At 38.9% G+C, this 143766-nt stretch overlaps 3 protein-coding genes across 10 annotated transcripts; 1 reads left to right on the plus strand and 2 right to left on the minus strand.

The window, feature by feature from the left end:
* Nucleotides 1-12112: 12112 nt before the first annotated feature.
* Nucleotides 12113-21214, minus strand: MSANTD4 (Myb/SANT DNA binding domain containing 4 with coiled-coils). Of its 2 annotated transcripts, XM_040056447.2 has the most exons (3): nucleotides 21067-21214; nucleotides 15793-16411; nucleotides 12113-14067 (listed from the first exon to the last, which is right to left on the minus strand). In XM_040056447.2, exons 2-3 carry the CDS (start codon nucleotides 16249-16251, stop codon nucleotides 13492-13494), a joined length of 1035 nt encoding a protein of 344 aa, XP_039912381.1. In that variant the 5' UTR covers nucleotides 16252-16411; nucleotides 21067-21214; the 3' UTR covers nucleotides 12113-13491. The 2 variants fall into 2 exon arrangements, with proteins under 2 accessions (XP_039912381.1, XP_058275440.1); XM_058419457.1 differs by lacking the exon at nucleotides 21067-21214 and having other exon boundaries at nucleotides 15793-18061.
* A 2082-nt stretch (nucleotides 21215-23296) lies between these two features.
* On the minus strand, nucleotides 23297-40708 carry KBTBD3 (kelch repeat and BTB domain containing 3). 6 transcript variants are annotated; one of them, XM_040056648.2, is made up of 5 exons: nucleotides 40530-40708; nucleotides 33248-33380; nucleotides 32194-32249; nucleotides 31688-31929; nucleotides 23297-28901 (listed from the first exon to the last, which is right to left on the minus strand). In XM_040056648.2, the coding sequence occupies exons 4-5, from the start codon at nucleotides 31909-31911 to the stop codon at nucleotides 27281-27283; spliced, it is 1845 nt and encodes a 614-aa protein (XP_039912582.1). In that variant the 5' UTR covers nucleotides 31912-31929; nucleotides 32194-32249; nucleotides 33248-33380; nucleotides 40530-40708; the 3' UTR covers nucleotides 23297-27280. The 6 variants fall into 6 exon arrangements, with proteins under 6 accessions (XP_039912582.1, XP_058275443.1, XP_039912580.1 ...); XM_058419460.1 differs by having other exon boundaries at nucleotides 33040-33380; XM_040056646.2 differs by lacking the exon at nucleotides 32194-32249 and having other exon boundaries at nucleotides 33040-33380.
* Nucleotides 40709-40929: 221 nt separating this feature from the next.
* AASDHPPT (aminoadipate-semialdehyde dehydrogenase-phosphopantetheinyl transferase) lies at nucleotides 40930-68085 on the plus strand. 2 transcript variants are annotated; one of them, XM_040057027.2, is made up of 6 exons: nucleotides 40930-41073; nucleotides 41853-42078; nucleotides 54017-54138; nucleotides 54871-55032; nucleotides 61384-61461; nucleotides 65961-68085. In XM_040057027.2, exons 1-6 carry the CDS (start codon nucleotides 40930-40932, stop codon nucleotides 66117-66119), a joined length of 891 nt encoding a protein of 296 aa, XP_039912961.1. In that variant the 3' UTR covers nucleotides 66120-68085. The 2 variants fall into 2 exon arrangements, with proteins under 2 accessions (XP_039912961.1, XP_039912962.1); XM_040057028.2 differs by lacking the exon at nucleotides 40930-41073 and adding an exon at nucleotides 41086-41338.
* Nucleotides 68086-143766: the final 75681 nt, after the last annotated feature.

Consider the following 143766-nt stretch of genomic DNA (forward strand, 5'->3'; position numbering starts at 1 on the left):
TGCCTGGACTTCTACTGTTTATAGGCACACAGTTCCCTATATACAGGAAAGAGGGATATTTTCACTTCTAAAAGAGATTTAAGGAAAAGCATAGGGCAAAAAGAATGGGGAGAGCAGGTATAGAAAAGTCCGGGCAGAGAAAAGGAGACATGTGGTAGATGCAGCGCTGAGGTGGTTTTCATTGCTGAAGGAAGCAAACGTATCAAAGTAAATGCAAACTGTTGCAAACGAACCATAGAATCATTTAGGCTGGAAAAGATCTTCAAGATCGGTGAGTCCAGCTGTAAACCCAGCACTTCCAAGTCCACCACTAAACTACAAAGCCCAAGGGGTTGCTGTTTTCTGGTGTTTTGGAAAAAGACATCATAATGGTAGGATTGCAATGACATAAGGAGCATCTGACAGCACACAGTATAATTTACACCATACAAAGATAACAGGGAAGAAACACTGGGGTGTAGGCTGGTCACTTCGTTACACAAGCTGATTTTTTGCATGGTGCATGCTGACTCCATCTCATGATAACCACCTACCACCTGGGGTGTTTATCTTCTTGAGGCACTCAGATCTTGATCATTTATGAGTACAGACAATTTGGGCAATCCCAAATTGCTCTTTTCAGACTCACAGGTCTGCAGTGGAGAAGGGAAAATTACAAGCATCTCACTGGAGAGCACATTTGTCACAGCCCACATCACCTTCCGTGCTGCTGCTGGGCTTTCAAATGCCACTCAGAACTGACTTAAGCCCTAACTTTTTTCAAGGTTGAACACAGCTACTTTCTGTACCTAGGAATTTGATTGTGTTGTTTTGTCTTTATGTGCTAGAATAAGCTACCCTCTGAAATCTCCTATGTAGATACTCCTAGACCTTAATCAAGTTATGTTGTCATGACATGTTCTCTCAGATAAATTAAATTGATCTATTATTTAAATAGCTGATGGTACAGCAGATTTTTTCTACCTGGAGCAGCTCTTAATATGTGCACCCTTTGGCTATGTCAGCACAATGCTTTAGTCAGTCATAATTCATACTCTTAAAAGCGTTGTCGATCTGAGACCACTTTGGCAGGAGGAAGGGAAATCTCTCTGCAGCCCTGTGAGACCCACTCAGACATGCAGTTGAAGACAGAAAGCTCTGCCTTGCTTGGTTTTAGCTGTAGATCTGCCTGACCTCTCTTCAGGTTTTCTGTCCAGCAATGACCCAGATGAAGTGATGCTCCTACCTGCTGCCACCTCTCCCTCCAAAAGCAGACAATGAGGGCACAGCCCAGACCCCACCACAGCCACCAGCCATGGGTGGACACTCAGGGAAGAGAAGAATGAAGCCAAGCTCCCATCCAGGACTCCTAGGACAGGTTTACCCCCACCAGAGCTGATCCCGGAGTGACTGGCCAAATCCCAGGGCAGTCACAGACTGTTGGAGGGAGGACAAGGTGGGATGAGAGCCCAACCACACTCAGCAGTGAGTTATTATCACATGCTGCTGTGAACATGTGGTGTCTTTTTCCCTGCCTACTCCTCGCGGGCCAACAACTTTGTTCTGTTAATTTCAGTGGGAAATGTGATGAGTAGGTGAATATGTCCCCTGAATTGGTATTTCAGGCAGAAAAGATTAATTTATGTATATTTTATAATTGGTAATGCATTTCTTAATTTATTTTCTTTTGGATGATTTCCTATATACCCACACATAAGCAAAATAAAGGACAAAAAGTTTTTTGGATGCTGTATTTCATATGTATTATTAGCATGGTTGGTGGATTGGGGGATTTTTTGCCAAATACATAAGAACTGCTAAAACTTACCAAAGAGACCCTGTTTGAAACTGAAATTTCTTGCATAGCCCTGCAAAAAATATTCTACAGGCTTTAATAATGCTGGCTGCCCCCAGACCACACCAGTAAGTCTTGACATCAGCCTTTATTTACAGAGAAAACCACACCTCAGTTATCCTTCTCTGTGGTTTTCTTCTGGAGATGAACTGCCTGGTATTTTGGTGGCTGTCCATTTGTAACCCTCTCAGGTCAAACTTGGGTGCTGATGTGTGGGCAACCACTGTCTCACAGACTGAGAACTGGTTTGGGCCATTCTTTCAGTTGCTGACATAAATATGCTCAGCTCCTGCAAACCTGTTTGTCTCTGAGGATTCTCATCACCTATGAAACAGCACCTCTCAGGGCTACAGAGGTTGATAGTAGTTAAACTGGAGGTCAAATTTCAACAAGGAACAAGCCAAGAATGTTAAATCTAAAACCTCTGTAGGCATTTGGTTTTAATTCTCACAAATTCCATGGTTAGAATTTCCTTTAGTACTTGTTTAAAACAAGTTCCTACTCTTGCTCAGCCCCTATTCTTTCCCTTCCTTCTCCAGTTTAGAAAAATCTGTATATTGGGCAAAACTTTTCCAGGTAGCCATTGTAGGCTTGGGAAAGGTTTGGGAAGTCTAAACAGGATGCTTCAGTTTTACTACCCCCTTCAATACTGGTTTAAAAAATAATTTAAAATTTCAGTTTGAACTCCAGGTTAATTATGACAAAGGAGCAGAGACAAACCTAGGAAAAAACCTCCAATAAAAATGCAAGATGAATAAGATCAGTGTGGAATTTACATTGGAAAAACAAAGACACTGTGAGAAAAGCAGCTTGATGGGAAGACGTTGGTTCACCTGAAAATATAGTCTCAAACTCCCTGTTTGTTTACTTTCTGGTATTCATTTTTAGCTATGTAATTAAGTCTAAACAATGCCATTGTGCCACATAAACTGTATCTGTCACAACTCTGGGCTTGCTCACTCTTCTCAGACACTCATCCCAGGACAGTTTCATAGCCCAGGCTTTGACAAGAAATATTCCATCAGGAAAATGCGTAATGCAACTAACCTGAGCAGCTCCCTTCTGCCTTTTCAGTTTTTCCTTTTCCTTGGATGCACCACTAAATTTCTGAGTCTCACCACAGAAATTCACCATCGTTTTTGGAGGAATGATTTCAGACTAAAATCCATTTATCTCAGTATCATAGTATCAGTTTGAATAACCAGTATAGTCATTTGTAAACAACAGGACTTGCTTCTTCCTTTCTCTTTTCATTCTCAAAGAAACGCCTTTTTTTTTCCTTAGTAGACTTTGGATCTGAGCCGATTATGTTCTCCTGGTCACTTGATAGGGAAAGTGCTTTAAGTTTCCTCAGGATTTACTAGTGTTACTTTGGTCTCTTCCTGAGAGTATCTCTGAAGTCTCCAACTGTCCTGGCACCCTTTTGTTCTTTCTTGCTCCAATTATAGAAGCACAGCAATGGTGGGGAGACTGAGAAACAGATGGAAAACCTGCCACAGGGCCTGGAATGCTTGTGCCATGCTGGACAAGACTAATAAAGGAAAAAAACAACCTCCTTTCCTCCTTTCGTGGATGAGTGTTATAAATTGCATAAAGAATCACCAGCAAAGGTATCAGTAAAAACAAGTCAATTACAAAAGTGAGAGCACAACAAAGTTCTTTGGCAAGGTTCACTCTGCTACTTACTAGATGGTTAAGCACAGTGAGGAAAAGCAGCAAGAAGAAATCCAGGGTCAATCAATCCAAACCAGAATGAACCCAAAAAATCCCAAAACTATCTTTCTGGGGACAGGGAGAGGGGGGAAGCACAGGAAGAGAGTAAAGGATTTCTACAGGATTTACAATAACATAATGTTAACTTACTGTAATTTACTGTAACTTACTTACAGGCCGACCTTACAAATCTAAAGTGCTTAAGAATCCAGGAGAGCAGCATTTTTCCCACATTGGCTATACATATAGCATGTACATACCCGGATGCACACAGACACTGTGGTCCAGGAGAGTTCAAAGGGTCTCATTTTGGACTGCTGTTTATAAGGCCTCAAGAGAGTAGGCTCTAGTCATAATGAAGTTTCATCCTAGCTGCACTTCGGGTCGGCACCCTTTCTTTGAAAGTTTGAGAACAAAAATGACATTCCACTTGAGGTCTTACCCAGGCAAAAAAAAAACCTCTAAGGCTGTTCATTAAAAAGAAAAAGGGCAGGAGGTTGTCAGCCAGTAAAATTTCCTGGGAACAGATGGTGTTTCTGATAAGGTCAAGAGGAGCTCTTTTTGTTCATCATAGGATGGGGCCCCATGAGCATTTCCCAGATGACAGTATGGCCTGGAAAGGAGGGATGCACCACCACACCTCCCACTCATGAAAAACACCCAACCAAAAATGTCACGTGTCAGATTTGTAATTTGCACCTGGGGTAGGAGGACACCCACACTTGGGTCAAGTGTTCAACTGCATTGAGATCCACGGGCTGAGGGGCAGCTCTTATCCTGCGCCCCATGGGGTCCATCTCCATCAGAACCTATATTGTCCTAAACCTCCTTTGGTTTATATGCACACACAGATGCGCAGATTCCTGTTCATGTCTTCATCAGCTAAGAAGCAGTAGAGACACAGCTGAGCCTTCCGAGCTTCCCTTAGTGCAGGCAATGGAGAGGATGCCAGCACAGTGCTCATCAGGAGAAGGACCATGGCCCTGACACCCTCTGTGCCATGCAGAGGGTTCTGCTGACCCCAAAGGGAAGCTGGCAGATCAAGTCTGGAGGTTGCTCCTTCCCTTTGACAATGTCAGAGGAGGTTCAGGAGAAGCTTTTCAAAGTCTGCTCCGCTTATGCTGTTTTTGTTTTTCCCCTAACCTCTTTCTGAACTCTTGGATAAAAAAGCTGTGGACTGAAGTTCACAGAGCTTGATTTCTTTCCCAAAAGACTTTTCTTCTACAGGAAATAATTCTTTTCTACAAAAAGAATAAACATATGAACTTCTATGACTTAAAAATGCTCATGTATCAAAAGGGAGAGTATGAAGAGGGCACAAGGGATTTATTTTCTGAATGGATTTGCTCATCCTGAATAAAAGCTGGCATCTTTTAATAAGCTGAATTTTCTTTTCTGGCAAACAGTCCAACTAAACTGACAAGCTTCTGAGTACAGCTTCCTAAATAAACAGCCCTGTCTCCATCTTGCAGAAACATTGCAACTATTATAAACACTGCAGATGGAAAAACAATCTAAAGGAAGGGAAGTTGGCAGGCTCCAGGAAGAAGGAGGAGCCAGCACGGGCACTTCAATTCATCAGATGGGTCCTTTTGTGATAAAAATGAAGGAGTTCAAGTGTTTGTGTTCACTCCTGCCACTGAAGGAACTGCTTCCAGAGAATATTTTGTTATCAAGAATATCTAGGACGAAAAAAATTAGATTATCTATATCTTTTATATGAGGTCAACTATAAATCAGTACTTTATGTGACAATGCCTATTTGGCTTGACAGAAATGCTTTTTCTTCGTAGGGAGACAGTTCAGAGACTGGCAATAACTCTTAGCTTGTCCTTTAGAAGTAAGAGCTCTCCTGAAAACCATTCTGGATTAGTCCACCCTTTTTCCTCTATATTTCTGAGGCAAAAGATCTCTCCAGCTCCAACCTGTGAGAGAAACAGTGTTAGTTCTTTTAACTGTAGTCTGCTCTGAGTGATTTAGAAAGCCATTAGAGCACCAGCCACCATCCCTACAACAGACCACATGCCAGTGCTCCGGGAGGTCTCTGCAAGGAGACCTGCACACATCTAAAAGCAACTCTTGCCCAAGCCCTGTGCAGGTCTTGAAAAGTAGCATTCACACAGTCACACAACTTTTTTTTTTTTTTTTTTTTTAAATATATATTTTCATTAGATTGGTCTAATTTTGTCTCCTGCCCTCAGTCTGAGAATTTTTTTGTGTACCAAATATGAAAGAATAGTAGCACTTAACGGTGTTTTCTTTCTTTTCTGTAGTTTGTGCAATTCCCCAAGCTTTGGAGCAGTCGGAAGAGGACAGCCACAGCTCAGTAGAACGTTGAACCTCTCTTCCTCCCCCAGCTGCTCAGTCAGCAAAGGCTGACTCCTGGTATCCCAGGCTTAAGGACCACCACACTCCACAGGGGTCTGTGCTGATACCACCCACCATCTTAGTTTCACCTCCTGATTTCTCAGGTCCTCTCCAAAAATCTTGAGGCTTATTCCCCAAGGAGGGATCACCAAGCAGACCTCAGTTCCGCAAGTGCTCAAAGCACTAGTGTTGTTCTTGGTCAGCATATCTGAACCCAGGCATGGTAAAATCAGTAATTCATCTCTTCACCTTTGCATATTCCATTTCCCCCCTTTTTCTGCTGTGTTTTTACTTTCTTAATTGCTATTTTGATGCAAGAGTGAAAAAATGTGCATACCAAAAGTGGAGTGACTGAACAAATTATGTTTTCACAGTATTTCTCCAAAATTCCCTTGGGTGGAGCAGTTTGCTGTTCTCAGAAATAACCTGAAGTCTTTCAACTAAAAAAACTTTTGTGTATAAAATAGTAGTGATGTTTCCATTTCAAAGACAGTTAAATACCTGAATCAACAGAGAAGCACGTCAATCCTACAGAGCCAAGAAGAAAGGTGAGATGCTATGCATTCTGTAGCTGACATCATTCTTGGCCTTCACCCATGTCCCTGGAATTCACTTACTGACTCTACCTCTGTAATCCAATCCCAGATGTGATCTTTTTGTGTTGTTCTTTTATCAGTACAGTTGGCCATGCCATGTTGGTTTTGCTCATCTGCCATGTAGGGGATGCTGGAAGGAGATGCTCTAATGGAAAATCCAAAGCAATGCTGTATTCTTTCTTCTTGAGAAAGGGGAGGAGGCAGTGGAAGGCAGCCTCTGTCCACCCAGAATGCTCTGTATGATGCCTCATTTCCCTATCTCCTTGCCTCTCTACTTGTTAAGTATCACAGTTAATTCCTTTCAAATGTTTTAATATACACTCTCTGAGCAGAGTGTGCACTACCTGCTTCACCAGCCTAGTCCTGCTGCCCTCTCTCCTTTGAACTGCTCCTACCTGAATTCTGAACCGCAGGCCTTTCCCAAAGTTTTGGATACAAAATACCCTTGACAAAATTTGAGAGACAGCCACCTTGCCTTGCTTTGGTGAGATGACAAAATCCCCATTAGGGTACCTCAGCTTTCTGGAGGGTTTGTAAGTTTGTTACTTCTGACTAGTGGGATCTAACTGGTATTCCTTTGGGGAAGGATTATATACAAAAAAAAGGATGGCAGATGGAATGTAAGATGGAAAAGTCCGAGGTGCAGCCCCAAGCAAAAGTCAAAGAGCAATGAAGACCAGAGAATTTTATAACATAAATAGGAAAATATTCTATTTAGGTTCAAAACCTAGGAATACGTTGTGCCCACATATCTATAAAGATAGGCAAGAACATGAACTTTGCTTTATTGAACCAAAACAATTGTCTGGACAGAAAGTCTGTCTGTGAAATTGGCTCCTAGCATGTCCTCTTCAGAAAAGTGTAAATATGCCCCACTCAGATCAGGCTTTCCTCTGCTGTAACCTCAGGGCACTAGGATGCCATTTGTCCCTAAAAGCCACAGCTCTCTCCACCCTTACGTACTCCATTAGCATGGCTGTCCTGGCTTTCCCTGCAATCCATGCTACACTCTTGCACCCCATACTTGCAACTCTTCCCTTGTTAGGAAAAGGCTCCTATATCCACTCCCTATGTCCTATGACTGTTGGAATGTTGCCAGCACTTCAGAAAATTGTTTGACTCACAAACACCTCTACGACACAGAAAAAACCCTTTGAAAATCCTTTTTTCACAGGCCTACTAGCACTGAGCAATAGTAGTAAGATGATGAGCTCATTTCACATAACCCTTACAACAGTTACAAGAAGTAGGTAATGATTTTCTCCAGTACATTAAACAGGTGACCAGAAGATTGGCAATCCATTAACAAAAATAACACACAATAGCTTTCTGTGGAAGAACATTTTTTATCTTTCCTGGTTTGCAAACCAAAACTTTATAAAATGCTTTTCAAACTTCAATTCTTTCTTTTAAGTTCTCATTTCTGTAATCTCTACAGTGAGATAAATATTGGTCTGAAAAGCAGTATTTGACAAGCTAAATTGACAGAGGACCAAAATTAAAAATTTGCTTCTTCCTTTAACACTTACACGCTCTGTGATGGGGCTATCCATCACAAGTGAGCTATCTCAGGATTGATCACAAGTCTGGCACAATATAATTACTGAACCAAAAGCATTGTATTATACAGCATGAAATGAAATAGCAACTTTGCCTTCCACATTATGAACCCGTTGACTAATGATGGAGTGTTGCAATTAGAAAATATGGAAGTAACCAGACAAGGTATTTCACAGGTTACTAATGTATAGAATAAAACTACTGATAGAGTGAAGCAGGGAAATTAAAACCAATAAAACTGGAACAGAAAATAACAATGGCATTCTTAATAATCTGTAAAAGGAGAGGATGGAAGTGTCCTCTAAAGCAGGTTGACTTTAAAAGGATTATGTGCAGCACCTGAAAAGGGTTTCTTCTGGTCTTGTGTCAGTGGATGTATTTCTTTTTTCTAATATGTTTTGTGATGCCTGAGAACTCTTGCATTCATTGGCATCATGTGACCTAGCACCAGGAGATTTTGCTTTAAGAGACTAAAGAAGAAAACCCAATGAGCTGTGGACAAGAGCTCCCATTGCCCGGAGCTTCCTCCCCAACTCCCTGTTGATGCTGGCTGAGTGGCAAAAGGCTGATCACCCTGTCACTGCTACATCACATGGGGACACCGAGCCAAGAACATGAGTGCTTTGGAAATAAGGGTTTGGTACTAATTGACAATACAAACAAACAAACAAACAACACCCCCCACCACCACCCAACTAAAAAGAAGAAAAGATGAAGTACTAGAAGCTGCCCAGAGCCCATACTAAAGGCATTCTTCCCTCTTTGTATTTGCTTGAAGCATGCATCTTCAAATAACCTGATTATCTGTAAACAAAAAAAAAAAAAAAAAAGCAAGTAGGAATTTATTTTTAAAAATGCAATCTTTTTTTCTTATCCTTTCTTTTTTCTTTTTTTTTTTTAACCTGCATTAAAATCTTTCCATAGTCCTAATACCAACTACAAACATTCTGAGGCCCTGATGCAAAACAAACCCATTAACCTACAGAATAATCCAGCCTACTTATATTTCATCTTTATGTTAGCTGCAAACTTCAACAGTGCCTGAGTGGTGCAGGTTTTCATACTTACAGTGATACACAGAAGAGAAAATGAAAAAGAGAAAGAAAAAAGAAATAGAGAAAGAGAAAAAGGAAAAAGAGAAAAGAGAAAAAACTAGTGAATACTATTGCATGTGATGACATTTTCTGACACCGTCTGGCTTAAATTCACTAATTAATTTCAGCAACAACAGAGAAAAATTAGTCTTTCCTCCTCCCTCTTCTCCCACCTATCACTTCTGTCAAAGCTCCTGACTGACAGAGAGTAGGATTTTGGGGAGTATTTTTGTGTTTGTAAAATATCAGCCCTAGGTCTGACTCCATCTCCTTGGAGCACTCCGTGCCTTTCTGCAGGGAGATTTTGGGGGCAAATGAGCCAGAGAGGATACTCATCACTGATGTTCTTTTGTGGCAGCTGCATGAGCAGTTCTTTGAAAAGGTGAAGAAATATAAATTACAGGCTTCTGTTCCCACTTACAAGGGGGAATTTAGAAACTCTGCCTCTCCTGGCTGGTAATTCCCAGGCTAGTAGACACCTTGAGGTGCTGAGGTTACAAATCCTTATGAAATCCTAACCATCTCTTGTTTATCTTAATAAACTAATATTTTATACCTTGCGTACATTGCTTGCAGCATCTCTTTATGCTGAAAGTTGCTCAAAATGTCCTAGAAATAACATAAGACCACTGACTCAAGGAAATGAAGTTTTCTTTGAATCCTACTGTGCTTTGTCAGCTGTGTCCTGTTGGGACACTGTTCATCCTGGGCTGTTCTTGGGGACTGCATTTACAACCTTTACCCCATGACTGATGTTGGTAGAACAGTGAGTTCATATGTGTGCCCTAACTTGGGTGACCTTTACAGGGTTAAAATCTCACCCTTAGGCTTCACCATCAGGATCACAGGTTGGTAAATTAAGCAATTAAGGTTTAAGAGATTGCAGATTAGTATTTAAATATATGACACGCTAATTCAAATTACCACAAAATGACTACATTTTCATTATTAAAAAAGCAAGCCATAAAATGGATGTACTCAACTCTGTAATTTTCTCCAAATTTTATGTTGAAATTGTATTTTCAATGATTTATCACAATACTTAATTCCTAATTCAGTACTTTCCAAGACATTTTCTATAACCAAAAGATGCATCATTTCTCTAGAAGGCTAAATGGTTGCTGGGAAAAATAATTGTTTACATGCAGTTCTATTAACATTTGCAAAAGTGTTCAAATTTCCAAAACAATAAAGAATTCAGAAATAGTTCAGATTTATCTGCCTATATTTCCCTAAAACCTTTAATGCTCTTGGGCTACAATTGTGGAGACATTCAATGTAAAATACAAATCCATTATCCTAATGGATAAATTGAGTAAAACATGATGACAGAGGTGCTGGGATCAAGCAGCAGCTCAACAACCTGTCAAAAAAGGAGCCAGAGTCCACACCTGCTCCACTCTGACGAGACACATCTTCCATATAAGATTGTAGGAATGTTCTCTCTCCTGGCTTGGTCCTTCTGGTCAATACCTCTTGCAGAGCTGGCTATGTTGCCCCTTGTTCCTACTCTGACCCTGTCTGGCAGTCAGAATAGTTATCCAGAATGTTGGTCCCCTCAGTGCACAGCAATCATAAAATCCATGCTACCCCACTACCTTGGTCAATGTTCTATTCACTGTGAATTCTGCCTCTTTCATGCTTTAAAAGGAAAAGGTAAGTATTTTCTCCAAATCATAGAAAGTTACTTTTAATATCAACTTGCATGATACATATCAGGGAGCTGCCAAATTGTCCATGTATTTTGGTGTATTGAATCTGTGAGGTCATGTCTTGGTAGCAGGAGGGGCTACAGGGGTGGTTTCTGAGAGAAGCTGCCACAAGTTGTCCACATGTCCAACAGAGCCAACCCCTGGGGGCTCCAAGATGGACCTGCCCCTGGTCACAGCCAAGTCCATCAGCGATGGACTAGTGACACCGGGATAATGCATTTAACAAGAGGAAAATGCACAGAAGCATATGCAGCCAGAGAGGAATGACAATATCCAAGCAAAAAAGCCCCAGACACCAAAGTCACTGCACAAGGAGGGACAGGAGGTGCCCCAGGTGCTGAAGTGCCCCTGCAGCCCGTGGTGCAGCCCATGGGGGAGCAGAGATCCACCTGCAGCCCATGGAGGAACCCACGCTGAAGCACATGGAAACATCTGAGGGAGGCTGTGACCCCGGGGGAAGCCTGCACTGGAGCAGGCTCCCAGCAGGACCTTGGAGAGAGCGCACACGAGCAGGTTTGCTGGCAGGACTTGAGACCCCACAGGGGACTGACATTGGAGTGGCCTGTTCCTGAAGGACTGCACCCCGTAGGAGCCACACCAGAACACTTCATGAAGAACTGCTGCCGTGGGAAGGACTGTTAAAAAAATTCATGGAGGACAGTCTCCCATGGGAAGAACCCCATACTAGAGAAGGGGAAGAGTGTGAGGAGTCCTCCCCTTGAGGAAGGAGAGGAAGAGACAGTGTGTGATGAAGTGACTGCAGTCCCCATTCCCCATCCTGGTGCCCCACTTGCAGGGAAAGGTAGAGAAAATTAGGAGGGAAGTTAAGCCTGAGATGAAGAGAATGCTGTGGGACAGGTGGTTGAAGATTTGGTTTTATTTCTCATTACTCTACTCTTAACTGATTGATCATGAACTAATTTCCCCAAGCTGAGTCAGTTTGCCCATGACTGTAATTCCTGAGAGATGTCTCCCTGCTCTTACGAAATTTTTGTTGTATTTGTTGTATTTTCCCTCCCCTGTCCAGCTGAAGAGTGATGGAGCAATATTGGTGTACACCTGGCATCCCACTGAGGTCACCTTGTTGGTGTCTCCTTCCTTAAGTCCAGCCTCATCTTTCTGATTGACTACACAGGGAATACAGACATCAGGAACTCTGGGGTACTGCAGGGCTCAGTATCCAGGTTTCTCTTCAGATATAGCCTAGTTTCTCTGTGAAGAAAGCTTCAAGAGCCATTTTGGAGTGTAGTAGTTAAATTTATTTCCACTGTAGAAGCACACTTGTTTCAGTAATAAAAAAATAATCTTTGCAGAATAAAAGTAAACCTGTAGTGCTATAAATATTATTTACTTGCACAAGAATTCACCTAAGTCACTCAACATATGTTTAGACTTAGTATTCCCACAGTCCTACATTTCCAACAGAGTTAACACGACAGTTACTTGCAGAAAGATGAGAAAGGTGAAGTCTGGCTCAGCTGGGATTTAAACACACATGAAATAATAGAAAGCTTCCTTCCTTGGTTGTTTGGGGTTTTTTTCTTATATGACTAACGTGGCCTATGAAAAATACTAACAGCCTTCAGCACTGACCATCTCTATTTGTCTAATTAAAATATATTACATAGAGAGCCACAGAAGTCTCTTCTGGCTGCCTTGCAGACGTGACCTTGGCCCTGGCCAGGCAGAACCAGCAATGAGTGTAGAAGTGTTCAAGCTCAGAGGTTCTTAGCCTGTGCTCAGTCTCCATGTCTCCATGTATGAGACTCCCATCACCAGTTACTGCCTTCCAAGAACAAACAAGGTCTAGCAATTTCCTTCAGGGAGTCATCACAGACTCATTAGATAGTATGCCTGAGTAATCAATAAATCCCCATGCTATGCTAGCACAGGTGCTCTACTACATATAGCATTATTAATGACCTGGGAAAACCAACAGGCCAGCTTATAGTAGGTAGGGCTGATGTGTAATTTTAGATAATATGAATACTTCATCCAAAAAAAAACCCACAAAAAACCTCTAACCTATATTCTGCACTCCCATTCAGTTCAAGCCATGGAACAACAGTAAACACAACTGCAACAAATTTAACTTGCACTTTAATTTCTAGATAACTCTTCAACTGTTCTTCCCAACTGTGGAGGTGGAGAAAAAAAATAGGGGGGAATAAAATTTAATGAATCACTCTCACAATGACTCTGTATTCCTGTATTCTGCTGAAATTATACTTTTTACTATACATGGTCAGCACCATGTCCTCACAGCAAAAGCTGATTTATTATGATCCCTCCTTACTGTTAGTACAGTGACAAAAAGTACAAGGTTCAGCCTTGATTCTTCTCAAGGCCACTATGAGAGAACACTGAACTAATACAGCACAATACTGAAGACAAGAGAACATAACACTAAAGTTCTGATACATTGAAAAGCAATTCACACATAAGCTCATTTATGTAGGCACACTGACATATTGAGCACCATTTTTTTTTTCAGTTTAACATCAACATTCAACTCTGAAAAGAAGAATGTTAAGCCTCTAGGACAGTTTCAGTATCAAGGAAAGAACTACTTCTAATTTAGAAACATCAAAACATTGACACCTTAGCTGAGACGATCACTGCAAGTGACCCTCTCTCTGAATTCGAAGGCGCTCCTTCTCCACTTGCAAGCGCTCCTTCTCAATCTGCAGCTTCTCTGACTCAAACTTTAGAAACTGCAGCCTCTCTTTCTCTAACTGCAAGCGTTCCTTTTCAAGTTTTAACTTTTCTGTTTCTACATCCAGAGGCTGCATGACAGGTTTTTCAGTTTGGGTGAGGTCATTCTCCAGGGCAGGTTTTTCAGCATGCAGAGTCTCTAGCCTGAGTTTCTCCCACTCAATCTGAAGTCGCTCCTTCTCAATCTGAAGCCTCTCACGCTCCAAGTCAACGTGCCGCAATCGCTCCTTCTCAATCTGCAGGCGCTCCTTCTCCACTTGCAACCTTTCGGCTTCGATGTCCAGTCGCTGTTTCTCCAGCTCCACCTTTTGTTTCTCCAGATTTATAAGCATGTGAGAATCTTCATAGGCTAGCCTAGCTTGAGCAGAGCTCAGATTTCCAAACTCTTCAATGTGGGGAAAGTCTGGTAAGTCATTTTCCTTTTTCGAATCTGGTAGAACTGATGACAGAATTTCTTCTTCTTCCTCAATAGGAAACTGTAGAGAGGAATGTAACAGACGAGAATTACATTCCAGTCCTTATGCCAGAATATATTAGTTACATACAACTTGACTCAAAGAAAACATACTGCATTTTTTCATCTTTAAAGATCTTCAGAAGTGTTTAAGTTGTATGTTGTGAAATAACCATGATACACCACAAGATTTTTTTATCATTACACAGGAGGAGAAACGGGCTCTATCTGCAAGTTAATATCTGGTAATGAAAAATGGAAAATCTTGTCAGTGAACATACAGGAACATCCAGAAAATACAGCAGAGTAGTTAATACAGATCATTCAGAACAACTGATAGAAAATAGGATCTAGAAGACCATATGTTGTTCTTACCTTTCACAGAGCTGAGTGACATTTACGTAAGCCACCAGGCACTTGTTGTGACTAATTATTTATCAGAGCAGATGGATCCATAGGCTATGTGTTATGTAAGCTAGCCTAATCTTCACTAACTTGGTCTATTCCATTCCTAAAAAACATTTAACACTGACATTTTTCACATGCTCCTAACCCTTCCAACTCTATTAAGTGGGTCAATAAGCAAGACTTGTTTAACCATTTTGTATTATCACATTTGCTGTAAAGCTATTTATGACACAGATGATGAGGTGGTTAAGACCACTGCTCTCCACAAACTATAACATTTCGTGTAGTATCACAGCCTTTACGTCCTACATAGCACAAAAGGGATCAATTGTCCCCCAATATGTACACTGCAAGAGAAAGGCAAACTGAGGAAGGTTAGTGTTCAGAAATCTTTAGGACTAGGAGAGCCACTGCCAGTCCTCTAGCATTAGAGAAACACACTGTTCTTCAGTACCGTCTGACAGTAGTTCTCACTGCCATCTAACAGCTTACACTGATTTTCTCCCAGCAAACATATCAACGGAGATAAGACAGGAGTTGCCTCCCCACTCCTCCTGCTCAAAAAGAAAAACCCAACAAAAAATTTCCCCCCCTATTGCTCAAAAACCCAAAGCAATAAATTACCCCAAACAAAATTGTTTGAGTACTTCTCTTGGAAAAGAGAACTATGTATTTAAAGAGGAACAGCAAAATTATCCCAACATTTGACTGCACTCCAGCTGGTTCCCTATCCCAGGACAGCCACAGTACTACTTGTCTATAGAGTATCAACTTGTCTATAGAATCCACTACTGCTTCTCAAATTCACACTAAAACTCTGACAGAGAGGAAAGGCTGACTGACCGATTCAAGTAACGTTTTAATTTCCTGTAAGTTCATTTCAAGAAATGCAAACAGTATCATATTTCTTTCTGTATTCTATTTCTTTCTGTAGCTCCAGGTAACATATACTTTCATTTATTAAAGATGAGCACTGCTATGTTCATCCATCGAGGCAGTCTGAACACTAAAAGGACCGGTTTCTTCCAATAGCATATTTCCGTACATTGACTCAACTAATTCTTATCTGTGGTACATGCAAATGGAAAATACAAAGTATGCAAAGACATACTCAAGGTTTTGGGATATCAAATCAGTAATCAACATCCAAGACTTTACACACAATTGGAAGCTGCTGGATTTGAATATCATGCCTCCGAATTATATTTATTTCTACAGTTTAATTCACACATTCAGAAAAACACAGAAACAGATGCTATGAAGGAACACAGTAAAAGGCATTATGCTGAAATGAAGCAAAGGCCATATTGCATACAGCTCACATATGTCAGTCACTCACTTCAAAATTCTGCGGATCCTCCTCTTCCTCTTCTACTTTGATTTCCGTTAAAGATCCACCGGGTTCTCTCAAGTCAGAGATATTTTGCCATTCAAAACTAGATTCAATTGCAAATCCCACTTTCTCATCCATGTCTTCATTGAGAGAGTCATCTAAATTGGATGAAGGAAGGTGAAACCCAGCACCTACTTTGATGTTTGCATTCAGACGTTTTCTCTTCATGAGTGCTCTCCAGTCAAGGTATCGCCTTTTCACTTCTGTCCCTGTTCTCTGCTCTCCTTCACCTACAGCATTGACACACTCTGCTATCTCCTCCCAAGCTTTCCGTTTCATCTCATTAATTGTTGTATTAAGTTGCTTCGAAAAGAGTACTTCTCTCCTTTTTCTGATTTCCTTAAGAAGAGTTTGAGTTTCCTGAACACTAAAATTGCTTTTTCTTTTTCTTTTTAACTGTTTCATTTTTTCCAGGCTTAACCTAGTAATTTCACCACAACGGACTACAGAGATGATCTGACACTAATCAGCCACTAATATAAATAAATTTAAAAGCAAATGAAAGCAGTTGTCATGAAGTAAATTTTCTCTTCACTTTGTAGTATTTTTCTATTTGTCAGGCTTCCTAAGAGAAAAAGAGCAAACAAGATAAATCTCCAAGGTATACACCATATATTTTCATTTAACAACTTGACTCCTAAGTCATCATTTAAGGAATGCGTATTTTGAACTAACTGTTTATTTGATAAAGGAAAGCAATTCTTTAAACTTTCAATATAAACTAGTCATAGATACTTTCTCTAATCTCCTATGAATTATAAAACCATTAATATATCCATGTCATGAACTGTTATGTTTATTTGGTATTTCCATTACAAAAGTACAGCTCTTTTCCTTCAGCTCTTAAGAGTTTTGTCATTCAGGATATCCTTATGACGGAAATTTGACACATGCATTTCAGTCTGAAAGCTCAATACTTCCAAAAGAAGCTGAAATTGCTATATCATTACTTCAAAAACATGAAATGTTTAGGGGACTAAATTTTGAGACACATTTTAGATAAAATACCATTTTCATTTAAAAAAAAAGTAAATTAATATGAAAAGTTGACATTTTCGAAGCTCTTCTAACTTAACATAATCATAAATAAAAGAACTAGGGCAATCCTGTCAAATGTCATAAAATAACTACTAGTTCAAACAAATGTCATTCATTAGAGACATTTTAACAGCAAATAGATCTGTCACTATATGCCCATGGTAAAACCCTCCCGCGTCCTTCTCATGCTGTTAAACATCTCATGTCAGATACCATGGCAGCTTAAAGTTCATCCAGAGCTCTACCCCCAGCACCAGCTGGTCCTGTGCCTGATGCTGAAGAGAACATGAACCCCATAATTCACCTGACAGACTGTGTGCAACTCTGCAGAGAAGTGGAGAATGAGTGAGAGGAAAAGGGGACTATTCACACAGTAATGAATATTATAACTGCATTAATAACAAATTACCAAAATAAAAACACTAAAACAACCTACCAAAACCTGGAAGAAAAGACTAAGAATCAAAAATGGTCCCTGCTCACAGACTGCTTGGCAATAGGTTCAATTTAGGATTATTTTGATCAGTCTCTTGTACCATGTTACCCACCACTGCAGGTAGGCTTAAAAGGCTTTAAGTCAAGTGGGCCAGAGATTCACTACACACTTCAGGCAGTTTCAAGCTGCTGTTCGTTCACTGTTCATGCAGTAGACATTTGTCCACCCGAATGCAAATAGCTTCCAGGTTATAGATTCAATTATTACTAACTAATAATGGACTTAATTCTTAAATAACTCCCTCCCAGCTATACTGGATTCTTAAATTACTAAGTATTTTCACTCCTATTGTTCTCCCTAAACTTGGTTAAAGCATACAGATCAGCACAGTGCACTACAGCTCCCCACTTAGGGAATAATGTCTAATAGTTTAGACATTGTTCTTTATCTCCTATACACTACTGACTGCAAAGGAGTGGCTCACTTGCAGTTTTCCATGTCATGCAACATTCTTTCATAGCCAACAGAGCAAGCATGCTGCCATCAAGTCTTTTTTCAAATACTGCATTTAAAAAACCACTTTACTACTTTTCCTCACTAAAATACTAGTCGGTAAAGCTACTTACTTCCCATGATTACTAAGTAGCAAATCTGCAAAGCTAAGTCTCAAGAAGAAATTAACTGCATAAAGCACAGGGCTGTATCAGCATACACCACTCTACAGCACCCCCATGTAGCTACCCAGCACTGACTCAAGTAGGAAGCTGCATGCTGTTTAGGATGTGTGAAACTTTCTACCCTTCTGAAAATAAAAATCGCAAATGTTTTGGAGAAAAGAGAATTGTTTAAAAAAATATATATAAAATACTATTTTAATGCAGACCCTTAACTCGACATGACAAAGAACTAAAAAAAAAAAAAAAAAACAAAAAAAAAAAAAAACACCAAAAAAAACCCCACAAACCCTGTAGTGTAGAAAGTCAGATTTATACTAGAAGACAAACTCTATCTGCTAGAATTACACCAAATTTTTCTGAGACCTTTTATCTGATCTTTAAGCATAACTCCTTAGCAGACTTCTGCTGAATGACAGCCATTTTCATCTCAAGGTTTATACACTGGTTAAGTCCTTTACTTAGCCTCAGCTAGGTGAACAAGGTTCTTTTGGTCATTCCAAAATGGAACATTCCAACAAGGAACCACAGGAATTTACAGACTCATTTGGTATCTCCAGTTAACCTGGCTTCTTCTAAATTTCTCAGGGCCAGCGCAGCAGGATAATGCGGGTATAAACACAGAAAATCAAACAAAAATAAACTGGGTTTCCAAATCAAGTTTTCATCATCTTCCAAATAGTTCTACGTCAACATGGAAAATGCTGAAAGGAAAGCTTTCTCCTTAGCTCCAGAGAGGGCTGAGAGTTAAAATCTGTGGACCAGTCCACTGCTCCTTGCACGACTGCATCACCTGACTGATCTTGCCAGCCATGCTTTATTAAATGTCTAATTTTGGTTTTGGATCTTATGCCATAAGCCAAGGACATAACCCTTAAGAACTACAATACAAACTGGGAAATTATTGGCATCTAATTCCTTTATTAGGTAAAGTTTTCTCTTAGGCTTTTTTAAACTTTTGCTAGAAGACATCTGATACAAGCCCCTGAATCTCCCAGTGAAACATCAGCAAAACCTATATAGTTTAAAATTCATGATTAAGAACTTCCAATTCATAAGGACATCCTGCCTCTTTAACGCTTTCCTTTTTGAAAGCACATTGCCTTGTTAAGGACAATTCCTTTCTAATTAATATAGATGGAGTTAGTGAATTTTCTTAACAGTATATTTACTCCCCGAAATGGCTCTGTGTACCTAGCTGATACATTAACTAAAAAACATTATTATCTAAGAAAAGCTGAGATTTGGGATATTTGGTTCTTAGCCATTGCCAGATGGTCTCCAGCATATTATTCTTTAATGAGGAAAAATGAGCTCTTACATATTCAAAGTATCTAAGTGATGGGAAGGTAAATAAGCTAGGATTTGTACACCGCCTAGATAGCTACAGGAAAAAAAAAACAAAACTAATATTCCAAACCTCAGCAGCTGGGATAGCATTAATGCTCATCCTAGTAGCTAGGACAATGCTGTGTTTTGGATTAGTGTGACAATAATGCTGGCAACACATCAGTATTTTCATTGTGGTTAAGTAGGGCTTACTTTAAACCAAGGACTTTTCATATTCCCGTGTTCCACCACTGAGGAGGTGCACAAGAAGCTGGGGCGAACCGCAATGCAAAATGCGTACTTTCACAGTTTGGGTAGAAATGTGAAATGCTAGCTAAAAAAACCCAAACCAATTCTGATGACATCATAAAGACCTCAAGGGTCTGCAGAAAAGATGGCAACATGGAGCTTTGACTTTGGGCCTGTCAGGCCAAAAGCAACCTGCGATGAAGAAGGCTGAAAGACACACAAACTGTTGGGGTTGAAAAGAAACAAGTACTGTAAAACTCAGCTGGAAACTCCATGAACAGACAGAATATGCATACACTGAAGATCCTTGGCATAGTTAAAGACAGAAGAATCCTCATTCTGCCTCTATCTTTGCTGTCTCCTTTGTTGACACTTTATTGTCTGACCACGTGTTGGATCAACAATAAAAAATTGGCAAATGCCCCAAACAAGCAATGAAGCAAACAAAAAGATCCATGCATTCATCAGGAATGGAAGACTGCTGCTAGCATCAAACTTGAACTTTACGAAAATCGTGACCTCTTTTACAAAAGATGAAGTCGTGATTTTTTTAACTTTTGGGGCTTATGCTTGAATAAAAACAAGGACCTGCAATCTCTAAGTTGGGGGGGGGGGTTGTGTTTTTTTGGTGGTTTTTTTTTTTGGTTTTTTTTTTTTTTTTTTTTTTTTTTTTTTGTATGTGTGTGTGTGTGTTTTGTTTTTAAACAAAATTACAGTCTTGAGTATCTTCTGCCTAAGACTTTCTAGAAAACTTTTCTGTGATTCCTAACAGATGTCTACATTGGCTTCGAGCAACTCACGCTTTTGTACAAGTTTTAAGTACAGAAGGATCCGGGTGCTGCACAACCCATCATCCAACACAGCCCCGCAAGAAACCCACGGTTTACACAAACGAAAAAGCAGGCACAGAAGTGAACCAAAACCACCTAAAAGGATAATTCAAGGAAGCAGGGAGAGAGCGCGGAAGATGGGAAGCAGCTTGGCATTCAGGCTATTGAAGGCACAGCCTTATCAGGCCGAAGCTCCCAGGACGAGCCACGGCCAGGAAGGTAAGAGAAAGCCTCGTCCCTGCGCGAGAAGCGCGCTTGGAGGAGCGAGGGGTCTGGGGCCCGGTCCCACCCAGGGATGCAGGGAAAGCGAGGCGGCAACAAAGGGAGGCGGGGGCACGGCCGGCTGCCCCGGCCAGCACGGCCCGAGTCCCGGGGAGCAGATGGGCCCGTGGGCCTTGCCGCAAGCCAGAGCCCCTCGGGCAGGCGGGGCCCTGCGACTCTCCTGGGAGAAGAAGGAATAGGAACGGGACCTCCCCGTGAGGAGATAAGACGGAGGGCAATCACTTATCATCCCTAGGGGCCGAGGGCGGCGGAGCCCCACCGCTCTACCCCCTCGAGGGCGGCGGGGGCAGCCCACACGCCGCGGGCGGAGCGGCCGCCCCATGCCCGGACCGGTGCCGCTGCCCGCCCCGCCCGGTCCCCGGGGGCCGCGCGCGCGACTCACCTGCGCCCGCCGCTCCCCTCCGGGCCGCCGGCCCTTTAACGGCCACCGCCCTTCCATTGGGCGAGCCGCCTGCCTGTCACTCTTCTCCGCACGCCTATTGGTGGTCCATGTCCGCCGCTTCCCCCGCCCCGCCCAGCCGCGCCGGGCGGGACGGAGTCCCCATCGTTCCTTCGCCGGCGGGGCCGCGCCGCGCGCAGTCGCCGGGCAGCCATTGGCTGCAGCAGCCGCTTGTCTTCCCCACAGGTAGCGGTGATTGGCTGTGGGCTGTCTCGGCCCGCCCCCCAACGAGGGACCCGCCGCAGTGTGGGTTTGGTGCTGCCGCTTTGCCGGAGGGCGCGGCGCAGGAAGGGGGAGCGGCCTGAGGGGGATGGAGAATCAGGGTCAACCCGAGCGTGAGGAATAACTATGCGGGAAAAGCGTGCACGAGCCACCGCTGTGGCCGCCGGGTTTACGATGCTGCTATCCAGAGCGAGCGCGCGGCAACCGGCTCTTGTTCCTTAACTGCGCGGTTTGTGATTAAAATGGAGAAATTACGTCTATCACGCACTGTCATTAAAGAAACGAAAGTGTTTTTCGGGAAGTGCTGCTTGTGAGAGCCACCACGACGTTGGCGTGGGTGAATAAACACACCAAACGCTTTCCTGGAGCTCTCGGGCTTGGGTCTCCTCGTCCCCTCCGCCACACAAGATGTGCCTGGTCCTTGCCTTCCGTGTTAGCTCCTGTTGCCTTGCTCACGTGTAACCCTGCTTTTTCGGAGTTAGGTGCCTCTATTCTGCCTAGCCTGGTGTGTGCATTTAGTACTCTGCATATTCGTTAACAGTTACTTGCTCAGTCTTATCAAGTTCTCTCACTGGACAAGCAGTTACTTGATTAATACACCTTTAAGTGATCATAACTCCGATGATTCTACAAATCCCCCTAAAATGGTATTTTCCAGTTTCAGCCAACTGTTAACTTACCAGTTTGCTAACAGGTAGTGATAGCTTTGCTGCCATAGTTGCCCATTGTGAACCGAAAATCAAGTTTAAAAGGAAAGTGGTGAGGAAGAGTAGTGTAGCCAAGACCATGCCTCATTGCTGACATATATAATACAGGGATATTTCTTACTGAGACTCATACATGAACTTGGCTTCCCTTTACATTATTACCAGTATTTTAACAGTGCTCAGAAATGAGATTCAAGAGCACCCCAAATATCTTGCAGGCTAGTTCAAATTAGATTCAGGTGCAAGTAGGTGGACAAATGATGGCAAGGGGAGGTCATTAACAGTCTGAACCTCTGCTAGTCTGCAAAAATAATTAGTCCTAATTATACCTCATTGAGTATCCTTCTTTATTGTGAAGGACAAACCCACTAAATATGGTTAGTATCCATTAGAATAATTTTAACTAGGAATCACATGATTTCCTAGAGTAGCCATGTACATAAACCTAAATAGCTCTCCTTCTCCCAAATTTGTTACTCTACTTTTATGGAGGCTTTTGATCACTGGTGAAAAATCCTGAGTATACCAGCTTCCTCCAACAAAAATCCTTAGACCTCCTTAATTTATGTGAACTGTCTTGAATTTATGTGTATTTAATCAATCCTGATTCTTTCTTGCTTGCGTTTGATGACAGTAAGAAAATTCCTACCATATGGTCTACTTCAGGTGCAAATTGTTCAAGTCCGTGGTGAATTCCCTGGATCTGTAGAACATACATATAAAAATTCCTTCTGATTGTGCACAGGGTTAGGCAAATTTAGCCTTCCGATTTTGTCTGTGAATCCCTTCATTGTTCAATATAAGCTTTTAATATTGTGAATGATGCTGGAATGCTTTGTAGATGTCTCCAAAAGGCTTTTGCTAGCTGAAAGGCTTTTGGGGCAAAGTCCTTGGAGTGTTGGAAGGTTAATTTGTATTGCGTAACTCTAATTTATCTATAGAGGAGTCTCAGAGTTACAGAACTTTAAGTTTTGGAAGAATACAACACTGGGCTCCATCACTTTGTATTGATGACATTTCTACAAGCCTTCGCATGCAAATTTTAGACTATGTAGCATTTTTCTCCTTTTATTTAAAAGGATATACAAATACAAGGCCCAAGGATAATTATAACCGCCCACCCCCGCCTGCAGTTTTCATCCATGCTAACTGCATTCTTGGTTACAGCATTCAAAATGTTCTCCAGTAAAGAAAAAAAAAAAAAAAAAAAAAAAAAAAAAAGAGAGAGAGACCCGAAAAGGATTCAGTTGCTCAGTGATTTATTTCACAAAAGAATGAACATCTCAGCAAATGTGTAGTATCGTACTTTCCACATATCAGCAGAGCCCAGGCAGCAGTGAAATGTTACTGTTGTCTATACTTTACTGGGTGTTAGAAGGAAAAAAAGTAATTTGAGCATAATATTCAGCTATAAATATTGTCAAATACATCCCTGTTTTCAGTCTGTTTTAATTAAAATAGATCTTATGCTGCCTCCTGTTGGTCACCTACAAACAGAAACATCTAAAATTAATCTCCACTTTAGGAACTGCAGTCAGCACATTCTATAGCCTATATCTTACCTACTACCCCATACTAACCAGAGGAGGTAAACAGTTTTCTTCACACAGTAATACCATAAATAAATCTGACCCAGAAAATCTACTCCGTTTTGTGAATATAATAAATTTTTAACAGCAGTAAACTGACTATCAATGTATTTAGAATATAGAAAACAAATTAGGTAGTCCTTAAATAATAATCATGTCTGTGCAAACTTAATCAATAAAACACCTGAATAATTGATATTTATTATAACAACTAAACTAGTATGATAACATTACCAAAGTGCCATAATGTTTTGATAGCATTCTTTAAAAATGAAGATTATCCAATATAATCATCACTGGATATTAAAATCCCACATACAATATATATTATCTTCGTGTATATAATACTGGTCATGCTTATAATGCATTCTGTGATATAAAATAGAATACTATTAGAAATGTTTTGGTTACATCATTTAAGTGCAAATAGATTATAATTTCACATGCATTTTGTATGTTTAAACATCACTCTATTTCAGTGACAACATAAGTAATCTAGTTACTGAGTATTTTTAGAGAAAGGTACTTTTTCATAAAGCTTTGATTCAAAGAGCTTTGAAAAGTCATAAAAGATATTAAAAAAATCACTTCTCATTAATTTTGTGACTTTTGTTTTTAATTGCATAAATGCTGTGTGGACTGAAAAGTCTGTTTGATCCAGACTGCAACAGTTACTCATGCAAGTAATTCATATTATTTTGTGTTGTTCACTGAGATTTCTTACATCTTTATCAATTAATCACATGTTTTGGAACATAGGTCCTTACTTCTATCATAAAGCCTCATTTCAAACCATGACTTTCTAACACTTCTGCTTTTCTGCTTTCAGTTCTGCTACCAGATTTAATAATTTGTATGTGGGAATGTGGCAAATGATCCTTTTTCCTTCTGTGAGATGCAGGGTTACCTGCCTAACTGCAGAAAATCAGTACCATTTCACAGTAACTTTTCTGTAAGCAATGCTTGAAAGTAACTGACATTACTACATTATTTCCTGATCACTGAGTAAGAGCTCAACTCCCTGTGAAATCCATGAATGATTTGTCAAACTGGGAAATGACATTAGTTCCTGCACAAGTGTCGTTTAGCATTTAAAAGAAGCATGCCTATTCTCCCAGTTCAGCTTTGCTGAACAGTTTTCACTGTCTATACTGAGGAATTTCTCAAATACATCATTGCTCTGTCTGATGTCAGATACCAGAGTCTTATAGCAAGTAGCTAGTTGGAAGACTGCCAACAAGATCTGCTGTAGGGGAAAATTTAAGGGAAAGAGCATCACCTGAATGACTTGCTCACTTGCTGTTTATGTGATGCAGCAATTTGGTCATGATAATGGCAAGTAAAACACCCTTGCAATTCTTTACTCTCTTCCAATTTGCATAGTTATTTATACCCATGTACTATGGGCATAATATGTCACTTTTCTCAATGCATAAATTGCATACTCATACTACTCAGGTATAAACACAACACAAATACACAAGCAAAGGTGAATTGGACCTTGTATTCCAATGATGTGACAAGTTACAATAATTAATGGTTAATGAAGTCTCTACACTACCCTGAGTAGCTTCATTAAAACTAAAACTACCATTTTCCTATGTGTTTGGTTTTTTCCTATTGTTTCAGTAAGCAGGAATACTATTCTTCCTCTCTCTACTCAATACATTTGCTGTAAACTAACAAAAAGTAGTTGCATCCCAATATAAAAATACTTGCATTTCTGTAATGTGATTGTAAAGGTTACCTAGCTATGTTTCGTTAAAAGTATGATTTGGAGACTTAAATAAATAAATAAATAAATAAATAAATAAATAAATAGATGGGGAAGTTGCCTGAAATACTGTAGCAAGCTACTTACCTCTACAGAACCGATACACGTATTAATATACAGAAATTACCAAGTGGAAGGGTCCTATTTTATTAACATGTTCTCCAAATGTACATGATTTTATTTTACATACTTTTGAAGATTGTTATGATGAATGTTATCTAAATTTATAAAGGTATCTGATAAATTACAGAGTCAGTCACAGAACTGGAACCTTCCATTGTTTACTATTTAAAACAGAAGCATGTTCTAGGAAATATTAAGCTTTAAGCATTAATATACTTAGCATGGGTTTTGCAAAAAGTACATACAGTAAGTTATATGATAATGAACTTACCACAGTTGTCTCAAGACATATAAAAGATGTCTCTGATGCCTCACTAAATTTTATTATTGTTTTAAACTGCTTGGAAAGATGTGATTAAATGTTTAGAACCATTATTCTGTTAAACAATCTTACTGCTTTCACAATATTTATATGGAACATAAGGGCTCTCAGTGTCTTATCTGGATACCTGGTAAAAAAGGAAAGATTCTTACCTGGAAAGAAAATCTCAGGCTGCAGAAGATTACAAATTAATTTATGAAAGGTAGCTAATTTAGGTGTCCTGTCAGAAAGAGGACTGACACTGTAAGCATGAGATCAAATTTACTTCACAACATATGGCTAGACTAATATTAGCACTAAAAGTCCATTGCAATTTTAACATTATAATAGTTGACTACTTAAAGTTTATCAAGCAATACATTGTGTAGTGTTTACTGTGTAATATTTTAACATCTAAAATTACCATAAAGTTCTAGATAAAGTGTTTTAGTTAATTTCAACCACAAGAGATTATTTCTCACCTCAGAAATCCTATTTACTATTGACTTTTAATATGGGGTGCAGTTTTGTAACTTTGTATTCGATGTATGACAAGATACAAACTTTTCCCGTAGTTAACCAAAGCAACAGCTAGGACTGGTTTTACAGCTTGCTGCTATAAGCAGCCTAGTGACTGCTTAGTAGGTAGCACTGAAGACTTCAGAGATGGAAGACCTCTGTTAGAAAACATCCTGAAGTGTTTTTTCTTTAGTTAGCAACATGACTGAAGCAAAGATACCACATGACTAATCCATCCTGTAGAAATCTTACCTACATTGCAGTATGTTATTAAGTTTACTTTGCCACAGTTAATGGGTTGGAAACAGAAAATAAAGCTACTACTAAGGCACAAGGATGGAGAAAACCCGGTAAAACTGAAGAGCTGAAGTAAGACAACAAGAATTATCAGTCTCTTCAAGTTAGATACCTGGTTTTAATACTGTGAAGGTCACTTTGGCTCTTGTCCTTGCTAAGGTCATTGGGATAAGATAAAGCTGACAGTGAATTTCTCTTACAGGTTTATGAACATAGAAAATCTAAATAACACTAATGAAAATGTCTTTTAAACTTCAGTTACATAGGGAAAACAGTATCACAGTCAGTTTTCTCATTTAGCCATTTGTCTATTGGGACAACTGAATATTACAGAAATAATGGCACATATTACACAACTAATTCCTCATTAATATTTTTGGAAAATTAATATAATTTTGAAAATTATTCTGATAATTACAGAGAAGAGTTGTATATAAAACTAAGTAATACTGTCTGTATAATGACTAGCACGAATGACATTTTAATGGACTCTTCCAAAAGCAATCCTACAGCCTTTAAACTGAAAATTTAAACAAATGAGTACATATTTCTCCATCTGTAAACTAATGCTTAAAAACTGTTCTACAACTTGTGCATTTAAATAGACACTTTTGACTTGAGAGTTTCAAAATTCTCCAGAGCAAATTGTCAGTACGGGTGACCAGGGGTCCCTATATTTATTAAACTGAATGACCTGACAGTAAAACTCAGTTAAGGCTCTTGGCATTGGTGAAACTTCTTCCCATTCAGACCTACTACTGTGGTAGACTTGAACTTCATCTGTGATTTCTTCTGGAGCATAATCGCCACCTAGTATATAAATTTTATCTTCTGTCCCAACTGCCCCCGCATTAAAGCCAGCACATTCAAAAGATCCTTCCCCTTTCCAAACACAAGTTTCTGGGCAAAAACTGTAGACCTTGTAGGTGGAGAGATCGCATATGTACAATGTACAGTTCACTGGAACAGCTTTGATTAGAGTTGCATGAAAAAACTGCCCAAATTCTGCTACAAGCTCAGACCACTGATCAGTCATAGCATTATACTTAAAGAAACAGTCAAGAGATGGATTAAAGGCATCAGTAATCTCTACTTCTGAGCCAAGGACATAAATTATATTCTGGCATGCACTTGCTTCTGGATAGTAAATACCTCTTGGTAACTGGCTTACAGATTTCCAATCTTTGGAAAGAGGATTATAGGATTCTACATCCAAAAGACTCCGAGTTTCTTGAGCTCCTCTGGTCTTTCCACCTATCACAAAGAGCTGATTTAAGGTTACAACAGACGTGTGCATTGTCCTTGGTTTTTTCATAGCTGACACTATGGAGAATTCATTGCTGACTGGACAGTAGCACCAGGTTTGGTCAGTAGCATCATGAAACGGTTCAGCAATATGAAGCCTGACAGTCCTGTAACAATTCCCCTTGCATCCTCCAGTTATAAATATTTTTTCTCCATAGCTAGACAAACTTGACCCTGGCAGATCAATCATGTGCGTATGTGGAAGTTCTTTCCATTTATCTGTTTTGATGTTGTAGCAGAATGTATGTCTCTTTTCTCCATCTTCATCGGTTTTATGAACAAATATATATTTTTCTGTTGTTGAAGGACGTGCATCTGGAAACAATCCACTGAAGTTCTGCACACTTTTAACTGCATCATTGATTATTACTGAGCAATTAGCACTCTTAAGTAAGTGTTCTTCAGAATGCAGAAAGTCCTGCAAAGTCTTTTCGGGTAACTGGTGTAATCTCACTTTTTTAATCAAATTAGGCAGGTATTTCTGCCGTGTTTCTAAGCTGTGTTTGGTCCATTGGAGGACAGCTTTCAACACTGATTCTTCCTCAGGGACATCTAGTTCATCAGCCTCAAGACATTTTTGCAGTATCTCAAAATTCATCTCCAAGAAATCACTGGATCTGAGCAGCAATGAAAAGTGGTGTTGTACAAAATCTAGTGCATGGTCAAACAAGCGGACAGACCCATAACTTTCTGATAGAGAAAGCAACTGTAAGCAATTCACAAGATCAATACTTTTTATTAGGAAGTCACTGCAAGCTTTGGAAAGGAGTGAAACTTGAAGAAATGATGACAGTTGGAAGAGCATTTCCACATTATCATTGGTTATCTCTGTTTTTCCTGTGTAAGCATAATCAAGAAAAGCTTTCACTGCCTTGGGTGATAAGTTACTAATAGTAACATTGCCATCATCCCGTTCTTTCATATTAACTTCAAACATGGCTCTGTGAATAGAATACAGAAGATATACACACAAATTAAAGATTTAGCAAACAGACGAGAACACTGATGTGGAAGGAGACAATCAGGGGCACATAATAATGTGGACTGGTCTAAAATATGGAAGTTCTTATATGAACAATGAATTTACTTGGTGTGTTTGAAGAAAAAGAAATAGTGATAAGAACATACGCAAAGCGATGGCTTAGCAAAATCAAAGCAGCACCTGTGTTTTGTATGGATTTTCACAGTGATGAAGTCTGCAGTTCTCAATGTGAGAGAAAATGTGAAATTGTTCAGGACAGCATCAGTTTCAACTTTGGGAAAGAAAGGCTGATTAAAAAAAAATACATGGTAAAAAAAGCCCATGAGTTAGGTCATGCAATGTGAGTGCGTACATAAGTTATGTGGAAAAAAAAAAAAAAAAACGCGCCTTCCAAATTGCAGGCTGAGCAAATGGCCAGACAGATGATGGGTGTAGTCCTCAGAAAGAAAAGTAGGTGAGGGATAAATGAGGAGAGAAAAAAACACAAAGAAACTTAATCCTTGCTTTAGAGTTCACAGAGAGATTTATGAGTACAGGCCAATGTCAGAGTAAAAATGAGGTTTTGACATATGATTGCATGACACAAACTGTGCAAAAAGTAGATTGTGACTGAATACAAAGATGATGGTTGAAACTGTGGAATGAACTATTGATCAGGAGATCTGTGGAAATTTTATTACAACTGCTTTATTTTAAGTATGTAATAACATTTAACTCTTTCACACAATCTAGCATGGCAAGCCAAAATAATTAAAGTTTTACAAGTGGGTAAATACTGGCAGTAGAACACTGCTGCAATATCCCTTGCCATTCCCTCTCAGAGCCTAAGCCTCAAGCTAGGATAGCCGTGGCTTCTGAATATGACACAGGATAATAGTGGAGGAAGATAAATCATCAAATGCAAAGTAGAGAATCTGGATATTAATATATTATAGTTAATTCATATTAAAAAAAAAGCATTATATCACAGTTCAGTTATACACTCAGTATCTCTGTTGTATGGGAATTTTAAAATCCCATCTTTTCCTGAAGCCAAAGAGGAAAAAACCACCACTGTGTATAGCACATACTCTTTGGGATGTGAATATCTGGCAAAGCAGGAACTCGCCTGACTTCCCAAAAAATAACAAAATTACAATAAGACACCTGTGTCCCAAAGGCCTCTTTTGCACAATAAGTGATGACCCTTATAATCCTTTCCTCATTAACCCATGAGCTATGAAATCTGTAATTAAGGAGTAAAAATAGCAACTGAACAATACCACTAGTAGAACAGCAACGTAGACAAAGGCTTTGACTCTGAAAGCTGACAAGGACCAACATGTTGCTGATTCTTCAGTTTACACAATGAAGCCAAAAGTAAGAGAGGTCCACAGGCCAAGGAAGACAAAAGGTGTCTCATTTTAAAATGTATGCAGTGGACTTAGGTACTTTTTATTCCTTGAAAGTAAAAAATGGGCCTTGCATTCCAGGACAACTTATGAATCTGATGGCTGCTATTATATGCCATATCAACCATTACAAGCAGGAAGAGCTCTCTCCTGGTAGATTTTAATCTGAAGAGTCTGTAGGTAATGAAAAGGACATATGCATTTCCATGTACTTAATTTCAGTTCTAAAAAGTACCACTGGAAGCTATTTCATCCTAGTTTTTCTTTCTACCAGATCATCTCAGTGCCATCAAGCAGTTAAAGACAAATGAAAGTAGTCCTGTGTGTCACAGAAAAAAACGAATCTGCTCCTACAGTGGAGAAAGCGCTAATTTCATCTGCATTTCTTCTTTTTTTCAGTAATTCTTAGAACACATCTAGCTATCTTCTGTCACATATGGCAGACTCACTTAGACCACAGGATGTTCCAGGACATTTGAAAATAACACTAACCTATGTACAGGCAACTGAATTGAGGCTATTATTAGCTCGTTCCCAGGAGTCTGCTTTTGCATTGTTAGAGTCTTAGCTTTGTTTTTAGTAAACTATTCAGAAGCACTTTCAGTGTGGAACTGAAAGTTCGAACCTTTCTAAAAAAAAGGATAGCAAGGCTTCTTTATAAATTAATATTCTGTATGTGAATGAAGGCTGTCCCTTAAAAAAACATAGCTTTAAGCACAAGAAAAGATCCATTTCATGCTGAAAGGCTGATATCCGTAGTTTAGGAAAAGTATGTATATCTGTTTAAATACCTCTGAAGACAATCTACTATACTGACCACTTTTTGGACAAAAAAAAAACCCAAAACAAAAAACAGTTCTATTCCAAAGTTATGTACAATTTATCCACAATTTCTCAGTAGAAGATGTATTCATAACCAATCTGTTACGTTTCACAACATAAATGTGTCAAAGTACATAGACTATCATAGAAAAAGTCAGTCAATATCCTTGCAGGCCTTCAAGTACTGATACGGGCAACAGGTGACTCTTAAGCATATGTAACTTAAGTCAGTTCAACCTAACAGCAGAACCACACATTTATGATTTGAAACTTTTATTTCAGATTTTCCACTGCTATTGGAATCTGATTCACAGAGTCCTCATGCCTTTTGGAAAATACAAAGAGTCATATCTGGCATACCCTTAAAACAATACTTGAATCCTTTGCTCAAAACTTTGAAGATATATGTAAATTGTGATAATTGTTTTTTGGTTTTTGGTTTTTTTATTTTTATTTTTAATTCTATTCCTTTCCTCCCTCCCAGATAATATAGAATCTATTTCCTGCAAATTCATGCCAAAATTATGTTTACCTGAAAAAATCACTGCATGCTGCCAGTACACAACGATGACAGGGAATTATTTCATCTTTCACAAGAATTTTAAAATCAAAAAATATATTCTGTTCTCTGAATTTTTGCAGTACTTTTAGAATTTGTTGTCCATGACCTTCAGTCACTAAGGAATTGATTTTATTTTCAGGAACAGAAATTCCATTGCAAATAGGTCTGCTAATGTAATCCCGTTGATTTGCCATGTTTTCTTCAATCTATTCCTGAAATGGAAAAATAAGTAATTGATTCTACAGTCTTATTATTAAAAAAACAAAACAAAATCAATACACCATAAAACAAACAAAGAAGTTCCCAGCATCAAATTTAGTTTGTAAATCATATGCAGAGTTAGAAATTTGTGTTACAAGTGACTTTCACACTGAATTTGATAATACTACTACTTTGTAAAATATAGTCACACAGCACATTTTGAAAAGTAAATTATCTCCCATATATAAGAGAACAATTCTACAGATAATACCCACCTGTAAGAATTTTTTTCAGTAAAGGCCACAGGAAGCACATCAAGGAGTGGGTCTAACTGTCATTTAAGAGAAAGACTAGTCCTAGGCTTACCCTCAAAAAACCCCAAATTCTTACGATTTTAAGTAAAATTAAGATAGAAAAAGAAAACTTTGTTAGGTATTTTACAATCCAAAAGGCTGACCACTCTACATCTTGTAGTGGAAGGGACACACGGGCTATTAGACTGCATCCTAAGTGGATTCCCATGAGGCACTCTGGACTGCAATAATGGAATAAAACACCACCAACAGCCGGGCTGAATAACAGGATTGCTGGGGCTTACCAAATAGGGTCCTTTAGAGACAGTTTGGTGACAGTACACCTTTGAGTGTTTAGTCAATTGAAACTGATTTTGTCATGTACCCCTAAGTCTTGTTAGGAAGCTTTAAGTTTGCCCACTCTGAGCTTCATTTACAGTGGCATAAATTAACTGGCTTTAGAACACATATAAATTTAAGACCATCTCTCTTTCAGCAGCCAAGTTTTTTTTTTCTGGTGAAAATCCCTACACTGAAGAGTGTTGTTTTTTTGGGTTTTTTTTTTCTATGGTAAATTGGTTTTAACTGTTTTTACAATGAAAATATTTTATTCCACTTTGTCAACACAAAGAAACTGGAAACATGAGTATATTTTATTTAAAACTATTTAAAGAGCTATTTATATATTGCAGCAGCATGAAGTGCCCTTACTACAAATCTGAGTCTAGACTGCCTATTTTAAAGCTTAAAGAAACATTCCAATTTTTTTTTATTCCAGGATTTTGCTTCCACAATTCTAATTAAAATCAGCAACAGATAATGGCCCACCTGAATTGACAGAGGACAAAAAATTCCAAACAAAACCCAGAAACAAGAAAATACTGATTTTGGTTTTTAATTTTGTGAAAAGGTTCATCTGATGACATGATACATTCACAGCAAACTAAACCATCAGGCAGTCTTCTTCATGTGAGGTATTTTCACAGCAGACTGATCTATACTTTATCTAGTCAAGTAGCTCCAACCACAAATAGACCTCCATGTCTCCTGGAAGAGAAGAGATCCAGTGATCTTGCTGCCAGCACTGGCACCCCTGGAGCAGGCATCTTCTCCTTCCCATGGCCAGACAATCTCAACGTATTCACTCTTTCCATTCTAAGCCTGAGGAACTAGGAAAATACAGAAGAACAAGACCACCATTTATTCTGATAATGTATGGCCTCATAAACTCCAACTTCCATAAATCATAAAACTTTTTGATGTCAGAATTCTCTAGAATACTCTTTTCTTACAAATTTAAAAGCCTGCTCCTGAGGCTGAATCTTCAAAAGCAGAGTTGCTTCAATAACACTAGTTTCTCACATTTGAATGAAACTTTAAAAAAAAATTTTAATGAATTTCAAAGTTTATTTGGCAACACATAAAATAACACTTCTAAAAGAAATGCAATCCTTTCTGCAAAATTCTGGAACTGACAATAGATATTAGACATTTTTCTCTACTTACATATAATTTCTATAGCAAGCTCCAACCTACGGTGTGCTTTCTGTAGATAAAATTACCAATTTCAGTAATATTCGTACTTGTATAATGAACGTGGAAACATCTACTGTAATCAAGTCCAACTGTGCTATTTTAGGCAAGACATCATATGATCACTTTCATACAAGCAATCAATGTTTCAGAAAGTTTTCTTTTACCACGCTATTGCCGCAAAAACTCTATTCCAGTACATTGTTGTAGAGACTGTAAACCTCTTAATTACACAGTCCATTTATGAATGCTTACATATATTTGTTCCTCTGTTAAAATTGTTGCCTTGTTTTTCCTTTGTATATTTATTCACTCTTACAATTATCAAGAGTGTTGATATCCTCTCTCAACTTTCATTAGTGAATAATTGTCAAACTTTCCAAGGTTCACTTATAAGGCTGAGGTTTTGGTTCTCCTTATTACTTCTTGCCATTTTCTCTTTAGTCCGGTTTGATCCTAAATTTCTTTCACTGATACAAGATTTGTTGTACAACATTATGGTTCAGATCTCATCACTGTCTCACTAGTCCAATTTGCAAGTCATCTAGTGCATCTTAATCCTAATCTCTAATAGCAATATCTCATTATTTTCTCAAAAGCAAAATTCAACAGTGTATTTTTAATGTTTTTGTCCATGATTAAGGAATGTAGTCATGAATACTGTGCAATGACTTAGCCTAATTCACCTTCTCTCCATTAAAAAAATACATATTAAAAAAAATTCAATTTCCAGCTGTTTTGTCGCCAATTCTTGACTTATTTTATAATTTTGGTATTAATGTACCACTTCACTGAATCTGTTGATGATTTTAGAGCCCTCCTGTTACCCTGGTTTTTCTGAGTTTTTTATAGCTTTTGATTTTTCATAAAATGGAGTCAGATCTTTTTAGTTACTGTACAATATTAAAAGCAGTTCTACCTTTTTCCCACATATGTAACATAAACAAATCCTTTGTTTTTCATTCTCTGTCCTTTGTTTGCATATTTCTAACCTGAAAACAATTGTAACTGACGGCTGGTCTGGCCAGTTGGCTTGAGAGGTAAAAACTCTAAAAGCCAATCTTCTGCTAGACCCACAAATGTATATAAAGTAAGAAATAAACAAGGAGGCTCTCTCTGCGCCCTGTTTCAGCCTTGAGCTGGAGGGAGGAACCTCTGCTCTGCGAAACCTCTTGTCTGCGTGTGGCTGCTTTGTGTGTCTTGGTGACACCCTCCAAATTCTCTTAACAATTCAGCTAAAACTTGGTATGTTAAACAAGGTATTTATATTTCATGCACTCTTCTCCAAAGCCATATGAATGAATCAATGTGATTTTTTATAAATATTTGATCAACTATGACAAAAGGGTAAGAAACGTTGAGGGTGCTGAAGAGATCTACTGCTCAGAAATGCTGGGGAACACCCCTCCTTTAATCTGCTCCATAAACTCCCACAGGATTCCAATTACAAAGCCTGTCTTCATGTGGATTACCGAGAACCAAGCTCCAGTAAATGGACTAGAGTTGAGATCCCTTACTTTTGCTTTCTAAGACACGTCTGTGTGCTGTTCAGCAACCGGCCTTGTGGCCTCTCCTGGAACATGACACAAGTACTGCTGAACGTGACCCAATCTCTCACCATGTGACAAAACCTCCCTGCTCCCATACTGGACCTTTAGAATCTTACACTGACAAATGCCCCATTAAACTATTAGCCTACTTTTCTGAAAAAAAAAACCCCATAAAACAACAAACCAATAACTGGTTGACAAAGAACTGAAAATTATCCAAAACTAAACTCCCCTAAAGTTAAAAGTTAAACATTTGCCCTGGCTTATTTTTCTTGTAAGCCAGCACAAATACAAGGCCAGTTGGCCGCTAAAGTGAAAACTGATACAAACTTCACAGTTATTCAGGTCAACCCCATATACCAGGTGTGGAGGACATATATGTACCCCTCCTACATGCCTGACAGTCCAGTGGCAAGCAATGGCCAGTCTGTGTAGGGCCATAGAGCAACACCAGTTGAAGAGAAGACTGGGGATACCAGCTACTTTTGGTCATTACGATGGATGAAATAAGAGACCACCTGAGAGCTCTGAGGGTAAGAGCATTATTATGATCCATCACAAAATCCAGTAACAAGGGCCCAGACCTCATTAGTTGTGCTGTTTATAAGACCCCTCTGTCGCAGAAGCATAGAGTGGTTTGGGTTGCCAGTTTTAACACTGTCCTTTTCCCAAGACACTAAGGGACAGAGGAGTCTAGAACATAACAAACTCATTGACCCAGATGCCAAGTAACCACACTGAGAACCCTGATAAGACCATTGTCAAAATATGAGATATACACATGTTCCTCTTGGTATCTAAGCGTTGTTTAAAAGCTGCAAGTAAATGTTTAACTGAAACTGACCTTAATTCCTTATGTTATTATTAATTAATAATAAATAATTAAAAATAAATATTATAATTAATACCTTAATTTGGCAGCAAACTGCTGCCAAAACCTCACTGAATTTCTAGTGGAACTTTGCAATGCTAATGCTCCCTTTCCAAAGATATATGGAGGACGTAAGATATTTATGACTGTCTTTTAGTTTAGCACCATCAACAATCCTTTTTAAGTGTTCTGTACCTAGAAGATACTGAAATGTGTAATTTATTTTCTTTACTTTGGAAAGTCCAAATGACCTTTAGACTATGAATCTAATAACCTGGATATATGTTGAATCCTAGATATTTTACTAGGAGACTATAAACAGAGCATACTGTTAAACTCATAAAGGAGACCAAAAACATTCAAGGCATTTTCAGAACATACAGGCATACACTAAAATCATAGCCACTGCAATAGACCTCCTAGAAATGAATTTCATATCCATTCCACCAGATTGGAAAGAACAAAGCAAACAGAACAGTTTGAGTGAAACAGAACAGCAAAGTGACCTTTGAGCAGAGATGAACTTTTGTTTGTGCAGAATCTGTTGTATAAAGCACTGATTGGAACATACATAATGTAGGTGTATTATGAAACATTTTTGCTGAAAAGATTTTGCTAAACCAACAGTCCAAATAGCCTTCGCTGCTACAACTGATAAATAAAATGGCTACAGAACTTTAAATATGCTAATGAAGTTGAGAATGGTGCAAGATGTGTAATTATTTCTTAGCGAATAACCAAGAAAAAGATATCAAACTAGGGAGAGGATGTGTAACAAGAGTGAAGCATGAACGCCCAGATGAGGGTCCAGAAAGACAGTGGCAAAGACACCAAACTGTTTGATCACTTCATAATAGTGACATAAAAAATATACAAACAAATATGTGTGACTGAAATAGCCTAGGGAATTCTGTTTTGTGGAAGTACTGAGCACATGTAAGTATCACACAGAGCTGAGCTGGTACTTTGCCAGGAAAAGCCCCTGGGGCTGTGCCTGCCTGACAATAAACAGCACCAAACCCTTGGAACTGGACTGAGGCTTGAGACTGTTCCCAGCACAAGAGAGTGGCCATTCAGAATTTACAAATAATGCTGTGCAGGTAATGGTCTCTTCCAACACAGCTGGCAAAACCAGTCTAAACTCAACCCTGATTTTGGTACTTTATTTGGTACTGATTTGGTACTTTATTATAAAACAATCTATCTGCTTTTATCTGAAAGCACAATACAGCTGTGCTACACCACTCACCAATTAAAAAAAAAAAAAAGTTCATACTTCATAGCAGGTATCTTATGAGAAATAAATTGTTCTTCAATGGAACATTACATTTATTATGTGGCCTTCTCCCAGCTTGCATAGTATGTCTTACTAGGGAGCAAGATTTAAAAAAAGGGAAATCTAAGAGCTGGAATTTTACAGAACACTTTATGTACCTAGGATGAAAGAATTAAGCACAGCGAAGATGAAGGAACTGTTCTCTAGAGAACTTTCAGGGATTTTTTTTTCATACAAAATTTAATTGTGCATTAATATATGTTTTGAAAAGGTCAAGATCAGCATTCTAAGATCTAATATTAAAAGTATTGTATTACTGAGTCTACTGTATACCCATCGAGATGATTTGCTATTTTCATTCCTTGTCCATTCAAAAGGAGAGAAATTAATGACTTGTTAGTAAGTTTTAAAGACACCAGTGTACACTATGCATGTTATTGACTAAGACAAGTATGAGTGGAACAGGTATCTGTAAGATTTGGTGACATTTCTAATTGCTGAATAAAAAGCAAGAGTGGTTTAAAATTATTAGTAATTAAATTAAAGTAAATTAAAATTAGTAATTAAACTATAAATATTGAGTACAAGTTCTGTGCGTTTATATTCCATTAATGTGTTGGTTGTCACTGATTTCCTAAGACAGAAAACACTAAGAGAATTCCAAGTTCCTCTGGATATTTCAATGCAACTGAGTCTCACAGGTTTTTCATAAATAACTGAACTTCAAAGAAAAATAATATTCAGTCAATCATTTTAGGACAAGTGAAAAATGCACAGGACTTTTTGAGACATTTAATCCACAAAAATGACATTTATCAATAATAAATGTTGAGATAGTATACCCAGACTGAAAGGTGACACAGAGACTTCAAAGGTTTGTGTTCTTTAGAAGTGATTAAAAAAAAAATCAACATGGAAAAAACGCCAGCGTGGTACCAGTAGGAAGTAAGGAAATCAGACTAATTCCTGGAAGCATTCCAAAAGTGTAAGATCCCCACTCTGCAAGCAGTGATCATTAAATGCATGTTCCCTGATAAACACACAAACCCATTAAGATAAAGCAGTAATCACTTAAAACAAGTGAAACCAGCTGGATTCTATCCTAAAATTAAATTTCTCCAATTCATCAAGTTACTTTGTAAGTTATTTTCATAGCCAAAAAAGATCAAGAACTGTAATTCTAATTTTCAGAAAAAAAATTGAATTAAAATAATGTACTGTATTTTAATGCTAGTGAAAATAACTGCAAATTCTGTAAAAGAAGATGACAGCTTTTAATGGCTTCTGTAGTCTGTCACTTTTCTATGTGATTAAAATGTGATTTTTTTTCAAAACATGCATGCAATATTGAGCATCTTTAGAGATTAATTTAGCAGATCTTATGATAATAGCATGTTTTACTTATAGCAAAGATGTGAGTTCCTATTGAATACATCCATAATTATATTAAATATTATACAGTGCATCTTGAGCTTCAGTTTGCATTTACACATGAATTAAAAAAAAAAACCAAAAAACTGAACAACTAGTGAAAAGAAGTGCGACATGTTTAAATCCCTTAAGTAGAAAGCATGGACAAGCCAAAACTCTCAATCAAACCAGAGAGGGTTTTTTGGAATTAGGTAAGATCTACAATCCATTAGTATTATTATATAATATACAAAAGGCCACAATTTCCTCTTCAAAGTGCACAGGATACCAAATCTGAAATGTAAGCCTCAGCTACAGTTTGGTATTGATGCAGTGCATTTTCTTGGGGTTTTTTGTTGACTGTGTTAAATCCTCCTCTCCTGTCAGTTAACTTTGTTTGTCGGTTTGGATAATGCATAAGATTATGCCATTCCTTGTTTCACTAAATCACAAAGAAAAATAGGAATAATATTTTGAAATAAGTCAAATATCCAACTGATTCCTTGATTAGACATCTGTTTATGCAATGTTATTTCTGTGTTTAAAATATTTTGAAAAGACCAATCTATTCTCAGCTATAACTGAGACATTCTAGACAGAAAGACCTTCTGGCCTGTGTAGAAACAGCAGTTTTCCATATTAACAGTGACCTGACAATGCTAAACACCAACAACAAAAAAGGAGGATTGTAGCAAATACCTGGAATAATACCATTTTCAGCATTTTTGCATCATTTGCAAATGGCCAGTACAGGATGGATGAAATTTTTAACAGGAAGCAACAGAGAGGTTGTAAATTTTCAAACAGGCTCTAATTTTTTTAGCTATAGCTCAACTCCAGAACCAAAGGGCAAGCAAATTTATTACTTGAGGATTTACAGATTGCCTATAATTGAGGGCACATGGGAATCCGTCCAGTTCTGACAACCATCGGAATTCTTAACAGAACAATCAGCACGGGATACAAGAGGCTTTTGTTCGGACAGATCCTTGGGAGACAGAACCCTGCTAAGGGTGATGCAGCGCTCTGCACCTGCTCTCGGGACAATCAGCTCCTCTTTATAGTCAATAAAAGGAGAACAGAGCCCAGCCTTCTGCGACAGCTCTGCCAGGGGCCTAGACGGCTCTCCAGCAGGATGAACGCGCCGACGGCAACACCTCAGCAGGGTGTGCTGATGGCAGAGATGGGCCGCGCATTACCAGTCCTCAACGAGGCGCGCTGCCACCAAGAACCACCGCACCCCTTCTCCCCGCCGAGGTCATAACCACCTCCCTCTGCCGCACAGAGCCTAGGGAGGCAGAATTTAGCGGGAAACTACGTTCTCTGCGCCACGGACAGGGTTGCCAGCCACCCCCAGCCTCACCGGCCCCAATCCCCCATCAGGGGCCGCCATCGGCAGCATCCGCCATCGCCCGCGCCCCGCCCGCCAGGGGAGGGCAGCGCCGTCCGCGCCCCTACTGCGCATGCTCATGCCATCCGCGCCTGCGCCCCGCGGCGGCTCCGTTCATTCTAAGGGAGGACTAATTCTGACAGGACGGGCGGGATGGGGCAAAGCGATCTCCTTCTCTCACAGCGCGACCCGGCCGCGGCATGCGGCGCGTTCCGCCACTGCCGCCTTTCAGCAGGCGGCGAAGCGCCAGTCCCCCCTGAGCGCTCCCTCCGAGCGGCGCGCACCCACCTGCAGCCAAGACCCGCAGCACACCGACCGTTCTGACCCACCCTCCGCAGGAGCCGCGCCAGCAGATTGGCTCCGTCCGACGTCATTCTCCAACTCCTTGCACCCGGAATGGCTCCGCCGGCCGCCACTCCAAGGGAGAGCCCGCCCATCCCCGTGGAAGGGTTCCTCTCTGACGTCACCACGGGCGCAGTCTCGCCGCAGGCACCGCCTTTCCCCTGATAAGTCGCTACCTGGCGCATTCCGCTGTCACTCCCAGGGCGCTCTGAGATGGGATTGGTTAGCGCTCTCGGGGGCGGGGCCCTGCCGCTTCCCGCCCGCCGATAGGCTCCCGCCGGGCCCGAGGGGCGGGTCCCGGCGGCGCGGGCGGCCCGCGGGAAGGTGCCGGCAGCGCGGCCGGGCCATGGGCAGCGTGCGCTGGGCCTTTCCCTGCGGCGCATGGCGGCCCCGCCGCCGGCAGTGGCTGCTGGCCGCGCAGCTGGTGCAGCCCGAGGAGAAGGAGCGCATCGGCCAGTTTGTCTTTGCTCGCGATGCCAAAGCCGCCTTGGTACATGGGGAGCGGGGGCGCGGTTGTCTCGCTGCGCAGTCAGCGTTGCCCAAATTCCTGATTTGTCGTAGGAAGACATTCCCCGCAAGGGTATTTCAGGGATGTACAGCTAAAGGATAAGCCTTCTATGAAAGTATGAAGAGGTGCCTCACTGAGGAGCAAAGAGGGACGGCAAACTGCTGTCAGTAGTTAACTCTGAATGACTTCACAACTTCTAAGTCGTGATACCAAGTCAGGAGACAAAATCAGCGTGCCCTGGGACACTGTACGTAAGACCATCAGTGTAACCATCAGAGTAGGAAGATAAAATTGTTTCACATGATTCAGGTTTTAAATCTCGCCTAATAATACAGTAATACACACCTGCTAATTAGTCTGGAAGGAGTTACTCATCACTTTTGGCTGTTGAGTGTTTGATTTAGCATCTAGGTAGTGAATGGATGTACTGAATGGGAGGCTATTGAGATATTTTTACTGTTCAGGGTGGTTTAAAAGCATTTATTTGTGCCATAAAGTATCGTAAATAAAGTAGAGAAAGGAGCTACTGTAATTTGTCTAGGCCAGGACTGCTTATTTTCTTGTGTTGACTGTGCTAATAGTGATAATGTATTTGATGAACTCTTTTGCTTGCTTTTATAAAAGGGAGGCATTTAAATTATTTGGTTAAAATACACGACTTGATATCAACAGTAATAAACCAACATTTTTTAGGCAGGAGGTTTTCTAGCAACCACATAGAACAGTAGTTCTGTATGAATTACTTCCATTTTATTTCATAGGCTGGTCGCCTGCTGATGCGGAAATTAATTTCAGAAGAGCTGTGCATACCTTGGAATGAAGTACACTTGCAAAGGACATCAAAAGGAAAACCTTTCCTGGCCAATAACTTACTCGGTAGCAATTCAAATTACAACTTCAATGTCTCTCATCAAGGAGATTATGCAGTCCTTGCAGCTGAGCCTGAGCTTCAAGTTGGCATTGATATTATGAAGACTGATTTACCAGGTAATGCATCATGGTGACAAAAGCAGATTCTGCTTTGTGTTTGAGAACTGAACATTTTCCCATTTCCCAAAGAACCAATCTATGTCCTAGAAATTTAGTGTCATTAGAAGAGAGTGTATGAATGTTTTGTGTATTTGGGATTCCTAGCTGTTAAATACACTCCTATAAACTCGTTGCTTATTTTGGGGTGCATTGTAGGTCAGATAGGGATATGTTTCTCATTTAGAGGAGCAGAACCCTGGGTAAATGAGGTCATGAATCCTTCTATCATATGGGCTGTACCAGCATCTGCAGATACTTTAATTATAGATTTGCTGTCTGTGAGGCAGAAGCAGGGACATCTTTCCAAATAGGGACAATAGGATCCATCCCCATGCGAACTTCATAGACTGTATTACTCAGTGGTCCCACAAGTATGGACATTTTATGTGTCAGCTAACTGACAAGGCAGATTCTCTGTGAATTTCCAGCAATCCTCAGTGAGAGGGGATCGTGAGGAGGGACATGAGTCTTGGGAAAAGACTTTACAAAATTTAGTTATTGGCCTATTTATTTGTATGAAACGATGCTATGGATTAGTGAACTTCAGGATCAAAATTAGGATTGTATTTTTAAGTACACTTTTATGGAGAGCATTTAGTGTACATGTATTTGTGGATGCATGACTGGGTTAAAGGAGAAACATACTGGGATTTACAATTGACTGGAATTCTGTTATCTCATTCTGATATCTTATATCCTCTGCTGGTATTTTAAGCAGCTATAAATGTAGCTGGCATTTTAAAGGCATGTTGTCAATGTCCAGCTGACAAGTTTTATGAAGCATGTTAAACTTTATTTCTGAAGTCTAAAGACTAAGTAATACTTTGAGATCTGATACAAGACAGGCTTCAGTGTTTTTACTCAGAGAGAGAAAAATGGTGGTTTTTTGGAGATGCTGGTGATTCCAAGAACTAAACAATGACCCATGTCTTCCTTTTTGTAATTATAATTTATATTTTTGGAAAAGAAATAAGATACTAATAGAAATGTAATAATTGTATGTGGGAAGCAGAGCCAGTAATTAAGTAATATTAAGGATAGAACTTCATATTACAGAGACTATAGTTTAAAGCTGGCCATCTTTTCACCTAAAATTTTTCTGAGGAATGTTTTTGTCTTAATAGAATCACCTGCAACATTTTTTGGTAGCCGGGCTATGAATAGGCAATACTGATTTTACCAGTATTATTTTCTCTGATAGTTCCACTGAGTGGTGCTCTTGTTCTGCACTTGTTAAGTACATTATATTTCTGAAGGTGGATCCACTATAAATCTCTTTCCTTGGAACAGATACAAGGACAAAAAGTTCCCTATGAGCAAAGTACATTTCAGTAGGTTTGTTTTCTTCAAGCACTTGTTTAAATGCAAAGTACTTCATCTTGTGAACAGCATCTTGATTGAGGTCTCTAGTATTATACCTTTTATATTCCTTTATTGTTCAACCAACAAGCATGCAAAATCTGCAGTGCAGATGTACAAGAGCAGCTGAAAATTTTGAGAAGTCTGCTGTTTGTGTGCTACTATGTAACAAGGAGTCCTGGTGCGCGTAAGCATTTTATGTCACTTCTTAATCCGTAAGAAGCTGCCTCTTTCCATATTACTTGTGCTTCATCATTAAAATCTGAGAAATGAAACTACTACAAGACATAGCCTTCTTCAAAGGTGAAGACAGGCCACTCTAGGAGCTATTCTTACCACTGCAAACAGTTGCAGTTCTACAAAAGTTCCACAGGTGTGCAAAAGTTTATCACATTTTTTCCTCTCTTCAGATATTGAAGTAAATACTGTAGTGATGGTAGAAAAGGAAGATAGCCTCTTTAGGTATTGTGTGTTGCTGCCTTTTGGTTATCTGACAGGTTATTGTAGATTTAAATCAGTCTTTCAGTTTAATTGGTTTTGAAGAATTACTGAGATCAATGATTATTTTTCTTCTCTTCCGATCAGCATAAGATGAACTCTTGAGTCATTTGGAAAAATGCACACTGTCCTGTAAATTTGTTAGTGGAAGTGTCTGGACATTATTTGGCCAGAGAGGTAATGCATATGGATTTATTTTAAGCCTTTCAAAAAAGAAATGAGAAGGATTGTCGCAGTACTGTTAACTCCTGTAGAAAAATGTGAGCTTGCATTTGATTTTTTAACTTACATTAAAGAAGTTCTGCAACAAATGTCAACTTGGTGTGAGTGGTGTGTGGGATGTTGATTGACCAGCCACTTAAACTCTCTAAAGTAGAACGTTTTCAGAGACTTAGGAAATAATTATAGCTTAATAAAGATTGCCTTGAGCATTTGAAAAAAGTTTAGATATTATATGGCTCAAGAGCTTTCCTGCTGTGTAAGTGAATTTCTTTTCACTGATGCAATTTTTAGCTTAGATGGATTTGCAAAGATAAATAAATTAACAGTTCATTCCATATCTTTGAAAATCAGCCTGCAATCTTTCTTACCTATCCCACTATATTTACTTTGATCCAGACGTCTCCAATCTCAATTTCATACCAGAACTAAATATTTGACATGCAGTAGAATTAGCTTTTCTCCTAAATATTTGGGGTTTATGCTAGACTTGCTTGTTAAAAGACACAAAAGGGTAAGTTTTCTGCATGTGAATTTCACAGAAAAAGTAATTTGATCTAAAAATACTCCAATAAATGCTTTTTTAGGAAACTAGGCTATTATGTGCAAACACCTAATTATTTGAAACTGGTTTTCACTGAGGCAAGGAAATATAAAAAGAACTTGACTCATTTTTCTCTTTTTATTCTCATTATTATGATACGGAGGTGAGGTAATGATAGATGAGGTGATGGTGGAGATTTTCAAATCAGTGACAGGTCACATGTGTATATAAGTCCCACATGAAGAAGCTAAATACTGTACTTCAGTCTAGCTAATGGAGGAAAGCCCTCTCTCCAGACAGTTTTAAACTTTGTGCTGTTAATTTTGGTGTATTCATAAGCCTAATTGAGTTAGGCACACATAGTTAAGATATTTGGCATGTCTTTTAGCTAGCAGACATGTTCAGTTTTTGTGAACTTGGAGTGCTTATTTAATTGCTACATTCCAGGTTTTAAATAAGAATTTCCTGATCTAGAAACAAATTCCAAATTAGATTGTTCTTTAGAGTGCTTTTGTCCTTAAGGTGATTTACCTTTATTTTAAACAAAGTTGTCACTGTTTCTGTTTATTGTTGTATTTCAGTAAATCTCATAGCAGAAATCAGCATCTAATCTTTTACTGCTAGAGACAATCACCAAATTATTAATTAATTACAGCTTTAGATGTGTAGATGCACTGCTTGGAATGAAGAAATCAACAAAAGGTTTGATGTAAATGTTACTTCTTACAGATGAAAGAAGTCATCATTTATAAATACATATGTAAGCACATCATTTTTAGATGTGAAGGATGTTAAAACAGCTGATATCCTTGTTGAGCTAAAGAATCACAGTGATGCTATGCACTTACAGGGAGATATTTTTTTGTTCTTGTTCTATTTGCAACGGGGTAGAAACAGCCATCCTAAACATATTCTTAAAGAATATCTAATATATAGCAATTTCATTGCTTTGTTTTATTCACATTTCTAACACAGTTTTAACCTGGAATTACACAGTTCTGTAATTGATAAAGCACCAATGCTTGATAAGCTGTGAAAGAAAGTTGATATTGTGATTAAATCTCAGCTTTAAAGGAAAATTTCTTTATTTTCCAAAGAAGCACTCTTAATCCTTTATGACTATTTCTTTAATAGAAAAATGTAAAACCATTTGGATTAAAATATAAACTGATAGCAAAATGCAGAACTATAAAATTAGGATGTGGGGAATATATGTTTAAAATTAGGGATAAACTAGTGATAAAGAAAAGAAAAATCCTAAACTAGGAGCTTTTATTAAAAATAAGAGCTGGAACAAAGATGGAACAAAGAGTAACTAGAAGATTGCTTGTCAGGTTGTTTTGGTGTTGTGGGGTTGTTTTTCATTCTGCACACGGAATTCACAATAATCACAATTTATTACTTAATTGGTGTTTTGGGAAATTAAGTTACACAGTCACAATGAGCAGCTAAACAGAACCAATTTTTTTTTTTTTTTTTAACAAAACTAAAAGTGCTTCTCAGCCTGCACTAATGACAGTTAGCTTTGGCTTTCCAGATTAAGAAAATGTAGCAGAAAAATCCGATCCAAGGACTAAGGTTAAGTAATTACTATGTAGGTATTAAAAAATTGCCTTTGAGGAGGTTCTTGCTAGCACTGCCCATTTCCAATAGCTTCAGCTTTACAGATACATGTATTTTTTGCAAGAGCTGGAACACAGAAGCTGACTTTATTTTCGTTGTCAGAAGCTTATTTGGATATTGACTGTGCGAACTGTGTATTAAAGTCTGGAGCCCTTACTGGTTTCAAGGCTGTGAGACAGTCTTTTAGAGATAGACTTGCAGATTTTTTTAGACTGACTTACAAAGTGGTAGAAGCTTATCTTAAATATTTCACAACTCTCCCCAGTTAAAAAAAAAAAAAGTTAAACCCCACATCCTCAGCTGCATTTCACTGATGTCTTTCCTTTCTAAGAGAAATTCTGATTTTCAACAAATATATTTTTATATTTCCTCACTAAAGATGGCAGGTTGCTTATGTTATGTCAGGTTTTCAGGAAAGCAGGGCCAGGAGACATTTACTACTTCCATAGATAGCTGTTTTCTTGCCATTTATTGGGTTGGTTCTGGTAATTCTATGCCTTCATAGCTATTATGTGCTGTGTTGTATTTTGATGGAAAATCCAATTTTGTAGTGTATAAAAAAAATATTACTTGCCCTGCATAGTTATCCTGTTTGTTCATCAGACTTGTTGGGTTCTGTATTAAGCCTGTATATCTTCCTTTTTTCTTTCTCAGTAAAAACAGATTTAATAAAAGAAAAACAAACACTTGGAGATGATATCTACAAGAGTAGGTACAGGTGAATAGACCGTTGAAGTTCATCAGTTTTTCATCTGCGGGCCTCTGCTTTTTCATCTGCTTTTGCCATGTTGTAGCATATTTATCTTTCACTTGCATCTTTCCTTGGATATTTTGGCTGGATAAAAGACAGCTCCTACAGTGGCAAAATTTGTTTTGTGTGATGTTAAGGGGAAGGATGTGGGGGAGCAGCATGCCAATGACTAGCTGACTGCTGTCTCTTCCCTGTGGGAAGACCAAACAAAGCAAAACATGCTGGATTTAGCTGTCGAGTGGGACAAACAGTCTTCCAACTGCTGGGAAGCCAAACAAATGGCTTTATAAGGCTTTAGGTTTTTGGATTTTTGTTCATTTGTTTTTAAAGAATGTCCTTGTGTAGGAGAGATTGATTACCAAATTTAAAATCATGTGGGGATTTTGGATTTCATTACGAAGGGAGAGAAGAGGGAAGAATGGTGTACAGACCATACAGAGGTGGGGAAGTTTTAAGTGTGAAAATAAGGGATATTTTTACTGCATTCTACTGTGCAATTCATGTTCTGGGACAGGCTTCTGTGCAGTGTCCTGACTTCTGCCATTAGAAAGCAACTCTGTTGTTCATTGGGTTCATTTACTGCATGGGATATCGTGAGGTTGGAGGACATAGACCCAGAGCGTGTGTCTCAGTATTGAGGACCATTTCCACACCAAATTTAGAGGAGACAACTCTCATCAAACTCTTTCAGGGAAACCAGCTCAGTTTGAATCAGCTTGTGCTTTCCAAGGTCACAGAGCTTCCCAGGAAAAAATTGCATTAGTCAGATCAAGGAGGTGTTAGAAAATGTGAAGCATGTAGTGAAATTCATGTGGAAGATGAGGATGACTTAGGTAGTGAGAATTGGCTACCACCCCCCCCCAACCCCTGTTATCCAATATAGTGTTTTATATACCAAGTACCAACTGGATTCCAATGCAACCCCAGGTTCTGCAGTGGTGTTAGCTTCTTAAAGATGGGCCTGCATTCCCTCTAATTACACTGTCACTAAATACCTAACTTTTCCTGCATGATAAAATGTGAAGGGGAGATCTGCTATTGTGATTAAATCTCCTTTTTTTTGTTGTTTGTCTGTTTTCTTGGGCAAGTAAGTGTAGGGTTTTGCTTGTTTGTGCTTTTGGACTAGTAGATGATATTAAGTTACAGTTTTTCTTTAAAATGTTAATTTTAAAGCAAAGGATTAATTGCCAAAGATTTCTGTCAATATTCTGAATGTATAGAAAGGCCTTCTAGCATATTACTTCATAAAATGTAATAAAACATTTCAGAGATCTGGTGGCTTGGTAGTACTATGTAGTGTAAGGCTATAGATGGTCAAACACCATCTGGACATTTTTTTCCCATCTGTAGTTGTGTCCTCATGACTTGCTTTATAAAGGAAAGTATATTTTTATGTTTATTTAGATTTTGGGGGTTATGTTTTAGTGTGATGCAGTGTAACTTCCTAAGTATTGATAGGAAGTAGAATTCCTGCTGTTCTGGCAATGCAATGATTGCTGCAACTATTTGATGTATTTTCTATAATGAAAAACTGATTAAAGTGTCATTTTTGCGGGGTAAATTTTGTTTTTGCTGAAATATTATGGCTGCATAGAGCTCTGCTAGCTGTGGTCATATAACTTCTTGGAAAGATCTTAAGCAAGTAAAAGGTACAAGACAAACACAAGAAACTTCTTATTTTGTTATTGTTCATTTTCTTATTTGCTATCACTGTTTAGTTGTAAGTACATTTTTCTCAAAGAATTTGAGGTCCTCGAGTCATCGTAGTGATTAAGACCCTTTGTATTTTAAGTGCTTTTATTTTCTCCACTGAGAAGCAAGCTAAAACCATGACCTTGCAGCCAGGTCTTTGACTGCAAGCTCTTCAGTAGCAAGTGTATGTTCCAGCTGAGTGTTTGGCATGGAAAGAACATGTAAAAATATTCTGGAGTGTGAACAAAGTTTGAGAGGATCTGGAATTCATTTTAATTTTCAGAATAAATGACAAAAAGCATGAATCTGTTGCAGACACTGTGCTACTTGTCTTCAAATTGGTCAGATATGAGGTATCCTGTTAACAGCTTTTAATTGTATTTCAGGTTTCTTTGCCTAAGTCAGAGCGTATCAAAGCTGCTTGTGTTTCCAGTCAAGATTTAGAGGTAGAGCTATCTAAGCCATTATGATTCTTTACTTCCTTTTGTTTTGCATTGACTATCAAGGCAGCTTGTTTAATGTTCATCACTGCCGTTAGATCCAACCACACTAATGCAATTGAAACCTCAGCAGTTTCTTTAATATTGCAGAGACTTAATGATGCTCTCTGCAGAGAAAATATCAAACATTATCAAATTATTTCAGTCTCTTTATTTTTCCATTTTTACAATCTGGAAAATGTTGAATAATTCGTAGGAGACAATGTCAAATTTTCAGGCATTTTAGAGTTAGTGCTTCTCTGGAGTGTGCCAAGATAAAACACATCAATATTAATGTACTGAGAATGGATGTTTAACATACATATAATTGGGAGAATTGCAGGATACTGACAGGAAGTGTGGAGGTCAGAGAATGTAAATCCAATTTGCAATTCACACTAAAGCTGTGTGAGCTAGTAGATTGAAAAAACATGCATTGTTAATGTTTTATCTGGTTCTTGTAAGTTAGTCATTTGTCTCACTAATTATTTGCCTTGTGTTGTTTCTAAACATCTGTGCAAGGGTTAGTTGGTATTAATAAACAATTAGGCCTTGGGCATCTGTTGCAGAAATTTTTTTTATGTATCAGGTTACTTTGGTTTCCTTTAGAGATGGTAAAATGTGATCAGATACGGTCCTACACCGAAAGTATGGTCGGCCCAAGAGTCCAGGACTTGAAACATTCATCCAATACAGTTGGTCAATGTGTTATAGTTATTTTTATTAGGCAGATTGAGCTGTTCATGCTTCAGTTGTTCATTTTGCTATGTATGACATGTCACACTGCCACTTTACCTGTTTTCTATCTGACAGGGAACTGGTTGTATTGATTAAGTATTAGTTCTTGATCACTGACTTGTTTCTTTTATGCATTTCAAGTTGGTGAGGATGCTGTTTGCATTCTGGGCTTTGTTTTGTATCTTTGTTTTGAGTGTTTGTTTGGGTTTGGTTTTGTTTGTTTGTTGTATTTTTTTTCAGGAGAATAGTTGATCAATAAGCTGGCAGTAGTAGTAGCTTTATAAGCTAGTTTGTTTGTATCTGACCAAACCAAGTTGAAGACTGTAAATTTGTAAAACCTGAAGTGTAGATGGTCAGTCATCTACTCTTCTTACTGTTTCTGAGAATGCATGGCGTGGTTTTAATAATTTTTGGTACAAGTTTGTACCATGCCTTTGTGAATTGTGCACTGTATTACCAAAGCTGATTTATGATGAACCTGATGTTTGTAAAAATGTAAAAAAATGTATGAAGATTTCTGTGTTAGTCATATAGGTAGTAATTTTCACTATTAATAGCATCATAGTTTACATGGGTCGTAATTCTGATTGCCTTTATCTTCCTACAAATACAGCTCGTTGGGATTCTTTAGCAGGTAGAAAAATGGGGGGAAATTACACTGTATTTATGTACTAGTTCTACAGTGCATTTGCAAACAGGACTAGAGAATATAGTCTGTTTTCTTATTCTTCACTCCTGCCTCTTTAAAATCAGTCTTTTTATATCTGGTCTGTGGCATTACTGTTCTACAGGGAAATGCAAAGCAGATATTTTGCTTAGTGTTTAAAAAAAATTAACAAAACACTAGTTGTCATTGAAGTGGAAAACATGGCATTACGTATTAATGTAAATAGCTCGTGCAAAAAATCCAAAATGAGGATACATGCACACATATGAACATGTACACTTAGCTGCATATAGCATGTTTACTTTACTTAAAAGTTTATTAACAAGGAATGTATTTTAAAATCAGAGAGGGCAATGTAATTAATGCTCAGCATTAAAAGGAGTTAGTTTGTTATTTTGAACAGCTCTATTTCCTGACATAGGCAAGTAAGAAACGCTTAATTAAGAAGTAAGTTTATTTTTGAAACAAGTTGACAAGAGGGAGTTACTTTAGAAATGCAAATTTAAAACAAAGTAATTAATTGCTTGTTTCGGTTCTTTTGAATCAAGTTTTTTATAAATTGTTGCAAGTACACTTGGGGATTTTTTTTTTTTTTTTAATCAAACTAAAAGCAAAAAACCAGCATTTAGACAGAAACTTTCTGCTGCTTCTAGTTTTGTCCTCTTCATATATCCTATATCATGAGAGACATGGGAAAATTGAAAGGGGTTTAGCAAAGGGTAACCAAGGTGATTAGAGAGTTAAAGAACTTGACCTATGTAGAAATGCTGATGGAGCTGGGTTTGTTGAACCTGAAGAGTTGAAAGTTCTGAGGAGGGGAATCTAATCACATCCTCCCTGAAATGTCTCTGCAGAGAGGATGTACATAGTTGTCTTCATGAGGTTGCATGAGAACAGAGCAAAAGGCAGCAGGCTCAGGTTGCTCCAGGGGCAGTTCTGTCTCTATAGAACAAGTCTTCACCATGAGAACAGCAGAATACTGGACTAGGTTCCCCAGAGAAGAGGTGAAATACTCGACTTGACAGGGCCCTGGGTAACCCAACATGAGGCTCTGGTTTTCAACAGAAGGTTGGGCCAGGTGGTCTCCAAAGGTCCTTTTCAACCTACATTTTTCCCCATGGTTTATGAATCTGTCTTTCCCTAATACTGAAGCAAATGTGGAGAAATGGATTAGGCAGGCTGTGATACTGCAAGTAACTTGTGGAGAATAGTAATTCTAAGTCCTATGATCTGTTCCTCAGAGAAAAGCAACTGTAGTGCCTTAAGGAAACAGCGAGGGAGTGCACTTAAGGACAAAGTGGTGCCTGAGCTTTTTAGGGGAGGAATGTGACAGACGGTGGGAGTGGAAGGGAAAGTGTAAATTTGTGTAAATTTGAATATGGGTGTTGAAAAGGTAGCTGAGCAGTTGAAGAAACCTAGGACAAGAAAAGGGGTGAACAGTGAGGAAGAAAGCAGTAGCATATGGTTTTGATATGCTCTTGTTGTACTAAATGGTTTAAGCATCCAGTGTTTTCACCACATGTAATAAAGTTGGGATGGCAGGACTGACAATGCAGGAGCCTTTATATGCCTCTACATGCTGAAGGTAGTGTAGTGTGAATAGTCTTGGGTGGTTTTCTCTGGTAGTCCTGGGTTGTTGAAAGGAGGAGAACTCTCTAAAAGTAATAGCAGAGGAAGGGCACACCAGGACATTCTGGAATGTTTTGTAGTTTGAATCACAAGAACAGGCTGGAGCCTCACCACTGTTATCTTAAATATTCAAAAAAAGCGAGAAAGGAGGAAAAATTGATTGTTTAGAGCAGGTATTAATGTAGTTATTTGTAGTTATTTGATTGTAAAATGGGTCATGCAAACAGAAAGGTAAAAAAAAAAAAAAAAGCCTTTCTCCAAGTTCAACAGTATTTTTTCTTATTTTTTATTGTTTCAGGGAAGTTGAATTGTGTAAGTGGATGGATATAGAATTTGCCTTGGTAATTCGTCAAAGCATTGTGGTTGCTCTTTTCTTCTGCTGTTATTTTCTCCAGAGGGAAGTTAGTCTCATCCTTGGACTGTTCTGGATCATTCCATTAGCTTAGTCCTGCAACTCTCAACAAAATTCTGTCTTAAGATGTTGGCTTTAGAATGCAATTGAGGTCATCTCTGAAATGTCACTGCCATGTCTTGTGGGATTTGTATGTCAGATAACACTTTGCAGAATGGTTTGGAAATTGTGAGAAAACCTGAATGTGTTGGTTTGGTTGGTTTGTTCTGGTCAGTTATTACTGCTACAGTTAGAATCTGCATCTTAAGCAATTACTTAGTGAATGGATTCTTCAAAGTAATGTGGCATTGGGAGGGGGAAAATGTTTTGGATTAAATATGACTGATGTTTTGTTTTTAGTAAGAGCATTAAGGAACCTATCAAAGAAATTGTCTCAATATGGAGAATTGTCTCTATCCATATTTTTATTATCCCTACTAAAGAAAATAGATTGTTTTCTGCCATTGTCTCTTTAGCCACCTGTAAGCCCAGTTGGATGCTTGCATTGGATGGGATACTGATTAACATAGGGTAGCCAGGCTTGTAGAAAGGTCCATAGATTTCAATGTACTATAGAAATACCATTGATCTATAGAACCACACACTGTAGTGTCTTCTACAAGGTAATTTTAGGCTAGTGGGGGAAGGTGGTATAGCCCCCAAAGAGCTGCTGCATTGCCACACAGCTGTGATTATTTCTAGAGGAAGCTTAAATTCAATGTAAGGATTTGGAGGTTTGGTAATTTGAGGCTGGGTTTTTTGGAGGATTTTTTTTTTCCCATTGGTATATTTCTTACTGTTATTTTTGGCATCTCTTTACCCCCATTTTTTTTCCACAGGAAATCCAATCCAAATAGCTTAATATTTGTGTGATAAGTTTGGAAGACTGCTTCTAGAAGTGCTTAAAAAGTGTTTCTTTGTATCCCAGCATCCAAGGGTGGGAGGCAGAACAGCTTGATAAATTTTGACAAACAGCATGCTGATTTGTAAAACGTTACTAGATCAAACGATCAGATGCCAGAGACTGTATATGCTACTTTTGTAGCTGAATATATTTTTTTTATGTTTATATAAAATCATCATTGGTTAAATACTTTGCCTTTTAGAGAATGCTGGAAATCCTGCATCCTGGGCAATCATCAGCTCGCTGCTTTGAGGCTGTATAAATTTGAATCGTGGAGAAGAGTTGGTTCATAAATTTTTTTTTCTTGTAAGTTTTTTTCTAGAGCAATAATGTGAGGTAATTCATTTGCTTATTATTATTACTCTGTTAAAATTTCTGTAAATATCTCTGTCTGATTTATAGGTAGTAGCTCAATTCCAAATTTCTTTCACATAATGAAGCGACAGTTTACTGAAACGGAGTGGGATGTAATCAAGTCTATGAGTAATGAATGGATGCAGCTGGATATGTTTTATCGGCACTGGGTAATACTTCATTTCCTATTTAAAGTCTGCAAATGTTCACATTATTTTCTGATATAATTTATTATTTTCATTATAGTAAAAATGTAATCTTTTTGTGGTGGCATAGAATCATAGAATGACTTAGGACATATTTTCCTTTGGAAAGGACATCTGAGATCATCAAACCAACCCCTAAGCTATGTCCCTAAGCACCTCCTCTACCCATATTTTTAAGAATTTCAGGGTGACTCAACTACTTCCCTGGGCAGTTTGTTCCTGTGCTTGAAAAGCCATTTGATGAAGAAGTTTCTCCCGTTGTCCAGTCTAAATTCCCCTGGTGCTGCCTAATACCATTTCATGTGAAGATATTCTTGGACTTTATATTTCAGTGATCATTTTAATATCGGAATAACTTTGAGAACCATGGTTCTCAGCTGACATTTACAATGGGATTTATTAGTAGTTTTAAACACATAGCCAGAACAAGGTAAAGCATTCATATCTGTATGTGCCACTGGGTAATTTCAGTTCCATGTTTATTTTAATGCAGCAGGTTAGTCTGGGTATAAACTATGCTGATAACTTTTTCTCTTGATAATTTCATCAGTCTATCCTCATATTTACAGTAGTATAAGTCTTAAATTTATTTTGTCTGCAATGTGTGCTCAGAAGTAATGAGTATAGAACAGTAAGTAGCAGTTTAAAAACCAGCTGACAGCCAGTATAAATAAATAGATGTTTTGTGTCTTTTAGGCCTTAAAAGAAAGCTTCTTAAAGGCCGTTGGAGTTGGAATTGGCTTTAACTTGCAGAGAATCGAATTTAATGTGTCTCCATTGCAACTGGAAATAGGGAAGGTGTATAAGGAGACAAAAATGCTTCTGGATGGAGAAAAAGAAGAGGAGTGGACATTTGAGGTAAAGAACATTTTTTCACTAGAGATAAGAAGTCTCAGCTCCTTATGGTTGCATTGTATGTTTGATTCTTTGTTTTTAATTGCAACTTCACATCTTTATTCTGTATAACCCCATTGAGCTTATATTAATCAAAACCCAGGAGATAAATGTGCAGTATTTTAAAGTGTTTGTTTGGTTTTGGTTTTTTTTCTATGGTTGCCAGGACACCCCATAGATGGATTCATTATAATGTCTCTGTATTTTTTCCTGTGCCTGGAATATATTTCCTGCAGTCTGGAAAGGTCATTCTAAGGTATGCAGGAAGTTCATAGAAATATATTTAGACCTGATTTCTTGAACAGGTCGAAGATTTTGAAGTTCTTCATCAGTAGGTCTAGAATTGTTGATCTCAATACTCTTAACTGAGTTTTGGGGTTTGGGCTTTTGTTTTCATTCTTCAAAGTTATTGAGGCTTATCACTAAGATATCTGTCCTTTCAGATTTGGTAAGAAATTATCAGTATCATCTCATGTAGTTTAAAGGATATGTAGGGGAAGTGCACTGTCAAGTGCACTTTTCAGTAAGATTATTCAGTTTTGAATACATATTTGCATTTTGAAAATACCTGTATTGTTGAAGACAGCTGTTCCAATAGAGCTGTCTAAATGACAAATCTCTGCTGTATGTTTATTTTCTTTAGTATACAAACTACATATACCCTGTGCATGTGGAATGGAAGAATGAATGTTCCAGTAATGTTTAACTTCAGAGTATACTTCTTCACAGTTCATTCCTTCATTCAGCATCTATTCCTATTTTGGTTTTGTGTTACCAGTCTATGCATACTAGATCAGTCCTCCTTCTTGATTCCTGTATAGTATAGCAGTATCCTTATGTTACGAAATTCACTAGCTGGAATTACACTGGCAAAGGAAGTGATTGGGAAAGCCTGTGATATGTCTTTTACCAGAACGCTTTCTGTGTTACTGCAGTGTGCCATGGCCAAGGGCTTCATTGTCTTCATTGAATTCTGGAACTCCTAATTTGATCTTTGATGTGCCTGTGGTTGATTGACAGAAATAACCTGAAGATGAGGATGCAGATAGCTCCCTATAATACTTAAATGCTTTCTAATAATTCCTTATTACTAAGTAAAATAACTGCTAGAATATTCATGCAGTTTTTGTCGGAGGAATGTCTCAGCTTCCACCCTTGTCCCCCTATTTCCCAAGAGTGCAGCATTATAGTGAGGCAGATTCTTGTATTTCAAAGAAAGGGCTTAATATCATGTTTCCTTTAAATACAAGCTCAGTTGGGGTATAATTTCATTCCAATATCAACATTCATTAAAATTAAATAAATAAAATGTTTTTCAGTGACCAATCTCCAGAGAGTCTAAAATTAAGCATTGCTTTACTTTTTTGTCTCTTCCCAAGTTTCTTTTAATTTTGTGTCCATTTTCTTTCTTTGTCTCATCAGATTTCTGAAATAACTTTTTAGTTGAAAATACTAATTTTGAGAAATCCGAAAGAGTCACCCAAGAGCAGACATTAAGTCACCTGTAAGACTACATATTACTGATACTGTCTTTTCCCTGGTTTCCCTGTTTTGCCTGTGTTGTGTGAGGGAGCTTTTTCTATCAAATGAAAAAATATAATGACCTCACTTCTACATTTTAGAACTGCCTATATCTTAGTGAAAGGAAATTATCAAAGAGAGATAGACTGTTTAAAATTCAATTATCACGTAGTTTTGATTGATTCATTTCAGTTTTAGAGAGAACCTAATTTACTAAAACTGGAAGGGAGAAATAAAGGGGATTTTATCCATTTAAGTTAGACAAAATATTCTAAAATCTCCTTCAGAAGGTACCATGTAATATGAAAAAGATAATTTCAAATTCATAAAGACCAGGAAAAGATCCACCACCTTATACTTGTCATGACTAAAAGGTCAAGACAAATACTAATGAATCAGAACAAATCCAAGTTGACAGTATTTAGGCACCCTGTAACTGTTCACAGTCAGAGCAAAGCCAATTCAAATTTGAGGTAGAATTTTCTGTGAATAGTGCAAAAAGGCTTCTCTTACTTCATTGTAAATAACAAATTAACTACTTTGTTATATAGTTGACTGTTTGTGGTCCTTTTACCAAGGGTTTAGTTTTGCTCAAAGTAGCTTTGCCCTTGTTCACTCCCCGGATTTTTTGGCTTGAATGGAAGGCAGTCGGTCAGAAACAGCCTCTTCTTGTTTGATTTTGACGGAAGGATTTAGCTTTAGGGTCTTGTTTTCTAGATATATTACTCTAGAGATTTCTATGCAGATTCCCTTCAGCTGTTTTGGAAGGAGCTGGAGGAAAAAAAGCATTGTTTAAGAGCATCAGTTTAATTTTAGGGTGTGTATGCGTTCAATATGCTTTTTTCATATAGACAGTACACGCTTTCCTCATTTTGAAAAGGTGACTTTGTTTAGTAATAGCTAAAAGACAGCTAGCCCAGTGAAGAATGATGACAGTATTTTTTCAGGGTGTTGATTTACGATGCAGTCATTATGATGATGGTGATGATTATTATTATTATGGATAATTCTGTATGCTCCGTTAACTTCCTTTGAAGAAAATAAACTTGGACAATTATCTTAGTTTCCTCTCTGGTACAGTTAATTTTCTTCTTAGTAGCTGGCATAGTGCTGTGTTTTGAATTTAGAATGAGAGTAGTGCTGATAACACACTGAAACAAAGTCAAGGACTCCAGTTTCTCATATTGCCCTGCCAATGAGGAGGCTGCGTGGTATGAGCTGCCTACTATGTATGAGCTCCCTCCTGTTAGGACAAGAGTGAAGTAGTGGTCAATTCCAGTAAAAGCAAAAGAGGTCAATTGAAAACAGTTATGACAAGTTCTATCATTTAAAGAGATCAATAGACGTTTATAAGATAGATACATTTGTAGCAGATCTTATATATGGAAAGATACATTGGCACTGGAACTACGCTGGCACAGGAACAGATTTCCCAGAGAACTTCTGGATGTCCTGTCCATGGAAGTGCGTAAGGCTGGATTGGATAGGACTCTGTGCAACCTGGTCTAGTGGAAGGTGTCTCTGTCCAAGGTGGGGAGCTTGGAATGAGATGGTCTTTGAGGTCCCTTCCAATGTAAGCCATTCTATTGAGATTATGAAAAATAAATTCCTAGTTAGTGATTTGCAAAATTCTAAATGTATTCATGACCCTTTCCTTATTGGTCCCAGTTGTGTACAACTGATCAGGAAGAATAACTGGTTAGCACTTACTGGAATCAGTATTAAAGAACAATCTTAAATGAGATGTAAGGCGTTAATTTCTGGTTTTGTACCTACCTCAACTTTGGATACAATTATTTTATATAGGAAACACATGATTTATCCTAAACTTTGCTTTGGGATTAAGAATCACCTGGCAAGCCTGCTGTTGCACTAATAACTTTGCATTTTTTCACAACAAATACTTGCTTGGTTTGTTTATATGTAAACAGATTACTTCCAGAACATGAATTTCAAAAAGAGATTACCTGGGTCAATTTGAAACATATTTAGTAATTGCTGGTGTGCAACTGGAGTTGGCATCTTTCACCCTCAGTAAGAGAAGTTAATCCTGTTGCGTTGTCAGGAATAAATAAGAATAGAATTTTTTATTTTTAAGACTAGCTAATCCAACTGTTTTCACTCATCAATCACTTCTGCTGGCGGGGAAGGTACAGATTCGTCTTAAGCTGTCTGTTGTAGAGTGAATTCATAATGATTTGAATTCCAGACACATCATTCTGCCGAGTCTTTGAAATGAGATCATTGTAAATCCCTGTGTGCTCTAGTAACGCTTTTGTTCTGTGCAGACAAAAAAAAATTTTGGTCCATTGTATGTTTTCTGGTTTATAGAGAGGAATCTTAAAAAAACAAACTCTCTAACCTGAAGCAATTCTATATGATTGTCTTCTTTTTGTTTAATCATCTATTTCCATTTAAGATACTAATTTTATAAGCCGGTATAGCAATATCTCCTGGGAAGCAAGCTGACCTGCTGTTTTTTATAGTTTCAGTATGTTTTATTAATTCCATTGCTTAAGGTTTTTGCTGGCCACTAGTAAAGGCCAGGAAAGATGTTCCGTTCTGTATTTTATTTGGATTTACATTGCTCTGAAACAGCAAAGATAGGTGAAGGGCATAGTTTATGTTTTATTGTAAGATGCTGAAAACTCTCTTGTGGCCACTGAGGATACACAAAATAAATTAAATGGAACTTCTTTGATTCACTGTTCTTTGGGCAGGGTCTCTGCAGGGAAGGTCCATCTAAACAGTCACTGCCTGAGAAATGCATCTTTGAGCTGGAAAAAACCATTATTTTGCTAACAATATGTAAAATACTATCTGTTGAACAAGCAAGAAGCAATATAAGTTGACTTCACAACAATAAAATTCTGTGCTTAAAGCTGTTTTCAGACTTCTGATTACAGGTGTAAACCATCGCTGAATGTGCTGTACTGTGCCCTCTGTTCTGATCTGTCTTTGACCTCTTGGACATGCAAAAAAAAAAAAAAAAAAAAGGAAGGGCATAAAATCAGGCAATAAAAAGGGAATATAGTATTTTTTTCCATGTAGAAGAACACAAAACTGCCACCCCAGAAATATATAAATGATTTAGCAACACCTGATCGATTATCTAATATTCATTGTCTTTCTTATTTTTGAGAAGTTAACAGAAATGTGCACACCAAGTACAAGTGGTTACCTCTGAGATAGCATTCTTTATGCTTGACTTACTTTCAGTCTTGTATCCTAGTAAAGGAGCGGAAAACCCAGTAAAATACCCCATAGGAAGTACATTTATAGCTCTTGCAGTCATGTAAAGTACCGCTTATGCTATAGGTTTATTAGTGTTTCTCATATTAATTTTTTTTCTTAATCTAGACAGAATTGAAGTACTCATTTTCTTACTAGTACTTTGCAGAAAGGTATAACAACATGAGCTTGATGGGTTTTTGTTTTAAGAAAGTGAGTGGTGCTGAAGAGATCAAAGTAAAAGCACAATTCCATTTCCTCAGCAGCACCTCTCAGCCAAGGCACCCACGTTTGCCAGAAACATCTCCCAGCTTTGCAGTTGTACTGGTGCTACACATGACCGCAGCAGCTGATGCCTTGGCTGAGCCGGGCTGAGTAGATTTGAGCTGAGCAGCTTGGTACCTTTTTATATACATGTATATATACAGGGCTGTTTTGGAATTACAGAAATGGTATCCTGGCAACTGAAGCCTTTCAAAATTCTTTATGGTAGACGAACTGTAGAAAAGCCTGATGCACACTCACGATTGTTCTAAAAGACATTTTGCTTAGATTAAAAGGGGAGAAAAATGAGGCAACTAACAACCTGTCAGAGGAAATTGGAGGAGATCATGGTGCATTCTTTACAATATAATTTAGTGCAGTTAGAATATTTCCCAAGGAAGCCAAAACTGGAGATTCAGTCTTATGTCTCAGGAGAATACCCCAATGACTTTTTAATTTTCAGATTAATGGCAATATCAAAATGGATCACTTTCCTAGGTAAAATTCTTGTTATTCTTGATTTCTACTTTAGAAAGTGTGCAAAAATTATGTGAAAACTTTCAAATAAAGAAGTAGGGGAAATTTTATTTTCTCCCCTTAGATATATATCTTTTTTAAGAGTCAATGGAATTATGGCTTGGCATGTAGAATAAGTTTTATTCAGAAACAAAAAAAGTCTATGAGTTTCTTTTTCCTGAAATTGTTTAGGATAAATTTTTAGTCTTTCTAGAAGAAAATATTTTCAAACCAAACTATTAAATAGGGAAAAACTATATTATTAAATATATAGTTATATGTCTAAAAATGCTGATTCATATTTACACATAGCAGTACTCAGATTGTGTCAGGAATTTAAACTTGTGCTCTTACATGCTGTCTGAAGCCAAGAGGGAGAGAGTCATTGATTTAAGTTTACAATGACAGCATTGTCTTTCAGAATATGTTCTAGAGGTTCACAGTTCATCTCACTGGAAAAGGATAGCTAAAATGGGTTATGTGGTTTGGGACTGAATGCTCAGGTCACAAACTTGAATACAAATATTTACAAATGGATAAGGTATTAGTAACCTATAGTAATCTGTCCTCAGCCCTGTGAACATTTTTATGTGCCTGCATCACTGAGCTCTCCAAAACTGCTAAGAAGTACTATTGCTTTTTTGAATGTCATTATTTTAAAGTCTTTTAAATCATCTTGTGCTATTGTTTTGAACTATACTCTAAACACTTATATAGTCTATACTCTGTATAGAAACAGTGTAAAGGAGATGCATTTACATTGCCATCTTTCATCTTTCCTAGGAGACCCGCTTGGATGACCATCATCATGTTGCAGTGGCACTTGGGAAACAGGAGGGATTTGTACAGAAAGATTCTGATGTAAGGAGTTGTGAAGTAGATTCATGTCTTGGTGATCACTTGAATATAAACTTAGGCTGTGGTTAAAAGTGTGTCATCTTGTATACAGGGCCAAGAAGGCTTGTTTTAGGCACAGAATTAACCAGAACCAAGCAGTATTACTGAAGTGTTTCTTCTAGTTCTCTTGCACCTATTGTTTCTTCTAGTTCTGTTGCACAGGAGAAGTCTGTGAAGGAGAAATAGTTTCAGAGGACAACAACAGATAATATCAAGTCTGTAATGCATGTATTCAATGTGTTCATTCAAGAGAAGATTAAGTGATTTTTGTCACAGCCTGCTACTACTCTTGTGGGAAAGATGGTATTCACAGAGGAAAATGGAAACAGTGAACCAATCTGGACTGCTAAACTTGTGTGACACCTCACCCAGTTTATTTTAGTGGGGAACTGTCAGTGCATGTATCCCAGAGCAGATCCATCGCTCAAACACCATTATGACAAGATAACCCCTGAGACAAGCAACAACAACCAACAGATGGGAAGAACAGCAGTGTTAGTCTTTATTCCATGTGGTGTCTCTATTGAGAGAAAGAGAAAAGCTACTTAAAAGCTTTTCATGATTTTCTGTGTAATTTAAAAAATACCGCATTCGTGAAAATAGCAATAAAAGTCAAATTTAAGGGACAGGCAGTCTGGCAAGTTGTAACCAAAACAGCCAGACAGTCAGCAAATGAGAGTGTGACAAATTGCCAGATCTTTCTCTGGTGTTCTAGTTGCTTACAAGAAAATTGGTTAGTTGTTTTCTCTTATTTAGACACAAAGATTCTACCAGGAGCTAGAAAAAAAAAAAGAAAATTAGCATAAGAATGGAAAAAAGCAGGAAAATGGTAATACACACTGTCCATCATGGTAATAAAGTCTATGTTCATGGATAGCAAAGGGGGGCAGAGTATTGGATAGATTGAGAAAAAGAAGTATTAAACTCCCTTTTAGGATTTACTGTGATAAACCAATGGACAAATATTTTTTAAGAAATTATTTGCATTGTTTTTGGCAGGACATACTTAAATTCCTGGTGGGGTGCACATTATCCTTCTTACAGGAATACTGATAACCCTAAGTCTGAGGTGAGAAGAAGGTGGCCATTTTTTGAAAGACAATTACCTAAGTATTCTACAGGAAACCAGGATTTTTAAGTATTGACCTTTACCATTATAGTCATTTACTTTAAACGTATCATAGGAAAAATCATCATGATATCTAAGGTTACGATTTAAATCAAGAGGAGTCTCAAAGGCTTACTTCCATGGACTAAATTTATGATGACCTAAATTTCATTATCTCAGTTCAATAAAAAAAAGTCATTTTAAGCAGAACAAGAGAGCATTCTGACACTTCCCAGTAAGGAAATTAAGTGAAAATTTAGGTACTGTTGCATTGTGTCTTTTTAGGCCTCCTTCTTACAGGAATATGGAGGAAATGAAGGTTGCCTTCTCTCTTTGTAAAAGAACCATATAAAGGATTCTTTTTATTGCTAGGTGTATTGAAAGAAAAAGTTGTTCATTCTAGCTTAACGTGAGTGTAAATGTTACCCAGTTGTTTCAGGATGTCAGTGTTTGTGTCTGTTCCCTCTCTGCAATCACAGGAGTAATTCATTATGGCCTGCTTGCAGAACATCTATCTTCAGCTTTCTTCACAAAATGACAGCATGTACCTACAATTCCCAGGAAAGACCAATTGTTATGTCAATGTACTCTAATTAAAAATCTCTAGTGTCAAGAGTCTTGTCAAAATGCTAGTGACTGCTATATGCTTGAGGAAACAGAACATTTATCTGTGCTCTTAACCTTGAGCTAGACATTTATCTGAGGCTAGTCTCAATAAGAGATGTCTGAGTTTAAAATTCTTTATAAATCCTGTGTAGGATATAAAGTGTCTTCTGTCACTTGCTATAGTTGTGAGGCATTCAGTCAGGACACGCTTCCTTCCGACAAGGACGTGCTAAAGTTCAAGCTACATGTGCCAACAACTGCTTAGCTTGGAGGCTTGCTTCCTATTTGGTACGCATCTGTAATGTCACTTGCATGGCTCTAGGCACCATTCCAGCAGCTTTACCTCATCTCCAAAATGTCAGAAGGATGGAAGTGTCTCCACACCATGTCACTTGTGCAGGGACATAAAGTGAGAGGCAGCTCATTCTTTTTCACTTTCAGTCTGCATTGACAGCTAAGAGTTTTTGTGCGTTGCCTCTTGTGCCCCTGGAGGGAGAGGATTAGGTCAGGGAATGCTTGAGCAAACTGGATGGGTGTAAGTCAGGGACTATTTATGGGATACAGCTAGCATTGCAAGGCCCCTCTCAATAATCATTAGTTGCTCATGGGCACAGAGAAGTGGCCAAAGACTGGAAAATAACATGGAAGAAGGAGGACCCAGGCAATTACAGGTCTGACAGCTTCACCATGATTGCTGGAAAGGTGGCTGAACAGCTAATTCTGAACACCATTTCCAGGCACAGCAAGGACAAAGAAATCATCAGGACTAGTCAGCATAGCGTCGCCAAGAGAAGTCATGCTCGACCAACTGGGTAAATTTCTGAAATGAAGTGACTGGTCTGGTAGATGAGGTTAGAGCAGTGGGTAATTGTCTACCTGTATTGTCTCTACCTGTATTCCAGTACCTTCTGTCTCTGTCACTGTCTCATAAGGTCCTCCTAGAAAAATGCTGAGTACTGGGTAAGCAGACAATGAGGCATATTGGAAACTGGCTTAATGTTTGGGCCCAGGGTGTGGTGATAGTGCTGCAAAGTCTGGTTGGAGGCCAGTTACCAGTGATGAACCTCAGGGGTCAGTCCTGGGTCCAGTCCTGTGTAACATCTTCATTAATGAACTGGATGATGGTGCAGTGTACCCTCAGCAGGTTTGCTGGTGACACAGAACTGGGAGGAGTGGCTGATACACCAGAGGGTTGTAGTGCCACACAGAGAGACCCTGTGTCCTGGTTTGGGGACAAATTTGGGAGAAAACCCCTGTATAGGATCCCTCTGGGAAGCAAACCCAAGTGGCCCCTCCCTCCAACTGGTCCGGTAAAAACCCTCTTTGAAGAAAAGTGGAAAAATCTCTTTTACTAAACAAATGAAGTGCATACAAGTATAAAGAATGAATAATATGATACAATAAAACCTCTCCTTCTGAAGTGAGATGGCAAATTGAGAAAGTCCTTGCCGTGGGTGTAGCTCGGCTCTCTCTCAGCGTCTCCTCAGTCCCAGTCTCTCCGGCGCTGCTGGAAAATGCCGAGGTCCAGGCCCCGGTGGGCCGCAGGTGCAGCCCCCAGTGCTCCCCTGGGTTTTCAGTCCAGAGCAGGTTTAAACAGTTCCAAGAAAAAGGAAAAAAAACAGTCCCTGGAACTTCTCTGCCCTAGCTAGCTTAAACTAACTAAAAGCAAAACAAGATCTCTGTCCTGCCGTCTCTCCAAGCCTCCGCCGAACACGCTGTCCGCAGAAGAATGTGGAGGAGTCAGGCAGTTTTCTCAAAACAAACTCCGCGCTTCTCCTTGCTCTTAGAACCAGTGTTAAAGGCACAGGACTCAATATACAGCACAAACAGAACAGACGATTGGGGATACAGGCATCATAAAGTTACCCGAGGACACCCTGACAGACTCATCAAAAATTGGTCAGTTTGTCTGATGTACCAAGTAACACCACTGCAAAGGAGCTCTACTGAATTTTATGAAATATTAAACATTAAGAATATGTCGCTCGAGCAAATGCCCATTTAGAAGAATCAGCTATACTTATGTTTGATTCTTGCAAGCTGTACTATCTGCCCTGCTGTCTGGAAGCAATTACATTTGGAGATGGCATACAGCAGGCTGCACAAGTCGTATGCTGAAAAAAACCAAAAACACCAAAACCTTTTTCTTCTTTGAAATGTGATTTCTTTTTTTTCTTGGAGTGATGAAACTAATATGGAGACCATGACCAAAACTGCCATCTCTAATATCTCAGTCCACATTTAATTGGATTTAACATGGGGAATTGCAGGTTGATTATGACCACTTTAGTTTTTAAGCAGCATTTGAGTTTGAGAGAAGCATGCAAAACGTCAGTGACTACTGGTATTCAAAAGAGTAGAAACAGGCAGACCTAGTGGAATAAATCCTTGCACAATTGTCTCAAATACTCATCTGCTGAAGAATTAAGTACGATTAAGTATGATAGTGGTCTTTTTATTTTACTGGTCTTAGGCAGTAATTCTGTCATACTTGCAGTGTTCTATAGTGCTCGTTCCATCCATTTTGTGAACTATGTTTCAACAAAAAACTCGATTTTTCTTTGTGGTCTGTTACATGTTTCTAACAGCTACTGCGTAGCCCAAGTGAGGGAAAGTGACATTCATCTCAAATGTAAAATGTTTTCTTTTTCTTCAGTAAGCAATGTATAGTTTAAACATGACAGAGCACTTTCCAGGAGGAAAATTGATATTTATTGATTCATGTTATGCTAATATGTGTTTTCTTTAGGTCCATTCCATGGAGCCTAACCAGCCGCAATTTACAGTATTGACTTTTGAAGATTTAGTTGCATCTGGTATTCCAGTCACACCTGAGGATTCTGCATATTGGGACAATTTCTGTTCAAAGCAGGAGGGTCCAGTGAAACAGAGTTCACATTCAAGATGAGACTGTGTATAAAAAAAAAGCTTGTCAAAATTCTTATGCTTTTACCCTGTTTAATTTGAAGTATGGGAATAAGTGCACATACGTAAATGAAACGTGTATTTCCCTGTTTAAGCAGACGTTTTATGACACTTCGTTGGAATTGTAAGGAAGACGTTTCCTTACTGAAGGAATTCTGAATGGAAAGCCTAAAACATGCCTTTTTGCATCTCCTTGCCTGTGGTTCTTGCACTTCAGTAATTATCCAGGCTAGGAACAGAAAGCAGTTGTACAATAATGTTGTTTATTAGCAAACGAGTGTTTAGTATATGAAAATGTGTTTCCATACTTATTTATGCTGAAGCTTAAATTATGATACTGCTTTTTCTCTTACAAAAATTATTCATTTATTCTCAGATGGACAGATAAAGTCAGGAGAATTGGTACAAATTCTTATGCTGTTATTGTGTAGTGCAAGTGTTTGTACAACACTTGGTGTTTGTGTAATGCCAGGCTGAAAAGGTCTGAGTCTTAGTAGTCTTGGAGCTACGTGTGTGCAAAAAAATGTTTGAGAAAGGGAATTAACTTACAAATAATTCATAGTGTTTTCACTTCTTATCTTTCTTAATTAAAGCTGCCTGTATGCAACTTAGTATTTGTCTTTTAACAGTTCTTTTTTTGTATTTTTTTCCCTCAGTGATAGATGCAAGCCAAGCAGCATTTCAATTTTCCTAGGCTTACATTTGCATCAGTCATAGGGGGAAACCTCAAAGAAAAAAAGTAAACTATTTACTTTTTTACAAATAGTCTTTTAACATCTGATGACAGAACATTGTACTGTCCTAACAACTGGAGATGTGTAGATCTCCATCTAAAATATTTTGTCTTCTGTTTCAAAACAAATCCTGTTTTGTGCCATTACCTCTCACTCTTCTTTCTCGAAATCATAGATAAAAGTGGTCCATCTAAATTTAAGAAAACATACTGAACAGAATGATCTTTGCACAAAAATAATTACCTTCTGTCCTGCAGTTAAAAATAGATCTTCATTGAATTTGGGGTTGTGTACAACAATGCTGCACCCTGTATTCTGGTGTATACCATGAAAAAGAGACTCGTAATGTAACCAAAGAATCTATGCCTTATTACAAATATGAAGAAAAGTTTGTGAGAGAGGATGATTTTTACAACCATTACACAAGCATTTAGAGTTCTGCTATAGGTAATTCTGAATTCAGACATGCTTTTGAACTCTCCTGCTTCCAGTGCTGATTAATATCTTTGTTTCCATTTCTATGACTTTTTCATCCTGTATGCTAATCATAGTTTTTTAGTGGTTTGCTCTTTTTTTCCCTTCAAAACTACTAATCAGTGAAGCAATGACTCCAGACTCCATAGGGGCTAAATTAGATGTTCAGTAAATTCAAATCTGAAGTTAAAAAAAATACAGAATATTTTATATGCACATTCTAAGTCATGTATTCCAGATTGTTTGTCTTTTAGAAAAATGAAATTCAACTTTCAATAAATAATTTGCAATCCACAGAGGTCCAGTATATGCCAATCAGTCACTGGAGCCATCAATTGCAGCTTTGCTAAACAGTTTGAGGTTGCGAACTTTTTTGCTAGGACAATGAATCGAATTGCAAATATGGGATGAGCTGAATAGAGAAATTCCAGATCTAGATTTCTGGGGATATGAGATTTAATTCCATATTAGAGATTAGATATTTTTGCATGGAAGCAGCATCTCAAACTTGAAATTTTCTTTCATTGGAAAGAATTTTAAAAGTATTAATGAAATTATTTATAATATTGTGCTTGCATCTAAGTAGAGGACAAGCCAATTTTGTTAAATTAGCAAATTGTGCTTGGTTTTCTTGCAAGGCATGTGATATCTAATTAGATAAACCTAAAAGAGTTTGATTTGGTTAGTTTTCCATGAAATAAAATCTTAGTTTAGTGTGGTTCATAAAGAATTGTCTAGAAGACTGCAGTTCTCACATTGTGATATTTTCCATGTCTTTTAATTTACGCTGAACTGTTTGAAAAATAAGATTAATCTCTTCTTTAATCTTAATAGCAATAAGTTTAGGTGAAGTTAATGCCTCTTGAAGGGCCGCTTGAGTCAGGTTGTTTCATGTCAGTGCAAATGGACGCAATTGTTAGACTTGCTTCTACCTCAGTGGGAAAAGAGCAGCTGGATTGTTACGGAATTTTTGGCTAAAAGCATGCTGCTAAAAAGGCCAGCAAGACATTCTGACTCCTTATGAATGTGAATGATCTTTCTTAAAGTCAGAAGAAAGTTTTTCTGGGTATCTGTGCTGTGGAGGCACATACTGAAATAAGCGTCGCTCGTATGTACAAATAAATTAATGTAATTTCACAGTTCTAAGATTAATTTCTTTTTTAATTCACCATCACACTTTTTTGCTGATACAAAGGTAGTTGAGCCCTTTCTCCACGCAAGGCCATAACACTGACTTACTTGCATTTCCGTAGAATACAGTCCTAATGACCACAGAGTCCTTCTGCCATTTTAGAACTACTTAACTTCTTCCAGTTTTAATTTTATAACATGCAACCCAGTTTCTGACAAATACAACATAATGTTGGTGTATTCTGTGCTGGAATGTGTCTCATCTTGCTGTCAAAATTGGCATAGTGTGCAGTTTAACGCTCCTAGGAAGATGCACATTTTCAAATACAAGGCTACAGTGCTGCCTAGTGTTGCTTACATGGAAATTTCTGAAGATTTGTTTTTTAATTAGGACATGGAGCACAAAGGTTCTTTAGCTTGTAGCAGGAGCTTCTTCACACAGAAAAAAGCTCTTTTACTTGAACAAGACTTTAAAACATGTGAAAACCTGGTTTGTATTTATAAGTGATTTAAACAGTAGGAAAAAAGGTGTTTCAGTTGAAATGGATCTTCTGTTTTCTAACACCTAGAGTACTTCAAAAGTTTTCCAGGATGTCAGATATGTCCTAGGGATTTAGTGATGCCTTATGACATTTGGGGCCTGAACACCAAGGTTCCCAGCATAACCAAGATGCAGTGCCAGACCAATAGGCAGTGCCAGAACTTGGAAGGACTTACGGAGCTTTGGTAAATGGTAATGTTATACTTACGAGTGGCAAAGCTCTGAAGGGGTTGTGTAAGAGTTTTCTACAGGTACATACTTTTAAAGTTGTATAAATGTCTCATTTAGGATTTGGTAATTACCTCATAAATTCAGGCATTTAAGTCTGGTCAGATATTCCTCAAGAGTACTGAGATTTTCCTTGCAAACTTGCCCTTTTTTCTTAAAACACCTGAATAGGCAGGTGCATCATTTCTGTCCTGTTTCTGTGTGTGTTGGTGTGCCTCGGGCCATGCCCTTGGTAACACAGGACCTCTAACACATCCACATGAAATTTTAGTGGGGCTAGGCCCAGCATGCTGACAGTTCCTGCTGGTGAAGTTGTCTTTGAGCTGAGAAGAAAATGTATGGGTACTATTACGAAACTCTAGTAAATTAATGGAAAATATGAGTACAGAAATTGCATGTAAAGACTTTAATCCTCTAATGCAAATAATGAGAAGTAAATGTAAAAGAAAAGGTATACTAATGCTAGCTTTTAACTCTCAGAAGTTCTTAGTTTTGCTTTGTTCTAAGATCTCAAAGCAGCTGAACTCACTTCAGTCCTATTATTTGGGTTTCTGGGGTTTTATCCCCTCGAGGTTAGATAGTAGCATCTGTATTACAAGTTCAAAGTTCCAGTTAAGATTTCCCAGTTGAGAGTTTCTCTTGTCCCTGTAGCTTAATGTTTCCAGACGTGGTTCAGTGTTCTAAAAATTGCTTTCCTTTAATCATTAAATAGGCTGAAGTTCACCCAAGTAGCTGGTCACGTCCACTTAATCTGTGGAAATCTTTGTCCAGAGACAGAAGTCAGGAGCTTGGCGTGCCCTGCTTCACCAGCCTGGTGCTGCTTGAGCAGGCAGCGGTTTGTCAGCTGTTGGGTGTGACACTGGTTTGCTCAGAGGAGGGGAGGATGCGCTCCTGCTGCAGTGGCTCTAAAGCTGCTTCCTATTTCCTGGAATTACCTCGTTCAGCTGAGTGACATCTCTTCTTGATGCTACTGAGTATTAAACTCTCAATTGTATGACTGTTTTTTGGTTGGTTGGTTGGGGTTTTTTCCCCATTGTTGGAGCTAAACTAGCTGTTTTCACCAATGTTCACAATTTTTGCCTTTATAGCTATATACCGCCGGTTTTGGCTTTAAGGCATCATAGATAGCAATCTTAATAACTAGTGCAAAAGGGAAATGCAATAAGACTAGCAAAAAATATAAATAATCTTTATAAACATGATTAAAGATTTTATATGTATCATTGCATGTTATATTTAGTAAGCTTTATTTGCAATATTTTAACAATAATAATTTAATAAATGTATTATGTATTTATAAGTGTGGACTTTTATATATGCACACACTGCTTTACAGTATCTTATCTTTCAATTAAGGACAGGTCTGTGTTTTCCTCTGCAATTAAGTAATTACACAATTATCTGTACATAGTTGAAATACTCGTTTGTTTTTTTTTTTTTTTCATCATAGGGGTGTTTTCATATATTTAAATGATTCCCTATTAAAATTACTTTGGGTTTGCATTTAAAACAGCACTCAGGCAAAAATCCAAAAATACTGCCTTGAAAATATTTTCTCTTTAGAATGAATACCCTGTGTTTTCTCAGCTTCAGCAGCAGTTTTCAGTAATTTATCACAGCTGCCATCAGGTGAGTGGATTCTCAGTCCTCACATCTGTTGATTGTACAATGTGCTTCTCATCCCAATTGAAGGACTTTTGTGAAAGGCACAGTGAACTGCTTATTCAGTGAGGTCACTGGTCTCTTCGTAAGAGAAATGGAATTTTCCTGCAGTTATTAAGTTCAAACACTGTTTACTGAATAGAATAATATTCTCAGCAAGCAGTGTTTACTACCTGCATAAAAGCATTTTGTTAATCTTGTGATGGTTACGTGGTCTACAATTAATTAGCTGCCTGTACAACATTAGGAAAATGTATTAGATTAATTTTGTATAGTAAAACTGTGTGGGTAGAGGTTGTACTCCAGTTCTGTATTTCCACATACTACAATTACTATTCTCACGTGACTGAAAACGGTGTATTACAAAGAGACTGATGTTTCTGATATCATTGTTTCTGCCTAATTGCTTATTAGGATATTTAGATTATTTGCTTTGTTAATTTAGAATATTTCCCCTAGCGTGCAGCAGGATATTTATTTGCATTTCAACACTACCAGTGAGACAACTCCTGTTTGTAGAAATTGTTATCTCTTGGTCACCTTTTGGGATAAAACCAGAAAATAGCAAATTGCTGATTGCAGTGGAAGCACATTGGTTTCAGTTGGATTGGATAAAGTCAGATGTGCTGGCCATAGGGTGATGTAGCATTAGTTGCCTTTAAGAAATCAGAAAATACTTATATTCTTTGAGGCAAGCCTTCAGTTAAAAGAAGGAAGAAAGAAAGTAATGTCAGATGAAGGCAATAATTTCTCCTAAAGGACTGCTGAAAGAGTTAAGATCCCTCTGAATATACTAGGAATTCTAAAACACATCTGATTTACTTACAGAAGTCCATTTGGGGACTTCAGAATTCTTCGAATAGATTGATTATGGTTTTGGTTTTGTTGGGGGTTTTTTGGAGCGACAGCAGTTTGAGTGCAGCATTGATTGGATTGAGTTGTTTAGTTTATATAAACAGACTTTTAAAAGGCAAATGAAAATTCAGTTGCATTAAAATTTAAATGTGTTCATGCAAGTATCTGTTTGCTATGTTGATACAGGTATGTAGAGCACACACACATATATATGCATATATATATACACACGTACATAATCAGCCTTACAAGAACTAGAAACCAACCCCATCTTTATTAACTCTGTAACCAGGAAGCATCAGAGAAGTGCTTCAAGAGTAGGTAATACAAATGGTATAAATAACCTGGCTGATGCAAGAAAAAATTTAAGGTCTGGCAGCTGAGAAATAATAAATAGTGCCTTGAACAAATAGGAGAAGGAGCAGATTAAGATACAATTTTTTTCTCTGTTGGAAGCTTTTATGAAAAAATCATGAGTTAAAATACTGTGGAAATGAGTGAATATGGTAGGTAAATATTTTCTTTGTCATTTAATGATTGGTACTTTTTATGAAGGAAGTCAACAGAAACTGAAGAAACTGCATTGAATTTATTTTGCTTTAGCCATTGGTCTTAAGGGCTTTCCTAGTTCAACATTCAGTGGGACATGGGAAAATCCATGGTATTTTTACAGTACATGCTTGAAATATTTTTGAAAAGAAAAGACCAGATGCAACTGTTTGAGAAAACAAGTACTTCTGAGAAAGAGAAGCTCCTCTTGTGGTGGGTTGGCAGGTAGAAAAACACCTGTTAATTAGAAAAACTGGACACTACAGTGTCCTGCTTTGAAGAAGTGGTTTCACGGTGTTGGTGTAAGGCAGAGTATTAGAAATGCTGCCTACATCATCTTTGTGCAGTACAGGTCCTGTAGGACTTAGACAAACCTGCTCTTGGTATCTGTAAAATAACATTATTAAAAGAATAATCAAGAGCATAAGTGTTAATGGAAGTCTGAATCTCAACTCCTGTGAATTCTTCCATCCTGAGCTTCTGAGAATGGACACCTGTTACCTTTTATGCATGAGGATTCCCCAGCTCTAAACAATCCCATTTCTACTGTAGCACTAAATAAGATGTTTGTCCACTACAGCATGCAGGGCTGTTGGAATCGTAGAAACTTAGAATTTGGGGTTTTGGTGTATAGTGGTACATGTGAGTCAAGATGGAGGATTTTAGGTGTTGTCTAAGTCCTTCTTCATCTTCTTCCTTCTTCATGGGTTTGGGTGGCTTTCTGTAATTGGGTGAAAAAGGTCTGCATTGCAGGCCTTGGATGGTCAAATTTGGGTCAAAAATATAAATAATATAGGTGTCATCTCATTATTGGGGGATTATCACTTACATAGCCATGGAAAGAGTTAGAAGCACTCCATTTTACCTTAGTTTTCTCAGAGCTCACTGTAAATACTGTCTATAGATAGGCTATAATGAGCATTCCAAGTCCAAACTTGAGCTTGGTGTTTCCCAAGTATTATTCATCCTGACCTTGACAGAGAAGAAAAGAAGCTAAAACCTCAACAAAGGGCTTTCCTCCTGGACCCAGGAGGGTCGCTGAGAACTTGCATACATTGGGGAAATTTGGTAATAGAAGTGAATCAGGCCAAGCACTGCAAACCAGTCTAGCACGTGAGCTGACGTCAAACAAGTCTTTGGAAGAAGAAGCTTTAATTATTCAGTAAGTATGACCGCAGCTAAAACCAGATTCTCTAGTGTGCTATTTGTGGTGCAAACTACTGTTCTAGGATTTATAGAATCTAAGATAAGAGCCCCAGTCTGTATGGTTTTCAGTTATGTACATAAAAGCATGCACTTTGAATTACAAATAGTACAGGACAGTGGGGAGGTAAGAATTAAAGAGCTTCCAATTCCGGTGGTAAAATATTTTTCTCCATTCCTTCAGCCTCCAAAGTGTAACATTTCTGTATGTCTAACATACATTTTCTTGTTATTATGATAGATGACATTTTGTTTATTTTATTCGTCTAAAATTGCCTTTCTTCTATTTTAACTATGGGAGGGCATGTGGTTATGTTTTAACTGGATGTCTGCTAATATAAAACTGTCATTTTAGAAATAGTGTCTGCCTGCTGGCTGTATTTCTGTGCAAACATAATAAAATCTCTTCTTCCTGCCTGTTTCCCCTCTGTGTACCATCAGCTGAAACTGCAAGCCCCTTTTGAGAAACTGTCTCCCAGTAAAATGGAGGCCTGGTCCCAGCTGGAGCCCCTTTGCATTATTCTTACTTAAATACTGCAGAAATAATTGAATCTCACCAGTGGCAAACCTTATAATCCAACAGCAGCTCCTTCATGCCCAGATGATGTTGTTGTGCATGGGGATCATCCTGAGCTGCTGTGCTGATAGAAGAATGACTTGGATGTTTGTCTGCTAATACACTAAAGGGATGAACAGAGACCTTGGATGCCCCTGTGAGTGAAGACATCACTGCCACCCTGGCACGTTGCATTTCTCTGTCTGAACCAGAGGTGGGTTTCAGATGAAATTTCCAGCTGGTTTCATGCCTGCCTGCTTCTCCATTTGTATTAGTAAGTCTGTAATGGAATTACAGAATATCTGTGCCAGTAATGTTTATACAGCAGGCAGTATGCCAGAGACTTGACAACATCATAATTAAATATGGGTGTATGTATGAACAAGAAGATAATTCAGTTGTGCTTAGGGTAAATGTCCTCTGCTTGTCAGGCTTTGCTGTTTAACCTACAACTTCTTGGACAGGATATTTTTATCTTCTGCGGGCCAAGGCTCTTTTGTGATGCTGCTTACATCCCAAGCCAGTTCACAAACACTTTGTAATCACAGCACATTTCCAGCACTCTCTTCCTCTTCACATTCTTTTACCCATTTCAGTTTAATTTCCCTCTCTGGGCGACTGAGTCTGAGTCCCTCTTGCAGGGGAAGTTTTCCTTCCCTTGACTGCAAGGGCATTCTTGAGCAATGGACTCCTGTTTTGTACAAGTGTAATTGAATATCTGCAGTGTGAGTCTGGATATTTTCCTTCCCACTTTTATAATTTCCCTTTTTTCTTTCTGAGTTCCTTTTTTCTCTGGATATGTTTTGCTCTTCTTCAATCTAAAGCCTCTTCTATTTTTTCTCATAAATCCACATCTTACTTCCCAGTTTGCTCCCTCTTCACAGCCTGAAGATCTCACCCTGCTGTCTGCTGGCTACAGAGGTGAGGAAGATGCATCAAGTTAGACTGGCTCAAGCTGCCTTGTGACACTGTTTTCAGGCAGGAGTAGTGTCTTCCAGGATCTGGCATGGATGATGAAATGGCTGTTCACTCTTTTTGAACAGCAGTCAGACTAGGGTTACATTGATTTAATAAATATTTTTTATTTTATTTTGGGGGGGGCAGGACCTGAATTTATAATGAGACAAGGAAGGTGTATGGGTTTGTGCCACATGGGTCTCGCTGGACTTGTTTTCCTCTTTATGTGAGACCTGCATCAAGTTATGAATGCATTTGCTTCCTCACATGTAAAATGGGATGATAGATTTCTATTATCCAGTGGTTTGATTTGTTTAGTGCCTCAGAGCCCTTAGATTCAAGCTTTTAAAGAGATGAAAATGTCCTGAAAAATTGTTATTCTGGTTGGGTTATGGGTTTTGGAAAGACATCAATGGATTTTAGAGGCTTTGTTAGCTGTGTTCAAGCAGAAATCAGCATAATCCACTGTGAAGGTTCCTGAGTGCATCCACACACACCACCAGCAGAATAGAGTTAAGCCACAGACTGTGCCTGAATGGATTTAGGTGACAGTCTACTGCTTGCTTTACCTCTAGCAGTGCAGGTAGAGCCAAAAAGCTAACTACACAACCATAGTGAGCCCTCTGGGATGCACTGAGCCTCTGCTGCTTCCTTGGACTTGCCAGGCTGGTCCAGTCTGGCATCAAGTCAATTAAAACAAAAATGTCTGAATTATCAGTTTGATGGAAAGAATGAAATCACACACAAGATGGTTAAGCCTCCTCACTGAGGTGGTTGATGCTAGCCAAGACTGCAAAAAGCAGATAACCCCACCAAAAAACTTCAAAAAAGAGGTACCCCAACAGTGCAGCAAGTCAAAAAAAGTGTTGGCTTCCCATGGTTTGTGTGAGCAGTCTGCATGCAACTGGAATTTTTGATGAGATCATTTGCATCAAGGGCATATAAAGTTTCATTTTAAGTTTTAAGGTATTTAGAAGTTTATAAGGATAAAGTTATTTCTCAGAGGTATCAAAATGTAGTAGATAGCTGGAGGCCACACTGCTAAGCTGTAGGAATTGGATAAATGTTCATTTAATGGGACAAGTGAATAATTTTATGTTAGCTTAATGCTTTCAAAAGCTTGTTTTATATTTTAATTGCTTATCCATGATTTATGTTGCACACCACAGGAACAGAAACAGTGATGAGCTTAATCATGCACAAAAAGTAAAATGCTTATGATTTTATTATTTTCTGCAGTACATAGTAAGTTTTCTTATTTTCCCATGAGAGAAATATAAATATTTCAGTATATTTGAATATATTATCCAATAAATATAAACTGAGCCATTGCTTCTCTTTAATCTTTGTCCAACAAAATTATGAGGTCAAAATCACTCATTTTGTCATCAATGATAGAGACTCGTGTATCTGGACATTTACCTTCTGGCTGCTGACTTGTATTGGACAGTGAACAAAGCTGTAATCAAAGCAGCCTTCAAATTTGACATAAAAGTAGTTTGCTGCTTCTCTTTGACTGGATGTGTACGTCATAAGAAATGAAGAAGATTGTCATTGTCGGAATAGCATGAAGCAATCTAGAAAAAATACCTTTGAGGTTTTAAAGTACCAGCTATTTTGATAGGTTTTAAACATCCTGGGGCAACTTCAAAAGGTCTCAGGAGCAGCCATGTCCGAAAGGTATGAATAAGCTGGTGAAGGGAATCTACAACTCAGAAGCCTTTAAATAGTATTCTCAATAGATGAGATTTTGGGGCCAGATGAAAGAAGAAGCAATATCTCCTCACTCCTGGAGGACGGACAACAGGACAATGGACGAGATGGAATTCCATCATTGTAGACAACAAAGCCCAAGAGACAGAGACCTTAGACCATTTATGCCTACAACCATTTGAGAAATAAGAGCAGCAGAGGCAAGACAGAACATCCCATGCCCCTCTGGGCAACCAATGAATCTCATATACTATTACAGATTACAGGATGATGCATTTGACATTCTATATTATGTTAATTTAGTATTATGTTAATTTTTAAATTCTAAATATTATGTCTGAATAGGGAAGGGAGATGTAATAAGCTCTGCCTTACTGAACTCTGGTAAGAGCTGGGCAGTGTGTTATGCCCAGACCATGCCAGACAGTGGTAGCTCATGAGAAACAGACCTCAGACTCCTTGCAAGGTACAGAAATGGAGGCAAAATCAAATTTTGCCACCAAGAGGATGAAAACAAAATAATGAGAATGCACTGGCTGGGCTAGAAAATATATCATTGCCATGCAGAGAGGATGAGACAAAGGGAATATGGTTACACTGTGCTCCCTCCCTTTATTCTGCTCCATGTCTATTGTAAAGACATTCTCTATTCAGACCTTCTCCCTCTGTTTCAGGGGTGGCACACGGGCAGTCACTGGGTGAGGACTGAGCTGGATATTGCAGCAGAATATGCAGCAGTCACTGGGACTGGGGAGCTCCTTAGATGGAGTCACACAGAAGTGCTGCCTACCCCTGCCTCTTTGTCGGCAATGACAGCTGAATTACCTGCCTATGCCTGAAGGCAGCTGGGATTTGTGTGATTGCCGAGCAGTGCTGCAGCCAGGAAAACTTGATATGCATATGGGATCAAAAGCTTGTGTTGGCTATTGATGCTGGATGTTTTCTGCAAGTGCCTTACTGTCCCGCATTGACAGGATCAGCATTCAGCTTAGCCTACGGTTAGTCCTACCTGGATGCAGCAAAGTATTAGAGCCAGCAGAGTGTTTGCAGCTGCTGCCTGTGGGTAATTGTCCTGTCGGCGCTGACTGATAGATGAGCCAGGGGAGAGTCGTTCCCTAGTGTGTTAGCTGCGCTGCCATATGGGAGCAAATAAGAATTCCTCCTCCTTGATTCCAGGCACAGGAAATCTCCAGAAATAATCAGAAAGCAAAGTTCACTCATCAGCTTCTTTCTTTATCCTCTCTGTGACTTGTCTCAGCAGTTGCAAAAAGAAGAAACCATTTTAAAATTGTACTTAGGTTTCTGCTCTAGGTTTTGGATTGGATTCATAGGCTTATCCTCTCCCTCAAGTCAGATGTAATCATAAAAAAGTAGAGAAGTTCAAACAGTGTTTGGGAATGCTTTCTGGAGAAAAGCCTTTCCCAGTTTCTCTTCTCTGTTCCATATACAAGGCTTCTGATTACTTTTAAATTTATTTTTTATTCATTATTTTTGGTTATAAAAATTGTGTCCTTTAAGTTTGAACAGACCGAGTCTCTTATCTAACTTTCAGTACTTCAAGACCACATATTTTGTTCTTGAATTTGAAACAACTTACAGAATATGACGAAGGAATAAGAAGAACTGTTCATATAAATCAACTTGGCTGAATGGCCAGTATAAATTTATCTTTAAATTATTTCTATTAGTGGTAGTATTTCTATTAGTAGTTATTATTTAAATCCTTGCAGGAGAACACATTTCTGGTGCTATTTCCGGACAGCTTGCAGCTTTTGATGGATCAGCAAAGGCATATATATGGGCAGACCTCTCTGCCAATGAGGTGCGTCAGGCTCAGAGGCTCCCAGTGGGAATACTGGGTTTAAATTTCCAAAGGATCTGGAGCTGTGCCTAGGAAGAACAGGAGCTGTATCCACTGGCTCTTGGGACCTCTAGTTAGGTGTGTGTTGTATTTAACTTTTTGTTTCAAATTTATTTCCAAGTCATATCTTTTGCACAATTGTTTCAAAATCCTCCAGCCTATTTCCACCAGATTACAGTTTGGCCCAATATTCTGGAAATAATGATCCCATTCAATATCCACACCCTGCCTGATGTTTTCAAGGCTGACCTTGATTTGAGTGTAGAAGTACAGGGTGTCTAATGCAAATCTAATGATGCATAGAAAGTAACTATTTAAGCTAAGTGGAGCATAGTATTTTCAACTAAAAGCCATTTAAGTATTCTCAGAATCACCACTACTTAAGCTGTGTTTATAATGTTTATCTAAATGCAAATGAGAACATTCCTGTTTGGTATCTATGTCATTTTGTTTCACTTAGTTTGTCAGGAAAAGAGCTTTGATAAACTTTCTGAAAAGAATACTCACAGTTTTCTAAAATAAAACTTTTATAGGTGCAAGAAAGAGATGTAGAAGGGTTTCTGTTTGTTTGGTTTTTTATTAAAACTCTTTGGTTAAAAAAACTCCTGAAGTTTTCAGTAAATGTTTTCTGCATTAGGTGTTTAGAACAGGTCTTGTACCTTGGTATATTGCAAAGTAATAAATAAAGCTAAATCAATAGATGTTCATCCAGTCTGCCTCTCTTTACTGTAAGAGACCTTCTTCATCCTATTCATGATTCACATGTTTATGCTGCTGTCCCCTTTTCACTACTGCAATCCATCAAGCAAAAGGTTGTATTTGTCACAATGCTGAAGAACAGAAGTGCAATGAGATACTGCTGCCTCTAAAGGTACTTCTTGACAACAGAAGTCAAACACAAAGCATATGTTGTGTAGGTGTCCTCTAGAGAAGCTTGTGGACTTTAGAGGGCTCAGTTTTCAGCCAGCTCGGTTCCCTTCACTGACGTGCCCACCATGGCTTCAGCACTGGTACCCAGGGAGGGAGGTTGAGTGGCAGCGGACGGGGCATGTGGAACAGCCTCAACTGCAGCCTTTAGCTGCTTCTTCATTTATCTTGTGTAGGCTTCCATGTGACAGAAAGGCACAGTTTTAAAGCTCAGCATTTATTTCAGCATGAAACAGTGGTGAGATATCCCCTCCTCTTACCTCATCACTTACATTTTTCATGTTGCAAAAAGAAAACTGGTGGAGACCAGGGATCATGTTGAAGTTCCCCAGTTATTGGTGGGCTGGGGCTGATGCCTTGCTCTCCATATGGATGACAAAAATGTTGCCTGAATTCCAGAGTGGAGGATGCTCCTTATGGGGAGCAGAGTCCATGTACCTGCTCAGCCCACGAGTGGGTGGTGACCGTGGTGCCCTCAGCCTGCTCTGTGGCCTGTGGGAAACAACCAGCTATGACTGAAACTGGGGGATTCAACCCATGCTTCATCTTTTACAAGGTACTTTTCTGGCAGTGGATTCGGTTTTCCTTGGTGCTGTGGCACAGACTCTGGAGAGGAGGAAAGTTTCAACGGTGTGTTTGAAATGCCAGCGACATGCCTTTACATTCAGCAGTGCTGAGCACATGGGTGTCTCTGGGGAAGGACATACATCACTGTATGGAGTCTATTGGTGCCCAGCACTGGGGGGCCTATGTGCTGTGCTGGGCTTTAAATGCTGTAATTTGTGCTGTCCAACATGAGAAGAGTGGCTGTAATTTGCCGCCTGCTTTCCTCATGGATACTGAAAGAAGGCTAATTCTGTGGCCAGATTTATTGGTATTTGGCACGCAATGAATTTTATCATACTACTTGATTAGTTTTCCAAAGAGATGCTCCAAGTTATATTTCCTCAGGGGACAAGCAATCTGTGGGAGTTCCTTCTGAGTATTTCCCATTCCCCATCTACCCACCCCAAAGTCACACACTCTCTTAGCACTTAGTTTTCAATCAGCCTGGGAGGAGCACCACCTCTCAGGTTACTCTGCCTTCCATTCAGCTCAGTTTCTAACCACATTAATGTACAATGTACTTTTTGGGCAAAGGGTCTTCTCATTTCTTGGAGGCACTTTGCTGCTTTTCAGTTTTACTCTGAGTGAAAGGTGAATGCTGATGTTCTTGGCTTTGGGAGTCTTCATCCACCCCCTTGGTTAAAAAATTTACCTACACAAGGTGGTGCCTTCTGAGCAATTAATGGTTAAGAGCTTGCACAAGATGTAAAACCCTTAACATCAGCAACAAATTGGGAAAATAGTATTTTCAAAATTTATTTTAAATGAAAGTAGTTAAGTGATTTGCAGCACATTAAAATCTATTATGTCATATTATGCATGATCAAAAACCCCCCTAAGAAACAGCAACAGATGTAAGGTTGCTGTATTATCATTGTTATTTTAAGAAGCATTATTATGCTTTGTGCTTTGCACAATGCTGCCTTGGTGATAACTCAGAGAATTACGTCAAGAATGCAATTTCATTTGTGACAATGACAATTATTTTGGAGAGTGTGTATTGACTTCAGTGAGAATGGCAACTTAAATCCAGCCTAACGTGGAGTCAGTGCTGGTGCTGGTGTAGGGAGCAGGTGTTTATTTTGCAGTCTGTCCCCAGTGCAGATACCTTGCAGAAGGGAGGAATGCCTCTTGAACTGCTGGTCTGAGATGCCTGTAACAGAGGCAGAGGATATATACTATTTTTTGTCTTTATTTCTGTAACCTATGAGTATTTCAGAAGTCTGTCTAAAAATGGCAGAAAGCAGACCAGTAACTTGACTCATCTTAGACTGGCACTCTCCAGGAGAAGAGAAATACATGACTAATAATTAGTAACCTTTTCTGGAAAACTGCTTGACCAAATAGCTAAAGCCATTGTAAGTCACTATTAAGCCCCATGACCAAGTGTTGCTGAGGAAAAAGCATTTCTTAAAAATCTTGCATAGCTGTTTTTCCATTCATTTTTAAACAATCATCTGTGATTACTTCGGTTTTCAAGACGCAATGTACAGAGAGCTCTGAAACTCATTGCTTTTCACTGTTCAAACCTTATACAGCTAAACCTGTTGGAATAAAACCATCTAAGAATGTACAACGTAGATAAGCCATGATTTTTTTCTTTCTGATAGAAGTAGAGGAATTTTTAGTAAACCACTTCAATTTAGCATTTTTAGGTGAAATTGCAGAGGTTAACATGTGCTCTTAAGATAGAGCTTCTGAAAAAATTCTTCCTTGATAGTTATTTGGAAGCTATTATCTACAACCTGAACCATCAAAAATGTAACAGTTACTGTTTGCAGTATGAGTTTTCCATTTCTTGAACATTATTGTCAACTTCTAAAAAGTGGTCAAAAAAAAAAAAAAAAAAAAAAAAAAAAAGAGTGTCAGCAATAGAAGCCAAAAAAAGAAGGATGAAAACAGTCCAGAGATTTACATGTTTCTCAGAAATAGTCACTCTCCTCTTTGCAAGCAAAGATCACTTCAAAAATTATGAGATATTGCAAAAAGAGTATTTTAAAAAGAAATTAAAATCAGGTGTGAAATCTTTCAGAAAATAGTATAAGATGGAAAACAACTGAATTTGCTGAGTTATAAACAACTTCTCCAACTGGCTGTATGACAAATGAATGGCTGTGCCACTTGAAGCAGCATGGCAATTCTGCAGCACTTCATGCCAGATCTGAAACGGGGCAGACTGCTCGATTTGTCTGCAGCATTTCAAAACTGTAGAAAAGAACTGAAATTACCTATCCAAAATAAATCCCCAATATAAAAAAGTTGTGCACTCAGACGTGAATTTTCCCATCTGGAGAAGAAAGACTATCAACAGTGAGATGATGCTTAAAAGACAAGCCAGAGGATGCAATCTGGCTGTTGCTTTGACTTCAGGGGTCATCTGAAAGTGAACAAGTGACCCAAGAGCAGTATCCAGGCTACAAAGATTTTGCAACTTTTCATGAAAAAGGCTGTTTATACCAATTAATAAAAATATTAAGCGCGATAAACACATGGAGGAAAAATACCACCTCTCTGCAGAAACACTTATGATCCAAGCGTTGATCCAAACACAGAAAGCGCAAAAGGGGAAAGGGATGGAAACGAAGATTTTTTTTCTAATTCATTCATCACTTTCTGATATGAACACCAGCACAGAAAATGCATGGTCTGACTATGAAGTTTCCAAGGGGAAAAATAAGGAAAGATGAACCTTTGTGTGTTGATGGCCCTTCACCCAGGGCTAGTGTCCAGGCTCCTGCTCCACAGTACTGACCAGCTCATCCCTTGGCTGCTGAGAGAGGCCCCAGTCACTGCCTGAGAAAAGCACTGCAAAGTGAAATAAGCAAAAGAGGTTGAATCTATTGTGAATCATTGAGTGGGAAAGCAGGGAAAAAGGAATATGTGATTTTCCCCATGGAGCTGCCTACTGAAACAGGATAGTGTTGCAGCCACTGACATGCTTCTCTTTGTTTAAATGAGCACCACAAGTTGATTATTTTGATGGCAACACTATGCTCAGAGACCCAAACTATAAATTCTTTTTCACTTCATGAAGCTCCCTTTCACTTTCACTGTCAATGAAACCTGAGACAAATCTCACTTCACCTTTTCCCCTCCAGAGAACCCCAATCCAGTTACAGAGAGGTGAGAATGGGGAGAGGGTTTCTTTGTAACTTTCACTGTCTTTAACAGTGACTTACCTCTCAATTTCGAATTTTTTTTGACTGCTCCTTTGCAGTCAAACATCATCCTCCTAACAGTATTTGATTCAAGTAGCACCATGGCAAAGAATGAGATAATATTTGGTATTGAGAACAAAATTTACATTTGTCTGAGGGAAATAGGTATAATATAACTTTAATTTGCTATCAGGTAATCACCTATAGGATGATGTAATAGTTAAATACTCTTTTTTTCAAAGTTTTAAGAAACACCACTGCTCTCCCCATGGCCACTGAGCCTGTCTTTTCACTGCAGATGGTTATCAGGGTTGTCAGGCAGGTTGCCACCTTCATAAATCCATGGTGGTGTGTGCAAGCACAACCAGAGTGCACTCAGTCACCTCCTCCAGCTTCTGAGCTGTGATTAAACAGATGGGTCCCAGTGGAGGCCCCAGTGTGGTGCTCCCCTTGAACCACTCTGTGCTGCTCTCCTCCTGAAAAATCTGGTCATTCTGTAACCAAAGGCCATCAAGCTGTTCAGGCAGAGTTTATTCTCAGTAAATCTGTACCAACTGTTCTAGCCATCTGCTTCTTGTGCTCAGAAGTGCTGTATGAGAGGCGTCACTCTGGGAGGAAGTTTTCAAGTGAGGCTGAGTGACCTGCAAAACCCCACATTGTTCTTTTGACCTCTTTTGAAGGGGTGTGCATCCTTTGCCTCTTTTTTGACAGATTTACACTCCGACTGAAGGGACAGGAGACAAGGGATGCATATCTGCAGTGCTGATGTCCACAGCAGACTGGACTCTGTGCATCTCCTGTATCTGGAGGAACACAGGCTCTTCTAGGGCACAATTCTTACCAGCTTAGTCAAGGTGTTTGCACATACTGAGATGAACTGCTGGCTGAAAGGGTCACTCGTCTCCACTAACGGTGGGATTTGCAGAACAAGCTCCACAGGGAACTTGTGTGAGGAATCTCAGCACTTCAGGAGAGGTTTGCTCCTATGATCCCTGACTGCCTTGACACTGCCTGCCACTGAGGTGGAGAGGGTTGCAGTCACAGGGAATAAACTAAAACCTTCGTAGCCTTTCTATTTTTGTTCTCCTTTTTAACAGTAGAATGTGTGATTTCTCATTAGTGTCAACTGCAGCAAATTCCAAAGACTTTAAGCCTGAACAAAGGATTAGCATTTGTGGGGTTTTGCCCATTTGCTACTGAAAAATATGGCCCTTTATCAAATACACTGTGCCTAAGACATTCAGGTAGAGTTTGTATTCTGTCATGTGTCATTAGGAAATAATCCAAACTTTTTTCTTTCCTCCTAGGACACTGAGAAAATAATTGCATATCTTAGAATAACAGTATCTACCATAGATGGTGTGACCTCTGTGTGTTATTGTAGATATTCTGTGAATTACCTTTAATTCAACTATCTATAAATTCTCTTATGTGCTCTTCTAACATTTCCAAGGAAATTCATTTGGTTAAAGCAGGAATTAAACTTTCCAGAAACTATATACAAGCAAACAATTCCCTCTAGCAATAGTTTGCAGGTAAAAATTTAAAAGCAGTTGTAGATGTGGGGACCATGCATGGAGTTTCCCCTTTTTGAAATGTCTCTGGTTTGTGGTAAGGTCACACTAGTGATAGTCACCCAGCTGTGTGGTCAGCCTCCCACCCATGTATCCTTTGGGAAAGGCAATATTTGCCTGCTGGAGCCCTGAGGAGATCTCTATCTGCAGAACTGGCTTTTCAGTCCACTTTTTTGGATGTGATGTGTTGTCTCATCACCTTATCCTTAATTACTGTTTTCTGAAGATTAAAATCTGAACAAATAGTGACTATTTGTATTAGAGATTTTTAAATCTACTGTTTTATTCTAACTTCTATTTACTCTCAAGGCTGCTGTGAACATTAATTAAACAATATTTGAAATGTCACTACAAAATATATTTATAGAAATAGCTGATTTTAATGCAAAATTAGCAGAAGAGATAAAACCCTGAATTTGAAGAAATCTCCTTTAGCAAATCTAGTTCAAATATTTTAAAATTTACTTTTTGAAATCATAATGAGTTATGTTCTGTACATACCTTAACATTTTCCTTAAGTTTTCCACAATGCTTATCTTTCAGCTTTCAGAGCAGAAGGACTTGGGCAGATTTTGCTGTGAATTTTCAAGAATGACAGGAAATAAATCTTTGTTAGCCTTGAAAGCTGTTGTCACTTCCCTGTCGGCAAAGGTTCTCTCCATGTACAGAGTTGTAAACAGCTCTGACACAGACACAGATATTTGCAGCCTGCAACATTTGCTCAGAGAATTAGAGCAGAGGAAGTTGTTCAAACTCTGAATCTGAAATTCTTTGAGTGAATTGGGCACTGACTGAAAATCATGCTTTTAAAAGTGATCTGACCCTGTGACTAGAATATGCAATGTTTGAATGGAGGGAGAATAAAAACTATAATTGCAACAGAGTTGAACTCTGCATAGATGCATTTAAAGGTGCTGGGCCAGTGAAAGGTTTTCTGACTTACACTTCCATCTGGGATATACAGCACTGCAAACTGTTTGTACCAGCCTCAGGAGCACAACCTCTCCAGCACCTGGTATAGGTTTGATGGTGGTGTCTCAGTTCTACGGCCTCATGCAAAATATTTTACTTCTGTCTCACAAAGGAAGAATGATCATCCAGTCCCTTCTCCCACCAATATTTTCTCTGAAACTCAAATTTTTCTTTTGAACTGGGGTGGAGACCATTAGTGCCTACAGTAGGTGTTAAAAAAAAAAATCCCCATGTTTGGTCTGAATGGTCATCTCCATTCCACCCCAGAAGAGGTGTTCACCCTCAGGTCCTTTTGCTGTGGAACAGCCCATAAGGGATCCCAATGGCTACCCTGCAAAATGTTGCCCTGATTTCAGGAACAGCAGAATTCATGTGCCAGTCATGAGGTGCAGGAAATTTCCTTCCATTTTTCTCCCAGTTCCCCTTCTCTTGGGACCCAGCAGGCAGCCAGGGAATGCAACACACCTTCTTTCTCTGCCATTAGCAACCTGATGCTGTTCTTACATGAAGGGTGGACAGATGAGAAAGAAAATCCCAGTCCCAAGAGCTCTCTCCCTCCTTATGAACACAGACAGCTTTTAAACCTCTGTATGCACCTTTCCTAATGCAAATATATTCACAGGTCCTTTTAAGTGTAGTAGATTGAAAATTTAAAGAGAAGTTTGGAATGGAACTGCCAACGTGAATTTGCTTTTGTCAGTGTGTTGCATAGCAGCCTGGATGACAGGTTTCTTTTAAGACCATGCTTTAATTGAAGATTTTTCGGGTTTTTTCAGTTCATCATGCAACGTATGCAGGTTTGATTTCTTTGTAATGTTTCTGCTTGCTTATCAGTTTCTGTAGCATTGTATTATCACACCCATTCTTGGAATGAACACTGCAGCACAGAGCATTTGTTTGCATTAGGTTATCAGAAATGTGGTTCAGTCAGAGCTTAAAAAAAAAAAAAGAATAAATTACAAGTCTCTTGAGATACGATAACTCACTTCAGCTCTTCAGTTTTATATAAGGAGGGCAGGAGAATAAATTAAAACTACACAGATAGTCCTACTCTTCTTACTTCTTGAATTCAAGTGCTTTATCCTCCTGAGATCGTTGCTTCAATCTTTTTTTTTTTTTTTTTTTTTTTTTGGTGCATATGTAAGTATTTATATATAGCCTGCCTCTTTACCTACAAGTAGCAGCTACTCTTTCAAAAATTACATGTGATAGGAGAAGAGGAGACTCTTTAAAAGCCCGACATAAAATTGGTGCAGTGCAGGGGAATGGTAAATAGGAAAGAAAAGCAGCAGTACAACAATATTGACAGTCAAAGCCTGTCACACATAACCTTTGGGCTGGCAGCTTGGCATGCACGACCAGTCTGGCATTAGCATTGCCTCGAGGGAGGCCTCGGTCTCTTTGACCTTGAGAGTCTTTGAATGAGCAGAAAATGGGATAATACTGAGGTAATGCCTTCTCTCCTGAGGGATGTGCCATTTATTAACAGCTTTTACATGTTGTTATTTTGTTTATCATGGAAAATAGCCTCAGAAAGAGCAGGTTGCCTCAGTTCCCTGAACATAGTTATGCGTTAAGGGACTGTGGGAACATCAAGTTAGGAGAAGCAGACCACAAAAATAACGGAGAGAGTTGCATTAAAGGCACAGCTGACACAAAAGCTGAGCAGAGCTTCTGCAAACATGCTACAGTGAGGTGTGGGGGTCCTGATATATCCCAGCCATAAACATCCTGGTGTCCTGCCCAAGCATATCAGCATCTCTGGGCAAATTGATCCACTCTCCCAAGGCCAGAGATCCACAAGGATGTTCTGGTTAAACAGTTCCCTGTTGGAAAGGGCCGCCTCAATGAGACTGAAATGTGTGGTCAATTGTGACACAATTCCGCTTTGAAACAAACTTTAGTTTTACTTGGGGAAAAAAAAAAATGTTGGCTTTGAAGGTGGCCAATAAAACATTTCTTCAGTGATGCTTTGCTTTACCACTTCTGAATTATTTTTATTTTAATAATGCAATTTTTTGTCTCAGAGTCATATGTATAATGAAATCAGACATGAAACACAATCAGTGATCATTTAAAAAGAATATCTAACAGGAATTTTCACAAATTTGCCCTTAATTTTAAGAAGAAACCATTGTAATCATCTAGAGCCCAATTCCAGCATGATATGCTTCAGATTTGCTTCTGTACATTTCAGTTTTAACTCCAGTGCTTGGAATAGGAATCCTCTCTTAGTACAACAACACCATTACACATCTGTACAGTCACTGCTAGTTCTCTGGGAAACAACGCTTGTATGTGCATTTTTCATTGAAAAATGGAAAATGGGAGTGATGCACGGCCATTCTGCTCAGCTAATACAAACTGCACTCTTACAATATTAACCACAAATTCATCAGAACACTATGAACTCCAGAGAAGCACAAAGGAAAACTGAAGGAGCAGCGTCTATAATATAATAAGTAGACATAAGGTAGGCAGGTACTCTAAAGTTCCAACAGTCCAGTCTCCCAATAAATTTGTGCAGAAATGAAGATTTTGATAATACAGTGCATCTAACTAGGTTATACCAGCATTAAGGAATGTTCTGAGTACATTGGTATGGTAATTTACCATAAAGAAGCAAGCAATCTGTTTTCCTTACAGGAAAAAAATTGAGTATGACAACACCAGTAAGACAGATTTAGAAAGGGCTTTTTCAAAGGAGTCTGAAAGATAGCCATATATTTTCCACTTAAAATCTAATTGTGGGTCTGATATTCTCTGGTTTATATCAAAATTGCAGAAAAAAATGTACTTGCTTTCATCATGTAACTGTATATTTGAGTAAAACATGATTTCTTTGGCCATAGCATATTTCCCCAAAAGACATCAATATCTTCACCTGATGGTAATAGAAATCTTCAGCTGAGGACACCAAAGAGTGGAAACACCCCCCACCTTCTCAGGTGCCTTCTTAATCACCTTTGTTGTTCATATCTCATCTTTTCATGGGATCTATGGCTTCATTATTGCTCACATCATTTGCTCACATCAGGCTTCACCATTCCTCATCTGCATGTTTTCCCTGCTGGACATTTGATACTTATTTTGAGATTATGGATTAAAAGCATTTTAAATTGATGGTCTTTGTTTTGATTCCTGTGAGCATCTAACAGGCGTGGCTTATACACCACAAGCAGTTTAGGCATGAAGTCACCACAAGGTGACCTTATTCATCATATTCTTTCATTCAAACAATATTTTTTTCTGTTTTCAAATTTTGTTGTGATGCTGTCTTGGAAAAGCACTGTACATTCTTTTTGCTCCAGCAGTTCAAGGTTGTTTTGACAAATAAATATTAAATAAATGTTGAAATGTTTTTCAACATTTATATAAATATATACTGTTTGACACTGATGTTCATTATTCATTTTTACTTTGAAGTTCTGAAATCACATGAGTCAGAAATATTGCATCTGGGGCAAATATTTCCCAACACTGATAAAAAAAAATTGTAATTCCTGTTTACATTACTATAGGCATCTAAAACTAAAAAGAAAAAAAGACTGGGCTTATCTATAATTTTGAAAGCAAGAGGTCTATGAGCCTGTTCTAGCTAAGACTTCCCAAATATGGATTAAACATATGCACAAAGTGTCAGTAGATATTTATACCAGCTCCAGTTCAGAAGAGTGTCACAAAATGTCTAACATTACTTACAGTAAGTTTTGAAAATGCCTAAAAATATGATCTCCTGATGTTGAATTTTGCTCTTCAACAGCTGGGTTTCAGTGCTTGGTTCGGGTTTGTCAAAACTGCTCAGGATTGCCATTCCTCTGAGGAACGTACTCCCACACACGAGCAGCCTTGAGTGTCATGGTGTCATGTGGGTGCCAAGCAACCTTTGGACAGTGTGATAAGGGTATGTTTTAAATTGACAGGTCCTAAAATAACAAGCTTAAATTCCAACAGGAGAGGTGTTGGATTGAAAAGGATTTCATGTGCAGCCAACGGGTAAAAAATCTGGGAAACAAGCTACTAGCCATATTGTCACAGGTGCACAATAATGCAATATTGATTTTAATAGATTTTAAATTTGAGCAGTTTTGGCATATAGAACAGTCGTGATGAAAATATGTGTCTGCTTATTAGACCTAATTCGGATAAAAATGGATTCGATGCAAATCTTTGCATCAAAATGATAAACAGTCTTGAAAGGCAAATGCTACTGGCAGCACATGGAGTCATGCTCATTTTTCAGTTTTAGGACAGAAAATGCAGGAACAATAGAAATACTAATTTCTGAATGCTTTATGTACTTGAAATTTAAAATTCTCTACAGACTTTGAAATTGTTCGGACCATCTGCTTGTCAGAGAGCAGCAGCTGTGGGCTGCTTCGTGGAAGTGCGTGCCTGGGAGCCAAGGGTGACAGCTACAGTAGCATGGTTGTCCCCATTCCTCCGAGGTGCCGTGCCCCATGGCACTCAGACAGCGAGGACACAGCAGGTGCTGTGTCCATAATGCAGACAGTGCAGTGGCAAGGCAGCACCATGACCAGGCCAGGAATTCAGGTCACCAGGCTGGGGTGGGGGGAAGTGTGGTACAATGCTGGGCGCAGGCACCACTGCAACAAAACTCAGGCAGGGGCTGAGTTCATTAAACACAGGTCCTCAGTGAAGAAACAGAGGCCCCAAAGTCTTCCTGCTCTTGTGCTGCATGTCTGAGCCAAGGTTACCCAGCCACGCTGTATCAGGGCAGGCTTGAAACACAGGCAGCCAAATCCTGAGAGGGGAAGGACTTGCAGAGCCTCTCAGTGCAGTCAGAGCCCTGGCACTGCTCATCTTTGGGTAGCACAGCTGAAGACCTGGGCTGACAGCACTTAGAAATTTCAGAGACCTGGAAGCTTTCAAAGATCCTTGCCAGCCTGTGGTCACTACCCTGCCAAGAAAATGCTACAAGTCAAATGGTTTTCTGGTACCCATCTGTTGGTAGGTTTTGAACGCTGGAATATTCTACTGGAGCAAGTCATCTTCCAGCAGATATGACAGAAGTGGAGAACATTTGGTAAACCAGTCCGTCTAGCTTTCTGTGAAGAAAGAACAACTATAAACAAGTTATAATGTGCTATTTTGCAAACCTAAAAATTATCCCACCCCTACAGAATCCACATACCTGATTTTTCTCACTGACTTTTTGAGAAATAAAAGTAGAATTTTACAAAACAAAAAGTGCTGCAGAGTTTTTTATTCAAAGCAAGAATTTTTGGCAATACCCAACAAATAGCTGGGGAAAAAAAAAAAAAATGGAAAGCCAACCTTAGGGCACTCTGTGCTTCCGTTCATATTACCCTTCTGCATCTTGATTAGCCACTGCCTTTTTTACTCATAGATCACCAAAAGAGTGAAGAGAGGCTTTAGTCTGCCAGCATTGTCGACTTTAAATTCTGACAGGAGAAGGATGGTTGAATATTGCAGAAAACAGGTTCTGTTCTAATGAGTCCAACAAAATGACTGTCAATAACTTTCTGCTTGTGGTGAGTGCAAACATTTAAATACCATTGCAAAGTGTGAGTTGCATCTGGTCCTCTTTGGTGTGAAGCTAGCTCAAGTGATAGACTTTCAGGAATGTATGTCAAAAACAACCCTTGTAATGCGCTTTTGTATTGACTTGCTGGCTCAGCGTGGTTGCACATGCTCATATACTTCTCCAATCTGCTACTCAGCTTCGGAACTCTTCATCTCATGTTGTTTGCCATAGAGAGCTGACTGGTGTGTGGTTCTTTTTAATTCTGTTTAACACAGGAAAATACTTCTGTCTTAACAGTCTCTGGTGTTAAGCATATGTGCTCATCACAGGGATGCAACTCATTAACTACTAAGGAAGTTCCAAGCTATCATTTGTTTGCAGTCTTTGAAATAATCCCTGTGGTGTAAGATTTAACACAGATATTCTGGAGGCAGTTTGGTGAGTGATATGTTCCTCATCTAGTACAAGAGAAAGATTCAGCAGTCCTACAATCTAGAATAAAGGCTCTTCAATGGCACCACCTGAACAGGTTACAAACTGGCCAGTTTGCAATCACCTTATGACCTGTCTTCACAGAGATGGCCACTGTGTCTTGCAGGAATAAATAAAGAGCTGTGAATAAAGAAGACAGAAAGCAGACCACTCTTGGAAGTGGTGGCATTCCCAGCAAGACTAAGCACACAGTGAGCTGCTGGTGGACTTGACAAGAGGAATGTGTTTGTTGAATGGTCAGGATCCCTAGAAGACAGAGTTTTGCAATTTTTTGTCTGTAACCATTCTTGCAAAACTTCTGAAGTAGCCACCATGATGGACAATTCTGCCTCCATCATTACTTTTGTGAGCATCACACGAGGGCTGCTAACACACTTTCTGCCTTGAACAGATCCTAATGAGACCAGGACTTAATTGTATGCCTATCCCCAAGGACTACGTGTAGAGAGAGAGCAGTTTTCCCAGGGAAAACACTGGACTAATGCCCTGTTCTGAGTACAGTAAGCAATAGGCTTACTCACATGCTCCACCCCCCATTCAAGCATGCAAATTGTTGCTAGAAAGTTCTTTGCGTTACAATAGGTCAATTTTTTGGCGCAGGAATTTTAATATTCCTAATTGTTCTCTCCTATTGGACCCTTCCCTCAGACCCCGCCTTAGCTCCACCCCACACCAGAATCTATGAATACCTTTGTCAGAGGCTGGCCTTGTGCTGCTTGCTCCTTGTTACTGCCTTGTTCCAGTTTGCTCCAAATATAGTGTATGCCTTCTTGTTTGTTATTTTTGCATTATTAAAATTCCGTTTCTGGACAATTGGATCAAGGCTGCCTCTCTCTGTCAAGTCGCCAGTGGGGCAGAGTCCTAAGGAATCTCAAAAGGGTCCGATTGTCCGGGCTCAGACCCCTAGAAGTTTCAACTACTCATTGGTAAGCAGTTCTAGTTAAAAAAGCTCCAAAGGTCTGAAGCCTGAACATTTTTTAAATTTAATACGCCTGAGCTGACTTTGGGGATTTTCCTGTTTGGAGAAAGGGAGGCTGAGTGGCAGCCTCATCTCTCTCCACAGCTTCCTGAGGAGGGGAAGTAAAGAAGGCGGTGCTGAGCTCTTCTCCCTGGTATCCAGTGGCAGGGTGTGTGGGAATGGTTCAGCTCTGCAGCAGGGGAGGCTCAGACAAGACATTACAAAATATTTCTTTGCCTAGATGGAATATTTCTTTACCAGTGGTCAAACACTGAAGCAGGCTTCCTGGGAAGGTAGTTGGTGTCCCAAGCCTGTCAGCGTTTAAGAGGCATTTGGACAATCCCCTTAATGCAGTTGGACTGAAACTCTTCTGGGCAATGGCAACTTCATTTCAGGGGCAACTCAGTAACAGGGACACGTTTGCACAGATTTATTGTGTAGTGCATGAGCAATAAGTTCATTTCTGCATAGTAGTGATGGATCTACTATTTTCTCAGGCGGCCACTGATTAATGTATTTAAAATATTTTTTAGGAATGTAGTATGTTCTGGACACGAAAAGCTGACAGGGAATTTATGGTTTAAAAATTAAATTGGAACATTTATCTCCATATTTTAATAATTTTATGTAGTTTATGAATAATAATTTGATCCAAAGGTACAACATTCATTTTTAAAACTATTCAATGTGTTCCAATCTGAATTTGATTTACTTCAAATTCAAGACACTTTACATTGTTATGCTCTTAACTGCCAGATCAGAGCCCACTAATGCATTTGTTTGCTGTACTAGAAAAGGAGCTAGAGAAGCAATTTGAAGATTAAAGAAGATTAGACAGATACAGCTGCTTAATTTGACCATTTAAATTTCTTTATCATTAAAACATATATTGCTTTGGTCTAGACACTGAAGTTTTAATCAGCTCTCAGAATTAAATTTGATCAGGATTTTCCATTATAGGAAAGGATTTCCTATTTAGAATAAACTCAAGATCAGAAGTGCTATGACTATAATTTGCAAGAGGCATCTGTATATTTGCTTCCAGGGAACAAAAACCCCTCTAGGCTGTACTGTAAGAACTTTTCTTATGCAGAAAAGATAGCTGCTTACAAATAATGCTTCAGGGGAACCAGTGAAAAATTGTAGCAAGAGGCAATCCTTATACTAAAAAAAATCACTCCTCACTCCTGCTGAAGCTAATATCAGCATGTCACATAACATTGTCAGAGCTCACGGCCGGAACTGTCATTCTTTGACTCCACTGAGCATGCCAGTGAAGTAATGCATTGCCACAAAAATCAAATGATGGGGAAAAAATCCAGCACTATCATATCAGTCTCTGGTTAGTTTCAGAAGTTCAGTCAGGTAATTGAATGAATTGTTATTTTTGCCCAATTCCCTTCTGAGTCTGTTAAAAGGCACTACCTTTAATTGCATGGGAGCAAATATTTCCCTAATTTCTGGTGACCATGACAAGGATAGCTGACACAATCTGTGAAAACATCAAAGGCCTCTGATTGGCTCTTCTCCATTCCAGAAGGTAAGAGACTGAAGTACAAACACAGTCTCCTGGCACTGATGGACAAAGGGAGCCCCATGGCATCTGCACCCACCTGGCTGTGGTTATAGATCAAGCCAAAGTCACATGGGATAATCATGTTCCTACATCTGTGCAGTTTTAAAAACAACAAATATTGTAAGATTAATGAAGAACATAGGGAACTACAGCTCTGGATCCCTTTTTTGGAAACTTAAATGTCAAACCTCCAGTTTTAACAAGCAGCTATATCAAAGCAGTAGTCAAAGCCAGATTTCCCATTAGCAAAGAGCTAGGCACAGAGTGCTGGGTTACAAACATGGCCTCCTGAGGTAAATTTGGATAATACCTGCTCTAATCTGCTGGCACAGCTTTAGAGACTATTCTGACCTGCCAGAGTAGGCTGCAATGCGTGTGCTTGTCTGACATGGCCACGGGCTAGTCACTGTCTTGGCTTACTTGGAGTCCTTGGCTTCCCCTGGGACCAGCACAGTGCAAGCTATTCTGCCAACGGCACACTGCCAGATGTGCAGCTTTAAACCTTCTTGTAGAGGATTGCAGGCCCCTGCAAGGCTGAGGAGGGCTGACTTGGGAAGATGAGACCATACTGTCCACAGTTGCTGACATCTGAATTTGTAACTCAGTGTTTCACATTTTCCCAGGAACATCCTCTCTGGGAGCTACATAATAGTATGGGATTCTGCACTGAAAAAGCTGAGTATAATGAGATTTAAGGGTATCTTTCCAAAACAATAACACAAGAAAATCTCATTCCTCCATGTATTGAACTATGTAAGCATTTTGATCATGACTTAGGGAAATTTGAGAACACGTTCCTAGAGATCCTAATTTCAAAAGCAATCACTGCACTACCTCCCACTCTGCATTGCATTCCTCTCTGTATCAGGACATGTATGTGACAGAAAATGAGACTGCTCTGTGCTGTATCTTCTGGTAGCATCATGTGGCAGACCTCCAAGGACTTCTGCATGGCTCTGCTGACTTTGTACCACTCCTCGTGATGAATAAGATAGGGGATCTGGTAACAACTGTCATGAAGAAGACTGATGTTGTCAACAACTTTTTGGTGTCAGTTTTCACTGGCAATTGCTCTTCCCACATCTCTCGAGTCCCTGAATCTCCAAAGAGGAAGAAAGTGTTCAGTGCATATTCAACTGAAAGGTAGGCCAAACAATAGACAAGACTTCTTGATCAGGATAATTCCCTTAACTATCAGAAATTATTAAAGTTGGAAAGCAGAAGAACATAAAAATTAACATGATTTTAGTAGTAACTTCAGCTAAACTTCCTACAAAAGTTTTTTTCTCCAGGCATCTGAATATCAACAGACATTCCCAGAAGTACCTAGCTTCTCCAAAAGCATAAGTCATCAAAACACATAATGAGAAGGAAAAAAGCAAAAAAACCAAGAGGGATCAGGTGAGAAGCAAACCTCAAAACTGAATTCCTCTCCTTCAACCCCCAACCTCAAAGAACAAAAAAGACCTCAGGGCAAAAGAAGCCCAAGTGAGTCCTTGAGATTTGAAGGGCTATATGGGAAAGCACTTACTGCTGGTTTCAAGATGAGGTACTTCTTTCTTCAGTGCATCAAGAACAGAAGTAAAAGCTTTGAAGTAAATAAAGAGAAGTAAAGAAAGTAAATGAAAAATTCATCATCTATCTCTTCAGTTTCCAAATATGGGCAGAGTTCTTACCTTCATCTTCCCCATGAGCAACGCTCAAAGCTACCAGGAGGAGGAAGAGAAGAGGAAGAAGCGGGAATGTTAGCTAACACAAATAAAGGTTTTAAAACTTAAATCATCTTGATGTCCCTTTGTTCCTGAAAAGCCCAGCCACAAGAAGCAAGAGGAGCCTTCTAGAAACATTGTCTGTCTGCAACTCTACAGGTGCAAGCATGCAACACAGCAGAATGGGCAAGCAGAGCAGAGTGTGCATAGGGAGAGCCTTCCCTGCCATAAGCTACTGGATCCCAGTTTCATCCCAGGTTTGATGCTATCTTGCTGAGGGGGGAATTCTGTCTCCTGCTTTAGATAATAGATAGACATGTGTTACTCCTTTTGTTCTTGGCTTCCAGAGGGAGTACAACCCATTAAGCACTGCCCTCCAACTATAAAACCATCTGCTTGTCCACCTTCCAGACCATCATGTCCTCACTTGCCTCCAAAAATACTGTGGGAGACACTGCTCTCCTTTCATCCAGAAGCATAATCCTTTTATTAGAGAAGGCCACTGAGTCATTTGTGTCCCATCTCCCTGCACTTATCCTATATCCTCAAACAGGGTCTTGTGGTTTTAAGGGCCCTGTCAACACTCCCTATTGACATTGCCAACTATGGAACTGGCTGTGGACCTGCAGGATCTATCACCTTCCTCTCAAGCTCTTCCCTCTCAGGCAGGACCAAGTAAGAACCACCTGGGACTCCACAGTCTTGACTGTTTTCCCCAGAGCCATGTAGTCACTCCAAGCACACTCCAGCTCTTCTGGGCCATATTGTTGCCCCTTTGGAGGAATATTGTGGGTCACAGTCCAAGGGCTTCATGAACCTCAGCAGTCTTTCCCCTGGCCTGTACACCTTAGCTAAGCCCTTTTCCTTACTTCTGGCTGGGATAGTTGTGACCTTGCCTGTTTCTCTCAACAAAACTTACTGTAAAAAAAGCCATCTGTGTAATGACATTTCTCCCCTAGGACTCATATCCAGTATTCACCATTTGTTATGAGCACTAACACTAAAAGTATCAATTTGTGTTGGTTTTGTTTGGGGGTTTTTGGAAGAATTATTTTCTTTCTTTCTCTCTCTCTCTCTTTTTTTTTTTTTCCCTTTTCCCTGTAGCATGAGTTTTCATTGCCTGAGTTGCTGTTTTCTCCAGGTAAAATAACAAGTCCACATGAGCCAGATGGCTGATCACATGGCACCTATTTTCAGATTGTGGCAGGATTTCACGGTTCACATTCATCCAGTACATGCATTGATTAAATAGAAATAAACCCGAAAAAAAATTAGAAGACCCTATCTTCTCTGAACCACTCAGCAAAGACATAAAACAACTAAATTCATCAAAAATAATCACAGCAAATAATTCATATATTTCTGCCAGGGACAGTACTGAATCATTTGCTCTGCTCTCTGATCTAGCTCATGGGTTGGTCTGTCAGTCTGTCTTCTGAAGTGAGCTGTGCTGCCTTGTCCCAGTGTTCTCCAGGAATTTGCCACAGCAGGATTTCAGTCATATTATTTAGAGAAGATCCTTTTTTATCCCTAAGAAAATATCTTCTGTTTTTCAGCATCTGCAAAATCTTCCTCATTAAGTTGTGTCAACAGCAGAAGGAGATTATTTATTACCTGCATAAGAAATGCACCCTGGTGCCCTGATTACACTTTTTAACTTGTGGAAGGGAGGGAACTTTTTTTTTCTTTTATTTATTTTTTTTTAATTACCTTAGTACTTAAAGTTGCCTAGCTTTTCTTTTGGGAAAGCCATCCCTAAGTGACAGAGACCATATACTGGCTGTCAGTTCACTTCTCATCAGTCAAAAAACACTCAGAGCTTTCTGTAGGACAAATGTATCAGCTGAGGATCTGGTTTGTTCACACTGAGACTGGTGTTAGTCAGGGCAAATGGGCTCTTCTCCTCTTGTCTGGGTATGGGTCGGGGTGGGGGGCAGTTTTGTTCCTGGAACAACTTGAGACCGTTCTAAGAGTTCACATCTCTCAGTTATGCTTAGACTCCTCTTGAGACACTGCAGAACTGTGAGCCCACCAGGACAGAATAATCCTAAGCTTTTCCTGCTCCACTTTTCTCAAAACTGAGTAGCCCCAGAAGTGTCAATTCATCTTTGAATTTGCAAGAATATGCCTGAACTTGGAGCAGATGTCCCTATACTGGAAGGTGAAGATAAATTTAGTCTCTAAATCCCTTTGCAGATCTGACTCTTTTTATTTTACTGCCTGTTTCTATCTTCATTAGAGGTAATGAAGACAGCACAAGGTCATATGAAATTTAGTACGTGAATTGTAAATAGCTGCAATGGTCATTAAGCATGCTGCAGAAAATTAAACTCTTTTAGGTTGGTCTGAGCCCCACAGAGAAGTGCATACTCTTACACAGCCAGCTGGAAATGCTTGACAGTGAGGAGAGATAGCATCTGGAAAGTATTCCTCAGACAGGGTCCTCATTAGAAAATTCTGTGTGAAGAGCCATAAAACTCAGAGATTTTTTTGGAGGTTTTTGCCTATGATCATTTCATCTGTGTAAGAGGGAAGGTAATCTCATGGAACAAGGAGCCACCGTGGCATACATTCTACAAGGTCTTGTTTCAGGGTCTAACTCTAGCCATTTATAGCGTCACTCTGTTTATAATTCCACTGGGAGTATTACAGGATGAAATCAAGAACTGACTGGGATTACTCCTGATATACCCCATAGGATGTCAGAGCAAGCTCACTGGCTGCTTATTATCATATACTTTAATGGTAATTTTTAATACTACTTAACGTTCTGAAATCTTTGTTTGCAGGGACTGACACAAGCCCAAGATGCAGGGAGTTAAGCAGTTTCCATAAACAAAGTCCTTGAGGCATTTTTGAAGCCACTCCTGCTTCCCAGAGTGTTACCCTGGTTTTTCTGAGTTTTTTATAGCCTTTTGATTTTCATAAATGGAGTCAGATCTTTTTAATTACTGTACAATATTAAGAGCATTTCTACCTTTTTCCCACATATGTAACATAAACAAATCCTTTGTTTTTCATTCTCTGTCCTTTGTTTGCATATTTCTAACCTGAAAACAATTGTAACTGACAGTTGGTATAGCCACTTGGCTGAGGGGTGAAAAACCAATCTTCTGCTAGACCCACAAATGTATAAAAAGTAAGAAATAAAACAAAGAGGCTCTCTCTCCGCCCTGTCTCAGCTTTGAGGTGGACGGAGAAACCTCTGCTCTGCGAAACCTCTTGTCTGCGTGTGGCTGCTTTGTGTGTCTCAGTGACACCAGAGTGCTCAGCTTACTTGGAGAAGAGTCCTTGTTTTACATTTGTTTTATTTTTGGCTGGTTCCTTTGGTACAACTTTTAGTTGTTTGCTCTGAGCATGTCAGCATTTCATTAAGCAAAAGTTGATCTGCAAGTGAAGAAGTGCTTATTTTGCTTTGTGTTTGGTTGCTACAGAAGGATTTCACTGACACTGAATCGATAGAATGAACACATGTTTAAAGTTGGATGAGATGAAATGGATGGGCTGGGTCACAGAGAGTCTGAAGAAGGGCTTGATAACAACACTTGAAAGGGGTAAGAGTTTTCTCCTCAGAAGGGGAAAGCTTTAAAATACACATATGACCTTTTATATATTTGAACAATTTTATTAAGAATAATCTTTTGACTTTTTTTTCCTTCTCTTTAATCACTACCTTTAAAGAACTCTTCCAGAAAATACATTACTGCAGTATTAAGGGAAGTGAAACACTGCTGCAATTTAATAGTGGCCAGTAAGGGATGAGCTGTTTCAATGCATTGTTATCACACTAGTGTTGTTCTTAACTTCTAGAAAAATCAGTCTGTCTTCAATTATGCATAGCAAATCATGTAAGCCTGCAGGATTAGACTAACGATTTGCCTACCAATGATCCCCAAAGGCATCTGTATCCTTGCCATCAGTCTCTGATGTGGTACATTAAGAACTGAATTCCTTCCACCCATTGGCCCACCATTAGGTTTTCTTTCGTGCTGCTAATCTCCCTGAAATAGAAAATGTGAAGTTTAGAAAAAGAGAAAGAAAGAAAAACTTGTTTCCTTTATAGCACACTAAGTAAGCATGACTCATGAGCATCAGTGTTTCATGAATTGCAGTGCAGTGAAATGACCACTAAAAAATGAGTTTGTCAGAAGACACTGCACAAAATTTATAAAGAGACTCAAGAGTTTGGGCAGATACTCTTTTATGTAGATGTTTGAAGAACTGAGTTTGAGATTTGTGGCTACATTTTGTTGGTATAAAAATCTTGTCAAAAATCTTGCCGGATACCTAGTACTCCTGAATTATTTTAAAACTTAATTTAAGCACTAAATCTTTCATTCTGCTTATTGGGACAACAGTTGCATTTTATGTGCAGTTTAAGATGCCAGAACTGGAGCCTGTTGCAGACTGCACATGGTGAATTTCACCATGTCCAGTTCACATTCTGCAGCTCTGCAATACAGAGGATGAGATATAACCCAGAAGAATCTGCCCTGCTACCCAGCCTGACAGGGCTAAATTCCTTTGCAAAAGGAGGTACATGTAGTTCTATAAAAACTCCAGAGCTGCAATGAAAAGCATAAGCATGACAAATCTTTCCCTATTTTAGGTCTTCAGGAGTCAGGAGTTGTTTCTGCATTTTTGAAATGGTTCATACAGAAGTATTAGAATGGAAATTATTCATTATAAATAATACTTGAGCTTTTCAGACTAAGACAAAAAGATGTAATACAGGATAGTAAATAGCAGTGAATGGTGAATCATATACTTAGATACATTTTTCTTTCCCATTAATTTTTTAACAATGTTGTAATAAATTAGACCAAAAAGGAAGCATTTATACAACATTTATAGAATAGTAGTGTAGACCATTAGGATATTTAAGCTCTCTGTGCCTCTTGTCAAGATTTGCAATGGCTTATTCTACACCTTCTTATGCCAGACTATGTGTACAGCCTCCATTTGTACTCTTACTAAACTCAGCTTCTTGTTTATTTGTGGATAAAGTTGATGCCCAATCTGATTCAGTTCAAACAGCATAGATAAAGTTGTCAGGAGTATCAGATCTGGGTCTGTCATTCATAAGCATCTCTTATGTGGTTTTTTTTGTTTGTTTGTTTTTTCTGTCTGCACCCCCTGCAACCTTCAGAGGCACAGGGAAGTAGCATGCTGCTGCTCAGCTTTGCCACTCTGGCTCCTAAAATCTGACCTTGAAAGAGAGAGAAAAGGAAAACTAAAAAGTACACCAAAATATCCCAGTCACCAACACTGAGATAAATTGAGTCAAAAGACAATGATGTGGAGAGTACAATGCATATGGACTTGCCAGAAGAGCTCAAATCTAAAAAAAGGTGGGAGCCAAAAGTTGACAAAAACCATTAAGACTGCATTTCTAAAACATGTGCCTCTGCTCTGTATGCAGCATGTGATGTAGAGGTATATAAAAATCCTGTGAACTGTCCCCAGACATCCATCTAAAAATTAATCTTTACGTGTTGAAAAAGGAATTGTTTAAAAATAGATTTAAATAAAGGAGATAATAAAATGGTTGGAAATTTATTTAAGGAGAAAGTTTCTGATGTTCATCACAAAACAAAGATTATATAATGGGTGTCAAGATAATAAATTGTACTCAAATTCTTCTCATGCTTCTGAGTCATTTAGCCTGCTGTCCTTTTGAGCTGTCACTTGAACAAAGCAGCTGAAATGAACTAATTTGATGGCTTATCTCGTTTGTCTTTCTTTGGGAAGCATTCCTTTTCTCCACAAGTCTCTAACAGCAGGCTAAAAGGAGACACAAATATAAGTGAAAATGCCACTAGGAAAGACACTTAGGTGTTTTCATTAGCTGAAAATTTGAGCTATCTATTCTAGGCACATTTGCTGTGTACACCACATGTCTCTGATACTCAGCTCAGAATTTAAAGAAAAGTCCTGGAAATTTTCTCTTTTATTGGAGAGCCTTTGAGAATCTAACTACAACACAATGAGAATACAGCACAACTGCAATGTTGTGAAAGGATGCCCAAACTGGCCTGACCATCAGAAGCCATACTTCTGCCTTAGCAGGACTTCTCCCAGGAGCACACGGACAAATTGCTGAGCCAGTTGTTCCATCTTAGGGTGCCTGCCCACAAATAATGTAAATATTTGAACTATTCCGACCACTGAAGCTGGAGATGTGGTGAGGCCACCAGCATTCTCTTGCTGAGGCTCCTGGTGCTGTGCAACACACGTAGATAATGACTACAACTAATATGCCTAAGGAGAGATCTCTTTGAAGGCATAGGGAGGATGCCAGGCTCACCCACCTGTGTGTGCCTGTCTGAATTGATGAGTGCCTCTTAACCCACCTGTCAGGTTAGCTTTTTCTTGCATTCCTAGAGAATCCATGATTGTATCTCATTTTTCAAGCAATTATTTGCTGTTCTTTTCTTTGCAATCACCTGGATTAAGACAGACACTTAAAGGGAATTTAGTAATGCTTGCTTCATTACCCAGCCTGGGTACATTCATGCTTCCAGCATTCTGAAAAGGTTTAAGAGATTGAGGCGTGTATGAAAATTGCATGAAGCCCTAAACTTCAATGGGATTTTTCAGGGGGGATTTCAATGTGTCAGACTCTCTAACAGACAAGTGGACCTGGAGCTCAACAGAAGAGATTTACTCAGAATAAAACTGAAAACAGGTTTATGTGTGGGGAAATAGCTAGCAGCTGGACTAAGGTGAAATGTATTCTGAAATGTAGTATGCCTTAAACCAATCAAAATGAGATTAGTGGGGAAATTAAGAACTCATAGAAGTACATAGAGAATTATTTGACATTACCATCCACAGAAAGAGATGGGGAAAACTAAGTAACAATATTCTCAAACACTGTTACCATCACTCAGTATTTTAGCATGAAACAAGAAATTTAAAGCTTTAGCTTTGGTAGTCATGCTATTCTATAGCACCTGCACTGCTTTATCTCACTCTTTTTTTCTTTTTGGCATTTATGAATATTTCACATTTTCCGTATGGATGGGGAGAAAAATCATTGGATTGTAATTCTCAAGGCCTTAAAAAGCACAAGGCAAATAGATCTTCAAACATTTTTCTTAATAATCTCTTCAACTTAAATAGAAGCTGGTTGATTTTTTGAGCCAGGATCATGATTTTTGAACCTTTACAGTACTTTTTAATGGATTTTTTGTAATTCTGACAGAAACTATAGAGTGCTGGACTACAGCACAAGTGTACTAAACCACTCATGTCTATTTGCACACAAACAATTATAACATTAACAAACAAAAATGAAAATTAGTCAAAGCAGAGAACAAGGGAAAAGCTAGTAGGACCACAGATACATTAATATATGTGTTAATATTAGGGATTCTCCAGTTTTATTTTTATGATAAGCAGTGCAAAAGCATGGGTGAATAACAACAACTTGAATAGCAATAAATAGAAAAATTATATAAGAGTTAGAAGAGACCTCTAGTACAAAGAAACTTAACAGACAGTCAAGGTAGTAAAAATAAATCTTAAAAAGTTAACCTGATAAAAACTAGGTAGTATAAAAAGGAAAAACAATCCTTTAGGGTGGGATTATTCTTGCCTAATTTAAACCATTTGAAATGTTAACTGCTTAAACTTTAAGCATCTTATTTCATTATAATTGTCTCGTTTCCTGTGTAGTCAGTGGAAAGAAATATGTTACAGCCAAATTTAATTCATCTCACCTATCCTGAGCAATGCTTTAGGGCAGCTACCGTGTAAAGATCTGGGCTCTCTTTTAGCTGTAAGGGAATTTGGAAGTACTGCCTTTGGAACTAAACACCGGACAATTAAGATTGGTTGAGATGAATTTCACTCTTACATGGGGGAAAACTGTAGGGGAAAGAAAAGCCAATACAGATTAAGGAATGAAATAAAAAAGAAGAAAAACAAGGCAAAGATATAAAATTACGTAAAATATTTTCTTACAGTTTTGAAATTATATTTGAAGATTTTTCGCCTGTGTTTTAATTAATACCCTAGTAATGCAGAAAAGCTTGTCCTCTGAAGAATTTCTAAAATGTCTGCTTTTTTCCTCTGCGTGGGGGAATCTAGCCATTTTTAGGAGAACTAATTCATTAAAATTGGGGAGCCCAACTCAGGTGTTTAAATTTGAAGAATGGCATTGCACAGCTTTGAAACATATTTTGATAGAAAAAAAATGCAAAAGATAGAGGTATAAATAAATTAATAAAGGCAATATGCTTTTGTCAAAGTTCTGTCAAAACCATAGATAATGTAATAAATTGCTTCATTACACTGTTTAATTTTCTTTAAAATTAAAATTACTTTTTAAATTAAATGTAGTCAGCATTTTGCATTAAGAAAATCATAGTGAAACTAAAGAGCAAGAGAGCTAATTGTAATGTGGGTGATGTATTAGTGTAAGTACTTTAAGGTGGGTAGGGAATTGCACAAATACAAAATGAAAATGGTGTTCTCCAGAGGGTAAGTCACCAGGGAAAGGTAACATTGAGGATCCTTAAAAACCTGTTTGTGAGATTAATTTACTAGTATTTTCATTAATTTTCTTAGCTCAAAAAGAAGTATGTGATGATAGAACTCTCTGCTATCATGACTTAGCCAGCAGACAGACAGGTCAGGAAGAAGAGCAAGATGTTGGAGATTGCAGTGATGGAAGTGGGATTAAATTTAATGGTGTATAAAATGAAAGACCACGTGCTTAAGAAAGATTTCCTCTGGTAATAAGGAATTCATCTGTTGAATGGGGCAGAGAAATGGTGTTATGTGAGCACAGTTATCTTCTGAGATATCAAGGAGAAGTGGACATGAAAAAGTAAGAGCATTTCTAAGATGTGTTGAGAGAGGTATTTCCAGCAGAGGCTACTTGGCTGCTTTACCTGCATGGCCGACTGAAGTTCAGTACAGGTAAAAAAATACTAATGGTTCTTGTGAGAAGTATTAATGCTTTTTCTGGCTTTCATGAGACTTCCTCTAGTGTTCTGCAAACCCATGTTACCGCTGTGTGCACTTCTTTGCAGTTCCAAAGGAAAATGTGGTGTGTAATAAGAGAAAACACATTACATAAACAGATATTTAAACCGAAGCACAGTATTTGAGCAGAAGGGAGGAAGCCAAAAAACAACCTTTAATAAACTCCAAAATAAATAATAAACTCCAAAGTAAAGCCCTTAAAAACAACCCTTAATAAACTCCAAAATGAATATGTAGTGATCAGGAATGCATTTAGGCTCAAAATAATAAAAATAAAATATTTCCCTATCATCATTACATCAGTTAATGAAACTTTCAATAGAAGGCATCTAAGTAGTTTCAAGATAGAGCTCAATTGTCTTCTGGAAAAAATGATACAGTAATGATGCAATTCAAACAGGGGACTGGACCCACTGATTTAAGAGCTTCCTTCCAGTTTTCTGCCTCAAACATGTGCAGTACTGACAGAAAACAGTGCAGAACAGCCAGTTCAGGAGTAACAGGCTCTTTTCTTGAAAATTTTGTTGCAAGATTTTAAAAGATTCTACAAGGAAAAGAAGAGTGTCTTTATTTCCATTTGTGGAAGTATAAAATGAGGCATATGAAGATAAAATGTCTTTCTTTAGCTACGCACTAAGTTTGTGGAAGATAGAATAAGGTTCTTTAATTCCTTTATAACTTCCTACTTCCGGAAATGAGTGCAAAAGGAGGGGGCTTTTTTTTTTTTTCTGTTAAAAATAGCTATTTGTAAGTAACAAGCTTATAATTAGAAGCTAATGCACACCAAGGCAATTTTCCTTTTGAAGATTGTTATAAAAGAGTAGGGCTGTTTCCTAGGAAATTGTGCATTTTTTGCATTTGGGTATGGCTCCAGGTGTGAAACAGTGTTGTTGGGAGATCAATAAATTAAGAGCTCTGTGTTCCTCAATTCCCATGGGAAAGTGTAGTCTTGCAGCTAGCTCGCTTTCAGACTTGGGTTGTGTTTATGTGGTCCTGCCCATGCACAAACCAAGGAATTTTGTCTTGGAAGGCCTGGTTTGCCCTGGAGACCCCCTGATGTCCAGGCCTAGAGACATCATGGGTGGGGCTGCGTGTAAACACAGCTTCAAGATAATCCCAGATCATTATGACACTTTGTCAACCTGACTTTGACCTTTTTTTGCAGGGTGAATTTGGATACTTCAAACAATCTGTTTTAATACAAAATTTTCAAAAGTTTGCTTTAGCATGCTAGACTGACAGTGAAGAAAGGAAATACCAGTCACAAGATGAACAGAAGTTATTTACTTTGAATTTGTTGTATAGATGTGCTGTCTATTCAGATTAGCTGAAATGTAATTGCCTCTAATTCTGTTTCATCTCAGCTTTCAAAATTGTGTTCATTCCAATAGACTTTTTCTTCATTTTCAGTGACAGACTTATATAAAGCTATTTCTGTTTACCCAAACAAATGGAACTTTGTAATAAATTGCTTCATTACACTGTTAGAAAGAACATGCCAGAGCATTATTCAGTACGGTATGTATGTATTAAATACTGCTCATTGGGTCTCACGCTTGATAGATTTACAGATATAGAAAATAATGGTTTTTACTGAATAAAAGAAAAATATTTACAAATACAACAAAGCATTGATCTGCAGCCTGAGGATTTTGGATTGTCTTTACAGTTCTGGGACATGAAATATACAGTATGTATATTACTGACCTAGGAAGGTTGGATTAGAACATTTAAAAATCCTGTATTTTTAACTGCATTAATTCTTTGATATGAATAAACCAAACAAGCTACTTATAAAGTAATTTCAATAATGTTGATGCTTTATCCTTCAACAGTCTTATCTGGACAATTGCTGGATTTTCAGTTGCATTAATTATCCATTTATTGGGCTTTGTAACAGCGTTTACGATGCACTCCATGCCATGGCATTCACACCAGGGATTTATTCATCCTCTGTTAGTGTTATGGAAGGTCCAGGCAGGGTGTGGGACTCAGAATGACTGACTGAGAGAAAATGGCCTGAGTCATTCTCTCTCTTTCACTGTCACATGACCTTTTCCAATGCCCGTGGTCCTCTGGCTTCAGAGTATGTAGGAGTAGTGTCAGGCAGTTATTATCTCTTCTAGGAAGTTAGTGCATTGCCTATCCCATCCCTGATTGACTGGAAAGAACTGAGGTGTTGTAAAACACCATGGAACAGCAGTTTAAGAAAACAGTTCCTTGAAAAATCTGAATAATGTCTTTAATCCACTGTTCTCCTAGCCCATTACCCTCCCCATGATCTTTAATGTATTGCACTTCTGTGACATACCATCCAGATTTTGCATCCATTTTTTTGCTTGTTTTCTTTTAATATTAGCTTAAATGTTTGTTTGCATCTAAATTGCATAATATCTAATATTAATACACAGCACAAAGTCAGTAATTTTGTTTTGAAAATTTGATCAGAAATTTCAAATTGTGTAGGGGATAATTTGTGATAGAAATTTTCAGCCAAGATTAAAATGCATTTGAATGAAGAATAGAAATATACAATCAATTATGTTCTTAAGGAATACACAGATATCTTGGACTTTATATGCAAATGCTGTCACAACTCTCATCCCTACTTATAAATATACAATGGCAATTGTGACTGTGAACATCTTGCATTTCACTCGTATTCCCAAATGCAAAATCTCAGCACTCAGGAAAACTGTTCTGAATTTATAACTCTGCCTAAAAACTTCAAGTCCATGAACAAATAAATGGAGCTTCTGTTAAGAATCCATCATTTTGCCAAAGGATTTTTCTTGGAAAGTAGATTTTTATGCATTTTTACCAGGTACCTTCAAGCAGAGAATGAGCCTTCTTAGTTTTTTGACAGTAAAAATTTGTAGCCTTTCACTTGGTGTCACAGACCCACCAAAACTCACAAATAATCTTTATGGAGCTATTTATTCTTCATTGTTGTACCTTGTAGTGATTTTCACTCTGTCTCACAGTCAGTTCCTGAGCAACAGTGTTCCTGTATGAGTCCCAGGACATAGGACTAATACCAAGGGGCATCCCAAAAATAAACATCATAGTTTATATTGCTGGCTAGATTACTGTTTGATATTTATATAAGCAGCTATAAAATCAAACCTACCCAAAACCAGCAAGGAAGAGAAAAGAATCTTTTCATTCCGAAGTGCTTTGTTTAGTCATAAGTGTATTGGTAAGATTAGGAGAGGCATATTGGATATCTGTGTCTGTCATTTTTTGGCTAGATTATTTAAAATACAAAATTACAGCTGAATAGTCTTCCTCTGTGTTTGAGACAGTTTTTGGACCCATTTTACATGAGGATAAAGGGGGGTTTAGGCTGCTTACTTGCCTGTATGGTCCTGGGCTTTGTCAAGTAGTCTCAGAAAACACAGCTCCTCTGTAAGCAGTAAAACAGTGTGTTTTCCCCAGCAGCCTGGCGTTCGTGACAACAGTAAAACGAACTCTGTGCAGCAGTAGGGTCATATGGAACTGCCTGTTTCTCGTCCTCACCTCCATCCCCCTGGTCATAAGGATTCATCAGCCATCAAGATCACAGAATCACAGAAACACAGAATGTGGAGGTTGGAAGAGACTTTCAAGATCGTTGAGTCCAACCCATGCCCTAACACCTCAACTAGGTCATGGCATTGAGTGCCACATCCAGTCTTTTTTTAAACACATCCAGGGATAGTGATTCCATCACCTCCTCAGGCAGACTATTCCAGTACCTTATCACTCCTTCTGTGAAAAAACTTTTTCCTTATATCCAACCTATATTTCCCTTGGTGCAGCCTGAGACTGTGTCCTCTTGTTCTGTCAGTTGCTGCCTGGGAAAAGAGACCAACCCCCAGCTGTCTACAGCCACCCTTCAGGCAGTTGTAGAGAGTGATAAGGACACCTCTGAGTTTCCATTTCTCCAGGCTAAATAACCCCAGCTTCCTCAGTCGTTCTTCATATTATTTGTTTTCTAGGCCTTTACCAACCTTGTTGCCCTCCTCTGGACGCACTCAACCATCTCAATGTCCTTCCTAAACTGTAGGGCCCAGAAGAGGACACAAAATGTGGCTCTGCCCTCAGTTCCTCGAGAAGCTTGTGATGAAGCCCAGCCAGCAGGTCTGGCTGCCCTGGGCACCAGGGTGTGCTCTGCATCTGCTGCTGTGCCAAGTAATTCCCATATCGCTGTGGGCTGTACAGGTTTATGTTGTTCCTTGTCTGCTGAGAAAAACTGAACAAAAGTGACTCATGTCTCATAAAACTGGCATAATGGAGTAGCTGAGCAGGTTAGTGAACTCCCAGAGATCTTGTGTGACCAAAAACTCCTTACAAAAAATTATTCCAGAAAAACTTCATAGCACGGTGACAACAGCAGATGAAGATATCTGAAAACAATAGTACCAAGGGCAGTCTACTCCAGAAGATTAAATGGGACATATGGTTTCTACCAGGAATCATTTTCAGGGGACTGTGAGCAGCACTGAGACCCAGGCAGGGAATGAGAAGCAAAGTCACCCTTCATAGGGCTTAGCCACAGGAAAGGATGGCAGTGAATAAATGTCGCATCTCCATGGCAGGGACTCAGGTATATCAAATGAGACATTTAAATTTGACATTTTGGTCATAGAAATGGTGAGTATAAGTTAACAGGCTCTGAAATGTTTGAGGAAATCTGAGGGAAGAAGTAACAGCACTTATGTCTGGACTGGCTGTGCCTGTTCTGAGGACAGACTGAAACAGCCACGCAGCACCTCTGGGCAGAGACTGGGGCAAAATGCTGAGAGCACTCCAGGAGAAGACTGTGACACAGACACCAGCAAGGCGGTGCAGCAGGGGTAAGGGTCAGGTCAGGCACGTTCTGCCAGAGCCACTGCTGGAATATTGTGTTTGTAGCCTATAAAAGTCACTGTTCTCTCTTGCTATTCACCTCACAAAATGAGGTAAAAAAGAGCAGTAAGGACCAACTATCCATTTTCCTGTCTCTGAAAATTACCTCTGGTACAGCAATTCTAGGGCTTTGCCTAGATGTTTGAAGACAATCTTTCTGAAGTTAAGGGTTGAAATAGTTTTCAGCAACAGGATAAAGAGAAAGCATAAATACAAAATCTCATTTATGTGTACAAAGAGGACTGTTACTGTTATAGTCCAGGGCATTCTTTTGGCTGCCCTGAAGGGTCAGAGACCTGGACAGCGGGGTCTGGGACCCTGGCCCAGAGCCCAGAGGGACACTGGCTTTGATCTCAGTCCATGGGAAAGGCTTCCTGCACTGCGGGAGGGATTGCAAGCCACAAGAGTGTGAAAGATTGTAGTTTAGCTTATCACAGGGTGAGAAAACTGTAGGTTTGGATTTTTAGTATGGAAGTGAATGGGAGCAAGATGGAGGATTTGGGGCGTTGTCTCCTGCTTCTTCTTTCTTCTTCCCTCACTCCATTTTCAGCAGCGACAGTGGCACAAAGTAGTTTAAAGAGATTGGGTCAACGTAGAGATGACCTGTTTAGTATAAGTGATAGGTATTGGCAAGTAACGATAAATAAAGAATAAGTTGCAATTAGTATAAAAGATAGCAACAGCCCAGTGCGGGAGGAGTCGAGGAGTCACCAAATGCCCAAGCAGCTGCAGAGACCTTTGTTGGGCACTGAGAAAATTGTAAGATAGGAAACAGTAAACAAAGCATGCAACCTTGAAAAATCAGAACCTGAAGACTCCGTTTCTTTCTTGTGTCTGGCTCAGAGCTTTGCAGAAGGCAAAAAGACTAAAATCACCTGAATCTTGGAACTAAAAACCGAGATGTTACGTATTTTGCACTCTAGAATTTGTATTTTTTAAAACTTACTCTTTAAAAAATATTTTAAATGTATTACTTTTATTTTTTTCAAGTAAGTTATATTTCATTCATATATTAACGGAAACCTAATTGATTGGAAAATGTAAATTTTACATTAAAATAATGGGAAACTTTAATGAGGAAACAGAATTTCCATTTTTGTCATCAGATTTCAACTTGTTTTACTTCGATTTATATAATATTTTTTTTTTAAAATTTATTTGTTCAGCTTTAACATAAAACAGAGTATGTGAAGGATGGTTGGGCTTTTTTACTTTCTTGAGACAACACTGCAGTCAAGTGTTATTTTCTTGAAAGTTTGTTTAATTCCACCATTTTTTCTATCACATCTAGGTACCTTTCAAAGTATTTTCCTGAGCAACTTTATCAAAAAATGTTTCCCACAACTTTCAATTTTACTCCATGCATTTAGGCTTTGGTTTCTCAACAGCCTTCTGCAAATTTGTCTTGTTTTTCTGCAGTCTCTGGTTTGTTCTACACAAATAGATTGAAATTATTTTTCCTGATGAAACATATTAACACTTAATTTTTTTTTCCCTTTTTCATTACTCAGTTCTTTCTCTTTTGAGTAGGTAAGAGGGGGATGAGCAGAAAACATTTGGATCTGTTTGCTCACAATTTGCTGTCTCAGAGCTTTTGTAGAATTAATTCACCTATGTCTTCCTTGAGTGAATTAACATCCCCTTAGCTATGCTCTCTGACTTGCACTGTAACTGGAACTGTTTCATAATGCATAAAAGGTTCAGTATTAACTGGTCCAGAAGCTGATCACAATCTCAGTTCTCAGGGCATAAATTTTGACAGAGCAATTGCTGTTAGGCCCCACATTCGTAGAGATTGTGTTGCAGTGGGTTTGGGTACCCTCATTGCAAGGGGGGTTGGGCTGGATGACCTTTAAAGGTCCCTTCTTACCCAAGCTCTTCCATGCCGCAATGATAATGCTGATCCATCTGAAATTTTTACTGTTGTGGGCAGAAGAGTCACAAAACCCACACTCCATTATCAGTTTCTGCTGCTCAAAATCTAAACAGTGAAGTTGCCTCCAGTAGCTTCCAAAGGGCACACTGGTGATGCTAGCTTTAGTGCTGGGGTTTTTTAGGAGAGTATAGCTTTAGGTATCTCACCACCAAAAATGCTTTTGAATGTGCTCATCGAGGAAAGGAACAAAAGGCTCCAGATGCTTCTTAGGACAATATTTCAGAGTATAATGTGTCTCTCCTGCACTGCCTGCTCTCAGTAGCTGATCTCAATGATAGAAAGAGGAGATCTCAGTATCCCAATAACAGAAACAAGAATGCATGAAAATGCAAATAGTGCATGTTTAAAACAGTTAGCCACTACTCCTGAAGCAATCATTCCAACATGTGCTCAAATATGGAACATTATAACACCACTGTCACATCCACATGTATTTTATCTTTGCTTTGAAGATGCTTTTCCGCACATCCCTGGACAACTATAATGCTTTGAGATCTCCAAAGCTCAGCAAATATTGAGATTACCCAAGATTTTCTTTAATTCTCTGCCTTCCCAGACATGCCAGGCCAGGAATATGCCTGTGTGTGAGAGGCTACCAGTGCCCAAGCAGCCATGAGGGTGATGGGTCTGAGGTGAGTGGCACGGCACAGACACTGGCTGATGCTCTTTGCTGTGAGACAATCTGCACAACTGTGGATGTACTGAGCTGTGGCTCCTCAAACACAGCCTCACATACCCTGTTCATGCTCCTTTTCCTGTGCAGAGAAGTGAATAATGAGTAGACATTTCTTCAAGAAGAGAAGTCAAGAACACCCATATGAACTTCATTGAACACCTCAGAGGCCATGAAAGGCAAGCAGTAAAGGTTATATAGAAGCAAAACATTTCAGAGAAATCAGTGAGATTCCAGTTAGTGCAGTGATCTGGGCCAGCAGCATACACTGCACACTCAGCACCTTGCTTAGGCGATATTACCATGGATTTGTTTGTGCTACCACAGTTTTTCAAAGCAGGTGATGAATGAAACTGTTCAACAGGGTTCTGTCAGCCTGGTTTTTCTGAGATTTTAAAGCTTTCTGATTGTTCATAAGATGGAGTCAGTCTCTTTAGCTTCTGCACAATATTAGGAGCAGTTTTCGCTTTTTCTCACACATGTAACATAAACAAACCTTTTGTTTTTCATTCCCTGTCCTTTGTTTACATATTTCTAACCTGAAAACAACTGTAACTGACAGCTGGTCAGGCCACTGAGCTGAGAGGTGATAACTCCAGAAGCCAATCCACAACCACACCCACAAATATATAAAAAATAAGAAATATACAGGCAGGGGGCTCTTGGCCTTGGGCTCTCTCTGAGGAACATCTCTGCCCTGCAAATCTCTGGTCTTCCCTGTGATTGCTTTGCGTGCTGCAGTCACAGGGTTCAAAAATGAACAAAAGAAAGCCTAATTAAGATATGAGACAGTCTTTCACAGGACAACATAAGCATTGGAAATTTAGTTGGGAAATATCATAATCCAGGATAAAAAACAAAATCCAGGATTAAAAACAAAAACAACACCTCTAGTTTAGGAAGCCCTAAAGCTTCAGATTGCCCAAATCTGGATGCCATCACTAGTCCTAGTCCTTTTGCTATTCCTATGGCTGGTAGCTGTCCTTAGAGCAAATGACTTGCTGAAATATATCTTTAATTTGAGCCAATACAAATGTCCTAATGTATTTACATTTTCTTCTTTTCTTCTTCCTAGAATGTGCATGATAGGAGATGCAGAAAGTTATTCAAAGAATAAAAATAAAGTTCTGTTTTTCAAGACTTTACCATCCAAGACAAGGGACAGATGGAAAGAGGCAGATGGAAACAAAAAGGAATCAGTGGCACAACATCAGTCAACCTGAGTGTCATTAAGATCATCGTAGCAGCAGTTTTACCACAATAAGTTTGTTCCTGGCATTAGGGCAAAAAATGTTTTCAGAGGAGGTTTGGAAAAGGATAGTGAGGCATTTTTACTGGTGTTGACAGTGTGAAGATGGAAATACTCATTTTCTCTAAATTAAGAGTTAGGTATTTCACTTTATATTTTCATATTTAAATTCCTGACCTAAATTCCAATTACTTTCTATTACCAGTGTTCTGTTACTCAAGATTATAAAAATATCAAATTAAATGCCTTTTAATTTATGTATTATTATAATTATATATATATATATATATAAAATTATAATTAATATTATGTATTACAACTGTGTATATCCAGAGGTCTGAAGGCCTTTCAAAGTCTTGCATGCTTTGAAACCTCTATAACTTGCTGAGAAAAGGGGAAAAATGGGAATGCACTGCTTTTCAGGGAGGAGCAATGCAATTGTTGATTTTTGAAGCAACCGCTCACCAAGCCCTTGGCCCTATTCATCCTACAGACCCTTTCCAGGTGGAATAGGAATCTGCCTCTTCAGGGTTGCCAGTACACATATGGCAGCAGGGTCCTGAGGGTCCGACAAGACTGTTGGGTTTTATTCCCGTGGTTTCAAAGATGCTGAAAAAAAGATATTCTACCTGGGAAAAAGGATTGTTTGTGGTTAGCTTAGCTCTTATAGAAGTGGAGAGGGTGGCACAACAACAACCAATTGTCTTGAGAGGCCCTTTTGAAGTTACTAAAACAGTCACTACTGGGACCTCCCCACCTGACGAGGTGGCCCAGAGGGCTTCAGAAAGAAAGTGGTATGCTCAGATTGAACATTACTGTAACACCTTCTCAATAACTGAAGACTCTGTGAAGGGTGTGAATGATAGATGGGGGGTAAATGGGTGTCCCAAAATCACTGCTTTTTGCCCAACAGCTCCAAGCATAATTCTCTCACCACAGGGACCAAATGATTCCAAGAATCCGGCACATTGCCCTGGACAACATGTTTTGGTGGACCTCCCTCTGTAGGGGAAGTACTACTAGTGCTAAAAACCCCTTTGAATGCTCTAGGGAAAGAGCATCGGGTAAATTACACGCTGGACAATCCATCATTCTAATTTTCTGCCTCTTGGTGGCAGACTTTGTTGTGTTTGCTTTTCACAGGAGAACTCCAAGAGACATGAAGACCACATAAACAATGATAAAACTAGTGATACTTTTCTGCATCCTACCACAACCCCATGGCCAAAAGCCAGCTGAGTGGTTGTGGTCTGAATTTTGAATACTAATTAATAAATGGGTTGCCACCACTAGAGATTTGACCAAATTACAACAGCGACTGCAGTTGTCCTTATTGGCTCTGGGTACACATCAGTGGTTATTATCAAACATATTGCCAAATTGGGAAAAGGTAAATGTGAATGACAACAAATTCTTTATTGATGTACTTGGTGTTATGCAAAACAACATTTCTTTGGCCCTCAGCTGTATCCAGACACAACTGTGGATGCAGTCAGTTGCTGCCTCAATTATAAGAGAAGGCGAAGAAGGCATTTTTCCTACTGAAATTTGGAAAATGATTTGGGACAGTGCCACTGACTTTGTAAGAGAATTCCAATCCTGGTGGGACTTAGTGAATTTTACTTACAACCCCATTACAAACACAACCACAACTTTTGTGTTAACCATGCGTAATGCCTCACTGCATTTAATATTTCCTATCATTGCATTAGGATTGAACCATGATGGAGCTGTTCTCTATCCCTCCGAGCATAGGGAATCGGCCCGTCAAATTGGTGAGAAATGGCAAACTGTTAATTTAGAATCTTGTATTGCCTGGGAGCAGCAAGGGTTCATCTGTGAAAGTAATGCAATTATAGCTCAAGACATTTGTCTGGACACAGAACAAAATGTCATTTTGAAATTCATCCTAATGAGACTTCTGAAAACAGTACTTGTATATATAGGCAATGGTTGTGCATGCTTTAGAACTGTTTGTGATGATGAATTTGCAGAAAACATAGTAACGGATAGTAAAAATCATTCAAATTTTTGTGTTTGTAACTTTACCAAAATCACAGGGTGTGATTTTTCTTATTCAGCCCCAGCTACCTCTCATTACCTTTTAGAATCCAATTATACACTGATTCACAAACTATTGCCTACCCCCACTGGGATGAAGCTTACTTTGGTAAAGCAATTGTTGCTTCATCAGGATTTCATCAAAATTTTGGAAAATATCAAGGAAAATGGAGAGAAAACCCTGGTAACTGTTCATCACAATGTGAAAGAAATACATTGTTATGGAAAGGGTAAGAAAGGATGCTGAGCACAGGTGGTAGGATACTCTTTTTGGGTGGTCCCCTACTGCCAAAAGTGTTCTGAAAAATTGTGGCATCCCATCATTGTCCTTTTGATTTTAGTTTTGATTGGTTTTGTTGTATCAGCAATTTTATTCATTATGAATTGGAGGATGATGAAACAGTTAACACAATTGATGTCTATAATTAGTGCACACAATTTGGCCAATGTCCCCTCCCTTGTGGACACTCCCAAGGCTATTGACACAAGGCACACTACATGAGTAAGCCATAATTATGGATTATAAATAGATTATAAAATTTAGATGTGTGTTTTGAATTAATTTTTTTGTAATCCTGTGAAAATTATTTTGATTTTTGTGATTTGTTTTGATTACTTGAAAATTTTGTTTTAATTAATATCATTGTGATTATTTGTGGTTAATTGATATTGATTGTAATTGTTAACTTTTTGTGGTTTGTTTTGATTATTTGAAAAAATTGTTTTAATTAATATTGATTGTATTTGTTTATTGTTTCCTATTTCTTTTTCCTATTTTCCTTTTCTCTCTTTTTCTCTCTCTCTCTCTTTCACTGACGTACTGTCCCTATTTTCTGGGATATGCTACCAACATTGACAAGTCCTGAAGACTTCACAACAACATTACGGAAACCTGCTGATGAGCGGTCTTGATGACAATCGTGTGCCACAGGGTGATGTAAGAGAGAGTCCAAATATCCCTCATCTGTCTCATCTGCCTCATGACATCACCAAGGACAGAGACTGAGACCCCCAAGGAACAGGGGGAGCTTTCTGGGTTTTCTGGCCTGGCTGAGGTGGGATATCTGCCAAGTTTCACCTGCAGGTGTGTGCTCACTGGACCAAAGACTGGTATGCATTTCCCACGGAAACCAGAGTGCAAGAACAATGGACTTTGGCAAGTTGGTGCTTGTTGTCTAAACCAGCAAGTGAGCCTGGACCGGCCTGGGCTGAAACTGGTCCAACAGCTCCATCTGTTCCCAGGGCAACAGACCCTCATCACATCGCCCCACCTTCTGGCCAGGTGCCTCTCTCTTTGAAAAAGACTATAAAAAGGACCCCTTGAGCTAACCCCATTTTGTGATCCCACAGGAAGACACATCTGTTGGCATTGCCATGAGCACGAGGACTCCCTTCTTCTCTCTCTTTCTCTCTCTCTCTCTCTCTCTCTCTCTCTCTTCCCCTCTCTCTTCCTCTCTCTCTACCACATGCCATGACTGCGCTCAATAGAACTGCATTGTTGTTGAGTAAACTGTTGTTGTCCTCTGCTGTGTCTTTTGTGCTCTGAGATCACCAAACCGTCAAGATTTCTGCCCTGTATTAGTGGATTGTGACAGGTGCATATTCTGTGGCATGTGGGCTCCAAAATAATTTGGTGTGACAGCTTTCAGCCTGGGAACCAGGGTCAAAGCTGTGTCTCTAATAAATAATGTGACTTAATGAACTATTAAAATATACTTGAGAGAGTTGAAAACTAAAAAATACAAGGCAGCAGAAGGGGGAAAAGGTGATATAACAATCAAAACCACAGGAGGTGAGAAAGAAGGGTTGATGTGGCAAAGCATTCACTGGACTCAGGGATTGCTCCTGTCCTTATCCACTTTCTTTTCCAGAGTGGCTTGTGAGAAGATTTGTGTCTCCCCTCCAGTGAGCCTTCTGTGTGTCAAATGGAGATTAGATTACTACCCACTCAGCAGCCTCAGCTAGGTACCTGCAGTGACCCACCAGCTGTAAACAAAGCCCTGTTTTACTCTCGCTAATGTCCCGATGCTGGAGGGTAACGGAGAAGGTGAACAGCAGAGAACTACTTGGACTGTCTCATTGGAAACAGTGGGCTGTGCACACTCTACATGGGCAAGCAGGACTCCTCTGTCACCTTCCTGGACTCAGGAAAGCTGAAAGAGATGGGGGAAGCAATTCAGAAATATCCTCACCTTTAGCACTCAAGGATCCCACTCCCACCCACAGCTGCAGAGGATATCAGCCAGGCTTTGCTGTACTTCCCATGTGTACTCTCCACATGCAGATTTCAAACCTCTGCTGCTTTCTCCCCAAGTCCAGGGTAGGCTTAACTCTGTGCACAAAGTGTACTTCTATTTCTGCTTCATCTTCCAAATGTCCTCATTAGTGGGATAAGGATCATCTCATTCTAACTCACTCTTTACAAAACTGAATTGCTACTTTAGCTGGATGTTACTCGTACTGAAATCAAGTGTGTATGTCTTTGTAAAGGGAAAAATGCATCAGTCCTAGCCACCTACTGAGCTACCATATCTCATACCTAGAGGATTTGTCAAGCATCTGGTGATTTTTCAAAAAGGGAATGAAACCTATGTGTGTTTTCATCAATTTTAAGGGAAAAAATCCTAACCTGAACTGTTGAAAATCTGAGTGCCAAGAAACTAAAAAGAAAGCCTCAAACCATGAGGGAGTTTTAAGAATCCACAGCTTTTTAAGATTCTGTTTTTAGACTCCTAAAGAAATTTTAGAGAGGAATTCCAAACATTTCTCCTCACTCTAAAGGCAGGAAATCCTAACCCACTTCACCTTCTTAGTAAATTCACACCTTCTTTTATTTGTGTAGCTAATGTTACTATTTAACAGTATTAGTGTGAACTTCCAGGAAGCAGGTGTACGCTTACTTCACTTAGCAAGAAGAAAGAAATGGAATAAAACCCATCCTGCTTTACTTCATTCCTTCAGTTTTACAGCCAGGATATTTTGCAGCCTAGTGGTCTCCAAGCGGTAGTGAAATTCAGAGCGAAAACCCACCAGTTATACCCAGAGACACTTTTGGGAGCTGCTCTGTCCCATTAAGCAGGATGCTTTATTAGCAGAGCTTCTCTTCACACCTGAAAGCTGTCCAAGCCTCCATGCTTCAGTCCCTCATGCTTCTGGAGCTGTCACTCACAGCTGGCAACAGATCCAACAGGGAGCCGCATTTGGCGCATTACATTAAAAAGCCTCTTGATATTTCTCCTCAGTCCTGTGAATCTTTCTCATGTGACTTGTAGAGTCTGTTTTCTTTTTGTGTCTTGTGATAAACAGCAGCAGCGATTGTGATCTGTGATCCCTTAATGATGAAAGGAATTTTTCTGTCCCACATCTTTCCGGCACGTAGTTTTTAAATCTGAATTTATGTTGGCTGCCTGTTATGGAGGGAGGAGTTTTGTATGCATGTAAAGATACTTTATGAGTAATATTTGAAAGTATCTTGTTATTTTTACTTCATTTTTACTTTAGGGCTTCCCAAAAGTTAAACATTAGAAAAACTCCACCTCATTACTTGCTAATTCATCAGTAAATTAATGCCTATCCAGTAGTGCATAGGGTTTATCAGTCATCTTTTCGTATGATTTATGGTTTTGAATGTTGGAAAGGAGTAGTTTGATTTTTTGTACCTTTCTATAAAGGCATTCCAAACATTTACATGTTAATTAGGATAGGTAATTCTTGAGAAAGGTGTAGTCACCCATCTTCTAAAAGACTTCAAGTAATTAATGTCCACTGGACAATCAGCCTCACTTGTAGATACTGGCTCCAGTCATTAGAAATCCTCTCTGTTGAAGGTGTACATCTCATTTCTAGTCTAAATACATTTGCTACAGCACCTAGCTGTTTTAAATCATTATGTTTATATGGGCAAGACTAGGACCCTCACAACCCTTTGTTCCCTTTTGCCCACTAAGGTATCTAGAGATAGGGTTTAGTCACTGTTTCTTTCCCATGTGTGATAACCAAGGTTCTTAAATTGCATTCTAATGCAGCTCATGGTCAAAAAGTTGAGGCAGCAGAAAGGGATGTAAGCTGCAGGGAGTCATTTTCCCCTCGGGCCAAGGAAGGGAACAGGTCCATTGCATGTTGCCTAGAGCTGTGCAGGTCTATTCATTTCACAGGGAAGATCACTATTGCAGTGCTGCCCTCAGTTTGGAAGAGGATGGGATGGATCACAAAGTGGTAAATGCTTGGAATTCTAAAGGCATAGTGGTGCTATTGAGTTTTCACATATTATGACAGCAAATGATAAGGAGAGTGATAAGAAATTATTTTACTGTTGTATAGTAATACCAGCATTAATGAAAAAGTTAACTGAGAGTGGTATTAACTTTCCCTTTTCCCTGATGTGCAAAGGAGTAACAAGAAACAGCATCTTAAGACTGAGGTCATCACAATCAACCTTGAAATTAGCTGTAATTTTCTAACAATAAATTTCCAATTGTAGAGATTACATAGAGAAGATATATGTTTTCCATTGCATTGGAGTCTTCAAAATGAGATTAAGTGTCTTGAAAAGAACAAAGAATTTTTAAATTTAACTTCTGGGAAAAAAATGCATACACAGATTACATATAGAGGAAACGAGATAAGATATTTAGAACAACTTCTGGTATCAGAATCAAGAAGTACAAATAAGTCATTCCACTGCATTTACAATTTTTTAAGAAGTCAGGAGCACAGTAAAGGGTGTGGTACTGTAAGCAACATCCAAGAAACAGTCCAGCAGTGTGGAGGAAGCACTGCTTGGAGCTATTAAGCTATTTTAATTTATTCTTAATTCAGATTTCAGTGATGTTGGAGATAGCTGTATAACAAAAATTTGTTATGACTTTAGTGCTTGTGATACCATAGTAGACTGAACTACTTTTTAAAGACAAAACCCATAATTATTATTTAGAATTCATTTTCCTTGTTAGTACTTCAGAGATAGTATATTTAAATTCCTTTAATTGCTCAAACTCATACACATTATTATGTTAAATTTTACATTAAAAAATAATGACTGTTTAAGGAAAATTATTGTATTGTATTATTCTTGATGCCTGTCATATACCTGACTTTTACATATTCTCAGTCTTTTAGGGGTTTTTTTCTGCATTGGTTTCTTTTTCTCAATTTCATCTTATGGCAGAAGCACAGTAAGAGTAGGCTGTGAAAATTTCTGTACCCAATCTAGTATTTTTTTCCTTCAAATAGATTAAATATAGGATGAACAGTGTAGTAATGCAGTTCTCTGTATTCAGAACTGATCTGTGAAGGCAGTGCATTCAAATTTTAATTGCTATTTAAGAAGAAAACAGAACAGTTTCCCTGTTTCAGGAGTCTAAGTCGAGGGCCTAATTAGCAATCAGTCTGCCCAAGTGCCACTGAAATGCAATTTCTCTTTTAAAAATCCTCCTCAACTGATGTCAGAGGTATGGAAGTCTCCAGCCCTCCTTGCTTCTCAGTGACCCCTAAATAGCAATGTTCTGTGCAAGAAAAAAAAAAAAAAAAAATCTGTGTCTCAGTTCCCTAAATTTCATGTAAAGCTGTCTGAAAGCTTTTTAATTTCTGTTTCCCCTCTTTTCTCGAAAGTGTACTGTGGTAATAGCCTGTGCCTGTTCAGTAAGTTTCATGTCACTCAAAGTTTCTTTTGCCCCTTGAAAACCAGACATCCAGTCTTTGGCAGAATCATCTGTCTGCGAGGTACGACATCTACAGCAAGCCCTCAATTTTCAAAACACTATGCAGCATTTTAGCCATAGCATATCCATTAAAATCAATTCCTGAACCAAAAACATGCTCTTATTGTCAGGAAAACTATCTCCTTGAGTGATGATTCTGGATACAGCAACCTGCCACTTTAATTCTGCTATTTGATGCATCAGAATCACCTGTAAATGATAATGTACTCACTGAATATATTACTCTCCTGTCTCCTTTCTGTCAACACAAAGTGTTCCTTGCTTAGTTTCATCTATGCCTTTTAAGACTGCTGCCAATATTTGATATTATTTTACTATGCATTATAAATAAATTAAAAATATAAGGGGGTAAAGGTCGCACACTCAGATATACGTATGTAAAAATGTGACCTGACCTGCAAACCAAAAGGCTAGTTCTCCTTTCCTGTGACTGCTTAAGGGCTTTGAGTGTTCAGTGCAACAGATGTTTGGAGAAACCTTGGTGTTTAGTGCCTGCTGTGTGAGCACCGAAATTTAACACATTGAAATGTAAGGCCCTGCACCTAGGACAGAGTGACACTGGGTACGAGTGCAATTGGGAGAGGAATGGCTGGAGAGCCCTTTGGAGAGGGGCCCTTGGGTGCTGGTGGGCAGCAGCTCGGTGTGAGTCAGCAGAGAGTCCATGTCCAGCCAGGCAGAAGTTGGGATTGTCCCCACTGGTGCAGCCTCACCTCAAGGACCACGTGCAGTTCCATGCCCACAATTTAATAAGAATGTGAAAGCACCTGAGCACATCTAAAGGAGGGCAACAGAGCAGGTGAAAGGGCTGCAAGGAATGGCCTGTGAGGAGCAGCTCAGGACTTGGGGCTTGTCTAGCTGGAGAAAAAGGCTCTGAGAGGCAAAATCATTGCTCTCCACAGCTTCTTGAGGAGAGGACTTGGAGAGGGAGGTGCTGAGCTCTTCTCCCTGGTAGTCAATAGTGGAGTGTTTGGGAATGGTCCAAAGCTGCAGCAGGGGAAGTTCAGGATGGATGTTAGGAAGAATTTCTTTACCAAGAGGATGGTCAAATACCAGAACAGGCTTTCTGGTGGTTGATAACCTAAACCTGTTAGTGTTTAAGAGGTATTTGGACAATGCCCACAAGGCCTAGATGCATTATTATTTGGTCAGCCCTGAAGTGTTCAGGCTTGCAGTTGGATTACATGATTGTTGTAGGTCACTTCTGATTGAAATCCTCCTCTCCTCTCCTCTCCTCTCCTCTCCTCTCCTCTCCTCTCCTCTCCTCTCCTCTCCTCTCCTCTCCTCTCCTCTCCTCTCCTCTCCTCTCCTCTCCTCTCCTCTCCTCTCCTCTCCTCTCCTCTCCTCTCCTCTCCTCTCCTCTCCTCTCCTCTCCTCTCCTCTCCTCTCCTCTCCTCTCCTCTCCTCTCCTCTCCTCCTCACAAAAAGAACAGTCTGTTCTACTCACAAATGTGAAAACAAAAATAGTTTGTACTGTGCAGGGAAATTGCAATATGATTGTGTCAGATGTTTGAGATGAGACCATATCAAGAAGATGTTGGACGATCCTCTTTTCCTTGACCTAAATAACAGACTTAGGAAGAAAAATGTTAAGTGGATTGTATAAAAGAAATACTTCAGAAATTCCCCTCAGAAGACAGACATTGTAGCCCTAATATGGGTCAATTTTGGTAATCCTTTCTCTTTTCCTGTTTTCTAAGGTCGCTCACCATCTGCTTGAACTCTTTGGCTGAACGGCTTTACAAGTCAGCTCATTTCTCAGCTCAGGAAGAAAAAGTATCTTTGGAAGTTACCAGAGCAACCAGCTCTGAATTACAGAACAATGTCTAAGCAAGAGAGATAGTCTTTATTTATATTCTTTCTATTTTTAAAAATGTTGTGTCTTGTAAAATGTGGATCTATTTTCTCTCATTAATTATGTGAAATTATAAATTAATTTTAACTACCATGAAAAAAATAAAGAAAGAGCATTGAGTGAGACCATTGGCACCAAGAACAGCAGCATCAAGAATATCCAAACATACGTTCTGCCGTGTATGGTGTTGGACTGCAATTTGCATTAATTAAACAGATATCTATGGCTGCCTTGTCAGCCAGTCTTGCTTCCCCCTCGTTTGGCTGACATTGTCAGTATATTGCTCTTTTCTCCTCCATACCTCTTCCCAGCTCATCACTTCTGCTCTGCAGCCCCCCCACCATTGCACCCCTACCCTTTCCCCCCGTCCCAGGCATTTCCTGGTCCCTCCACCATCTCAGGATTCTCACTCAGGTTCCAGATATTTGTCGATTCGTTTTCTCAGTTATCCTCCCATTTTCTACATGGTAAATCTTCTCCCTAGCCCTATTCCTTCCTTTCTTCCCACAGGAGAAAGATTCACTTTTACCCTTTTTCCATCTAACTTATTCACTTGAGTTGCCTTTGCCCCAAAGCCTATTTGTATCTGTACTGACAATTAAAATCCAATTTTCCAGACAATTTTATAATTTCATTTCTTCCTAATTTCTCTTCCCATTCATGATCCCAGCACCCCTTGTCCTGTACTTCTCTTTCCATTTTCAGTATCCCTACTCTCCCTGTGACAGCCTAGTCTCTTTCTTCCTTCCAGCCTTTTTTTTTTTTTTTAAACTCCTAATAGTTTCAGTGAGAAGGGACAGCTGAATATGTGTAGTCCTTTAAAATATGGCAGGAAAAAAAAAGAGATAAAGGAAACAAAACAACAAGATTTTGGAAAGATGTTCAGTTTGTATATATATTTTTTTTTACAGCTTTGAATGATGTTTCTGTAAAAAAGAAAAATGTGTCATAAAATAGAACAAAGTTTACAACTTAAGGATGTGAAAAAGTCTGGCAAACAACTAATCATGTCTAGGTGTGGCCAGCATGAATTGTCAACTTTTCCCAAAGCAGCAATTTTTGTGGTATTAAAGTCATAGGCAGTAAATGAGAAAAGACAGTTTAACCAAGCACTGTTTGCTTTATCTTAAATATGTGTGAAGTTTTATATTGTTTGTCATGTTAAATGTTCTTTCTTTTTCAGAGCATAAGTATGAAAAATTGAAACATATTATTGGTCGTATAATAATAGAGTACTTTTGCCACCTGGCACCAAGCTGAAGAGCAGAATTTTTCATGCATCTAAATAATTGCCTAATTTAGGAAGTGAACACAATAAAATGTCCAGCTAAACTACAGAAGAATAACATTAAATATTAGAAATGTGTAAACTTGAGCAGAAAATAGTTTCGGTGCCATCCACATTATTTTGCCATTTCTCTTGGCTAGAATTTTTAAATGATAGGTGAGTTCTGAACTTTCTTTTTCCACCCTATCCAGGCACAATAAAAAGTCATGAAGGCAAATATATTGTGCGCGTTTTTGAAAATCCTAGTGAAACATCTTGGAGGAGAAGAGGCGAAAATGGCAGAGCAATGCACATGAAAATTATATTGAGGGCTGCTAGGAAAACTGGTCTTGACAGGATCATAGGAAAATCTGGGTTCAAAGGGACCTGGCCATTGTATGGTCCACCTCCCTGGTCAGGATTGTCTTTAGATTAAGATAAGGTTGTTCAAGGGAACCTTAATAGGACATTGAAATCTTGGGATTTTTCAGCACAGTTTTGAAAGGGTTGGTATTTGTCAATGCTTGAAGAAGTCATGGATTTCAGTACTTCTCTGTGACAAGAAAAGGAAAATCCTGGAGTAAATGAGGGTGTTGGGTGGGATTTGAGAGATATAGCCTCGGTGTCTACACACTAGGGGAAACCCAGAGTCAAATGCTGCCTTCTTTTCTGCGTGAGGGCGTGCACAGACACAGGGCTAGGGCAGGCTGGACACAGACTGCCTGACATCATGAAGTTTCTAACAGACCATGCTTCCTCTGGACATCCTTCATGTGTTTTGAAGGTAGTCAGACACGGTATTTAAGGAACAGAAATGACTAATGTGTCTGTGCAAAACACAGTTTTAGCTCTTTACTGTGGAAATCATGGTAAATGAGAACCAACTTATTTAATCTAAAATTTGGTGGCTGCACGTGGCTGCTAAAATTTGGCCTGGCTGCCAAAGGAGAAGAGAGGAAGAACCCCAGTGTCGGATTCCTCAGAGGGAAATAATTTGTCCTCTATACTTGCCCAAGAAGCATCTTGCTCTAGAAGCCAAACTGAGCATGCTGTGGATCTCTGAATCCCCATAAAAAGCCCCACATGTGGTGAATGAGCTTTCCATGACTCCTTAGTCTTGGTTAGAGTGGTCTCAGTGATGAGGGAGCAGCCTGGCCCAAGCATGCCATGACACATGGCAACACGTAATAAAATAACAAGGATGTTTAGTCAGCAAACAATGTACAAGAGCTTGTCACCACAGCGTCTGCTGTGAACATCAGGTGATATATTGATAAAGAGGCTTGATGATGTGGTATGATCTACCACAACATGAGGATAGGCTGGACTGCATGGGACAAATCCTACAGCAGTCAACCCTGCTCTCACAGCAGAACTCACCACCCTGCTGAGCCTTCTGCTCTTTCCAGCGCTTTCTGCACTGGAATCTGATTTTATCACCTTCTCACCCACAGTAGTTTTCTCTGAGAGAGGATCTGGTCATTCTTTTACACTTGGTTTTCTTATTCACAGATATATTTTCTTTAATTTCTTGCTTTTTCCACTTCTAGAATAGTGACTACTTACTGTCTGCTCATCGTGTTTTGCTTTCTGAATTGCATGGATTGTCTGCTTATGACTGTTGACTGGCATTTTAGAAAGGTGAGACTAGTGCATGAAAAACAGTGAATTACTTCCAGCCCTCTCTCAGTGTGACTGTTAATGTTAAACTTCATTAAATGTTTAATAGTTATGTAAGCAATTATAAATGAATTTGTTTGTCATCTAACCACTCAGAAAAAAAAAAAATACCATGAAAACCATGAAAAATTACGTACAGAACTCAGTATGCTCAATTAAGAGGACATTAGAACAACTTTATTTGTTTTGTCTGATTTACTCTAGATATTTTTTCCATAAATACGAAGGATGCATTTCTAAAATTACATCATCATCTTTCTTTCATATATGTCCATACAGCGGGTGTCCTTTTAATTTTAATATCATATTTTGACAAGCAATTTCAAGAAGGCATATTTTATAAGTGTTTTTTGCAAAACACTTATAAAAAAGTGATATAAAAAAAAAGTGATATAAAACTATGTTCTATAGTTTGACTTAATGTCAGAAATGCTTTGTCAAAACAATCCTTCAGCGAAATCTGAGGTTTGATTTTAAGGTGACACTGAAATATTTAAGCAAACAAGTAGGCCACTGTTCTAGGAAATGCTTCTACTCGTTGGCAGAGCATCACTAATTATCCCTGATATATTTATTGCACTTATTTATTAGCCAGCTCTATTGAATTTCCTAGCAGGATGCCATTCTATTTTAAAGGCTGATGCGAGTTATAGCAACCCTTAATTAATTAGTCTTTTACAATCCAAAAGTCCTATTTGTTTTTTGGAGGAACAAAGCTGTAATCCTGCTAAACTTTGTCATTTTATTGTCTTTCATTGGATGCCTTGTGTCTTCAATGCAATGTTATCATTAACCTTATTAATGAATCAGACCATCCTGTAGGCTTGGACTAGTCATCTCAGATTTGAAGGGACAGCTTTCTTATTTCACTTCTGCAAATAAAAATGGCTATAACACTAAACAGTATTTTTCGTTGTTTTGCAGCCTAAAATTGCTCTGCTGAATTCTTTTCAGTTGATAGCTATTCAGAAGTTTAAAACACTTTGTGTGCATGTGTGTTTTGAGGAAAAGTATCTATATCTTTTATCCAAATGTCTTGATTTATTACCACTTTTAATAAGCTACATTAAAAAAAAAAACAACCAAACAAGTTGTAATGAGTAACTTAAGAAAATATGGTTCTCACTCAGTCTCCTCTAAAATATCCTTGGGAATTCCAAGGGCCAGAAAAGAAGGTTAAAAATTCCTTTACAGATCATATGAACTATTGCTTATTAAAGCACAGATTAATTACTTCTCTGTTGATAAATTACTTCTGACATATGTGATTAAAGCAGAAGATTCAGTCATTAACTTCAATCACTGTGAAAATATACTGAAAAGGAGCAAATTGCAATGCACAAAGGGTAACAGCCTAATGGTACACTGCTTTTAGATATAGATATAGATACATAAAAAATATCTTTTACAGGAAAGTGTTTATAAAATGTCACTGTATATATATGATTATTCATACTTCTAAAATCTGAAATCACTGCAACAACATGAAAGGAAAAATAAAGCTTGAAAATATCTATTAAAAAAAGCTTTAGAGGGATAACTGTTTATGTGGTATGGTACATACATGTAGCACACACCTCTGATGTTCCTTAGGTGCAAAAAAGCTGCTCTGACATTGCTAATTATTGCACAATCATGGAGTGAAAGGCAATCTGTGACTCAGAGAAAGGTTTGTGACATTAGTGACTGCATCACTGTGTGACTGCCTCACACCGCAAGGAGAGAAGTACTGTGCTTAACTCAGAGACAGGCCACTGCCACTGAGCCTGGCCAAATGCCTGCTATTGAAAAAACATGCAGTGATTTTCAGTGACTTGACTGCTTTGCAGTACCTCATGCACTGACTAATCCTGGTAAAGTGGTTCAACTTTGAAGTTGCTGGTAGGAACCAGCTCTATGTCTTTTCCAACCCAGATTTCAACCATGTTAGTACATTTCCCTAGTTCAGTTTCCTCTGAATACTGTGTCATTGGCTACCACCAGGCTCAACAGCTATCCCTTTCTTATGAGCAGGGGTCAGGTGAACCATTACCCTGACTGTTCCCTCTGGGATTTGCATAAGGAAAGAATAGCAGCCTCCCGTGTTGCTTGCTTTTTCTGTCTTGTAAGATGTCGTGTTGTTGAAATCCACCCTGAGGAACAGAGCTTGACACTGGGAAACTTCTCCAAGTGGTTCACAGAAAAGCTTCATCCACTTCATTCTTTACATGATGGACTCCATAAATGACTTCCAGCAGATTGTCCCCAATGTTTCTTTGCCTTCTGTAGTGGAATCTCAGGCTCTCAGCAGGGAAAGGTGAACATAAATTTTTCTCCTTTGTTAATGTCTGATACAGAGAAAGGGAGATAAATCTTAAGAATCAGTGGTAAGACCTGATAAAATTTTATTCTGCGATAGTTTTGATGTATTTCAGTGGTGTTTTCCTATTAAATTAGGAGTAGCATCTATACAAAGGGGACTTATAAGAAATGTGGGGACAGACTTTTTAGTAGGGCCTGTTGCAATAAGACAAAGGGCAATGGTTTTAAACTGAAGGAGGGTCGATTTAGAGTGGATATAAGGAGAAGATTTTTTCACAATAAGGATGGTGGAACCCTGGAACAGTTGCCAAGACAGTTGTTAAGATGCCCCACCCCTGGAAATAGTCAAGGTCAGGCTGCATAGGGGTCTGGATAACCTGATCTATTTGAAGATCTGCTCATGGCAGGAAGGTTGGTTTAGATGACCTTTAAAGGTTCCCTCTAACCCAAATTATTTTTTAATTCTATGATTCTAGTCTGAAGTGAAAGGTACTGATTGCCATGATGTTTCAATTTCTAAACCTATCTCTGAAAGTGTCTGGAGTAAGGTAACACTTTTGGAAAGGAAAAACTGGAGTTTGGGCACTAAGGGCAGGACAATCCATCTGGGAAGGTGATGAGAAAGCTGTTTAAAACATCCTCTGTGAGCTGAGAGGCAGAAGAAACTGGAAAAAAATTAATTGTTTGTGCTCAGGTTTTGTGCTAAGAACTGGAAAATCAATGTAGGGAACAACCAGCAGTGAGGCCAGGTCACCCAGGAGCTATTAGTGTGAGTGTCTGGTGGAAGGAGGTCAGACTGGAGGGTCCATGGCAGTTTGCTTGAGTCCTTGCTGCTCCTCAACAGTCCCAGATTTGCATTCTACCGCAGGAGAAAAAAAAACAGTAGTTCAATGTATAATCTCTGTTGGCTATGAAATGAACGCATTTTATGACAGATGCCCAACGCTGTGACAGATGCTCAACTTTTAAAAGCCAAAATTAGGTGAAATGAATGTCACTCATAAAGGTGAAGTATTTGTAAAAGACCATAGAGAAAACAGGAAATAAAAGGCAGCACATTAATCTAACGTAGGCTGTAATGTAGAGGGTGATTGTGAAGAGTACAGCTCTGGCTTCATTTATGGAAATGGAGTTGCATCCACTTACACAAAAATTATTATATCTCCCGCTGTCCTAAATTAAACAACCCCCAGGTCACATTTACTTAATGTTCCCAAAGTTCAGATTCATCCAGCCTTTCTTGACATTTGAATAGCAATTTGAAGCTTCAATTCTTTCTGTCCTTCTGCATTCACAGATTCTAAATTCTAATTATATTTTTCATGCAAGCAGCAGCCAGTGACAGTCTTCCCTAAAAGATTTTCCCTTTTGTTTTTCAGGGGGGGCGGTTTGTGTTTTTTGGTTTTGGTTTTGTTTTGGTTTTGTGTGTGTGTATATTATTTGGGGGTTTGTTGTTGTTGTTGTTTTGTTGTTGTGGTGGTGGTGGTGGGGTTTTTTTTATTTTCTTAAAGAAGTTGTAAAGAGATCTCAAAGAAGCTTAAAACTCAGTAAAGGTATGAGAAGAAGGATAAATTGCTTGTATCTACTTCTCAGCCTTTGGTAAGATGCTCATCAGATATTTTATTCAGGTAGGCCTTTTATGTGCACCTGTTACTACTCAAAAAATTTGAAAGCAAGGCATAAAATTATTTTCTGGGGATAAATAAAAAAATATTCCTAATATTCTATAGGTATTTTTATTAACAGAGTTTTGTAGAGTAAATATCCAGCACCTGGGAGGATGTGTAAGAAAATCCCATTACAACAATTAACTTTTGTTTTGGAACTTCCTAGAAAAGTGATTAACACAAAATACATTTCATTGTTATATTCTCCAGCATTTTGGTGGAAAGCTATGAAACAAGATACATGGATTGGACAACCACAAGGAGAAGAAATTACTTAAAAAATCACAACATTTATCCTTAATTTTTCTTCATCATTTGTTAGTGAAGAATAGAGGAACGATGATGCCAAGTCAGAGAAGGTCCTTTTAGCCTTGCTCTGTATGTCAAACAGGGGAGGATGATGGGATCACAGGATAATTCAGGCACAGAGGGACATCATGTGGCCCCTGGTCCAACCTCCGACTTGCAGCAAGTTCAGCTCTGGGGCCAGTCCAAAATGCTCAGATCTTCTAGCCAGTGCTTGCAAACCTCCAAGGACAAAGGCTGCAAAACCTGTGCCTTTGCCTGACCGTCCTCTCATGGGAAAAGTTTCTCCTTATATTGAGGGTGAGCCTTTCCTGCTCCAGTTACTGCTGCTGTTCCTTGTCCTCCCACCCTGCATGGCTGTGGTGAGCCCAGCTACTATAACCGTGTTGATCTCCACATAGCCACTGGTGCCTGATGTTAAGTTCTCCACAAATCCATAGCTCCAAGCTGTGAAAGTCCAGCTCCCCAAGCCTCGCAGAGTGATACTGCTGCAGCCACACCATCTTGTCCCAGTAGGTAAAAAAAAAAAACAAACAAAGAACTGAAGGAAAAAACCACTATTTTTTCCCCCTAGCTTTTGTTGCAGTGTGTATTTATTTTTCTTTTGATTATCTGGCCTATCTTGTTTCTTATCCATATTGTTACCCACCTAGCTTGGCTGTGGTGTCCAAGCATGAATACTGGAACACTGTGGAAGATGTTTCTGGAAATCTTGCCAAAGTTGATGTGAACGGTATCGCTGCTCTCTCCTTGTTCAGGTACCCAGCCACGTTACTGTAGAAGACAATCAGGTTGGTCTGACATGATTTATCCTGGCAAACACATGCTCTTTAAGTCACTTTCCTCTCCTCTCTGTTGTCAGAAGTGTGCTTCAAGGGGACAGAAACTTGTGCTCAGGGAAAAACGCAGAGCTGGGGAATGCAGGAAGTCGTAACTTGTATGCAAGTCGTAACCCTTGTATGCATTCCCAGTTTTCAGCACGCTTCAGGATAGAGGCTTACTGAATCAAAATTGATATCTTTGTATTAGTGAATGTTAAAGTACATTATCTCCCAATAATACCTTTAATTCCAATCGAATTAAACAGGTAGCATCTCCAACAACCTATGAAATTGTCACACTTTAATTTGATGCTCTGTGAAGATTTAGATGCCTCAGCTTTGGGATTCAAAGATTTCTAATCATAAGTCTTCTCTTTACATTCAGTGGAGAGAAACAGGTTCCTAAGTAGCAGGAGGAGCAGGCAGGTTTGCTTTGGTTTTGCTGGGTTTTTTCAACAGACTTATTTATTTTAAAGTGCTTGCATGGAAAGGTAAATAAAACTCTCATTTCTTTTTTAGATAGAGGCCACATAGTATCAAAGACTTGTATAGAATGAAAAAGTTGTTCCTTCCTTTGCCAGTGACCATTGTCTGGATTTATCAACATGCTCAGAAATCATAATGATTTTTACTTTCTTTTTTTTTTTTTTTTTTCCATTTAATTTTCAATTACTTCACCTACAGATACAGTTTGCCCAGGGAGAGGTCAGGGAGTTGGAAGTGCAGATGGAAAGTCTGGCTAAGCATGATAAATGCAGTTACTGAGCACGTTCCATGGGATCACCAAACCACACTCTCAGATAACAACTCTCCCTCTCCCAACAGGGATACATCTGCTTTGATGTAGGATAACTTCTTTCCATGGATTTTACAAATACTACATGCAACCTGAATTCATCTCCTGTCATTTGAGATGAGATCCGTAATTTGGTCATAACCACTTGATGACAGTTATTAGTGTTTTCTACCCATGGGTTGATACACACAATTTCACTTGAGACCACATCAGTTTTAGGCACATACACTCAGACTCCAGAGCACTGACCACAGACAGTGTCTGTGTGTACTTTACAATAACTTCTTGAATAACCATTAATTTATACACAGCTGTCAACTTCATTTTTCCAGCTGTAAGAAGGTACAACATACTGAAGTCTGAGTAATTTTTAATATCTTAAGGGGCACAGAAGTGCTTTAATGTGTTTTTTTGTTTTTTGTTTTTTTTTTTTTTTTTTAATACTTATCTTTGATTTTATCTAGGCCCAGTGATTTGAAATTTGCAATGGAGTTAACAGTATTACCTCTTCACTGTTAATCTTGGTCACTTTATATAAATATTTCTGGGAATGGTCAAGCTTCTCTAGCTGTTAAGAATTCATGTCTGAAACTGTATTTGTGATTTAAAGTGCCTTGTTTCCTCAAAAAGCTGTCTCAGAAGTCAGGAAACACTGAATATTTGTGTTTCATGGAAAAAAATGATGTCCGGCTGTGAAAATAAAAATTTTTATATGGACATCAAATTATCACACCTGTTCAGGCAGAGGTTTTTGTATGTATGTTTGTGACATGGTGATATTTCATACATATAAAGGATAGTTAAGCACATTGGTTTCAAATGAATCCTTCTTTGTATAGAAAGAGGGTACGTGCATATGAATGAGGGGTTTTAAAAAAACATATAAATAGAAAACATCCTGCTGCTGTTTTATTAGGAAAATCAGCAGCTAGTCTTGATGTGTCTTATCTGAAACATTTGGACAGGTTGCCCTTGCAAGCACAAGGTTTTAATTTCTAATTTTAGAGTGCAGCCAGCAATAATAGGATTTAAGGTAAATATTGTAGTTTATACAGACGTTAGAGATAAACTTAAGGGAGCAGCCAGAGACTCCAATTACTACGTCATATGTAGTTGGTTTATTTGATATAAAAATAGAAAATGTACTTCAGGGAAACAGAATGTAGTGTAAACCAACTATACCTCTTCAAGAAACATTAATTAACCTGATGGCTGATGTGCCAAATTACTGGCATCTTAAGGAGATCAGTGGCTGTACCTCAGTACACTTCAAAATATTTGTACTTAAACTCTACATTTTCTTGTGAATTTAAGTATGATTAACATGCAGGAAATTGCAAAAATACTTGTGACAGGGATGTTATATTTGAATAGAACTTGTGAAAAACTCCAATATGACAATGCTATTGCTGTAGAAACTATAACTCTTAACTGCAGAGTAGTGAAAGAAGATTGCATTATAATTCAACTTGGGTAGTAAGTTGAATGAAGATTCTATCCTGCTTTGAGTGAAGGGAATAACAAAATTGCAGTTGACTTTCTTGGGGACAGGATGGGGTCCTGCCAGGCTTAGGATGATAAATCAAAATAATAAATCAGCAGCAGATGGTTGCAACAGATTATTACGTTTAGTTTTTATGAAATAACTTTTTTTAAACATACAACTTGTCAAGAAATTAAATCTGACTCAGATGAATTCTAAAATCTGCTATATTTTCATCATGGTATGTAGGGGGCAATTTTACTTTCCAAAATAATCTCTAGAGCAATAATATTATAAAACAGTAACATAATGTATATACTCATTCAAATTCAGAAAAAAATAATGTGCGTAATGTAAAAAGAATGCAATAGAAATAAGGAGAGTAAGAAGAAAGAGTAGGAAGAGGTTTAAAATATTAGCCACTTTCCCTCCAGACCTTTTTACTCATACTGCAAGGGCATTTAGATATCTATTCCCTGTGAAACTGGGGGAGTCTCGTTCTGGTTTCTAAAAATGGTGATGCACCAACATACCTCTGTGGATACGTCTCCTGCACACAGCTGATAGGGTGTTATATATAAAACATAGCACTGAAACAGAATGGGTGTTTTGACTCATCCAGTCAACACACATTATAGATGGCAAGAGTCGCACACATCCCTGTGGTTACTGCACACACAGCTGGGATTCCCCAGCCACGGAGACGTGTGAAGCACTCTGAGCACACGGAGGGAGCTGGATCTGTCCTCTAGGCATACGACAACTGCTCATTCGGTGGACAAATAATCTATGCATCTTCCTTACCAGCCATCCAACAGCTCCAGCCAGATGTTCCCCAGAGGTTCTGGATGGGCTGCAGGTACCCACCCCTTGAGCATGTCGAGCTTCTCCTCCCTTCTGAACAAGCCTAATAGTTTTATTAATACACATCTGTCATTTGCCATAATCATAGAATCGTAGAAGGGTTTGGGCTGGAAAGCACCTTAATTATCACCTTAGTTCCAATCCTTCCCTCCATGGGCAAGGACAACCTCCACTAGACCAGGTTGCTCAAAGCCTCATAAAACCTGGACTCGGACACTTCCAGGGATAGACCATCCATGGCTTCTCTGGGCAGCATCCTCCAGTGTCTCACCACCCTCACAGTAAAGAATTTCTTCCTAATGACTTCTTCCATAATGCCTGCTTAGGCTTGCATAGAAGTTGTGTTTATACTCTGAATGAAATAACAAGCCATTCCCTGTCCGCACACAGCTGACACCACACACCCAGCTGGGGAGGTTCACTGAGTGCATCTCAGGGACTCTGAAAATAAATATGCACTGTGGGCATCCTACTCCTGCCAACCCTCAGATTTCTGAAATATCAATATTCACTGATTTGTTGGGGGGGAAGCAATTTGCTCAAGCCAAACTCATGCCATGGAAAGTGCTAAATATTTAACAGCACATATGGTCATGCAATGTGCTTGAGACCAAGGCCAGACTCTCTTCCATTTACTTATAAAGACATAGCAAAGTTGCTATAAATCTGTTCAAATATGTTAGGAAAGGAAGGAGCTTTAATCACGGACACAAGTTAATCTAGAAAAATCACATTAGCTAAGAAAGATTTTTTTCAGAGTGTTAAATTCAGTTAACACCAGGACTCCAACACATTATAAATTAGAACAAAAAAGAACAGATTTATAGTATCTTCCCTAGATAAAGCAAGCCAGACACAAAAAGTTTATTATTGGAGCAGATTTACGCACATAAATGCGTTGTCTTGAGAATTGCATACTCAGTGCACTCACGGCTGAAAGAAGACATTAACCAAATTTAGTGCAAGAATGAGCTGTGCCTTCTAAGAGGCAGTATAATAAATTACTGGGACGGTGCATCAGCTGCAGTGGGATGGTTTTTGTTACTGCAACACTTGAAAGCAATACAAGAAAGCTTTCTAACAGCAAGGCCTCAACCGAGGACTCTAAGAGGAATATAAGCATTACTGGATAAAATCCTGAGTCATGTAAAAGATCAGGGATTTAGTGGTGGATATAAGGCCACCCCAAAAAGGAGAGGCAGGTCCACCTGTGTGCATACTTCAGGATCAGTTCTTTCTCACTAGAATGTCCCAGGTGAACAGATAACCAGTGATGAATTTGCTGCCCATGGGTATGTGCCTTATTTCAGGTTCTTGATAGACAGCAGCCATTCTTCTATGATTTATGAGCACTTTGATTTTGAGAAATGCTCTTCCAGCTGAAGTATCTGATACATCAAATCCTGTAAAATACATTGCAGATTTTTTTGAAATGCACAGGAGACAGCAGCAGGTCTGAGCATTAAAGACGCCATCGTTTTCCCTGCCTTCAAGTGCTAAGCAGTAGTCATGCCTCAGTTTGGTAGCAGCTGGATTGAAACGTTCACTGATGTAGGGATTTCTGTTCAACCAGATGTGTGCAATGCCCTTTGGGACCTTCAGGGAGAAAAATGGAGTGTAATCAACAACTATTATAAATAGCAGTGGACCCAAAGAGGCTCACAGACTGCACAGTATGTTCAGCACTCACAGAAATCTGTCTCTTCCTTTACTATGAGAACAGCAGAAAAAGTCTGAGAGTGGTCCACCTCCCTTACAGCTCTTTTAAGACTCCAGGTGCCCTGAAAAATTATGGGAATCTTTCCAGTCTCTTCACAGAAATACAGATAAGGTCCAGATAGGGTAGGAGAGAAATCTATCTGTTTTTCCTACTTAGCATCATCCTGTGAAAGGTATTTGCCAGAAAAGGATAAACGATCTGAGCAATTTTCCATATCAATTTCAAGTAAAGAGAGCTAACGTGGTTACAGAGAAATTATGCAATTACAACATGCAGCATTCCAAGAAAGAATGGAAAGTTTAAAAAGTAAGTTAAAGGAGATACTCCTGTGGCATATTTGAAGATCAATTTTTTTAAAAGGGCTGGGCACTTTGGATAGAAGAGCAAAGATTACACCCCATCCTCACTACCAGCCAGTCACAGTACAAAGTCTTTAATGTTGACTGGTACTCTCTTGGGAGCTGTTATTCAATATTCCCTTGATAAATTAATTTATCCAAGATGTTCCCAGGGCTTTTGTACATTCTGCTTGTGGTTGCACTGATAACAAAGTCACATTCCTCCGCTCTAAAAATCCAAGTAATATATTGTGTTGTTTTGAGAGATTTTTCTGGTGTGCATTGGAGAGCCAAGAAAGAGGACATGACACGACCTTTAGCATATAGCCTTCTGATTCTGAGGATATTTTTCATTTGTATGTTGGAGAAGCCCACAGCTCCTTTCAGGAAGCGTGTCTGCACAACCCACACCACAGACATGACCACTTACTTTGACGACCCATGGGAAAGAGGCATCTGAAAGACAGCATACTGCAACCAGTGCTACTGGGTGTTTAAATGGATTCTAGCTTCATGAAATTCACCTCAGTAAAATACAGATACCTTATGCTAACAGGACAGTCTACAAACGCAGCCCCTAGCCTGCTCAGGTGCCTAAGACATCACTGCTGCCTCTTTCCTCTAAAATTCTTCTGTGCAAACTCTTGATCCTCTGCTAATCAGAGATTTTGTTGTGTTGGGTCAATCTATGATCTCTCATGGATCACATATATGAGGATGGTAGGTGAATGTTTCTGTCCTCCTCAAAGGAAAATCTCCAACCACTCTCACCTGTTGCTTCTTCCTAGTGCAAATGCTTGGTTCAAGTTTGGTCAAATCTGAAGCCCCTCATGATGGAGTTTGTTCCTTCTGTAACTTCCCAGGGCACTGAACCTGTCCTTGCCAGTCTGCACACAGAGCAGGAGCCTTATTCTATTTCCAAGTCTCATGTCTCCAACCTCCTCCATCTCTGTCATCTACTCGTGACCCATTACAGCTTCTGGCCATCCCTCCTTTGGTGTGGTGCAGGTTCAGTCTCTTGCCTCTCTAGGGTCTCTGTATGGATCTTGTTAGTCCTCCAGGATGCAGCTAAACCTGCTCACCTCCTCTGGCCGTTGCTTCAGGTGGCAAGTCATCTCTCCAACCACAGAGTGTTTCTAGCAGGTAGGACTCCACTTCTCCCAGTCTCAGAAGCACCAGACACTCCCTATGGCCCAAGTCTTGGGTGGCCATATCCTCCCTCTAAAGATCCTTGATTCTCCAGAGATAGTTTATCCAGTTTATGAACGGGACTATGTCCACTGTTGTTCAGCAGCCCCTTTTTCCTAAGCAGTTTTTTGGATACTTTTACACTCCATTTTGCACAAGGTGCTGGATCTGTTGATTTGAAAACCATGTTCCTGAAGATGTGAGTCCTCAAGAAGTTCAACCAAGGGAAACGACAAGCGCTGCACCTGAGGAGGAATAACATCAGGCCTCAGGGTGGGCTGAAACACTTATATGTCATTTATATCAGCTGAAGAAGTACTTTCAATTTAAAATAAAAAAACAGTCAAACTGATAAAAAAAAATCCAAGCTCCCCCCCCATCCCCCCCCCCCCCCCCAAAAAAAAAAAAATCCTGAATAAAAGCAGTTGTAAGACTATTAATCATAGTAGATTGGATGATCTGAAAAAAAACCCCAAATGTCACATCAACATTCCTCATGATATTAAGCACTCAAAAGATGTTCTCATGATAGTTACCGTGCCACAGATAACAAAGTGAGTCAGAAACTTGAAATACATCCAGAAATGAATGGGGAGGGGCAGGAGAATGTCCAAATAAAAAACTAGGATAAGGGTTAGTTTTCTCCCATAAGCTTATTAAATTGGATCTTTTGGCTGCAGTTTGTATGACAGCAACTTGACAAAAGGGAAAGGGATCGTTTCAGAACATTTATCCTTAGTATTGGCCTTATCTTGTTATATTCCTGGAGCAAGTAAAACCAGGTCCCAGTTTTACAATGTATTTCATCCCCTAATTAAACCTCTCTGAAAATATTTTTCATTTCAGTGTTGTGATCAATAAATGGGGGGTTCTTGGTTTTTTGGGGTTTTTTCTGGGTTTGTTCCAAAGGATGGCAAACATTGCTGAATGTGAAGTTATCTCCTGGAGAAACCTCTGCAAGCCTTCTCTGAGGATGGGTCTTTCAACCCCAATACAATGGTTTTGTTTCTATCTCAAAGTCAGGACTGAGTAGGTAAACAAATGGCTTTTACTCTCTCTTAGCTTAAATGGAGACCTAGCAGTTTGCAGTGACTCTAAAAGGTGTCAATCAAATCTAAATATCCCCCTCTATTATTCTTACCAAAGCTGTGTTTCATTCTAAGGGGGTCTAGAATAATTTCTGCAAAATGTACTTGTATTGCCGGAAAAAAAAAAGGCGATGACAAATATAGTTACAGAGCACTGTGGAATTTGGCCCTTGGTTCCTATTACTGACCTTTCACATGTAATGGAAATTGTCATGTTCCCACCACCAAGCAAAGTTTTTATCTGAGCAAAAATTATAGTGTTTTTTTATTTGTTTGAGGGCTAATGTTAAGTAATCAGACTCTTTTCTCTTTGTATCTGTCTATTAATTGCGTCATTAATTGGCCTATAGATTTTTGCATTTCCTCTCTTTTCACTTTTGGAAGAAACTGGTTATTGTCTTTGACCTTAAATCCTCTAGCTTTTCATCAGTACCCTTCTTGTTCTCTGCCAAGTGATCATCTCCAACTACAGCCCCGATCGCAGATTTCGAAAGGTCACAAGAAGAAGTAGCATTCTAGGTACCCTAGGTACATTCTAGCTAGTACCCTAGCATTCTAGGGTAGAAAGACTGGCTGGCCAGCTCACCAAAACGGGGGGATGATACCTTCCCAAACAACATGCAAATGTCACAAGGCAACCTATTAAATTAACAATATTTAAATTCTGTGGTGCAGTCTTATATTTCAACAGTGTTATGCCTAAAATATACAAAGTGACAGGCATCTTAGTCTCTGTGAATCACTTCTGTTTATGTACTTGAACAGTGTCAAACACAATCCTGGATCCCTCATTACATCCTGTCTGCTTACCATGGTCAAAGAACCACAACTTTTATGATGATATTCTAATTTCATAGTAATGGTAAAAAAAAGCATAGTTCTTGCCCAGAAGTACTTGGAATCACATCTATTACTTCTTCAAAATTTGCTTTTATTTTAGATAAAGATAGTAATGCTCAGTGATTCCAGAAGCCTGATTTCTCCACTCCTGTTATTCTAGTTATATATACCTGCTGACTTCCAAGACTACCATCAAATGTTTTTGAGACTCCATCTTCAGGAAGATAGTGATGAATTATAAACGTCATCTAATTCAACTTCACAAGCAGGAGTGTCTCAGGTGCTAGAATTAATGTCAAATCTACACAGCTCCAGATTTCATGGGCATCTCCAAACAGAAGAAAACCACAATTGCTCTGGTTAGCAACTCATATGCTCAAGTTTCCCAGAAGTAAAAATAATTTTGAACATTGGCAGAATGTTCATTTCCTGATCTTGGCATAAGAAAAGTATTTCAAGGTAGAATACTTGGGCCTCCATTGAGAGCTAACAATAGCAGAGCCACAAATCAGCCGTGCTGGGATTCAGCTCATTCAGCTTTGAGCACCTGCAATGGACCCGTTGGCACACGTGACAACACTATAAGCTTTTTGCACACTTCATAATGAAGAAGTTGCACTTCAAGGACATGGGCTGTTTCCTACTCTCTTTCAGATATCTACTCAAAGAGGCAATAAATTAAGCTTGCTTTTTCCCTGACCCTGATCACTGGAACTCTGGCAAGTGACAATGGCAACTGGGTTACATGCATTGGCAGCTCTAGGAGAATAGAGTGGGATATGTTCTTTAAAAGAGGCAACTCCAGTGAGATCTTGGGTTCAGCTGTTGTTAAAATTATTTTTACAAAACAGCAGAGATGTGACTGCTAAAACATGGGTAAGAACTCAGGAAGCTGAGAGTAATTTCTTCTACTTAAAAGGCAAATCATGAAAAATGCAACTTGTATTTTCAGATTATCTTCAAAGGACAGAACTCCAATGCATTTCAATCAACTGTTAAAAACTACTGACAAATCTGCAGAAAAGTATCTGAAGATTCTTCAGTGTAAATATCTGCATATACAGGGAGATAGGTGAAGCTTCTAATGCTTCTTCTAAAAACTATTTTATTATATTTTCATCTATTATTTAGAAGTGCTAAAGGTCTTTATGGAAAAGAAAACCTTGTAGCTGTCCTTGCACATTTAATAAAGTCGTGTGTTGCCTTATTGTCATATTTCATGCCTTCTCCCCCTCTCTGTTTCCTACCAGTCACTACTCCCTCTTCTTTCCATAAACGTAAAAAGGAATTTCAGGTGCTGCAGTGGTAATTAAGTCATATGGATGACAGCAGGTTAGTGTTCACACCCACATTCTACCCCTGCTCACTTTGCTGGTGCAGCTGCAACACCACTGCCCCAGTTCCTGAAGAAAACAAACAATACAAGAGAACAGTTCATCATATGCCTATCAGCTTGCTCAGCCATCCTGCTGTAGGTACCTGTGTTTTTCCTAGAGCAGCGTTTTCTGACTAGGATGTCCATCTTACAGGTGCTGAAGCAGAAGCAGGTGAAAAGCAGTCTCCCTTTCCAGCTGTCCAACCTGAACACAGCTGTCAGTACTAGGCAAGCAAACACAGTGGGAGCTATACCATAGATATTTGATTGCCAGTAGTCCTAAATTATGGACCCAAGACATAAAAAGCATTCTTGAAAATAATTTTCAGTGAGCTTTGATCCTAGAATTCTCATTAATCCAGATTGCAAGGAAAATTTTAGATAAGCATGCTATCATTGTTTGCTGGCAGACACATAGTGCCAGTAAGTGCATAGTAGATAATGTCAAATAACAGAATAGCAATCAATACATGCATGCAAAAAGCAGAGAATGTGATGGGATTTTTTTACAATAGGTTGAAAGCAGGAACAACATGAAAAATCTAAGAAAAAGCACCGCTTTCACTAACTATGACATGTAGAATAGCCTGGGCAAATGTGGTTCTAATGCCTGATAGAAGTGTCATTTACTAACACTGGGTTAAAAGAAGGTATTTTCCACACAAAGCCTTCCAAGGGCTGTTCAATGGATGGATGGATTCATCAACTTCCATTAAATAGATTGCCTAATTATGACAAGAACTGTTGCTGACCCTTCAAAGCTACGTATTTCATTATCTTGCCTTTCAGGCAAGCAGCTCAGAGGGCATCAGAAGTCATGTAGTTGCAGATAATGGAAAGAGACTGGAGTAACTAGGCAGAGACAGGGCTAAGTAACTTTTAAATGAGATTGGAAGAGTGAGCAGCAGGGGTTTTAGTGAAGGTCATCTCAGAGAGAATGCATAGCAGCGCGAAGTACAGGAATGAGCAGCTCTTGCAAATCTAGATAAAGAGTTGGAAAGATGTTTCTCCTTCATGGGTTGGCTGGAAAATAACTCAGAGAGTGTTGGTGTTGCGTACACACCATCAATAAGTATTCTCTCATTTTTCTCTCCCTTCCTGCTTTTCTACCCTACATGAAGCTATGTGGAAAATAACTCAGAGTGTTGGTATGGTGTATAAAAATGTGTAAGAACTGGGTAATGATGAGCTATCTGAAGCTGCTGTTTCATGAAGAGATGAGGAAGCTTAAGGAAAATTACTGCTGAAATTTGGGGTTGTAAACAGCAAAATAATTTAGTGAGTAGTAGAACACCAAATTGGAAGCAGCTACACTTGCAATGCAACTGTCATTAAGCCTCACAAAATTTTTAGCTGTAATTTGACTTAAAGCAGAATTGGAGGTGAAAACTGTTAATCCTCTTTTTTCATTCAAAATTAGATGTCACTTGGATTTTGCACCAAATCTTAGAGAACTCTCTCATGAAACGCTTGCTGTGTTCCAGTTTTTAAATGTTCACAGAGTTTGGCAGTACTTCTTAAAACTTTAGTATTTGATGTAAGAGTAAGAAATTGATATGGAAAATAATTTAATTGTTTATTTTAAGCTTAATCTTGTTTTTTAACCTTGCACTGCAGACCCCCGGAATGACTGCTACGGCTCCCTTTTTTTAGATCACTAGTATGTAAGAACTGATGTTTGGTCCACAAGATGCATTTATTCATGCTTCTCTTGGAATATTTAGACAATAACCATGAGAGAATATTCCCATATTTAGTCCATGATTAGGACCTCAAAAGAAAAGATAGCATCTGAATGCTTCAAAAGACAGGCAAATGTGACAGTATGGCAGCTGCCACACTTCCTGTTGGAATGCTTGATGATAGGCAAATCCAGCCCCACACTCTATTAATTACACAGTAATGGAGGGTTGTAAAAGCTAGAAGAAAAATGTCACTGTGTTGCTGATTTCCTTGAAGTGTGGAATCAGAGAATCTGGATGTTTCTTTTTCATTTTTCTGTGTGCCTTTCCCCCCGCGTCCAAAGGAATAATGACAGCAACAAAACTCCCTCTTCTGCCTGCATAATTGGAAAGGATAAGAAGACTTTGCTTACCTAAATAGCCTTGTAAGTTTCTCAGTTTCTCAAAGACTACCCTCTGGGGGTAAAGGAAAGCTATTTCCAGAAAAATAACGAAGTATTTAAAAGTAACTAAGATTTCTCCTTTCTGTTTCCAAGCCAGCATTTTTGTAAAACCATGGAGTGGAACTTATGCAAGGATGAAATAATCCCATGAAATTATTTCCAAAAGTGGTGTAATTTTTGATACAGCATTCATAGGTTCAGCATAAAGAGGATGGAACAAGAATTCAGTTCAGAGACTGAATAAACATGTTGGGGATAAACTGAAACTCACTGAAGTAATCTTCCAGTTTTATAAGCCCAAAAAGTATTTAAATAATTGAATATTGTATTCATCTTCTGGCTACACCAGTTTTAAACTTGCATCTGTTACCTTGAAAGACTAAGACTTATTTTTTACCAGTGAAAAGAAAGCTGAAAAGCTGTCACATAACATGAGAACACCAGCAGCTGC

The sequence above is a fragment of the Hirundo rustica genome, chromosome 2 (assembly GCF_015227805.2).
Source record: "Hirundo rustica isolate bHirRus1 chromosome 2, bHirRus1.pri.v3, whole genome shotgun sequence".
NCBI lineage: Eukaryota > Metazoa > Chordata > Aves > Passeriformes > Hirundinidae > Hirundo > Hirundo rustica.

Excerpts from the sequence above, each read along its gene's own strand:
- MSANTD4 (XM_040056447.2), bottom strand. The coding sequence starts at position 16,251 with ATGAAACAGTTAAAAAGAAAAAGAAAAAGCAATTTTAGTGTTCAGGAA. Across the intron at positions 14,068-15,792 it reads AGGATCCGCAGAATTTTGAA|TTTCCTATTGAGGAAGAAGA; the intron begins GTGAGTGACTGA and ends TCCTCTCTACAG.
- KBTBD3 (XM_040056649.2), bottom strand. The coding sequence starts at position 31,911 with ATGGCAAATCAACGGGATTACATTAGCAGACCTATTTGCAATGGAATT. Across the intron at positions 28,902-31,687 it reads GCATGCAGTGATTTTTTCAG|AGCCATGTTTGAAGTTAATA; the intron begins GTAAACATAATT and ends TTCTATTCACAG.
- AASDHPPT (XM_040057027.2), top strand. The coding sequence starts at position 40,930 with ATGGGCAGCGTGCGCTGGGCCTTTCCCTGCGGCGCATGGCGGCCCCGC. Across the intron at positions 55,033-61,383 it reads AAGAGGAGTGGACATTTGAG|GAGACCCGCTTGGATGACCA; the intron begins GTAAAGAACATT and ends CATCTTTCCTAG. Across the intron at positions 61,462-65,960 it reads TTGTACAGAAAGATTCTGAT|GTCCATTCCATGGAGCCTAA; the intron begins GTAAGGAGTTGT and ends TGTTTTCTTTAG.